General features: G+C 41.6%; 4 protein-coding genes across 5 annotated transcripts; 1 reads left to right on the forward strand and 3 right to left on the reverse strand.

Moving 5' to 3' along the window:
• Positions 1-1,464: 1,464 nt before the first annotated feature.
• Positions 1,465-5,092, reverse strand: yy1a (YY1 transcription factor a). The gene is made up of 5 exons (XM_070920194.1): positions 4,519-5,092; positions 3,284-3,434; positions 2,948-3,008; positions 2,564-2,722; positions 1,465-2,325 (listed from the first exon to the last, which is right to left on the reverse strand). The coding sequence occupies exons 1-5, from the start codon at positions 5,015-5,017 to the stop codon at positions 2,143-2,145; spliced, it is 1,053 nt and encodes a 350-aa protein (XP_070776295.1). The 5' UTR covers positions 5,018-5,092; the 3' UTR covers positions 1,465-2,142.
• Positions 5,093-6,267: 1,175 nt separating this feature from the next.
• Positions 6,268-11,476, forward strand: degs2 (delta(4)-desaturase, sphingolipid 2). Its single transcript, XM_070920373.1, has 3 exons — positions 6,268-6,349; positions 8,855-9,597; positions 10,357-11,476. The coding sequence occupies exons 1-3, from the start codon at positions 6,268-6,270 to the stop codon at positions 10,498-10,500; spliced, it is 969 nt and encodes a 322-aa protein (XP_070776474.1). The 3' UTR covers positions 10,501-11,476.
• A 1,570-nt stretch (positions 11,477-13,046) lies between these two features.
• On the reverse strand, positions 13,047-37,592 carry evla (Enah/Vasp-like a). The gene is made up of 14 exons (XM_070920557.1): positions 37,504-37,592; positions 25,246-25,414; positions 24,065-24,245; positions 18,976-19,033; positions 18,608-18,663; positions 16,804-17,745; positions 15,062-15,315; positions 14,766-14,881; positions 14,464-14,491; positions 14,000-14,042; positions 13,821-13,881; positions 13,473-13,527; positions 13,312-13,369; positions 13,047-13,168 (listed from the first exon to the last, which is right to left on the reverse strand). The coding sequence occupies exons 1-14, from the start codon at positions 37,590-37,592 to the stop codon at positions 13,131-13,133; spliced, it is 2,148 nt and encodes a 715-aa protein (XP_070776658.1). The 3' UTR covers positions 13,047-13,130.
• A 10,101-nt stretch (positions 37,593-47,693) lies between these two features.
• eml1 (EMAP like 1) lies at positions 47,694-85,988 on the reverse strand. Of its 2 annotated transcripts, XM_070919864.1 has the most exons (25): positions 85,843-85,988; positions 68,030-68,212; positions 67,709-67,762; positions 65,662-65,800; positions 63,921-63,968; positions 62,872-63,000; positions 62,617-62,645; positions 60,705-60,731; positions 57,713-57,842; positions 56,558-56,707; positions 55,793-55,862; positions 55,433-55,543; positions 55,205-55,300; positions 54,953-55,087; positions 54,664-54,763; positions 54,208-54,359; positions 53,588-53,713; positions 53,039-53,170; positions 52,381-52,448; positions 52,123-52,211; positions 51,446-51,543; positions 51,007-51,094; positions 50,077-50,172; positions 49,853-49,983; positions 47,694-49,758 (listed from the first exon to the last, which is right to left on the reverse strand). In XM_070919864.1, the coding sequence occupies exons 1-25, from the start codon at positions 85,907-85,909 to the stop codon at positions 49,633-49,635; spliced, it is 2,574 nt and encodes an 857-aa protein (XP_070775965.1). In that variant the 5' UTR covers positions 85,910-85,988; the 3' UTR covers positions 47,694-49,632. The 2 variants fall into 2 exon arrangements, with proteins under 2 accessions (XP_070775965.1, XP_070775966.1); XM_070919865.1 differs by lacking the exons at positions 60,705-60,731; positions 63,921-63,968; positions 67,709-67,762.
• Between the last annotated feature and the right edge of the window lie 21,344 nt (positions 85,989-107,332).

The raw sequence follows: 107,332 nt of genomic DNA on the forward strand, positions 1-107,332 counted from the left end.
ATTTTTGTATATTAAAACAATGTTAGATTTCAATCATAAATGTATATATCGGATGCAATCATTTCACCAGATCAAGGAAATTTAACATGTAATTGGATACAGGTTTGGTCTGTAGTAAGGCTGAGCCTTCTGTTTTGCCATACTTCTCTGCAGGGATGAGCTAGGTACAAGTCATCATTTCATTTAATGACACATATTGTATTTGCATGCAATTCTAAAAATGTCACTCATGTATTTGTAATAAAACGGGAACAGACAGTATGTGGTTTAAGATTAACAGGACCTTTTTAAAACCTAACTTTACTTTGGTTTCTTGCCATTTGCTAGGAACTAACCAAATGCACTGTAGTATGTGGGTTAAAAGTGATTCAGCAATTCTACCCACCAGCACTGTTGCACTTGTTTTTTGTTTTTTTTAATAGTCTAAGTCCTCAAATCGGATGTATTTAATGTGAGAGACTGCTGTTTATAAATTTATTAAAGCTGGATTTTTTTTTTCTTGGAAATGTCAGTTGATTGTTCAGGATCAGCCTGATCTAAGAGTGTGAAAGCTGATCTGGATGCTTCAGTTTTTAGAAATGTACCAGACGCTTATGTAGTGAAGTGTTGTGCAAAAGAAAATACAATGGAAAGAGCTGAATTGACGTAATCGCCTACCAATTCGATTATTGTTTTTTTAGCAAATCTGCCAAATATTTCCTAGTTCCTGCTTCTACATTGAGGATTTTTCACTATTTTCTGACATTTTATAGAGCATGAACGATCAATCGAGAACATTATCGTCAATTTAGTTGCAACCCTAAAAATTGTAATGGTGTTACTACTGAAGAACTGATTGTAACAACTAGTAACTGTTGAGATTGCAGCTGGCAAAGATCTCTTTTTAAAAAGGTGGTATTAGAATCAAACTTTTAATTTCCAATACAAACTTTGCAACTCCCCCTGGTCTGTTACCAGCTGCAAGATGTCACTTTCAAGCTGCTTCATGCAAGCTTTAAGACGTGATATTTGTCACATGTATATGCAATAAGCTGAAAAATAAAAGAACCAGAATTAGTTTCACTTCCTTGTTGTTTTTCCATCTCACCAAAAGAGGAAGTGTAGAGGTAAGTACTTCATCAAACAACTATTAAACTGCTGAAACAACTTCAACTACTGGTTGATGGTGGTTCACACTTCAAGAGAACATGTGCCTTTAAAACACTATATTGCCTGTTTGAATTCATTGAGCAGCAAGGTTAATATCAAGAACAGATCCACTTCCTCCATGGGCTCAGATTTGTTTCAAATGTTACATCCAACGTTTCTGAATAAGAAAACCAGAGTTGTTCCACTTTTCACAGCTCAAGTATTCGTCTTTAAATTACACTGCTACTAAAACAGCTGAATAATATAAACAAACGTGAATTATATTTTAGGTTGAGTTTTAATTGTGAGAGGACAAATGACACTTTGTATTGGTAGTGCAAGGGGAAAAACATTTTAATCAGTGATCGATCACTATTGAAAATCACATGGCTATTATCTACATGATTCTGATATTGCGTTGTACAAAATGAAAATATGCAAAGACCACCCAATTCCCCCCTCAAAACACACTCACATGAAGAGGAAAGGGGGAGGTAAAACAAACTGTGAACCTCTTCCATGAAGAGCTACAGGGACAATCTTACTACATACATTACCACAGAGCTTATGTCAAACAGTGTACAATATGCACACTTGGGGGAAGTACAAAATTGAAAAGGTGTCACTGCGGAGGGTCGATGCAAATTTGACATCTATTGCAAAAGGTTTTTATCTGGCTGTGTTAAGGTATAAATACGTTTTAGGTTCAGACCCGTGAATTAACATCTTCACAAGAAGAAACCGTAAATTGTTCCATCCAGGTAGCGCCAAAGTAGGGTAGGGTGCCTGAGGGGGTCGGGGTTCTCACGAGTTCCTTGTTCAAACCTCCATATGTATATCAAAAAGTTTGAGAAAAGATAATTTCTCTGTTTTTATCTAGAGATGATACAAAGGGGACTTCTTATCTCACAACAAAGCAGGCCACGGGACATTAGTTTGTCAAGGAGCGGAGATACAGGTCAAGTCCTCCAGTGTATGCTCACGTTGTTGTTGTCAACTGGGTGTCGGGCTGATTCACTGGTTGTTTTTGGCTTTGGCGTGTGTGAGGATGTGAGACTTCAGGTTGGTTGACTGGGCAAATTTTTTGTTGCACCCATCAAAGGGGCACACATACGGGCGGTCTCCAGTGTGAATACGCACATGTGTGCGCAAGTTAAAGTCCAGAGAGAACCGCTTGCCACAGCCCTCAAATGTGCACTGGAGACAAGAGAGATTGAGTTAACGCCGTTGCATGCCACAGCTCGGCTCACAGATACACTGGTATCATTTTACAATGGCAGACATTTTAGATGACAATAACAAGGTTTGTATATAACTGCTCTGACACAAAGCCAGTTGGGAAAGGTTTACATTTCAGTTACAATTTTATTATCCTAATAAATCAAAATAAATTATGCTGCTTTCTCCAGAAGAAGGAAAATAAAATGCGACTCACCTGGAAAGGTTTCTCTCCCGTGTGTACGAGTTGATGCCTCTTCAGTTTTGAACTCTCTACGAAGGCTTTGCCACACTCTGCACAGACGTGCACACGAGGCCCGTGGGTATGCAAGTGCTTTCTCATCGCTGAGTTGTCCCTGAACATCTTGGTACATCCCTAAGAGGGAGAGAAACAAGATGAGGCAACTCACTTGGGACATATTCACTTTACATTGTAGCTTTTGCAACTGAATCACATAATGAATACATGCATGTTCTCTGTAAGAAAATGTCAACAATTAAGACATACAGTACAACGGAGTAAGCTTCTGTTCATGTATTAACCTTCATCTTTTGCACAGCACTGTATAAGCTGGTATAATAAACAGACCACTGCACTCACTTTGTGTGGACAGGCTATCGTCCTGGGTGCATCGTCTTCTTTTACTTTTCTTGGCTTCATTCTGCAACAGAAAAAAAGTGGTCATATCATTATAGACTGTTCACACAACCATACACACTTCTGAAACAAACACTAAAACTGATATGCATAATGGGCCAGGTCACACAGTCATGTGCTGGTTCAACCCTATGGATTGCATTACTTCTTTCACTTATGCACAATCGCACATTTTAATAATATTCCTTTAACTAAATAAACCTGTTGTGTGAATACATTTAACTGATTACGGCACACTGAATTTGCCATCATTTTGTCTGGGTGAACACCAACACTTACCTTGCAAACTCTGCCAGCTGTTTGGGGTCTGACAGGTCAATGCCTGGGATGCCTCCAGGAGGAAGCTTCTTCCCGGTCATGTATTCAGAATAATCTGGAGGGGAGTTTTCACCCGAGATTTGCTCCTCGTGGTCTATGTCCTTCTTGTCATCTGAGTGAGGGTGACAGATGTGTTGATAATTAAAACAGTACCAGAACATGTGGAACAAATTGATTACAGCCATTTAGAGCTAAACCTTTATCAGCAGGCCCCCATCACCCCTCCTCCTCCACCCCACAGTTACTTATTTACCACTAGAGGAAATGTGACAGAAAATACCGGTTTTGGCTCTAACGTCTATATTCAAAACACTTACTTTGTAGATATAGCCACCAAATGTATCGTGGAGCTTTTTAACATAAATAGTGGGAAAGGATTCTAAAAAATATATTATACGATTTCTTATTATGGCGTAATGAAAGGGTTAAGCGTTTAATATTTTGTCATGTACATATCTTTGCATAAATGCCAAAACTTTGAACAATCTCCCTGGCTTTTATTTTGTTCATGAGGCTGTAATGGTACGGGAAGATTCACACAGCCATGTTTAACGTTACAAACATGTACACTTTTCAAATACCCACAAATATAATTTACAAATCTCCAATTTGACAACGGAAATAAACCTGAGAAACTGTTAATGGATTGATCACCTTTAAACCATATACTGTTTTTTATAACCACTAGATTAAAAAAAAAAACTTTTTAATGAATGCTTTCCATGGCCAATGCACAGCACTACCAAACAGAGGAACTACTTTTGAACACAGGATCTAGTTCGCTTAAGCCATAAGAACCTATATGGTGCGTTTAAAGCCTCGGAATTGTAAAGTATGAGGGGTTCCTGAAGGCACCACCGCCGTTACAGTTGAACTGAACTGCGCCACAGCGGCCTAGCGCAGCCAGCTGCACTCGCTCCCACTCTCGCCGCCATCTTCGTCGGCCAAATAAACGCCATTTTTTCGGGCCGCCATACTTTCTAGACCGGGGAAATATGGCGGCGCCCATCGACACATAAAACATGGCTTCCCATAAAAACAAAAACATTTCAAATGACGTTTAAGTGGCTCCGAGTTGGGAAATAATTCCTACTTTAGCGGAGGACAAGGCCCCAACTAGGCCCAGTCACACGGCACACGCTGAGAACAAAGCGAGTGACCAGCTTGCAGGAATTCACTCAGGACTCTGAACTTACCTGATGCCCACATAGTGACTGAAAACTCCCCCTCCAAAGTCTTTATCTGGACCTGCTTCTGTTCCCATTTTCTGCCCATTTCTCCCCCGCTCAAGTAGCTCTTTTTGCCCGCTTTCTTTCCGCTTCCAGCCTTCCTCATCCGGCCTGTCGAGGAGCTTTTCCCGGCGACAGTAACGAGAGTCTGTTCGATAAAGTCCTCCTCCACGGCGGGCACTGGGATGAGGATTTGGTCCTCAAAACCGTCATCCGTGTGCAATTCAGAGTCATCCTCGCCCACCACCTCTTCTCTTGTTTGCACCAAAATCACCTCCTGGTGCGAGTGAATCGAGTTTGGATTATCCGTGTCAAGAGGCTGTAAGGCGATCATAGGCTGGTGTTCACCGTCGTCTCCAACAACTGTTGTCTCGATTGTCTCTACTTCGATTTCGTGCAGTTCCACTATTTCGGCTGGCATTTCTGACCCGTCCGTTTCTATGTACAGGGTGTCCCCTGATGCCATGATAAATTTTGTATTTCCTCCTACTTGTATACTATTTTCTTTTACACTCTCGCTTTCCCTCCTGTCTACACTCAGCCTTCCTCCTCCCTCTCCGACAACAACTCTACACTACTGTACTCTCGTCGCCACAATGCTCCAGTTTGAAATCTCGCGTGATTTGGCCCAAAAGTCCCGTCAAAATGTGGAACTCAAGCATTACCTGCAGTCTTATTTCTTTAGCATACAAATTATGGCCATAAAGATGTTGAAATAAGTATGAAAACATATATTATTTATGGGCTATTTTAAATCTCATAATGTTAAGATGTATTAATGCTTCAAAATAATATGACAACTCAAGCTAATGTAAATAAGGACAAACCATTATACTCAAGTCTTGATCAACATTTTAGCTTCTGTATTGGTACCATTTAATATGTAATTGCAAATTAATGTTGCATATAATGAATATTTTCATTATTGAATAATATGACAATCATTTGTTTGAATATTTGATTAACTGCTTGGTCTATAAAATGTCACAAAATAGCGGACATTTTATATAAATTCCCAGGGGCCATAGTGACACAGTCCAAAACCCAAAGATATTCAATTTACAATAATATAAAACAGACAAAATCAGCAAATTCTCACATTTCAGAAGCTGGAACCCATGGTCAAAATAGATTATCAACTTATCAATACTAGTGGCAAAATTTAAGGGTGCAAATCAACACGTTTCTTGAGCTTACTGTGTATGCAGAGACAGCAACATTTTCAGAATGTAAACAAACAATTTGGAAACCTCTATCATATGGTGGGAATGGTAGGAACTTCAGTTTATTTGTTTTTCTCAAAAGTGAAATTACAACATTACATTTCTGCTATGTCATCACTTATTGTCATGGGATTTGGATGAACAACCTTAAAAGAAAGTGATCCTGTCAATAAACAAATTGTACAGCAAATTGTCTGGCCTGTATTTTGTGTATTTTATCCATTCAAATATATAGTAGTGTTATGCAGTTGTTTTCTCGTGAGAGCATGTAAAGATGGGTTGTTTGCATGCTTGAGAGAATAAAGCTTGCAAATCTTTCAGCAGGCGCACAGCCGACTGTGTCCCTCCCTCAGCTCGGGGGAGGAGCCTGTGATCACACCTTCCACCTTCAACCTGCAACCTGTGCGAGTGGGTGTGGCCCGATACTGTGCAGGTTTGATGACACACATAACGCCACAGAGCCGGTTGCCTCCTTTCCAGAGAGAGGATAGTCATGGGGAAGACAGGTGGAAGGGACGACTTTGAATGGGTCTACAATGACCAGCCGCACACTTCAAGAAGAAAAGAAATTCTGGGTAAGAAACTCAAGAAAATGACAAACTTGGTCAACGCTGTGAAATCTGCTGAGCTAAATGTCTGGTTAGGTTGTGTATTGAGTTAAAGTTTTTTGTGTTTTTTCTGACCACAACCCACTTATAAAATCGTAGCCGGTTAGACCTGTTTACTAGCTGTTGCTTAACGAGGCTATCAGTCCACAATGGATGCAATGTAGAAACTGACATGCCACTAAAGATAAACAGTTTAAAATAATCTCCTTACATATTGATTGAAGTTACATAATCTTTTTTAAGTACACGTGCAAATATTATTTTAAACTCTTTTTAAGGTAAAGATATGAATTACTTTGTTATTCAGCTCACGTGGATGTCAAAGATAAAAGTGCAGTATAATTTCCATTAAAATATTTTAAAGCATATTACATTACATTTTTTTATGACATTGTGTGAGCAAAAGTCACTTCTTTTTAGATAGAGGAAGTGTACTTATCAGCAGCAAAGACAGTAAATAAACTCAGTCACCCATCAGAGCAAAAGGCGTGATGTTAAAGTGTAGATAGCTGTTTCAGTCTCACTCGTGACTTTTAAACACCAGAAGATTTTGTTTTGCTTGAAAATCTCACGGATGGCTATAACCCATTCTCTTTTGTGTAAACCAATCTGCCCGTTTGTCTTCTTTTTCTCTGGACCTGTGAGACAATAACAGTATATTGATAGCAGGTGCAACTGACAATGCCTCTGGGCCTGCTAGGTAACAAGACACATTCCTTGCTTCATGACAGACATTGATGCAATGCATGAAGTGAGAAGAACAGCTTTGTGAGAGTCAGGGGATCTCTGAAACAATCATTCAACACACCGCTTTATACCACATATTGTGTTTAGTTGATTAATGCAAGAGAATATTTGTCTTAACTGTATGCTCCTTCTTATTTTCTTTAAGGATATCAAATCTGTATTAAGAACAGTCATCTTTTGTAATCATGTAATTAAATTTAAAACCATTTAGATGAACAAGATCTAAACCTGTTGATGTATATTTGATCACGGCTTTGTCCAGCAGTCGCTTGGTTGCAGGTGATGGTTTGTTTGACATGACTGAGCCTTGAATTATTAAAATGTTTGGTTTTAATTGTCCTCTGCTGTGCCCTGATGGGAGAGGCCGAGGGATCTGAGTGTCAAAGGTTGTTCCTTTTTACATGATTGTGCGCAATGTTTTTATTCACAAGTGGTTTTGTGAATTGAATGGCTACTTGTTTGGCATGTCTGCACCCCGCAGGTTTTGGCTGGACTTGCCATTAACTTTATATCATCGTGGGAAGAACATCAACACCTGCCATAACACTAGCTTGTGAGGTTGCACAGATGATTAACGGTCGTGATGCTGCCTCATGGTTGATAGTTTTTAGAAATTAAAAGGTTTAGCTCTGAACAATGCATGGTTTAGTTGTGGCTTTCACTTGTAGTGAGCAGTTGAATCTGAAATCCTTTTTCATGAAGTTGAAATCCAGTGACTGCTCCACAATATGTTCTGCCAGGTGGAATTAAGCAGTTTAAACAGTTTCTTTTATGACGCTTGGTTATTGATTTAACTTCATGCCCTCTGGGTGGGCTGTACAGCCCAGAAAGGTGGTTATAAATAACTTGAGCAAATGACACATTGGAGGTGAGTTTAAGTCACACTGTACAGTAGATTAAAAAGGAATATGTTCTATGTTGGAGCTGTATCTTGATAAATTATTGCTTTAAAATGAGTGGTCTTAGGGGGGCAGTTGGGAATTCCTCTTGGCTAAATATTAACTGAATAAAGAGGTCAGTAAAGGGGAGACCTGCATGCAACAGAATTGCCACTGAAACCAGGCTCTGGTGTTTTTGACCTATAATATATTTGCATTACACGTGAGCTGAAAGTAAAGAAGCAGGCCAGATTTGCATGAGCCATCAGCCTTAACCCCTGCCATCCTGAATGTTGGATGATAGGACGAAACCCCTCCTGGTTTATTTGCGCTACATGTCTTTAACATTAGTGGGCTGGAAGGTGTGGCTAGTGCAACGAATCAGACCCTGTGTGTCCTAAGAGGTACATTGATGCTAACCTAGCTGTTTTTCAACCACTCCCTCGTATCTTCCTGTCCCTCAGCAAAACAACACCTCTGCCAATTAAAAATGACATTTGTCAGCAGGCTCTTCCCAGGAGAAGGGCTCGATTGTGTTCTTTGGGATACACAGTGTCGTGACAAAGTATTACACAGTGATGAGTTTAGACCAAACCTTTGAAAATGAAAAAGGAGTCCTGCTGGATTTATGACAGATATTTTACTTTCTACATAATATTTAAAAAAAATGAAATTAATCTATTACCTTTTCTCCCCCTCTCCACTACTTCCACTAAGCCACTATTTCCTTTTCCCCATTTGGTTCCCTTTACTGTCTTCCACTTTTCTCCTTAACCTTTAACCCTCTTCTGCTATCCTTTCTTTCCTACACTTCTCATACATTTTTTTTGTGCACTTCTCTCCTCAGCTAAATATCCAGAGATCAAGTCTCTGATGGGTCCGGACCCCCAGCTGAAGTGGGTGGTATCAGGCATGGTCTTAACCCAGCTCTTGGCCTGCTACCTTGTCCGCGACCTCTCCTGGAAATGGATCTTATTCTGGGCTTACGCCTTCGGAGGTTGCATCAACCACTCCCTGACTCTGGCTATCCACGACATCTCTCACAACGTGGCCTTTGGCAACAAGCTGGCGAAGTGGAATCGTTGGTTTGCCATGTGGGCCAACCTGCCCATCGGGTTGCCTTACTCTGCTTCCTTTAAGAAGTACCACATCGACCACCATCGCTATCTGGGTGGCGACCAGCTGGATGTGGACATCCCTACAGACATTGAGGGGTGGTTCTTCTGCACCCCGGCCAGAAAGGTGCTCTGGCTCTTCCTCCAGCCCTTCTTCTATGCCCTTCGCCCGTTGGTGGTCAATCCTAAACCAGTGTGTCAGCTGGAGATCCTGAACGCAGTTGTCCAACTCACAGTAGACTTAATTATCTACTATGTATGGGGGCTGAAGCCCATTGTTTACCTCATTGCAGGTTCCATCCTGTGTATGGGACTGCATCCTATCTCTGGACACTTCATAGCTGAGCATTACATGTTCCTGAAGGGACACGAGACATATTCTTACTATGGATCACTGAACTGGATTACCTTCAATGTCGGGTATCACATGGAGCATCACGACTTCCCGAGCATACCTGGCAGTAAACTACCTCAGGTGAGATTGGGCTACTGTGATAAATCATGATTAAATGTGCAACAGGTAAACTCTGGAGTCATTTCTTCAGAGACTATTATTAGTTGAGAGAATGAGGACGGTTGTAACACTTGCATCACCACCGGGTGTGGGCAGATAAGACGGCCCTCCCCTATCATTCAGATTCTTAACAAAAAGGTATCGGCAAATGCCTCACGTCTCACATTTTTTTCTATGAACTGCAAATATTTATCAGATGAAAGGCTGGGCTTTGTAGCTGATTAACCGCTGCCTCTTTAGCACCACAAGAGCATGAAGAGATTCAGAGTGAGAAACCTACCTGACAACTGCTTTAGTTAAACAGTTTGTTTGAAAATTATTTCGTTTAAGACCTAGTTTTTGTTCTTAACAGAGGGAATATTACTTTTTTAGATTAGAATACTCTATTTTTGAATTATCAAGTGATACATTTTCAGGATTTTTTCACGTTGGAATAGAAATAAAATGTCATTCTGTACTTCAGACTGTTCCTGGTGGTATTTCTTACACAGAATGTGTAAAGGCCTTCATGAGAAGAAACGGTGCAGTGTGTTTTCTTGTTGAACAAAGCAGTGAAATACTTGCTTCTATCAGCATTCATGTTGGTATCTGATTGTCCTTGTCAAATAAGGTGTCATTAGTCCCTGAGGTGCTCCTGACATATATCTGACATACAATTTACGTTCTTGTTTTTATTTTCTAAGCTTTCATTCTCACTCTTGATGTTTTTCTCATTGGCAGGTCAAGCAAATCGCAGCAGAGTATTACGACTCCCTGCCTCAACACACTTCCTGGTCCCGGGTATTATGGGACTTTGTGTTCGACGACAGCATCGGCCCGTATGCCAGAATCAAACGGGAGTACAAGCTAAACAAGAAGGAATAGATCTGTGACTGATTACGTTTCCCGTTAAACAGGAATGTGAATTTCAGTTGTTAGAAATCTATGGACCTCGATGAAATATCATTCTGTTCTCCAGTTAAAATGTTTGTTTTTTTCCATGTAGTGTGGTTATCACTGTATGTAAAATTTCTAACAAGTTCTCATCTTAAATCCATCCTGTACTTCAGTTGCTCTTGGATGAGTTAATGTGCACATTTCAGTTGCATACATACGCAGTTCGTGGAAATGGGGAGAGAATTCACTTACAGCAAGTTTCTCTACCCCATTATTTTTTCAAGCTTCTACTCCTGCTATAAACAGATTATTTGTCATGATACAGTGACGGCAAGAAGGACAAAATGATGATGAAGTGCTAATATTTCCTTATCTGCAATTGGAGACAACAAATAATAATATTCAACAGGGAAAAAAATTACTTTTTTTGTAAAAAAGTTTTATAGGATAAAAATCGCATACATTCTCATGAGGTTTCAGAGATGTCACTCGCTCTGTGGTCTCCTTTTCCTGTCAATAAGCGTTACGTCAGGCTTCGTAAGAATTTCTAAATGTGAGGATCGAGGCTCACAAAGCCTCTCAGATCACCTAAAACAATTTCGCATCTATCATGCAGAATAGTGCTGAGTTGGAAAATGAGCATTGAAACTTACCTCTCAGTAAGAGTAGCCTTTTCTTCAGTGATGCCCCTTTCTGCTGTAAACTGATTACATCTACAGGGAGCGGACAAAATAACAGAAACACTGTATAATGCTGTATAATGGTCATTTCATGTTGGTCAGCAAATATCCCATTAAGACTCCTTCAGTCGGGGTTAGTGAGTCTTCTCGTGACTGCTGGTCCCCCCTGCTCATGTATTGTACAACTTAATCTATGTGTTGTGATTGACAAGCATGATCTTTGTTGTTGCTATTTAAACTGACTGTACTATATGTGAAAACAGTAAAATATCTTTATAAGAAGAAACTGCTATAAAGAATACGAGTTTGATTTTCCATTTCCTGTCTGTTTGGTGGTGACCAGATGTGACCTTTTTTCTATTAAATATAACCCCAAAGGTGAAAACCATTTAAAATTTCCATACGTACCAAAACAAAGGGAACACACAGACACACAGCAGAATACTGCGTTTGATTCGACACAGTCTATTGTGTTTGTTTGAATGAATTTACTTCCAGCTTTTAAATCAGAACGTAGTTGAGAGCGGACAGAGTGGATAGAATGCAACAACCGATATTCAACCAAGTCCTTCCTGCAAAGACACATTTAGCTACCATCACATAGGCCTACCATTCACTTTCTGCACATTCTTATCTAGGTAAGATTTGCATATTGCCAGAGCAACCCCCTTTATTTTTTTTTCACATTGCTACCATTATCAAGTTCAACATCTCGTCTATAGAAAGGGGAATCTTCATGGAAACAAACCACTATAATAAATGTACCACCGTTTGTATTTTTAAATTTTTTTTCCCAAACCAAATAAAAAAAAAAAAAAAATTCATAGAGATGGGGGTTTCATGCATACTCAGGAGGTTCACAAAGCATAGGATGACTAATAGATAGTACTACATTGTTGTATATCTACGTAAAACCAGGTGGCACATTTACAGTTATCGGCCTGTTTTGTGAATGATCCCCAAGTTTCAATGATCTCGCACATCTGAACAGGTAGAGAGAAACATGTACCTCGCTCACACTGGAGTTGTAGAGCAGACTGTTATTGTGTGTTATCTGATTAATTTGAAGAAAATCGATCAATTGCTCACTTGTAATGTGTTAAACCTTGGATGTGGAGGAAAGAGGTCATTTAAGTTGCTAATTGTGGTCCAAACATGAACATGTTTTCCAACATCTCTGGAGAGAAAAGGTTAGACACACAACACCAGTATGAACAAGGTCATAAAAAGCCTTTTTTTTTGTTTGTTAAATATGCCAGTCTGGGGCAGGTGAGTCTGCAGCACCACGATGCCCAAATTGTGCTTGTTATCATCCAATAGTTGGGGACAAACTAAAGAAAAAATAATAATAGAAAATATAAAAGGCTGACATAAAATGGTGTGCAAGATTCCTTTCTCCTTCTATAATATCAATAAAATACTCATTGTCATCAACAGCATCATCATTATCACCACAGTTTTTAAATAATAAAACAGTAAAAACTTAGAAAACAAAAATATTTTCTTCTTAAGACTTGGACTGAACAGAGAACAAAGAGTTGCAACACTGGGCTGACTGAGTCTATAGGTGCACAGAGAGGACCACAACACCAAACTCAGCACGAATGTCCGTCCATCCCTCAATTCATCTTTTTAGTACATTTTCCATCCTCTGTTTGAGTTCATCAGTCCTTTTAATCCTTCTTTATCTATCCTTCTGCTCCTCCGTCTCATTAACCTCTCTTCTCTTCCTCTTCTTCTCTGTTTCTTTCTTCCATTTTTTTTTCGCTGTCCAGCAGACTCAAATGTTGGCACAACATCTCTGCAACTTGCATCATGGCCTCGCGAGGTCACAGAAACATTGAGAGAACATTCCCCGGTCCTCGCGTCTGTGCATCTGCATGTCCATCCTCCTCCAGCTCCTCCTCTCGCTCTCCCCCTACTGTTGCTCAGATGAGATTAGGATGTACTGATTCTGCCGATTTCTTGTCTGATGGCTGCAGCAAAAGAACACGACAGAGTGAAACTTTCTGCTTGCTGCGAATTATTAATCAACAATCTTCTTCATGCCAGTGAGTTGTAAAAACTAGTGTGTGGAAAAGATTGAATATTAAACATGAACTTTACAAGCGCTGCTTACCATTAATGATTTCATCTTTCACCTTATGCAACTCACGCACAACTTCATCCAAAATTTCCTGCAAAACAAGACCTGCTCATGAGTTCAACATAGTTAATTTACAGAGTACAAAACCCATAAAATCCTTTATGTAATAAAACACATTAGAATATGATACCAACCTGTTTCATCCTGTCAAATTCTGTGTCTTCACTAGTGCTGCCGATGGGTCTCACTCTGCAACACAAAAGAATAAATTCATCGAATATAAAAGCAGCCAAGTCTTTTTTCAGTGGATACATATTTAAGGATTATGTGCTGTTGAAAGGTTTTTTTAGTTAAACGTAACCACAATTTAGACAATTCTTCTTCTATCAATAATTACTTTCTGTTACTTGCACTAGTGCCTGTAGTGCAAAGGATGAGATTCATGCTGAAATCTGTGGTTAATGTGAGATTAATGCGGTTTGCTATTTCATATGCAGAGCAAATGCATCCCTTCACTCCTCCTCCTCCTCGTATCTACAGACCTGGACACCAGTGAGGACTTGTCTGCAGAGTTGGATCGTTCCCATGGCTTCTTCACAGCATCTGACGATAGGGAAAGAACACAGAAAATCAAAAAAAAGATATCTTAAAACCTGTAGTTTTATAAAAATAATGTACTGGCTGTGTCATACAATAATCTGGTGAGAAGGCTGTTCTGTACCTGTTGAGTTCTGATGACCTGGCCCTCGACCACTAGAGTCGTCCTGCAGCAGAGAGAGAAATTAATTATCACTACACAACAGTCAATCAGCTTTCCCAGAGAGGTTAGATTGAAAATCCCATCTTAAAGGAATAGTTTGACATTTTTGGAAATACACTTATTCACTTTCTTGCTGAGAGTTAAATTAGATTGATACCACTCTCATATCTGTATGCTAAATATAAAGCCACCACCAATAGCCGATTAGCTTAGCTTAGCACAAAGACTGGAAACATGGGGAAACTGCTAGCTTTGCTCTGTCTGAATGTAACAAAATCAGCCCAATCAGCCCCTCTAAAGTGCCCTAATTAACATATCATATCTTGTTTGTTTAATCCATACAAAAAGATAAAAACAGTAGTTTATGTCATATGCTGGACTGTTCCCCAAACTGTCAAACTTTTGCTTTGAGGCACAAGACTTACTTCATCAGGTTTTTCTGAAGCTTTCCGTCTATGAGGGGGGAAACAAGTACATGAGCAAACAGTGAGATACACATGCAAATAACTCAGTAACTGGTACAGAAAGATTGAGACAGGGATACAATACTAGTACAAGAGCTTATCTACTTTTTGAGATAAACATTGACAGCAAATAAAGCAGGAAAAGGAAGACTGAAATGAAAATGTTGGTATAGTATGTGACAGAACAGGTATTTTATGTTTCTCTGCATGATTAATTTAAGGGAAAGGTGACGGGTGTGTGTGTGTTTGTGTAGCAGTTTTACCTGCGAGCTAGTAAGGCATTCATCTCCTGCATCAGTCCCTCCCCACCACCACCACTGCCACCACTAGACCGGTTAGAGTCACTTTTGCCACCAGACCCGGGCGGACTGCTCTCATCCTGAAGAACACATTATAAAAGGATTTTTTTGCTGTGTAGGTTTCTGGAGTGAGAGCATTCTTTGTCTCCTTACCCGCCCATAAAATACACAAATAACATGGCTTCAACAATTAACTACTGATTAAATAAAACCACAAGGACTGGACCTACATCTCCGGAGCTTTAACCACGGAGGCTCACCCTATGTACTTTACGTAGTTTGGCTCCAGCCAGTGCTGCAGCCAGTCCTGAGGGTTGTTGCTGGAGCCCGGGCGGGCCCCCAGGAGGCCCTCCACCAGTGGGCAGTGGAGGGGGCATGGGTGGGGGCACTGCCATTGGGGGCGGTGGACCCGGTGGTGGTGGTGGGGCTGGAGGACCAGCCATGGGTGCTGGAGCTGCAGCTGGAGGAGGTGCCACAGAAAGCATAGATGGGTGACCTGCAGAGACAGGGGGGCCTGGAAGGGGCAGAATTAGAGATTGGTTAATGGCTGTATAAGTTGATTTACCTTTCTTGCCCCTTGGAAGCTTGTATGAAGACCGTCTGAGGAATGATATGTACTTATATGCCTAAAAACTGCTTACTACAAGATTGCTAGCCACAAATGATTGACACACTACAGTAGAGGTGTTCATGGGGAGAGGGATATTGGTTATTAGGTAAACTGGCTGATTATAAGCAGAAGGCAAAATGGGTAAAAGTTTTTAGATTTTCTACTTTACAGGCAGCCATGGATTTCATTTCATTTTAGCGCAGTATGAAATATATAGTATTGTCTCATGGTAATACAGTTGCAGATGGGGATGGTTTTGAAACTGCTCAAGCTTGCACATTAACCTTTAACACTGCCTATGTTTGCGACGTCGCTTGTGAAAGTGTCAGCGGCACCCAAATAAAACAATAAAAAAATCCTTTTTTATTCCTTGAATGTACTGTGATACCAAGAGCTGTCAAAACAGCCTGCAACTGCATAACCATGTAACAATAATGTTACTGTGGTGACAAAAGAAAGGTGACAAAACGTTGATTTTGATCTGTTCATGAAGGTTTTAAAGTCTTCCAGAGCATAACTAAATGGAGGTCAATCTAAAAAATGTATGTTGGATGGTGATACATTTTTATTGTGTTGTCTCTGTACTTTAGCACATTAGATTTGAAATGATACCAACTCTTTTTGAGTACATGAAACACTTGTTGAGCTGGATTGAGGTCAGGTTTCATTCAAGTACTGGGTCATAAAAACTCCTTGGTGGCTGGCCTGTATGTTTAGGTGTGTAGGCCTTTTACACAGAAGACATTTTGACACGTCACATTAGTGAAATCACAGGCATAAATAACAATTAACAACGTCTGAATTCCATTTAGCTGCTTCAGTTTCAGGGTCATGCTGGCTCACTGTCACACGGTAACAGAACGGAGCCATCGTTAATGTTGTTAGCAACACGTGCGCTGATTCGTGCATTGACAAGTCAAAGGCCTATAATTGTCCTGCTGCATTGTGCTGAAATTGGAGAACTATGTATAGAAAGCGGTTCTACACTGTCATTCACACACACTGGTGTTTCCAATTACTCTGGCTGATTAAACCTCTGGTCAGATTAACGCTGGGTAGAGATATCCTTGTCACAAAACGTGATGCACATTGATAACAGTTGGAGAGAGGAGGTCTAATTAGACAACGCAAGAGAAAACACCTGTGTGGGTGGACTACAGGTGTGTAGGGGCTTTAAGGGCTGATGTATTTGTGTACACATGGTGTTTTTCATGTTCTTGTGTAGCATTATTTGTGAGGTGAAAATACACCCCCTTCCACTTGACCCATCCCACACACACACACACACACACACACATACATACATTCACACATACATTCACACAGACACTGTACACATGTAACATCCCTCTGCTGAGAGACTACCTCCTCCTCTCTCCTCCTCATACTTACTGCTGCTGACCATGGGGGCCTGCTGGGGGACGGGGGAGGGGGTCTTCTTGGGCGAGCCCCCGTCAGACATGGCAGTGTAAGAGGGGGGTGAGGAGGAGGAGGAGGAGGAGGTAGTGGTGGGGGGCTGGGCCTGCTGGTAGTACACCTGCTGATGTTGTTGTTGTTGTTGCGGATGCGGTTGCTGCTGAGGGTGGAAGGTGGATGCGTACTGGGGCTGGTGGCTGGGGGCGGGACCTGGGGCTGTCTGACCTATCAGAGGAGGCATGGGGACTGCCTCGCAGTACTGCGGGGTGAGTGGCAGGTGCTGAGAATGAGGAGAGTAGGAGTCGTCTGGCTGGCCGTTGGAGTAAGGGTGGGGCTGGTGCTGGGGGTACTGGTGAGGGCCCGTCACGGAGCTTGGGTCAAGAGATGGGGGCTTCATCCTAGTGTTCAGGGGCGGGAGGGGGTGAGCCATGGGGAGGACGGGCTGTGGGGGCAAACCCTGCTTCACAGGCATGGCCATCATAACTGGAGGGGAGGAGGAGGGGGGCAACTGGGCGTACATTTGCTGCAAATGGGAGGCGGACCAGGTGCCGTGTTTAGGGGGGAGCATGATGTCTTGTTGCTGCAGCTGTTGTTGAAGGTATAGGTGGCGGGCTGCTGTGGGAGGAGACAGGGGGATCTGACGGACCTGTCGGCCCTGGGTGGTCACTCCTGCCTGGACTGGGGAAAAGGCTGAGGCGAGCGAGGTGGAGAGCTGGGAGGAGAGCTGGGCCTTGTCCCTAACAGCCCCCACCTCTTTCTCCTGAGAGGGAGAGGAGGAGGCGGAGGAGGAGGGAGGAGAGGAGGAGGCCACGCGGACGTAGGAGGGTGGCAGTGTGCTAGCCCTGTACTGTCTGTACTCAGGAGGAGTGTCTGGGTGGGTGGGAGGGGTGGAGACTTTATATTGGAGAGTGGAAACGACTGTGACGGGCAGAGAGAGAAAGACAGAGAGAGGAGAGAAAGGAAGAGGAGATGCAGACGAAGAGGAGGACGAAGGAGGGCAACAAACAAAGGAAAACAGAAAAGAGAAAAACGTGAGAAGAATGAAAAGCAACTGACTGAGCAACCAAGCAAGTAAAGATGAGAAAATCAGGAGCAATCCAAAAAACGGAAGCCAATAGCAAATAAGAAAGAATCAAAATATCATAAAAAGAACAAGCAGCAGAATGCAACATGACTGAGCCATGGTCAGAAAGCATATGGCATTTCCCCCCAACAGTAGCTGGAAGAAAGAGATGGCAGTAGAGCATGTTGCAGGGACAGGGGGGTACTGATATCGCCACTGACAGCAGGGACAAAAGGAGGATGTTTAAGTCTGTATGTGCATTTTAGGGGCAGACTTGAACATTTATATGTGTGCATGGATAAAAAAGCATAAGGGCATACAGACTGGGGAGTAGTGGTTGAAACTAAGGCGGGAAACAATAACACAAACCACACTAGGGAAGCCTGTTTACCTCTCGGAACCTACCGTTATCGGGGTCTGGAATCACCTGTTTGCTGTGGGAAAGTAAAGTGTGCTTTGCCTGACCCAACACTGATAAGTTCCCTCTCATAAAAAAAACAAAGCAGAGCAAACATCCATTTACTCCCCAGCAAGGTTGTTTGTTGACAGTTGGAGTGTGCTGTGAGGTTTTTTGTTGAATTTTTTTCCTAAAATGTTTGTGTAGCTAGGAGCAAATGCTATGCCAGCCTTCAATTCATGTTGGTCTCCAGAGCAGTTTGTGTAAGAGAGTGTGTGTGTTAATACAGCTGGGTGTGGGTGTGTTTGTTTAAGCCTCACCTGATCCTGACGTTCGTCGCTCCCTCTCCTTGTGCATCTGATGTTGCTCCATCATCCTATGAATGGGAAGGATGTCACTGCTCTTTAAGCCGTCTGTTTTCGATAAATTCAGCCTAATGTGTAGTTTGACTGCCTCTCTGTTTATAACACGATCATCAATGATTAACAGACCAGTGGCTGCACTGTCCTTAAATTAAGATCTGAAGGGGTTTCTATGGATTAGAAGTAGCAGGAGAACGCTTTGTATTTCCATCTAAAATGTCTTCTTCCATGTGCTCAGAATTTTAATAATGTATGTATTCATGTTTGATTTTCTGTGCAAAGACAGCTTCATGTGTGCTCTTGTATACAGTGGTTAGAAATCCTACCTCCTCTGTGCCTCACTTTCCTCTGAGGAAGGCCCATTTTGGCGCTGGACGACTGGACCTGAAAGACACAAGGTGAAAAAAGATCAACTACATAGAAAAAACACAAAAACAATCAATCCACACATCAGCCATCATTTGTGCTTTAACTGCTAGTCCGCAGCTCTCCTTTTATGTGTAAACGTTAGTGCTGAACAGGCCTTTACTGCAGTATATGAGAGTGCTACAGAGAGAGAGTCTGCGGCAGAGGCCTGGTACGCCTCACGCCTCCACTGTTTGTCCCTTTAAACTTTCTTTTTTCTGTCTAAACTCACCGTTTCACTGCTTATTTGCATTTTCTCCTTCCCTCCTCCCCCTTCTTCCTTGTTCCTGATCTTTCTTTCTCTTCTCTGGTCACTGAACAGGTCTAAACATAGAAAACTATCTATGTAACATCTTTCAGTCTGTCTCTGTGTAATATATGTGTGAGATCAATAGGGAGTGATTATGAGATACATTTCCATCTGTAAACAAGCCCTCAAACTCATTAGCATCTTATATAAAACAGTCCCAGAGTGCAGCAACAGAAGCTGTGTTTACTGAATGAACAGCAGGCATCATGTGAGGTACTTTGCCCCAGAGAGCTGACAAGCTGTTTATAATGTAATTTGCTCGACATGTTGCCAGCGACAGGAATTTCAGCTGTAAACCAGAGAATCAAAGAGAGCGGAAATATCATGCAAAAATGAAGTACAACACATGCTACAGTTCACAAACACATGAGCCAGTATAAAAGATAATCTATCAGCGTTCAAGACACTATGTCAACATTGTTTAATGAAGTTACCAACAGCCACATGATCATCTCAGTTTAGCACTTTGCTTGTTGACCAACTACAGTCAGTCTTCACCCCGGCTATTAACAGGGAGCGCTTATCACATATCACCAGAATACCAGTCATTAAACTTGGCCCACCGTGACATCAAGAACACCCACGGGTGATATTTCTGTTGGCTGTGTCTGGAGCATGGGGGTGGTGGGCGGGGCGATGGGGGCAGTGTCAACATGATGCAGAGCTGTGGCTTCAAACTGCAGTTTGAAAAGCACAGTCTGGATCTCGGACAGGGCTGAAAGTGACGATTATAACTACATGGGATTTTTTTTTCCTCCATTGAATTGTTCTTTTATGTACCAAATGTAATGTATTCGGTTTTCACTTGAATTGTTAGTATTTTCACATTCATTGTAATTTTGCATCAAATGTGTCCTTTAGACTGTCAGACAGAGCACAACAAGAGCTTTCCATTAATGTATTATGAAAGTTTTTGGCTAAAATGTGACTCCTTTTGCCTCAAACTCTTTAACGTATTACTTTCAATATTTACTTAATGTTATATGATATCAAACTTCAATCAATCAGATCAATCAATCGACCACACTTTATTTGATGGCACCTTTTTATACAGGTTAGTGCTTATTGCAACTGACAAACTGATAATAAGACACTTTGAGATTGATGCACACACAAAAAAAGTGGAATAATATGTAACGTATATTATAATTTTCTTTCTCCATGTTGTTATGTTACTGCTTTTCCCCCACTGTGCATATGGCATGTCTGTCTGTCCAGGAAGTGTTTTTTGGTCCATGTTAAAAGTCTTGTGACATGTTTTCCTGTTTTCCCGAATTTGTAATTCTGGGTTAAATAAACAAAATTGACTTTTGCTCCAAACCCTTCACATGTAAGTGGTGTTTTTGTTTGTGTCATCAGGCAGTAACTAAGAAAGCTGAATGCAGGTATCACTCGCTGATAATGACATGCTTCAATATATTCTGCCACAGCTGACCTGGTTGGTGAATGGCTTTTGTTGTGCTACTATAACAAGAAGCACAGAATAAAACAAGTGACGCCTGGAAGACAATAGTCTAGTTTCCGTTGCTCCTTGACACTCCCCTGAACTCTGCTCGTTAGCTCATTGTAATTATGTGCTCTGTTGCCAAAGCTGCACATTAAATTTAGCAAATATCCTGAGGGTTAACAGCAAAGAAACTTCCTCTCTTTGCAAGAAGAGACTGTTCTGCTCTGACCAGGCTTAATTAAACATTTTAGAACAGCAATTCTGATCTTGAATAAGCTTTCAGATCACAATGAATGTGGTGCTAAGAGGGAGATGACAGTAAATAAAGGCCTTCTGTTTCGGCATGACATCCGTTTTTTAAAATTCAATTTGTTTGCACCAGCAAAACATAAATCTCCAAAAAATTATTAAAAATCATAAAGATACAGATACAAAGCATGTATTGTTTTAAGTGTGACTTCAGGGATTTACAACCTGGGCTTTTTATTAACAGTTCACAACTATTCTGCAGACGTTAACAAGGTCAAAGTAAAGGAGACAGTAGTCACCCCTATCATGTTGTGCTGCATCTGTATCTGTGCATATGTGTACGGGTGTGTTTGTGTTTCTACTGCTGACATGGTGTATAGCATACAGCTCTGGTGGTTGCCATCGTGAAGGTCAAGGAATAACAGGAAGCCCAGGGGAAGAGAGGGCCTGATCAGACTTGTAAGAATTTCATGGCAGCTCTGGAGACAATGTGAATGAGCTGTCTTTATGTGATCAAAGAAAAATCTATTATTCCTCCCTCTTGTACTGCATCATTCTTTCTTTAAACACCCACAAGGCCACTAAATTAAAAGACGATGGATTACGGACAACAGAGACAGAAACAGACAGAGGGACACAATCACTTTAAAATGTCTTCCATCACCTTTAATTTGGAGTTGGACTCTGAATCTGAATGCTCTTCGAATGTCTCTTAGTTTTCCCCAAATCACTGATAATAAGACTACAAGCGTAGTCTAGGATTACCTGTTTACAAACTACCTTTGGTTCATTACAGAACAGTAAATCTCCTGTCTGAACAGGTCAGCATTTTCAGACTCTCCTTCCCCTTCCTGGCAGAAGTGTACAAAAAATCCTTTAAAAAAAAAAACAAGGTTTATCAGAGGCCACTTTTCTCTTCTTTGACATATAATTACAGGCCAATTTCTTTTTTAAAAGTAGGGTAGAAAAGATGAAGAAGAACAGTTCTTCTACACACATTTGTATTCATTTTTTGGACTCTACTCTCTTTTGTGTGTAATATTGGGTTAAATTAAAATGAAAAAAGGCTGGGAGCTCGTGGAACTATTGCATTGTATTTCATAAGGTTATTATATGTTTTTTATGTAGAGTTTTAATCTGAAAAGTAACTACAGCTGTCAAATAAAGGTAGAGGAGTAAAATGCACAACATTTCCAGCTGGAATGTAGAGGAGTAGAAGTATCATAACATAGAAATACTCAAGTAAAGTACATGTACCTCTAAACTGTACTTGAGTAATTGTACTTAGTTACTTTCCACCACTGTACCTACACACCCAAACAAACAGCTTTTTCCTAGTGAGAAAATGGCTAATGCTGTCATGTCTGTTACCATGGCAAACATGCATGACTAGTGGACGTATTTCTCTACAGCACAACACTTACTGAGGATGATGATGGTTGAAGAAACCCTTCTGAGGACACCAGGTGAAATCTCTGGAGTCAGCATGATGAGAAACTTCTATGTGACTACTTTACTTCTTTCAGCAAGAAATTGCATAAAAAATGTGGTAAAGTAAGTAAGGACGTGTTTCCTGTGAACAGAGACACTTTTGCCTTGCATGATGAGGCCCATGATCCCACATCCGAATGCTCCCAAAAAAAGGAGGGCTGCCGTGTGAGCACGGTGGGGTACGACATCAAGGCTCCATATGGGATATTTTAGCCACCAATAGCAGACTCACAAGGATGGGATGACACCGCAGTTAAAACACTCACAGATATTCTCTCTCAATATCTTATGCACACACACACACACACACACACACACACACACACACACACACACACACACACACACACACAAACACACACACAGCTTATAAGTAGCTCGTAACCAGAGCTGGTCAGAAGCTATTTAGTAAACTAAAAGAGTAGCCGTGAGTTTGGCCTCAAATACAGTTCAGGGTTCTAACAGAATTAATTGTCCACGTTTAAAACCTCTAAAAACTACAAATCCGTCAAATTAATTACATGTCTTTAATCATGCTGCTTCCCTGTAATACAGGGTTGTTATGTTTTACTTTGAAAAGCCCTGAAAAGTAATGCATCACAATGAAAATGATAATATCAAACAAATCATCTTAAAACTATCTTCTTTTATCCAGCCCCTGATAGCGTTGTTATTGTTTGGTTTAGTGTGCAGCTGCAGTATACGTTAGCAACCAGCAGAGGGTAGTACAGCTTAGTTAAGTAGCTCCACTTCACAGGCTTTGAACATTGCAGTGTATTGAATGTGGACACATAATCAACAATTTCGATTATTTGTGCCATCTAAATGTATCGCTTCAATATTCACTTATTCATTATTCAACATGCTGTCTGTATGCAGTATCAGTGTACATCCTGTTTAACGGGTTTGATGAGAACTACCCGTTAAAAGTAGTCGAAACAAACTGAAAACATTCAAAACTATGTGGATTATGTGACTGTGGTTATCTGACCTTCTTTTGAGAGTAAAAATAGACTTAAACTGATCACAGATGACAGTTATACACAGTTACAGACGGTCGGTTGTAAAATGAACCAAAATCCATTTAAAGGTTCCATTAGCAGGTTTCCAAAACCAGGTTAAGATTCAAAAATTTCAATCTCTCATTTCATCTCTATTTAGAGTCATTCAAGTTTTTTGTTGATTGATTGATTATTTTTGGGGGACCTTTATCAGACAGCATCATAGACAGGAAACGGAAGGGGAGAGACAGAGAGAGGGGTAGGACGTGCGACAAAGGTCACCGTAACCATTCGGCTACAAGACGCTCCCGAGCCATTCAAATTTGACTCAAACATGAAAGAAAATGTCCCTGAAAAAACCTCCCAGCCTCCCAGGAAGTCAAATATAAATCTGGGCCTCAGTGCTTCATGAAGGACGTCCATAATGAAAAGGTAATAGAGTGGACTGTGTAATGGGATTCATTGAATAGTAGTCAAAAGATTCATTTAAACCACATATGATGAATCCTTACCTCCACCGTCAGGTGAACTGAGGACATTGAGGGCGAACAGCATGGCGTTGGAGAAGGTGGTGGCCTCCTCCTTACTGGCAAAGTTCAGCCCATAGACCTGGCGGGCGTCACGCCACTGATGGAAGGTCGGGGTGGCCTGATTGTACTTCAGGCCCTTCACTATGGAGTAGTTGATCACCACCTGCAACAGGGGAAGGAAAGTTAATCTGTGACTTTAAATGTAGATTTGATCAACTGGCTGGTAGGAGAGACATGTTGGTAAAGTATTGACAATTGTTGATGAAGTATTTCCCTCAATGTACTTCAGCAGTTGGTGTTGAAGGAGTGGAGGGAGATTCTTACTTATTTTCTCACCCACATTTTACCAGCTGTTTAACACCAGTGTCCCTCTGCTCCACTCTGAATTTCTAACCTCTATAGTACCAGTGTTCCCAAGGAGCTCCTCTAAAAAGACCCAGCTAATGTCTAATGGGGATACTTAAATTCTGTTAATCAGTGTTCAAAACAAGATTTTTTGTCACTTAGTATAATTTTCTCATGATTATACTAAGTGACTAATAGACCAGATGTGCACTTTGAAAGCAGGATTTTTTTGAACAATCAGCATCACGTTTTGGAGTCATCAAAGAACTAGAGTTTACTCTAATATCATCGTGTTGCACATTCAACAATCATATTAGATTAAATTCACCATAAAAGAGGAAGAGACATGAATTGTAATACAACCTCAAAACATGTTGCATTTTGAGTAAAGGCACAACTGTGTATTTTTCTCTCAGTTTCTGACTTGTAAATAGCGGCATATAATAAAAATAACACCAACTTCCAAGTCATAATTCTGACTGGAAAACTTATATATATATATCCGACTTCACACTTACTGAAAACTTATATGGACGCCCATCGTTCAATGTAAATAAACCCAATAAAGACAGATTCTGTAACCACATCGTCTTGATCACGTGAATGTTAACGAGGGAATCTCTATCATTGATCTCATATGGCGGTTTGAGAGAAAGAACTACGAACAGTAAACTAAAATGCCTCATCACGATGTTCATCAGTCCTGAAATCCAGACGTGTGATCTGTAAACATGTATCTGAGGGAGGAGGTTATATGAGGTCTATATACACTAAACTCATCACCAGGTGATGCTGATTGTTGTACTTGCATCCCTCACCTGCTGGTCCTGCAGTTTAACGCCCACCACTCTGAAGGTGTTGTTGGCAGTGTTGTGGTAGATGTTGATGCGGCTGAAGCCCTGCTGCCCGGGCTTGATGGGCACCCACTTCTTACTGGCATCGTCGTAGACCATCACCGAGGCCCGCGCCTGGCAGATGCTCTGTTCACTGGTGGAGGAGAGAGACAGAACACAACCAGAGTCCAGTCAAATATTGTACCATTGTTCTGTTGACTGTGCAGATACATGAAGAGATCCAGTTAATGTATTTTCTCATGAAGGGTTTCTTTTATTTCAGTACAGGAGTAAATATCTACTTCTGTTAGAGACTACTATGTCCCAGCTTTAAAAAAGAATCCTGAAAGAAGCTTTTATGTGAAACTAAGTTGAGCAATGAAAGCTAATTGAACAGAAAATAGCTGGAAAGTGTTTCTGTAAATAGAAGAGAAAATTGAATTATAGAGATGCTTCACTGCACTGTTGATTCTCATACTATTGACCAGAATAGTGTAAATGTGATGGTGGTCAATAAAATGAAACCAGTGAAACAGAGTTACTGTATGATTATCTGGTTAGCTGAGTGGGTCACTGGGGAGCCACACCTCTCTGCAGCTACCAGTACAAGTTACCACATTAGGACCAACACACTGCCACTGTAGAAATCTGACAGTGTGCGTGTGCTGTAGAGAGGGAGGGTTGCCTTTTTTTAAAAGTTATAAACAAGACCTCAACCTAAAACTGAACCCTGGAAAATTCCCCTTTCCCTCCCGGCCTTTGCTGTGGCGTAGTGGCATCGTTACAGCACATGAAGAAATGTTTAAAGGCATCAGTGCAGAAGGGTGTGCGCGTTGTGTCGGGGTAATGATACAGTGTGTTAAAAAAAAAGTGTTTGATCAGTAAGCGTAATGCCAGCTGGAGACTCATTTGGTAAAAAAGCAAATGAAAAGTCGCACATCAACACGCACACAGCTAGGAGGAAGCATAAAATGATGTGTTCACAACCACAGAACTGAGAGGGAATTCATTCACTAAAAAAGACACATTTGGTCTTTGACTTATGTGGTTTACACACACAAATCACATCACAAAATGACCACTTTCAAGAGATACAGTTTATAAAATATAGAGCCATATGTGTTATGTGTGACTACCGTTATGACCTTAGCACTGTGTATGCCTGAAGGTGTTAAAACTGCCTCAGTATGGAAACACATAACAGCAGGTGGAGAGGTGATGTAGCCTGGCAGAGGTGAGGTTAACGTGCAGAACCTGTGAGGTGACTAAATGCTTCTCTAATTTTCACTTTCAACACCTTGGGGCCCATCTCTCTGGCAGTCAGACTCACATTAGAAGCCTGAAGGTATGAGGGCCAAGAAAAGCAAAACTAAAGAGCATTGTTGATGTGCTCACTGCCTGTCGAGGTATTCAAGTGCCTTAATCTTGGCTACAGTTTGTATAAAATGAGATGAAATAAAACAAAACATACATTCGCTCACTGCAGCAGAAACAGTTCTTGGATAAGGTGGAAACAGAGCTGGACATTAATAATTTAAACTTAAAATGACTTTCGTCACCTGCTGATTGTAATGAATCATTTAATCTATGAAAAGTAGCAAAAAACACTCATCACAACTTCCCACAGCCCAAAGTGACGTCTTCAAATTTTGTGATTTGTCTGATCAACACAAAAATCATATATTACAATGACAAGCAGCTAATGTTTGGAATTTTTGCTTGAAAAATGACCATGTATTTTCTTTGATTGAGAAATCGATTAATTGACTAAGTGTTGCAGTTTTAAAATGTACAATTTTGTATAACCTGTTACGAATTTCTTGTGATTTGATACATTTTCAATAAGGCAAAGATTGTGTCTCACGGTCACATTTTAAATCCATTATTAGATCAAATTTTACAATAACACAATAACCAAGACGAAGAATGATACACTAGAGATATGCCTGACCCCATTAGAGAGGTTTCCCCACAGCATAATACTGTGTGACGCAAAATAAAAGCAGCACTTAAGAGCATGAAAAAAGCCCGAAATTATGACAAGAACCGACAACAACAGAAAGCCTGAAGTGAACGAGATTATACGTTGTAATGTTATACCCCTAGCAATTTAGTGCAATTACATTAACAATAAAGATGGCAGAAATAATAAAATGAGGAAGCAGATATGTGAATAAGCAGATATATAACCAGTCTTTGAGTTGTCTTTCACAGTGATTATCAGAAGGCTGGGACTTGTTTTGAGGCCCTGAGGACGCCGGTAACATTCAAATGCCAACATGTGACCCCCCCCCCCTCCTTCGACAACCTTTTCCTGCGTTGTGACGCTCTGCAGGAGGAAGACAGCGTGACACCTGAGAGACCCCCCCCCCCCACAGCCGGCTTCCTCTCACTTTCCTGCCATCATCTGCTCTCCAGTTCCCTTGCGGTCGTCTGAATGGCCTCAAATATCTCAGCAGTGATGAGATAGCAGATCTTCTACCGGCTTCATTCAAACGCAGCACATCTTCTCCAATAAAGAGAAGCTGTGCTATGTTAGACAAGGCTGTGGGAGTGTTGCAGACTGGTCATACGCATTTGATATATTTGATATATAGTGCATTTTGGATGAATTCCCCTAAATTGTACAGTATAAATAAGGAATTCAGAATGAAACATGCTACATGTTCTCAGTGCTACAGAGGGCTCAATATCAACATACTTCCATCTTTTCTTTTATCTAAAAATCTTCTCATCTCTGAGGTAAATAACCTGTGTGACACATTACAGGAGTATACAGATGTTTATTTACATGCAACATTAGAAAGAGTATGAACTGCACAGCGACGTCATGTCGTTCCAGAGGGAGAAGCCTTTAAAGCTCACTTGACAGATGGATTTCAGCAACAACTCCCACGATTACAACCACCCTCCCTCTGTCAAATGTCCATCATTCCCCACTGCAACTGTTGTCGAGTTAACCACCAGCAGTATCACATCAAAACACACTTTATTCATGGAAATGATTCTAGCACAGAGATGTTTTGTATACTGTTAAATATCAAATTGAAGAGATGGTTTGTTTCAATCTCTGTGTGACAGTGTAGATGCTGATGACTGGAAAATGGTTACACAATAAATATCCTCCATCTAGGGACAAACAGGAACTTCAAAATCAAACAGGAAACACATGTGTCATTAACACAAGCAGATGTGAATGTGATGTTCCTCAAATACATTCAAACATGGCACAGAATCTGAACCCAACAATTCACTCCAGAAAAAATAAAAAATACTGTTTGTTGCAAAGATTCATCCTTTACCTCATCACTGATAAGCCAGGCTGGAGGATATAACAATCTGAAACGTTCCCTGCATCTACATTTAAGGAGAACCTCCTATTCTAAATGCAAAATCATGAGGGATAACTATAGACATCATGTTTCCTACAGCTCTAAATAAGTTCTAGACTCTAATCACATAAAAGACACTTCTCTCCACTTCAGAGACCCGACAGACCACCAGAGTCTCGCTGGGAAACGCAAGGGAGGGGAGGAAGGAGGTGGCTGCTGCATCTCTGTGATGGATCTTCTTACAAAAACAGGCCCTATTTCTGGAGCAGTTTGGGCCAGAGGGATGGACTACCTCCAGCTTGACTCTGACGGTTTCAGTTCTCGTCAGGCAGTCAGAAATAAAGCGGGCGTCTCGTCTGCTCCTTCTTTACATACAGTACATTGCTCAATCAATACATCCTGGGACGTACAGCAAAAGAAAGAAAGGGATGGTGATCTAGCTGAGATTTCTCTTAGTTAGTTCCTTTGGTTGCACTAAGTAAAGTGCTGAACCTTAACAGAGCAGCTCCACTAATTTAAGAGAAAAAAAAAAGAAGACTTCTCATCACTTCTGACAGTGTGCTAAATGCTTCTGTGTGTGATCCAGTTACTGAGGGTGGGGGACTCTCTCTAGGTCACATGACAGAGAGGAGACAAGGCACAATAGGGCACATGATAGCTGCCTAACATCACAGCTGCTTCGACCGACTGAAAAAAAAAAAGGGTGATTGAGTAAAGAGATGACAGAGATGAGAGGCAAAGAAAACAGAGTGACTATATGTTTGTGATGAAGGCAGAGCAGGCGATACGGCATAATCTGAAAAAGGTCAGCTACTGCTGAAAATCACATTCAGTGACATTAAAATAACGTGACGAATCAAACGGATGTTCAGAGCAGGGATGTACACAACAGGAAGAACTGAAGGTCAAATGAAAGAATTAAAGTTCCATGATAAACTTAAAAAGCCAAAATTCATGTTGCAAATTGGCACTTTTGTTTATGCTACATCGATTTTGTAGATGATGAATGACACGCAAGATAAAGGTGATTTAAGCCTCCAATAGATCCTTTTCACGGCAGACATTTTGACTTACAGGTGTAAGTAATAACATTAACGATGGCTCCATTCCATTAAATGTCCCAGTAAGCCATGTAAGGGAGTGAGCAAGCACAATACCAGAGCCCTGGAACTGGCTAACCTAAATGGAGAGCAGCCATCATTTATGTTATTAACTCCACCTGTGCTTTTCTTGCTTTGACAAGTCAAAATGTCTGGTGTGAAAAAGGCCTATAACTAATTTTGTTTTGCCACCTGTCGTGTTTCTGGTCACCTGCCGAATATAATACCGTTATTCTCTGTCCTTTTAGCTCTGTTTTGGTCTCCATCAACTCCTGAGGGAAATATTTGTCTCTTTAGCTGCTAAATGCTCCCTCGACTATGCTCACTAGTTGCTAACTTTAGAGCCTGCTGCTGCTGAAAATGACACTTATGAGAGCGGTGAGTGAATAAAAGTTGCAACCTAAACTGTAAAACCGATAAGCTAAAAGACAAGAGATGCAGCATGAGATGAGGGGAACTGTAGTCAGGTAATATTTCTCTGTGGGTTCATCACTACAAGCGACCCCTTTCACATATGCAGTCATGTGAACCGTTGTTAATATCAAAATATTGATTATAGCCGCTCTAAGCCGTTTCACTAAGGTGCAGAAAGCTGGAATGAACTACAGCTGACTGATCATTTGGGCAGTTTCTCTCATCAGGCCGCTCCAATCCTTTAAAGGTTTAAGCCTGCTGGTATTTTCCCTCTTGTGTATTCTATGGACTACATCTTTAAAAATGCATAAGCACTTCCCCACTACCAGCTCATGAATAAACAAAAGGAGTACTGTATGTTTCTCACACCACATTGACAGGCAAATGAGACGAGCACAAATATCTGACATGTTGTTTGTAAGGTTTGTAGCTATTAGCTGACAATATATTTGTATCGGTGCAGAGCTTGAAGGGCTAGTCTGGTTCTTAAAAAGGATTTGGCCAACACCTCCTGTCTGAGCATTTCACCTTGTTTTTGCTGGACTAAGCAGATTTCTCTGAGGAGGCTGAATAATATTCACCTCAAAAGGCGGTCAGCCTGAGAGGGGTGAGAAGAGAAAAGACAAGGAGTACAGAGCACAGAGAGAGAGATGGAGATGAATAGACGGCAGAGAGGAAAAACAAGGGCAGAGAGGATATGAAGGCTTCTGCCACACTGAGCACTTCCTCATGTCAAATAAGCCTCATAGGCGAATGGTTAAAAGGAGGCCACATTCCCAGGCTTTTGAATTAAGCAAAGCACTTCCCTGCACACATGGTCAGACATATGTGCCCCCCCCTCACCCCACCCTCCTCCACACAAATCCTATACACACTCTGACTGTCATGGCCGTGTGTTTTCAGTCCATTAGTGGAAATCTCAGTGCTGGAAGAAATGATGCCTGAACCTGATCCCGTCCAACAAATGACCATACACATGATGGGTTGAGTGTGCATATTTATGAATAGTAGTTTCATGTTTCTGTGTGATTCTTCATGATTAGATCACTGGATGTATTTAGGCTGGGAAAGTGTTTCCTTGGCATACTAAGAGAGTGGGTTGGGGTGGTGGGGTGTATGTGGCGTTCTCTCTGGGTAGCCCCTGAGGGCAGAGCTCCTGTTATCATGGCAATTAGCTTTTGTTGCTGGGGTAATTGTTTCATCCTGCTGGTTCACAGTGGAAGGCACCCGAACAGACCCGAACAAATGATGAGTCATTCAACACAGCCCCGCACGGCCGGCTCATGACAGCAGTTCAGATTCGTTAGGCCTTTGTTTCTGTGATGAAAACTAAATGTTAAAAAAACTACCAAAGGCTACCAAAGCTGTAGAGAAGTGTGCCGTCAGCAAAGGTCCATACATGTTGTGATACAAAAGCAAAAGCAATGCACTGTAGCACTGTATAATGTCAAAGCTAGTCATCAGCATAAATCGTCATAGCCCCCCATAGCCATCCTTAAATATTCCTTGGATAGTGTTGTTAGCGTAGCTTAGCTCAATTACAGGATGTTTATGTGGTCATGTAGCAGCTCCACTCACACGTAGTTAAATATTTTTCCAAAGATGGATGGCTGATCTAATAAACTTCACATTGCTATTTCTGTATTCTTTTTAATAGTATTTTTTGGTGCATTTTATGGCTTTATTTGACAGTAGAGAAATGACAGGAAATAAGAGGAGACACAGATTGTAAACGACATGCAACAAAGGTCCTTGACTGAAACCTGTAGGCCACCAGGACTCCTCACCATACTATACTTGTAGCTGATGATATTCTCTATGAATAAATGTATAACCTATCAAACGTCCAATCCACCTCCTGCTTGCACCTGTAGCCACAGCAGCAGAGAAGCAAAAAAAATGTTATTGTTGGATTTTGGTGAACAATTTTTCAAGAATTAATGCCTCTATGAATACACAGTATTAAACCCACAGTGTTGGAGAAGCTACATTTTCCTGCCACAGCTGCTTCTTTATCCAACAGGCACCCAGCTAAATAGGCTAAACTAAATGTTTACTTTACAAACTACATACAAAAACAGCTTTCCTGAGTTTCTTTGGCACTGGATTAGGACTAGGAAAATGTGAAAATACTCCCAGGACCAAACCTTTTCGCTTTAAAGAAAATGATTTACTAGTATCATCTGCATATAAATCAGCGAGTCCTGGTCGTTGTGTAACCAGACTCAGGTCCTTCTTCATGTCTTTCATGTCTCTGTCAATGCTCAACTAGCTAACTAGCAAAGCTGATGCCTAAAATAATGAAAGCTGATAGTTGCTGAACGCAAACAGAAAATCCTAATAAATCCTTTTCTTAACTGACACATCAGATGTACAGACAAAGCAAAGAATGAATCCTGATTATTTGCTGCATCTTAGAGGTGCAGCAGTGGACCTGCACAGCTGGTGACAACTTAATTCATGCAATTAATCAATTCATTTCATGCTAATTAACTTGCTTTAAAAAGAATATCATAACCTCCTGTACAACGAAAGCCAGCTGAGAGGGACAAAAGCATCCAGAGAGGCTTCCTGTGCAGCAGTAGTGATAATTACACAGTTTTATGCATCCCTGGTTGGTACTGTAGCTAATAGAGACATCCAGTCAGAGTCAGGGAAGATTTATAAGTCAATCCAAGGTTTGGTAAACAAACAATGGCATCCTCAGGTAGACAGTGTTTATCTCAGCAGAGCAATATGCTGCCATATCTGCAATCTGGCTGTCTGGGGTTGAGAAAGACTCCAAACTATGTCTACACCAACTTAATACACTTCAACCTGTACAATAAGCATGTTCTACATTATCCATCCAGTTTGGGTTTATCCTGAACATAAGGGGGGATATAAACAGGCCTAATAACCTTGCAGATTACTGTGAAATGTAAAGCACAAACAGAAGTTCAAGTGGCACTTCAACTCATAGCTTCATCTTGCTGAGACTGAGGCTGTCTGCTCTATGATGTCCTGCCACTCTTTTTTCAAACAGGAACAGAAATACATAATTATACACCCACCCACACACACACACACACACACACACACACACACACACACCATATTATCGTACCCATACTGTACGTACACCCAGAATAACATGCATTGATATTTTTAGTGAAGGGCCAGCTTAGGGCAACTAAAAAAAACACAAACTTGCATACACGCAGACAAAAACATCCAATTATACTTGCATACCTCATTTACATAATGCTTTCCATGGCCTCTGACCTTCACTATTACAGCTAAATGCCTAACCCCAACCCGTAACATAACCTAAACTTAATTAACATTAAAACCAAGTCTTAACCTTCCAATAGTCCTTTGAAGTAGTGAGGACCAACCAAAGTGTCGTCACAATGCAGGAATGTCCTCACTATGATTGTCTAACCCCCCCCCCCCTCCCAACACAGATTGGTTACTGTGTATGGATTCAGTTAGTTGTCTGTTATTATTACGCTCACCATGAGGATTATAGCCTCCAGAGATCACTGGGAATTTTGGGGCAGGGCAAAGCCACCGTCTGTGTATAGTATATGTGGGGGTGTATACATTTACAGTATGGATGCCTGTGTATGTGTGTTTGGGTGGGTGCTGGGGTCCAGCTGACAGGGGGAAGAGGTCTGTCTGACTTGCTGGATTAGAGACAGAGCCTGGCAGGCAGATCATTACCTCACTGCAGTCTTAAATCTAAATTAACCAGGACTTAACTCTCGTACAAGACCTCTAATCTGCTCCACGGGGAAAGTACTGTTCACAGGCACACGGAGGGAAGGAGGCCTGCGGGAACTAAAAACAGCACAAGCCAACTTTATTGCTGAGAAACAGTGTGAAGCCTGGGCATTTGTAAATGAGCAAACTAAGCACAGTTGTCTTGTTTGAAAGACACAGTGAGAAATGCGATAGATGCCAGATTTCAGGGATTGCTGTAATGTTGCTGCATGGGATGTAACACAGCTACTAAAATACATGGAACACGGTAATTAAAAAAAGAAGAGTCACATACAGTCATAAAGAGTTATTATTAAAGTCTTGTGTCGATCTACAGCCAGGTCACAACCCCGCTGCCATTTTGCCATGCATGTCAAATGAAACTGTTAACATTTATACAATTCTATTGTGTTTTGTTTACTTGATGTCAGTTGGTCGGTCCGCAGTGAAATATCTCAACAATTATTGGACGGATTGCAGTGAAATTTGGTACACAGATTGACGCATCAGGATGAAGTTATAAATAATTGGAATAATGTACCTGCTAATCATTAGCATATTCTCATTGTGAGCATCTTGCCATGCTAGTGTTAGGATTTAGCTAAAAGCACCGCTGTGCAAAAGTGTCCCAGCTAAGAAAGGTACCCCAACTAGAAAATTTAAGTGAAAAATAAAGTTTTGTAGTTTGTAAGATGACAAGTTTTTGTTAATTTCCTGTATAGACTTTCTCTGGGTCTTTACTTTTGTAGATGCATGATGCTTCTTTTAGGACTTATGCAAAAAACAAACTTGATATCTCTTAAGTATATAAGTAATAATGGGAACATATAAGGAATAAGCATAAATAAATTATACTATTTTTTCTTTCATCAAGTCTGCTTGAACATTTTTAAAGGAATATTTTGGGAAATGCGCTTTTTTGCTTTCTTGCAGAGAGTTACATGAGAAGCTAACTGGCTCCTGTAGCTTCATATCGACTGTACAGACATGATAGTGGTGTCAATCTTCTTATCGAACTGTCTGCAAGAAAGTGAAAAAGAATATTTCCCAAAATGGTGAACCATTCCTTTGAGTATAGTTGTTTTTTAAAAATGTGTTCTTATAGACAATGAAACAACTACAGTACCCAAAAACCTAAATACAGTAACCACCCACACTGCAGGTTTTCAGCTGGCAACAACATAAAAACTCACTACACTCTACACTCAATAAAAAAGTTTTCTCCCGAGACTGAACCAAAGACCTATTTTTCTTTCATATAGAGCCAAATTCTACATTTGTATTTCTACTGTAAGTATGAATATGTATAAGACTTTCTATGATTAAGACCACAATAATGAGGATTCAAAGACTTTAAAACTAAGCTTTTTATGGCATAAAATTATCTCCATCTCCTCCACGAATGCATCACAGCTCCACTAACAACACGCCTATTATACACTGGCACAGCAGCAGTTCAGATTCTCATAATCTATGCAATGTCACCAAAGCCTCAACATCCCTGATCCATCATGATGTCCAGATTGTGATAACTGTACTTCCCCATAGTGTGTTTTTCTAACCTCTGACCCAATGATACACAAAGTACAGTGCTGTACAAAGAGCTATGATTAAGCCCTAAATGGGTGAGAGAGAGAGAGAGAGAGAGCGAGAGAGAGAGAGAGAGCGCGCAGAGTACCGCCGTCTTAATGGCATTAATGCAAACCGCATTAATGTGCTTATGTTCTTAGCTAAATGTCCCAGTTCTTGTGTGCAAAAAGCTTGATCTCATGGCATGATGTATCAGTTTGCAGAGCTACTTTTAATTCACACACAACATAGTGGAACATAGGAAATCCATGACCCATATTCTGCATTTCCGTGACCGTGTGATTCACATTACAATAAACTGAAATACAAGTTAGTGACTCTGATTACAGGTGTGCTGGCACCAAAACACACCCATAAAAAGGTGAAAACAGTTCATTCATCAAGGCAACACAAAAGATGAACAAATGGTAATAATGGTAATAATAAACTGTAATACTGTATGTTGTGTTCTTCATGTGCTTCGTATTGTCATTCTGTTTCTCCATATCATATTTATATTACTGTGACTTCTGTCCACTCTGGATTAGGATTACTGGACATGGATAACTTCCTGTGTCAAGGTGTGTGCAGTTTGTTTTTTTCCTGATATATATCATGATCTAGTAAATTTTCAGAAAAATCAATTGAAAAGGGGTTTACAGATAAAATAACAGGACAGGAATGCCTGTTTTTGTCTAATCCAATTAGTTAAATACCTGAAAAATCAAGAAACTGCATCACATAGAAAGAAAATCCACTATTACCCACAATGATTTGCAACCATTTTGTATTATAATGTGTTAAAAAGGATAAACGCAGTGACGATTGACACATTTTATCATTTCATGGTATATATTGTATTGCCCATCCATAGTTTTTATTATTTATTATTGAGTAGTTTTTTTCTAATCCACATCGAGGGTCTATTGATATGTTGCACAGACTTTACAGTTCTTCTAAAACTGACAATGATTCTTTCTGAAATCTACAAAGAATAAAATGTTTATCTAAATGTTTTTGTATCTGACTATCGCAGCTATCAGTTAGGAAGCTAAAGTCATGATGCTGCTTCTATCAGGTTTAAACAGCCAGGCAGGTTCTTGTGTCCTACATGAGTGGTTCAGGTCAGTTTTAAGCAGCAGCTGCACATACTGTACACATAAAACCTCATTGTCCTTTATTTTTAAATCAACACCCTCTTCCTCTCCCTCATGACAACAAGACAGCCAACAGAGCTGTTTGATCCTACAGTTCTCATTTGGGACAGCAGCAGCGACCAAACCTCCCTCCCCTCTCTCTCCATCTCTTCCACCCTGCCAGCAGATAGCAGAGAGAGAAGGAGAAGGGCACTGGCCCGAGAGGCTGTCATTTTAGCCAGAAGCCATGCTGTCTTCAATACATGTGTGAATTAAACATGTATGGAGCGCATACACAGCAGAGATGCTCTATGTGAGGCTGCCGAGTGTTTGAAATAAAGAAGATGCTCGATGTTCACACAGTAGGCTGCATCTCTCTGGCAGCATCTCTGGCTTTGAGTGAAAAGATGCGACGAGGCGGGAGGAAAGTAAAAAAAAAAAGAGGATCATCAAAACAGATCAGAGTCACAACTTCTGACACTTAACTCTTCAACACAAGATACTAACAAAGAGCTGTTTTGTTTGCAGCTTTGTGCCAAATCAAATTATCCGCGCACACAGTAACTAATCCAAAATAACCTAAATTCGGGGTCTAAACGACAGTTTGTTGAGGCCAGATTAAGATTACAGATTAGTATTTTAGCTCTGATTAAAACACTACAGGGGAAGATTTGCCCGTCTGTGCTGCTGGAATATCACTGTATATATCACTAATAACACTTTATTTGCACACAATGATCGAACCTCGCAGACCAAACTATCAGACGTCTGAATTATAATTTTCTCCATTTCATTCACCCCAAAATGATTTCATCTCTCTTTGCTTTCAATGTACATGCTGCCTTTGACATTTAACTTCCATAACTTATCACTGACATATTCTGGAAGTCGAAATGACCACGCACACACACTCACACACACACTGTCATACAAAGTGTCGGTACAAACCTGGCAGCGATGTGGCTGTAAAACAACCCTGAGTCACTGACACTCTGAGGGAGGCAGTAGCGGAGCACTTGGAGCCGATGTATGTCCATTTTGGTAAACAGGAAAACAAAAACAACAACAGCAGCAGGCTACGACACAAACTTCCTCTTGTGCTGCTCGGTTACCTTACAAATATAACTCATTAAAAGCCGTTTAATCCTGCTGCTGAAAGCCTGCCACATGAATTACAAACAAGAGCGACGGCTGCACAAATTACCAAAAAAACATCCACTTAGAAATGGAACAAGATTTTAAAAAAAACGTCCCTCAGTTTTGAATTCTTGCACTGCTGCATCCACTGTGATGATCCAACCAGCAACAAAGAGATGACTGATGGACAGACTGGCAGAGATGAAGTCATTGACCAGTCTGTTGTCTGACCGCATAACAGATGAGTGTGTGTGTGTGTGTGTGTGTGTGTGTGTGTGTGAGATTGAACCTCTGTGCTATTGTCATACTGTTAACCCAAGGGAGATTACCTCATATCCGTCTCAACCAGCTTCTACACCCCCTCCACACACACTAATGTTTAGTGAGTGTGTTGTGCTGCTGTTACCCCCTCGCCCCCCCCTCTTGAGTCCAGCCTGCTGTTGCCATAGACACCCAGTATTAAGCACAGCCTGTATTAACAACCAGCGGTCCATACTGTGGTCAGCTACCTATTGATTGGGATGCCCTCTACCTCAGAGGACACATGTAGCGGGTGAAGATACACCAACATGTACAACACACATTAACTGGAAGAGGTATGCGTGCTGAACGTCCATTAACACGGAGTAATTGACAAACTCTAACGTTCAATCACAATTTGATGCACAGGAGGGACCTTTTGGAAGTCATCAGTGTTATCGTTGGCTGGAGGGACTTTGTCCAGACTGTAGTCTAGATTAATTAAAAATAGAGCTGGATCGATAAATCGGCCTATATTAGCTTATTGCTGATATGTTGCTATTGATGTATACAATGGCAGCCATGTAACAAGACATTGCAGCACAAAAATGTTTGAGGTAGTTTAGAAACAGTGTTTGTCCAGAGAGCACAGAGAGGAGTATTTTTAGCCGTATTAGCGGCGTGGCCCTTTGGTCCACCACTTTGGTCCAGACTAAAATATCTCAACAACTATTGGATGGATGAAATTATGAAATTATGCCATGAAACAAACATTTATAGTTCTCAGGGGATGAATCATAATACCTTTGTCCAACACTTTGGTTTATGACTAAACTAAACTAAAAGTGACATTCCCATCTCACATGCTGTACTTCGTGTTTAGTGCTAATTAGCGAATGTTAGCATGATAACATGCTTAACTAAGATAGTGAACATGGTACATTATACCTCCTAAATATCAACATGTTAGCATTGTCACTGTGAGCATGCAGACATTAGCATTCAGCTCAAGGCGCTGCTGTGCCTCAGCTGTAGATTTTTAGTCTGGTTTATGTGTAAAATGTCCTGCTCAAAATGTGTCTTTGATATAATTGAAAAAGTGGTTGATATTTCAATGTTGGATTTTTTTAACTCTCAAATATCAATATTGGTATCAGTTTTATTAGTGATGTTTCGATTTTTCATTTTAACTACAGGTCTTCCTCAGGCAATGATCAAAACATCATCAAATATAACAAATGTGATCAAAACATGCAATAAATACACTCATAAGGAGCAAGACACGCCCACTCAGATTCTCTCTCTCTCTCTCTCTCTCTCTCACACACACACACACACACACACACAGGACTGACAGTACTCCAGTGTGAGGATGACAGATTATTACTCTTTGAACTTTGACCTCTCTGGGTCACTGGCCTCCACTCTAAATGCTGACCTTATATGCCGTGGTGAGCGCAAACAACCCAAACGACACAGAGTCACACACCGCCATGGGGCGGGACAGAGCACTCTGTAGCTGAAAATGCCACTTGTGATTGGTTAAATGAGGGTCACAGTCAACAGTGATTGGTTGAACAGGAGCGCCAGTCAACAACGATTTGTTTTTTGGGGCTCACAGTAACGCCTGTGCCAAGCAGAATTACCGTTGCGGCTCTGAGTGCCCAGCTGGACTTCAGGACAGCCCGGGGAAATGTTAACAAGCTCGATCTGTGACAGACGAGGCTCTGTCGTGCCCTGAGGAGGGGACACTGCCGGCTCACTAACATTTACAAAATGATAACCGGCAATGCTTAACAATGCGGGGCAAGCGATCACACTGAGCATCAAACATGTGACGTAATATGTGGATGTCCCAGAGGGGCTTACTAGAGATATGGTTAACAAATATAAACAGCCGATGTTAAGTACTATACTTTAAACTGTTTACAGGTACAGTTTAGGTCATGAAAGGAAACATAATGACTGCAACAAAATAATGTTTGGACGTGGGTGCTAAAAACTAAATTAAATACAAAACCAGAGGAAATAAAAATTCAAAAGACCTCAACTTTATCCAGATAGTTCATCTAAAATTTTCTCAGACAGTTCCTCAGAAATACTCCACACATTGAGAAATACTACCCTATTTTCTCAGATACATTCTTAATATTTCCCTTCAATCGTGTTACATCTTCGCTGTTAAAGGGTACTGATTGAGTTGGTTCATACATGAATATCTGTCATTCCTAATGTGATTACATCATCTCAGTTCCTCAATACTGATAAGGTGACAATATATTGATTTGTCATTGATCATATCTTTAAAGATTTTACATTATTATGGGAACATGTGGTGTTTGGTATTGTCAAAAACTCAAGAAAAGAAGGCAAATCCTTTTTAATAATAAACTTGATAATGATGTTGGCAAGATTTTTCATTCATAAATGTAAATTTAGCAATAAAAATCCTTACTTAGCTTTTTTCCTGAGGGATGTTGAACAATATGTGAAACTACTTTCTAATTCAAAAAGGCTATCAAGACACTTAATATATGTGTGTTTTATAATATTTCTGTCCAATGCGATGTACCCCTGGCTTCTTTGTTACTCCTCTGTACTGATAATATATTGGGGGTGCCTCTTGCATTTCTAGCAGTTAACACATATCGCAAAGCTCTTGCACTCCAGACAGTCTCATTGTCAGATCATAAACTGACTGTGAAAGAACCGAAAAAAAACCCTGCACACTTTAATCAGGTCAAAGTATAAGGCTCTGAAGGCAGGAAATGTTGTAAATAAAGGATTGTTTTTGGTTCTTTCACTATTGCCTTCCTCAAATATTTAATCATTAGTAATGTGGATACGATATTCAGCAAGTAGAGGCATTTATTGTTCAGTACAACCAGAACAGTCAGAGCTGTAATTCAACCTTTATGACCAAGCAAAGACTCATCTAGTCACAATATTGGTTTTATATTGATATGCAGAATCAATATATCAAATGAGACTGAAGGAGTCTCAGGAGCTTGATTAGGAATTATTGTCTTAATAAAGGAGATATTTTCTTGGTAGCATATTTACAGCAAGCAGCCGTGAAGCATGTTGACCCCCATAACGGCATCACTTATTCATCACATACATCTATAGATGCCAGTTGGCCCGCAGGCTAATTGTCATGGACACATACAGTACAATATGGACGGCAACCCCCACTTCTACGCAAACCCCTCCCCCACCTCCTCTTCTCCTCCGCCTCACTCCACCTTCCTCAGCGCTCTCAGATCCGCGTCCTGCCACTAATCCTGATCCTTAAAGGGGAAACAACGCTTCCATTTGGAGGACAATACTTCATAGGATGCACAGACGGACACACAGGGGGGCACGAAATGACAGGACGAACATAAGCTTGTCCAAATTTGATGCAATTCTTTGATTTCCCAGTGTTATATAATGCTGTAGGCTTTTTCGTTGTATCCTGCGTCATTAACAGGAATATGTGCTGTTACTGATGGATTTGTCAGCTGAAATGTCTGGAGGATGACAGTAAGAAAGGGAATAACTGACAGCTAAATGGGGAGTAATGATGACAGGATGGTTTAGATGAAGAGTTGAGCAAAGTTAGTTTTCAGAAAACTAACTAGAGGCAGCTTTGAGGTCATGTTTTCTAAAAATTGACAGATTTGGACCAAAAAACATGGTGTAACATATGATTTAAGTTTCTTTTTTGTTACATTTTACAACATTATAATCTGAGTGAGCAATGACCAGTGTGAGCAGTACCTCATAAATAATGAACATACTGTGAGAGAGAGGCCGAGAGGTTTTCCCTCTGATGTACTGTACTTTACAGTAGATTACTAGAGTGCATGCAAACCTCTGATGTTATCTCCTCTGCCCTACTCGGCTCCACATCTGTATTTGAGCTTCAACAAATCACCCGCTCTAATCTGCCAGGGCCATATTATACAGAGACCCCTCTATCCTTGCATCATCTGGCTTTTGATAGTCCCACTCATTCAGCCATTCAGAGATTAGCGCTCTCTATCCCTTTCTTCCTGTCTTTCTTTTCTCACACATGCAACGAGTCAGATGGGATCCGTCCTGTGAACGACAGAGAGCAGCTGAGCAGACACACTGACAGACAGCAAGGAACTCACTCCTTCTTCCCAGGAAAAAGACTGAACCAATGAAAGATATGCTAAAGGGTAACCAATCAGGCGTCTCTGCTAACAGCTGGCTCCAGAGAAAACACAGAGGGGTGGAAAGAAGGAGACAGACGAGGGAAAGTCAGCAACTCCTAGAGGAGATTTTCCTCTTCCAGTTTTTCCTTGATTTCTCTCCAACTCAAGCCAGTTGCATTTTTCAACAGCATGTAGAGCTGGAACGATATCCAGGATGATACACAAAGAAGTGCAGTTTTTTTTTGCAGGCTACAAATGCTGTTTGAAGAACCAAACTGATTCTGCTGTCTGAAAGCTGAGGCAGGCTTTAAACAGAAACTCTAGAGAAAAGAACCATTACCGCAGCCAATCCTTTACTTTTACTCACACTACTCCAAAACCACAGAAAAACTAAAAGAGACAGAGAAAGAGGTGATGATGAGGAGTCGTGTTGCCTTACCCAAAGTCATCCAGGGAATACATGTCGCTGAAGAAGACAGTCCAGCCCTCAAGCAAAGGATGAAAGGAGGTATAAAGGGGGAGATTATGGAGGAGAGGGGGAAGTGTCAGCCTGAGAGGAGAGAGCGGTGCACATGCTGTCCGACGCTGACGCAAAACTCAACCATTCCCTTCTTCACATCTTCTGAAAAATGTTTTTTTAAAAATCCAGCAACAGAGCAGACACAAGACTGAGACACAGAAAGAGTGGGAGGGAAGGACTGAGCGAGAGAGATGAGGAGTGTTGCAACAGAGTAAGGGAATGCAAGAGAGAGAGAGAGATAGAGAGAGAGAGGATCATGTGACCAGCGCAGACCAGTCATCTCTCTCCGCTCCGAGGATTGGAGTGCCGTCTTTCAACCTCCAAGGAGTCTTTTCCACTGGATGGAAATTACATGTTAGCCTATATAGGAAACAGGAGCGCTCTTACAACCCGCCTGTCTATAGCGCATAAAATTCAGAAAAAGTAGGGTGTGTAGCTTTAAATAGATTCTATAGTAGCTGAATTTTAAAGAATGCATGTAAACTATAACCCCTAATCACCAATTAACTACGGAAAACACACAGCAACACACCAGTGCATTCGTTCAACCCGGCTTTCATAAAAGGAGACAACATTAAAGCTCAAAAATTAGGTGCGCTGCAGGAGCAGATGTAATTATTAGTTTTATATCCAGGCAACAAAGGCTTTCATTCATCTGGTGTAACATTTGTGGTTTCCTTGTGGCTTCATCAGAATTCGTCCTCAACCGGTGGTCCATCTGGCTGGAGCAAACTTAGACTATTAAGCTTCTTTGCCACAGCGAGCGGAGGTGTGGGAAACAAACAAAGAGCAATCTAGTCCACTAAAAGATTAGGAGGCTTTGTGGGTTTAGAAAATAGTAAGAAACATGCAACAGACTCCAGGCCCAAAATGGAGCCTGGAAGGTTACTGAAATACAAGATAATCTTCTTTTCCAAAAACAGGGCTTTGCATGAAATGGGCCGCAGGAATAAAAGGCTGGTAAAGCTGCAGAAGCTAATGTACGTTGTGTAAATGTGTACGAGAACATACAAAAAAAGTTTAAACTGTAGGATACTGTAGGATCAAAAGCCTGAGAGAGAGAGAAAGAAGAAGTGCCTCGCTTAGCTGTAAATGCCTTTATGTGGTGGGATCATCTGATATGGCCTGTTTGACCTCCATCAGGCCACATGATGCAGATTCTTCATCAGATCTCCAACAACATAAAGCCTGTATATGATGTATGGGATATGCTAGAAAATGACCAGATTACAGTATGAAGGGTATAACTGTATTGGCTCGTGGTGTTACAGAGCAGAAAATCAGAAAGCACTACAGGAGATAGACAAAACAGCTTCAACACTTCTTCACAAAAGACCTCTCACACTACTGAATATTGTATCATGATTTTCATATGACTGTTGGTTAATCTGTTTGTCTTTGTTGATGCAGTGTCTGTGTTTGGCATGTGTTGGTTTGACTTTCCATTAAAATATTTAAATTCTTTGTCCGATGCATGCTAACAATTGCTTCTTAGCATTAAACACAAAGCACAGCTGAGGCTGAGGGGACTGATACTGAGGGGAACGCTGACTAAATACAGACTGAGTGAACACATCTGGGCCATTGAGGGAGGCCGGCACAGACAGACCTGGCTGCCCACAGAGGAGAAGCTTCCTAACTCACTGCAACCAATATCAAAATCTTACAGACAATATTTTCTTCCTCTAGCTAAGTGCCTCATAGAGACTTCCGGTCCTACTGGGGGAGAGGGAGGACTGCTGTAGACTGTCGGTAAGATACGTAACAGCCTGCCAGGAGCTGTGCAGCTCTGTGAGGCCCCTGTCCCACATGGCTAATAATTCATGTTTATTAATTAATAATTCATCTGTTGTATGTTTATATCTTATTTATATTATACCTACCTTCCATAGCCCATGTTGTTCTCCATGCCCTTTTGTATTGTTATTGCTTATTGTTTATTTATGTTTATTATGATTGTATCATTCGTTTTAATATGCTTTGGCAATGTTGTATTGTATGCAGTCGTGCCAATAAAGCCACTTGACTTAAATTGAATTAATAATAATAATAATAATAATAATAATAATAATAATAATAATCTCATATAGGCACTAGTATCAAAAAATTGGAGAGGATCCCCTTTCCAATGCCCCAGTGTAGGTATGATTCAGTTACTTCAGAGTTTCCTGTCCCCTGCTTCTAACACTACACATCATCCCTGTCAATGAAACCCTGGAGGATGTGAGTGTTGTGGCTTCACGCGGTGACGCTGGCTCATGTGGAGCTGCTCCCTGATCAGCTCGGAGAGCAGCAGCAGCAGCAGCCTGCAGTAAGATGCACAACTCAGCGTTTTACCTTCGACTGGCTGCACTCGCTCAGTCTACCTTTCCTACGATGAGTCACCACAACAAGCGCTTCAGAAATCATCCTGCGTTAACAGTAACGGACGGACGCTTTTTGCCCTCTTCCACTGTTTCTCTCTCTCTCACGCACACACACACACACACACACACACACACACACACACACACACACACACACACACACACACACACACACACACACACACACAACAGCAGCCAGTCTGACAAGGAGAACAGAGAGGAAGCATCACATAATAAAACCACTACTGTTACCGGACTAAAAATAACTCAGCTATACTCACATATGTGTACACACACATACACACACACACTCTTATGAGCATACATGCATGTGCACTCTTACATAAACACAGCAATGGAAGCAGTGATGCTGAACAAACGATCTCATTGAATTAACTCTTCTTCTTCTTTACTCTGCAAAAAAGAAAAGCCAGGTCACCTTGTTGTTGCTTTGTGGAGATTTAAGACTTCCCTTTTGGGCTCGAGTCAAAGAACAGATCTGCCTCTGGCAAAAACAAACGCACAGGATGGGACACGAGCAGCACAGCTTTACAGAAAAAGAGGAAACGGCGTGTTCATCCAACTGGACAGGAAGATATGAATCCTACATGTTTACTGTCTGAGAGCAAAGTAATTCAGCTGCTGGCTTTGAGTTGTGTGAGGTTAAAGGAAATGGATGAATTATTTGGAGCAGGAGATGTAGTAAAGAAAAACAGTAGTACTTCACACAAGATATCCAGATGTGAGAGCACCTATAGCTCTCTCTTTTTTCACCACTTCTTCTCTCTCTGAAGGGAGTAACAGCACAACTACACACCCAGACAGTCACACTCACACATGCAGACAAACACCGGTAGCTACAGTAAAAGCAGAGAGAGTGCACTGTATCTGAGGAGAGAGCTGTCAGAGTAAATCTGAGGCCATAAAACAGAATGGGGCAGGCTGCAGCTACGGAGACACGGAGGAGTCAAACTAAAGGCAGCAGGGGGGGAAATATAAAAGGAATGTTTCATAAATAGAACAGAAAACAAGAGACTCTGCTGCTGGAGAAGATTTTGGGCCTCGGCGCAGTTCGCATACCAGCATTAGCAGGGACAGGCTCAGCATACCTTCCATAGCCTCTGATATATGATGAGGATTTTAACATGAGGCACATTTGCTATAGGCTGAGTGTGTGGATCCGTCATGGAGTAGGCTTATGTAGGTGTCTGTGTGTGTGTGTGTGTGGGGGGGGGGGGGGGGGTCTGATAACCTGCCTGGCAACCACCAGAATAAACACCCTCCTCCTCCTGTGATGATTATATGCACCCTCAGTTATCCTATTTACCCCCCCCCTGCAGCCTCTCACACTGGTCATGTTCAACGTAACCAGCGTTTTTATTCCACCAGGTGCACTGTACTGCTTTTGTGGAGAAATACATGATGCTGCCGTTTCCATGACAACATTAGCCCGGCTTAAAACCCTGCATTGAACACACTGGGCGGGTCCGGCGGTGACAATAGAGGGCTAATAGAGACGAGAACTGATATACATTAATCGCCGTGTGTATTAGGAGTGTAAAGCGAATGGTAAAGGACGGCTATATGGAGCTGAGGCCCGGTGGGTGGGCCCCTGGATGCTCATACTGCTGTCTCTACATGAGCAAAATTAGCCATAACGTGTCTAATATCCCTCACTACATTATTAGCTGTTGTATATTATGAAAAGATAAATGTGTAAATGCAGATATAGACTGGAGGCGGAGGGCTGGGTGTCGGTGCGCATCTGTCATGACGCGTCAAACAGAGCGCATGGTGCTGGCCGCCGCTTACCTCATTTTCTCGTCTTTTATTCAGCCGGAGATGATGGCACTGACGAGGCTGACGAAGGGGACCAACAGTCCGCTTGTTTTTCTCTGTATATACAGTCTGGGAGGCGTGAATGGACCAGCTCCCACCTTGTGTTACAAATTGTGTCCCGTCTGTGGAGATATTACAGGCAGACGATGAGTCGTGTTGCAGAAAACGCTAAACGAGAGCACGAGCGTTTTCTCCCATCCGCTTTGTGCTCCGTTGTCTCTGCTCTCCACGCGCGCCGCCGCCGCCTCTCCTTAAGTCCATGTTCAGCCGGGGTTCGTGCTCGGTAGAAGACGGTGAACGGTGGTCGTCAGCCGCCGCCTCCCTCATGCCATATTTTCTTCCCATTCGGAGTGTTTTGGTGAGGAGGAGAGATTTGGGGGAAAATGCTAATGCTGCGTGCGAAGGGAGAGAGGAGGGGGGGGGAGGGGGGGGGGGGGGAGCAGACCGGCTCAATGCTGCCCGCCTGCGGCCAAGACGCACACCTCTTCCCCGCCCCGAGATCACCAGCATGCCTATATAATGTTATGGTGGTCTATAAGCTTAAAAGAGAAACTTGCAGGTTGAATTTTATTTATATATTTACTGAAAGTGACCATTTGAAAAGTTAATGTAGGATTTTATGTTTTACAAGACATAAGGGCAAAAATGCAAAACTGCAGAGGAAAACGTGTGGTATTCTGCTGTAGTATCTTTAAGATGCCTACATAGTGTATTTATACTATATGGTCGTTTTTTATTGAGAAAAATATACCTTGCCAGAGTACAAAATTGCATTATATTTACATATGATATTGCTGGATCATACTAAAAATGAAATAAACACACCAAAAAAGAAAATGTCATAAAGTAGAAAATATAAGACACAGCCTCATAGGAATTTCATGTTGTATTTACTTTCAGACAAATGTTCAATGGTATTCTGTAGCCCCAAGAGTTTAGTGGTAAGACAAATCATGTTACATTCACTCTGCAGAGTGGTGACTTTATATATCACTGCTGTTAGAAGATTTCAGTGGTTTTCCTGATAAGACAACTCCAACGATCAGCCAACACAATCTCAAAACAATACCAATATGCCTCCAATCCGTGGCAGTTCTGGTCATACTCAAATCTACTGAAACCCCAATCAAAGACATCTTGTTTATTCATGCACATGTGTAATATTGACTTACTTACTGTTATGAGAAGTGAGAAGAAGAAGATGAGACGTGTGATGTACGCAGCTTGGAAGGTTGAAAGCAGACTTCGTTGGTTCATGAAAAGCTCCAGTAAGTGCTAAATGGTGATTTGCTTGTTCTATCGTGCAGGTAAATAGACCTGCTGTATGTTTATCAGGCTGAAGCAGTGCTTTATAGTAAAAAAAAAAAATACACCTCAATAAGGCTCAGTTAAATATCTCGCCAGTGACTGATGGTGCACAGCTGAAGAGCACATCAGACCTAAACAGTTACAGTGTAATGGTCTCACACGTCCCCATCCTCAACTGATCCCGGCGCAGTAAAATGCAGATAGATACAGATTTGAAAATGCTTCACATCATTGAAAACCCCCAAACACATGCTTCATTTTCATCTTCCTTGCACCTCGAGGAAAAGGAAAGATACAAACAACTCATTCCAAACCTCTGAAGTAGTTTCAAATACTGTATTATTCACGCACATTTAGCTCATAATGTGTTTCAAGCCTCTCAGTATATTTACACATCGGGGACTAAACAGGGATTTAATGAAGGGAAAAACTCAAAGGAACTGAAATTGGCAGTGAGAGGTTTGACTCATAATAAATAAATAATAGAAAAGGAGCCTTTTTTAAAGACCTGGAAGCACAAAAACGTAGAAGATAATGTGGAAAATGATTAAAATCCTCTCTTTGAATCCAGATAATGTAATTTTTCATTGCCCTTAAATAATTTCCCCAAATGATCATAGTTTCAAACGCAGGTAACATCTCATCTGACTGGACTCCTGTTCACCGACAGTATTCTCCTGTATTTAATCATCATGTCCATCACATTCAGCATTTGCCTCGACTGTGTAGGTAGTTTTTATACACAATTAGTCAACACAAATGAATCAGTCATGGCTGGACAACAGTTGTGTCTGATATTAACTGTGGTTGATGTTTTAGTGAGATGTGTTTAGGGCTCGTTCTGATATGTCAATATTAATAACAGGGAGGAGTCCTGCTTCACTAGTGCTTTCCTGAGTTGTTAAATACAAAATAAAATAAAGTTTAACAATTAGAAAATCACTACGTTCTTTCCGGACACAGTTTTTGTTGCAGTGCTCTTGGATCTTCAGCGCGACGATGTTCAGTCTGGGAACGGTTCAGAGAAAGCAAAGTCCATCATCAGTCCATCATCTGTGCACAATACAAGACCAGTGAAAACCAAAACTGTACAAACGCAGTCATAAAGTCAGAGCCTTTGGTTCTGTTCAGTATGATTTGTTTTGTCTCATGTCATTGGTGAGCAGGCTACAGTACATGAGAGAGAGAGAGATTTTTCTTTTTACATATAGTGTGAATAAAGAAAAAGGAGAAAGATTCAAGATTTTTTTTGTATTTCAAGCAACCGCACAGTACACCTCCAACAGTTCATCTCTTTTTGGGATCTGAGAGCAGATCAGAAAGGAAACCTCAGGTCACTCTTCGGTCAATTCACTTCAGTTCAGTTTTTTTTTAAGCGTCTGAGTTAATTTAAGTTTGGTTCGGTTCAGTTTAGTGCAGTTCAGTTCAGTTCAGTTTGCCTCAGCTGGGTTTCAGGCCCCAGCAGCGGTAAGAAACCCGACAGCGTCTGTTTCTCTCTGCTCGCTCAGACTATCCTCCACTGCATCACGCTCATGTCCTTCCCTCCAGTCGACACCAGGTAGCTGTCGTCATACAGGAAGGTCACATTGGTCACGTGACTGCTGTGGCCACCGTAAACATGGCTGGGAGCCTGAAAAGAAAAAGCAAATAACCAACTTTGCCTTTTACAAGAGCTTCAACAGCACTGAGATGTACATTTTGCATATCAGTACACAGCATCTTACCCTGAACTGTGAACAGGGGTATGAGAATAGATGGACCTTCCCAAAGTCGTCTCCAGTAACCAGGAGGCTCTTATCGTTGGTCCTGCAGACAGCGTTGATGTCCGTGCCGTCCGAGCCATCGGGCCACAAGCCTGAGGAGTAGAGGGCAGTGGAGACGTCTACTGAATGGTCGTTAAAACACAATCACACACCTGAAGAGGGGGAGGGGAGGAGCCCTCACTTACCAAAGACCTGGAAGCCCAGAGTGCAGGTGTAAGTGGCCCACTCAATGTCTCTGGTGGTCTCCACACTGACCACCTGCTTACACACTGATGGGATCCCTGAGGAAACACAGTTAAATTAGTATCACGGTTACTGTTACGTTAACAAAATCACCACTATGCCAATGTTTGTATACTGCATCGTGAGTCCATCACACTCATGAGTCATTCTGACAGTTTTCAACATCTGCTTCACAGCAAAAATCAGCTCTTGTCAACTTCAGTTTTGATTGGAAACTGTGTCCGCTAAGACAGCTAATGTGTTGAATTAACTGCTACTGTATACATTTACAATTAGGTAACACTTCATAATAATTAATTTATGAATGATGTCAAGATGTATAATGAAGTCCTGTTGCTCACCATTAAGAAATGATGAGTTTATGTGATTTATTATGCAGCAACATGTTTGCATCTGACCACCAGTTCAGATAAAAAACATCAAGTACAACAAGTACTGTTGTATGTAACTGGAGTCCAGAGAATTTGGTGGCATGTAAAATAATTAACTGTGAGTTAACATTCATTAATTGATGATCCATTAAAGGCCCTGAACGCCTGTTTTATCAATCAGCTTTTAACTCTCAGTGATGGGATCCTACATGAACACACAAGTTTCTGCCAAAGTTTCAACAGACATTCGTGATATTAATGCATTACTTAAGCATGTGTTGTGTACTCTTATTATAAAATGTTACAGACACTTTTGCTGACACGATACCGAGCAGGTGCTCTTCAAATGAGAAGGATAAAGGAGTCAAGTGGTGCAGAAATTTTGAGTGTCTGTCAAACTTGTTGTGACATTTTAAACATTATTTCATTGGTAACGTCGCAGAATAATAAACCCATCAAAAATAAAAAAGGCTGTGAGAGGACGACAGTGATCATACTTACAATACAGTATCTCATAGTCCCCTGAATTTGATACCAGGTACTGGGAGTCCACTGACCAGTCCAGATGGGTGATGAAGCTAGAGTGACCCTGAGATATGATACAAAGGGACCAAGTTAGATTATTTATTTTCACAGTATTCCTGGAGTAGAGGCAATGCGTTCTTTTAAACATCAGAAATTATCCCAAAAATGTGGGTTTGATTTGATACAGCAACCCTTAGTCATTATGTTTATGTAGACACGACACCGTATGACTCAGCTCGTTGTCATTTATAATTTTACAGCTTCTTTATCAACACACAGCGAGGACAGAGCGTTCAGAGTGGAGGCCCAAATATAGAGCCGAGGAGGGACCTAAATATAAAGTTGATGCGGGGAGGAACTAAAAATAAAAGGAGCAGGATGGTGGGGGTGCGGGATTATAAATACAGGTGCTCACCGAACACTTCCCCACTCGGCTGTACTTCCTCCCGTTTTCTGCCACGGCGTAGATGTAGATGTAGTTGTCGTGGGAACCGATGGCCATGAAATTGCCATCTAAATAAAATAAAAGCAGACGGGAAGATTATTGGAAGCAAAATAAAATAAAATGTAGATGTTTGCAGATGTTAATCTATAAGTAGATTGTGTTGGTTGGACGCACAGTATGTGGAGGGATATGGATTGTTAACATGAATGGATTAAGGTACAGTTAAAGTTGAAACAGTCTTTATTAACAATTCAAATAAGGCAGAAACAAATCTCCAGACACTCTTCACAGTGTCATCTGAGATTAAATGCTTTGTAAAAAGCTTTGCACAATCGTTAACATTCTTTCAAGGCAACCTGGTTTCATGTTTGGATACAGGAGAAATTTTAGTGGAATAAGTCAGTTAAGATCAAAAATATCCAGAATTCATTGATCTTTCATTTAATCATTGTTTGTAATGATGTTTCTAGAAATATTTCTTTATAAAACCTGAAATCATTTGACTTGTAGCTTTTCCTGGTGTCATCAATTTGCCTTTTTTTAAATAACCCTTAATATTTTTTTCCTTGTCATAAAAACATGCTGTGTTGTAAATGTCCAAATAACAAAAGATAAAACAGACACACTGTCAGAAGTTATCACCGTACCTGGCCCGTAGCTCATAACTGACAGCTGTTCGTTCCCATCTGTGTGCATTGTGACGAGATCCTTGGAGTCAGTGTCGAGCACCAACCACCTGCAGGATCAATGACGGACTGATCAATGACAGACTGATCAACTATCTGGTTTTTCATCAATCTAATAATAATCAAAATCTGCCCTAGAGGATTCTCTGTTTTCTTAGGATTAAATAAACACTATATGTGGCTATATTTAAGTGTTTTTTTGGTGATGCAATCCCCTACCTGCCAGTCTGGGTTCCTATGGCAACCACAGCTCCAGACGGGTGGAAGCCTGCTGATTGGGCAGCATCCTGTCAGAAACAGGAAGAAGAGTATATCTAAAGTCCCCCTCCACTCAACAATGTGTTCTGCTTGTTGTCACTTCATTCAGATGTTTGAGCTTCACTGCAGAACGATGTGTGTGCAGGGTTTGACACTAAAAGGCTGTTTTCACATTCAACAGCTTCTCTGTGCTCACCTTAAATCTCAGTTTAACAAGTGTATGTATCGTGTGACATCACAACTAGTTTGGAAACCAATCACAGTCCTGTATGCAACATAAAACTTCAGTACACAAACACTGAGAATTTACTTCAGTGAAGCAGGAGGCGTCTTGTTTCCAGTAATTCATGTTGTGAAATGAGTATTTTCATATGTCATAAAAAATGTCTGGGGGGATCTTTGATGTCACCACTCATTCAAAACTTGCATTAGTGCATTGCAGATTGTCATATGACTCTGGTTGTTTCCATGTAAATTTGTACATTTTAGTTGCTAAATGTGGAGTTCCTGCTGTTTATTAGGACATCAGAACTGATAGAATAGTGGCTGATTGATCACGTGCTGTGTGCTGTTTAATTCCCATGACTGACCCCAGGGGGCAGTGTTGACTTAGACTTACTTCCATACTCTTTGTCCAGATGAGCTGATGGGAACTCGAGTCCCACAGGCAGACCTGCCTGTCATAGCCACAGGTGAGGAACTGAGGCTTCCATGGGTGGACAGCCAGACCCCACAACTCGTCAGTGTGACCCTGGAGAGATCACAGCCTTTCAAATGTAAGCTTTACTTTGTCCAGTACTTGGACAACATCAGAGTAGTGCTGCAACAATTAATGATTAATCTATTAGTCGATGACGGAAGATTAACCTGCAATTATTTTGATAATTGATTAATTGTTTTACGCAAATATTCTCTGGTTCCAGCAACTCCAACTGAAGACTTCTCAGTGTTATTTCTTTGTTAACTGAATATTTTTGGGTTGTGAACTGTTGGTCCGACAAGACTTTTGAAAACAAGACCTTTTTCACTATTTTCTGACATTTGAGAGACCAAACAATGAACTGATTAATCGAGACTTGCAGATTCATCGATGATGAAAATAGTTGTTAGCTGCAGCCTTACACCATACTACAAATGTAGAAATAGTGTGCTAGACGGCTGCATCTACCTGTGTAATAGGCATGAATTCTCCATCCAAACTGCCTCGCAAAACAAAGTGCTTGGTGGTCCCGATGAGCACAGTCTCCCCTCTGCCCTCTGCTATAGTCCGGATGGGACCAAACAACTCGGGCACCTGTGGAGAAAATAACCATGCAAACCATCTGTTCACCTGGAATCCACACATCAACAAATATTTTACAGCATAATAAGTCTCCTTAGAGCAAATAAGACATGAGCAATCCATAATTCTCATCACTATAAATACCCATGAATCTCATTGCGAGCACAAACCCATCTCATCCTCTGTAATATTTATGATATGGTGCAGTGTTCAGAATGCATAGCCCGACCGCCTCTGGCGGGAGTGAAATTTCTGGCTAATATAAGCAACCTACTTTAAAAGAAGGAGCTGCTTAACATTTTATTGAAACATATTAACAGCGTGTGGTAACAGCAGATCATTAGGACGCTGTAGAGCTCTACATTAAAAACCCATGCGTCCTTCTAATGAAATCATTTTTCAAAGTATGATTTAAAATGATGTGTGATTTATAGACTTCATTTTTATTTTTCAAGAGAGAAGCCTTGGAATAATTGAATTTTCTTGATTTTTATTGAACTTCTCACCTCCACCGTTTGTATCTGCTGGTAGCTGCTGTCCCAGGAGACGAGCCTACGGTCTTTTCCTCCGGACACCAGCGTGCCGTTCCTCAGCATGGACAGAGCAAAGATGCTGCCCTCATGAGCTCCTTGGATGACGTGGCTGATGCGATTAGTGCCTGCGTGACAGAGATGGGATGAGATGGATGAGAAGATTCAGTTGGCGAGAGTCCAACATAAAGGTCGACTGTTTGAGGAGGGCAGATTAACAGACAGACAGACAGACAGACAGACAGACAGACAGGGTGATCAATAGATTCATCAGAGACAAAAAGAGAGATTGTGCATTTTTGCATGTTTTAACGTTTGTCTAAATGTTGGATTTTTGCTTTTATTGTCCAATGTACAGAGTGAACTGCTCTCATTGGACCACGCTGTATAAATAAAGGTTAAACAAATGAATGAATGAATGAATTAACGTGCCTTTTCCCCACACCAGGATGTTCCCACTTGAGTCTCCTGTGATGGCGTCTCCATTTTCTGCAAAGGTCACACACAACACAAACTTGGGCTTCTCTTGTTTCTGCAAGAAACACAAGGACACACACACACACACACACACACACACACATACTGTTTCATTTTTTCCACTGATTGTCTTTATATGGCTACAGATGGGATCATATCTCAACACAGGCTGATTGAATTTCTGCCTGTATATCAAACTTTATTGCTTCATGGTATCGATGTGGGAAACAGTCTGGTGTCCTACCTCAAACAGGCCTTGCTTCTTGACCAGCATGCCTTTCTCCAGGGTCCAGAAATAGAGATGGGACTTGCCGCAGGTCACTATGATGTTGCAGTCGGTTGGGTGAAAGTCTGCAGCAAACACCGACTCGTTGGAGCACTGTACGGAAACACATAAAACAAGGAACAGTGAGGTGTTGTACACTGCTTTAACAGACAAATTATTTGAGCGGGATGTTAGGTTACGTATTAATTTGTCTATTTAAGACACACACACCTTGACCTCAGCCAGTCTGTCCTCTCTCTGCCAGTCCCAGACAGAGAGGACGTGGTCATTGGAGTCGTCTACGACACACAGCGTGTTTCCTCCATTCTTACAAACAAAAAAAAGACACAAACCCATGTTGAATTACTGACAAAATGGTCATCAAGAGACAGAAAACTACAGTACAGTCAAAAACATGTCAGAAACCCCTTGTTAGGTGCGTCTGTGGTGTTTCCTTACCGACTTGGAGAAAGCCAGGCAGACCAAGGCTCGGTCAAAGAAGCCTGTGCCCAGAACATGGAGTGTGTTCAGGCTGACGGAGTCCCACACACGGACATGAGGAGCCAGCTGCTGCCAGGAAAACACACACACACAAATATGGACACAACACCAGGAGAGCCATATCATCAGTATGATGCCATGTAAGGTTTATTGAAGCACTCAATGAACACAGACATGACTGTGATTCAACCTCTCAGTGTTTCATTCAGCAGAAAAGTCTGAACGAGCCGGGAAAAGATCATTTCTTGAAGAATATAGCCGAACCATAACTCCTCTCTCAGTGAATGTGATAAAATATCAATAAGAGACCTCACTTACTTTTCCATCTGAAGAGGTGCCCGCCACCTGCCCGGTTGCTATGGTGATTTTATCGGGGTGGACGGCCAGACTGGCGAAGAGAAAGACGTGAAAACCGGTTAAAAGCCTTTCATCATCAAAAGGAGTGTTTGAATAAAGATGAGCGTCGTGCTCACAGAACATGAAAGGCCACATTTGGCGAGTGAGGTTTTTAAAAGCTGTGAATACGATATTCACTGTAGCTACCACACACTGCCTGTGCTAATGTGAGGGGGAAATTAAGCAATTTAAGATTTATCATCCCCCTTTTGGGTAGCAACACTCGTAGGCCGTGTGAAGCTCTAACACTTTGTCTTCAAAGTGTGTTTGCAATCTGTAATCCAAAGTGTTCATTAGTAATTTCAACTTTCATTAACCCCAGAGTGTAATAACATAATTATGTATTTTTTAAGGTCATTGCATTACTCACTTTCTCACAGACATACTCAAATGCCTGCATGCAAACACACACAACACTTGAGTACACTTGTTACCTTTTTGTAGAGAAAAATACAGAAAAGCTACCTCGTCGTGCTGTTCTGACACGTTGTGTGTTTTTGCACTTACTGGGTATCATGAAAAGGAACATGCTGTGAATAAACTCCGCAGCCTGTGAGGAGTGTAGAAATATCAACTTTAACAGGGGGAAGAGATGAAAGGTTGATGACAGATGTGATATTGGCTGCAGCTGATGATGGAAGCTGTCCCTCGGGTTAGAGTGAGTGTGTGTGTGTGTGTGTTTCTCACCATTTGATGTCATCTGTGTGTCCAGTGTAGTGTCTCTGCAGCTGCTCATCCACGTTGAACAGGACGACCACTGAGGCGATGAAGTACACCGTCTCTCCAGTGGGCAACAAGTAAAGGTTGGAGCGACAGTCTCGACCGCGGTAACCATAACTAGAGATTCAAACAGGTCAAGGAATAAAACAAAAGTAATATCCAACGTAGAGCTGAAACAATTAATGCATCAACACAAGATTAAGACATTTTTCAAGCTGCTTTTTTTTTTGTCTTTTCTGATAGTAAACTGAATATCTTTGGGTTTTGGACTGTTGGACAAGATGTTTTATTGACCAACTCATCAGTAGATTAATTGACTATAAAAATAAGTTAGTTGCAGCCCTAATCCCGAGGTTTAAAGAAATAATGTATCTCTTGGTTTACACTCTAACCAGCAGAGTTTGGTGACACATTTACTCTGTTGTTTTAAAACATGAAGGTCAGAGGCCACAAAAGACATCACACAATCTGCTGTGTGCATGTGTCAATTTATTCTTATAATCCATTTGTTATCTAGTTCATATAGGATTCAACATAAAACATGTAGCCCACATATCTATTTCTGTGTGTGTGTGTGTTTGTGTGCTTCTCTGCTCAGATTTAATCTCTTCTTCATCTCCCTTACGGCTTTTTCCCCCTTTGGCTTTCTGCTAGACTGAACAACAAGCACTACATTCATTCTTTCATCAACACATGAAAGAGAGAGAAACCACAAAATGAAACAAAATAAAAATAAAACAGCACAAGAGTAGCTGCTGACTGGTTGTGCCTCAGCCTGCCAGCTGTGTGCAGGTTATTACTGACTGCAGGCTGCAGAGCGATGAGCTCGGCTCCGACCGCGGCGGCACCACACGGAGAAAATGAACATCTGAAGAGATCTACTCTGACAAGCAGCGAGAGGAGACGACGGCACGTTTGTCAGCTTCCTCTCTTAACGACATCACAGGCCAATCTGGATTTACTCTCCTCGGAAGATTACTTTTGAAAACTTTTCAAATCACAAAAGGGACTTTTGATTTCCTCGGAAAATTCCCAGTGCAAAAAAAAGAAAAGAATAAAAGAATAAAAAAGGCGGTATCGCACAGGTAGCTCGACTTCTCTGTCTCCACAGTGAAAGGATACACCCAGTCCAGTTTGAGCTTGTTGCTGGGCAGGTCGGCTCTGGCCTCCAGGCTGTAGCTGTCCACCTGCTCTTTGGGCATGTACATGGTGATGGGACGACCCTTCAAGTACATTCTCACATAACCTTCCTCTAGAAAAAGCAACAGAAAGGATCAGTGAGATAATGTACATGTAGGAAAATACAGATGTGGCAGCTGGAATTATGTTTTTCTACATAACAAACATGTGACAGTATGCAGAAAGCACAGACATGACACTGAAGCATAATACAATGTGATATTATGTGAATGACAAGGGTGACGATGTTGAATGTGACAGGATTAGAGGATAATGGAGAGATGTGATATGATGTGATGATTTTTTGGCTATTAAAAAGGACTCAATTAAAGACAACAAATGACAGAATTTACAAACACAAACAAATCAGCTTTTTCAACTGACTTTATTAGTCATTTCAAAAACAATATTATGACAACAAAGAGCGCTAAATGAACTGCAAACACTTTCGAATCTCATAAATAGTCATCTCACAGCAGAGGTTAACCAACATAAAATGCAGACACAAGCAGAGCAATGGAAATGTTATGAAAAAAAACAAAAAACAGAAACAGATCCAAGCTTAGAAAAGGGGGATAATGAGAACTCCTCATTGGTTTAAAACATGCTAACGCTGAAAAAGAAATCATGCATAAAACATCAACCAAAACAAACAAAATGAACCACTAATGTCCACAAATGTTTTTGTTTTTAATCTCATTAGAAGAGAAGACTATAATGTATAGAACAAGTTCCCAATCTCACCCATAAGCACTATAATGGACTTATGGGTGAAACTGGGAACTACTTTTATAAGTTGATGCTAAAACTCTGCTATCTCTCTGCAACTTCTTTGGTATGAGAGGAAATGTGGAACGCACATGATAAGACAACGCCATGTGGTGTTTGTAATGGTACAGATCTGATATAAGACCATGAATGTGGCTCTGTACTGACTGGCTCGGGCATATTACAGCCAGAGAAGTGAGGGTCACTATTCTGTATTTCCAGATTTCATGAGTTAGTAACAAATCTGGAAGTACTGGCTGGGAGACTTGACGGGGCTGCGATAACTGGGTGTATCGAGGGGAGAGTATGATGACAAACTCCCTGACTTTCTCAGCTGGAGGCTAAAATTAGGGGGCTTTCTGGCCCGTGGCACCTTGGCGGCGCCGCCCTTTCTGGCCGTGCTGGCCTTGCTGCTCTCTGAGGTTTGTTGGGGGTTGGTGGCTGAATGGGCCGTTGCGGCCGAGGCCACAGGGCAGCTGCTGGTCCCCGTCCGTTTGGCAGAGCGGCTGAGGTAAATCTGTACTGTGACTATAATGTAGATGGGGGACAAGAGCAGAGGAGCCGATGATGGAGAGGGGGTGGTGGAGGTTTGCCAGGGCCGGTTGGGTGGTGGGGACCAAACAGGGACAAGCAGGGCGAAGAAACGTAAAGGGTGGAGGAGGTCGGTAGAATAAGTTAGACAGAAGTAATGGCTGCTTTTTGTGTCGCATTTAGTAAAAGCATCAATTGGTAAGACACAAACTATCAAAAGGAAACTAGGGAACTCATATCATAAACCACCAGCATGTTGAGTGCTATCAACAAACACTGGGATCTTATTTTCAAAGTGGTAGTTATTAAGACGTTTGAAGTAATTAAATAAAATTAGGTTTTTCATTCACCGTCTCTCATGACTAAGATGCTACCTTGCTGGTCTAAATCACTGGTTCCAAAGATTAATCTGATGGCCACAAGATGATTAATGGGGCAGAAGAGAAGAACAATAATGTTTTCAGGAGATTATCAGGAAGTTATGGACATTTAAAATGAGTGACTTTCTTTGCTTTTGTTTTGTGAAATACTACAAAGTTTTACCTTCAGGCCTCTAATGATTATTCAGATTAAACAAACTGAGGTTTTGGGGAGAAAATCACTCTTTGATTAAACTGCTCACAACACATTCAGTAGATGTGCTGAATGCAACCTGTGACGAGGCGACGCAAGCAGACACGGCTTCATTTTAAGGATTCACCAGCCAAAAATGTTGAGAACCACTGGTCTAGATACTTTCAAAGTTTAAAGAATCAATTATTCTGTAACCAGACAGAGAAAACAGAAATATATCTGTGAGGAAAGGAACTTTAACTCCAGTCTTTTTTAAATTCTCAGCAGCTTTGTGATTTCTTTGCTGAAGGGGGCTACACACACACAGACGACACTTCAGGTCATGTGAGAAAAACACAGGCAGTACAATCAAACAGACTTCAGTAGAAAAAAAGAGACTGTGTGTTTGTAATGCAAATATTCATTTTGAGAGCAAGAAGATAAAAAGAAGTGCAAATCTACTTGCTTCTGAACTGCAGCGAGGAATCTCAGAACAGAGGATTTAAGTGTTCGCAGGAAAACTCAAAGCGACTGCGAGGAAGCGAATGTCAGAAATCCTTGTGTTGTTACTATGGTGACAGAGACTAAATGCCTACCAGCGAAAAAAGTGAGGCTGTGAGCAAACACACACACGTTTGGTGAAGCAGCAGCTTCATCCGCAGTTAAACAACACGTGTGGAGACACACAAGTGAACTGCAAACACTGCAATCACACTCTGACGCAGCTCTCAGTGGAGGTTAGGCAGGATGTGCGTGTGTTAGTTAAAAAGTCTAAAAACAATAAAAAGGAAGGTAACTTTCACACACACACTTTGTCAACCCACTCCTGCCCCTGTCTGGACAGCTCCCTGATCATTGCACCAAAGGGAATCTCTAAATTTTCTGATATCACCAGGATGTTTCCAAAAGTATCCAAGCACAAAATGAATTCAAATTTCAAAATAACAGTCCTGATTTTATCCGTAGCCTCTGCACTGCAGCTCAGAGAGGAGGCGAGGCATGTGCATAGATCAAAACAAATCATCAGCAGCGTCCAGAGAGCTGTGTAGGCCAGGGGCTTTAGGGGAGGGGGGGGGCAGCCTACCTTTGCAGTGGGTCACACGTCGCATCCCTTGTAAAAGGTCACAGAGAGAGACACAAGCACCAGGTGAGGGGTGGCATGGCTTCCTCACTTGCTGGTCTGCCCTAATATGAGTGCACTTCCTGTTTCCCGGCGTTAACGAACAGCAGCTTCTGTCCTTAATGCTCTGAATGAATCACTGCTCATTTCCTGCGCGATGGTGTCCCACCCTCTGCTCATATGTTGTGAGAGATCACATTTATTTGCCTACTTGCCTGTTTTCGCGCTCTTTGTTTAGTCATCTACAAAGTAAAAACTCTTTTTCTAGCAATTTTCTTTTCATGAAATATTGTTTTGAACTGTTCTTTATGTAAAAATAAAAAAGCAAATGTGCTTGCACTGGCTTGCAGCACATGTTGTTGTATTAAACCACTTTGCATGTAATCACTTCATGTATTGCAGGTAAGCATTATATTGGCAGAATTTACTGTTGGTATTGGTTAACTGTCACCTAGTGGCAGTTTATGTACATGACACTGCCCTGATTGTGCCGCTTTGCAGGAGATTATCTATCTATAATTAATTCAAATGTCCAGTGGTAATAATTAACCCTGTGGCTCACTATCTCCTGAGAGTCAGCATCCTACATCGGGCAGCAGCAGCAGCCTCAGAGATATTTAAGAAGCATTAACTGGCTAAACTTATATACATACAATATTCTGAAAAATCTGATCAATACTCATTTCATTTCATATTCAGTCCCACTGTCCTGTCAACATGTGTCTCCTGCTTTTAGTTTAAAGAATAAACTGTGTGTGAGATGGTCCACGTGCCTTCTGGAAGCACCATGAACTTTAATGGGTGTCTCGTCCTGTTCTTCTCTTAATTCTCTATATACATTCTCTGTATACAAACATCACATAAACTACTACTAGCATGTGGTTTAAATCTACCAGATAAATAAGAGAAATCATCTATCTATCCTAGCGAGGTCGCAGGGTGCTGTGATCGGATAACGACAGCTATCATAGCTTTGTTTCTCAATATCACAGTCATAATGACTATGGGTGACGCTAACTTTGCACTCGCCACCTCTGTTGCAGAGATTTGGGAAATGTGGACTCCAAACACACAATGTGAATAAAGCTTCCTAAAGCTTTCCAAATAAAATTCAGTTTTACATAAATAATTAAAAATGTTAGGCTAGTTTGGTCAGCCGGAAATTTGAAGTCATAGATCCTCATGCAGTTAGCTTAGCTAGCTAATCCATGGGACTACTTTCTGTGTTTCAGAGACAAGTGTTTGCGTTTTATTCATGTAAAATTAAAGTTTATTTGGAAAGTTTGTGGAGGCTTGCCATAATATACCATGTGTTTTTTCTCCTCAGTCTCTATACAGCAGAGGTTGTGAGTGCAACGTTTTTATGGCTTTTAGTCAGAATGGCCACAATTATGAGAGAAAGTATGAAACCCAAACTGTAAAATATTGGCGTTGGCTTTTAATTGAATTTAAATGAAAAAACCTTAAATCGTACACAACTAAAGCTCAATTTAAGCAACACAGAAAAAGCTTATTAAAACGAAAAGATGAAGTGTGGATGTGAAGATGTAGTAATGGATGAAGCGGTAGTTGTGAAAGAATGGATCATGGAAAAGATGAATGTTTGACTCTGATGTTTAAGACACAACATCATGTAGAGAAGCCCTCAGTGATCCTCTGTGTGCAGAAAAAAGTTCAAGGCACTGACTCAAATTACCGTTGACATGTCTTGTTTTGGGAATATACAAAAGATAAATACATTATTCTGTATTTTGACAGGATTCCCTTCAAAAATGCATTGACCTTAAACTGACACAGGGAGCCACTGAGCATCGTGTAAAGGCTCTCAGTGGGTTGTATCATAGCAAGAAACTATAAAAGAGCCTCTAGTTCTTACCTGCATTGAACACTGGATCCCTCTGTTTGCTGCAAAGTAAACGAGTAAACAGACAGCTGTCATTCAGCATCCCGTCTCCAGATAAACTATTGTTTTTGATTTGAAAGTGCTTCATAAGGAGATCAGTGTGTTTTCTGCTGGAAAACTCTAATCAAAACACAAACAGCCTCCTATTGTGTGTGGACAAAGAGCATCATTGACTGTGAAGATGAGTGTGAGTCACTAACTGGGGATTTAACATGGCGCCCATGTTACCTGTCACTTTTTTTGCCGCTGGAATTGCTGCCAGTTGATCCGGCGCGAGTTCGGTTACCCTTGGAGTCGCCCGAATCTTTCCGCGTGAGAGTTCCCACATGTTCGTTTGAGTTGGCTCTCCTCACAGTGCTGTGGTGAGAGGGGAGGGGGGAAGAAATAAGAGGTAGGTCATAAAACTACCTGACGCTGCTTTTCTTAAAAATGCCCTCTGGTAAAATTTTCATCCAGGAAGTAGCTTTTGAAAGCACGAGGAAGATGTTTTTACTTCATGATTCAGCTCAGATCGGCCTCACATTTTAAAAAGAAGAGTGACTCTTTACAACAGCGTCAGAGAGAATTTGCACCGAAGCAAAACAGAAATAAAGAAATGTGGATGTTCGTTGTTTCCTCACACTTATATACTCGCTCTTTCCTCTGCTCTGGCTCTAACTACGATGTCAGTCCAGACCTGTGCCAATCTGCATATTGGTGGTGCAGACAGCCTGCCTATTCACAACAATGAAAAGGCTCCATCAGCAATCCAATGGCCAGTAGGCCCAGTCACCTAATCCACCCTATGGGAGTAAAGTCTATTCAAATCCTAAAACTGGCCGGTGGCTGTTATCCCTTCTGGAGAGGTGGAGTGTGTTTGTTCAGTAAAGAGCAGAACAGAACAGAAAGAAGAGAGAGAGAGAGAGAGAGAGAGAGAGAGAGAGAGAGAGAGAGAGAAACTGTTGTTTGCTGTGTTATCCCCCGAGAAATCATTGTAATTGGGCCACAGGGCATTGGGGAAGGCTGTTGTGTGTGTGCCAACACTGATGGGATTGTGACCAACCTGCAGTTTAGACTAATCCCAGACACAGACAGTAAACAACACAAACAGAGCTCCACAGAATGACCATTTAAACAACAAACTGAATATGAGCAGTGAGAGAAATGGTGAAATGAGTTATCATGTAACTTGGCGGCTGATTTAATAACTGGAAATACTGGTTAGGATGTGTCGGAGCTGTGATGCGGCGATGATGTTATATTGTGGCCAGCGTACTGTAACTTGGTGATCCTCTCACCTGAGAGGCAGGTAGAGAAATCTGGTAGAGCGAGACAGAGAAGACAAGCTGGACAGATTGGCAGGACATCACGTTGTAGGTGGATGGGACATAAACAGGATATAACATCATAGTTGGAAAGGACATGAGACAATACAGGAGAGAGGACATGCAAGACAGGAAAGATGGGAAAGACAACACAAAGATAAACAGAGGACTGGACACACGAGTTAAATCTCAATGAATGAAGCTAAAATCTGTGTTGTCACCTCACAGTATTAAATCTACACTAATCAAAAAGTAGGAGATTCATATAAAGAGGATTGTGGAGTTCAGAGAAAAGCTGTAATATAATGTCAAGAAGATGTCCGTAAAATTTTCCATTCAGTGTAAATCAAAATTCAAACCTTCCATTTAGCACAGCAGCAAGAAAACTTGCTTCATTTACATCCAATCAGACACTGAGGTCATGAGCTGGAGGGAATTATACAGAATGTGTGTTTTATTGGCGCATTATATTTAAACTTAAAAGCCAGTAAATAAATAAAACAATGAAGGCTTCAGGTTTGTTGTAGGCTTTGTGGAGAAGGCTTTGAAACGGCACTAAGCACTGCACTAGTAGCACCTTCAGAAAGAAAATATAATTGAGCAGATATTTTAAAGACCTTTTGGTTTCTGGTAAAATAATTTGTAACAGGGTTGCATCAGGGGGGACTTGGGCTCATGACTTTGGTACTGTATCTAAGCAAAAAACTAGTACTGGCTGATAAAGTGCTAAAGAAGTCATTGAAATGTCAAATTCCTTTCGAAGTTCAAAGTTTAGGAAATCATGAAGTATAAAGAGAAGCCATTCAGAGAAACACATGCAAACTCCAACAAGGAAATACACAAGACCAAATCACATTTCCTGCTTGTACTGGTTACATCTGCAGAGCCGTTTCTTTACCGTCCTCTCCAGTAAACCTCAAGGTGAGAGCCAGCGAGTGTTAAAAGTATCAACTCTCAGTGTTGGAAAACATCCCAGGAGCAGAATTAAAAGTACACATATGGAAAATAAAAGGAAACAGCGCCACAGGGGAGTTAACAGCTGCTTGGACTGGAGCTGGTCCCTGCTGTCTGCTGAGCTTCATCTGATTATGGTAATGTCATCCAGAGATGGGAAACGGCTATTGTTCCCCTGGCAGACAAGATTGATAACCTGTGCTCCACATGCATGTATAAACACACACACACACACACACACACGACAGAGAAGCAGAGACGGTGATGACAACACTGTTTCCCTGTTTATCAGCCTTGTTAAATGTCAGTCGCTTTGGCTGATAAAAAGCCAGAAATGTGACGATTTATGGCTCGAATTAACTGACGTGGTACGGACAGACGGGACAAATAAAATGTCTCGAGACAAATAAAATGTCTGGAAAAAAAGACATGATACATGCAAGACCTCACAGACTGGCCTACATGCAGCTTATATCTGGATTTAACACATTTACATCAGTGTTAACAAGGCACGAAGGTTCAGTACAAAATCTACTGAATTTGGCAGAACACACTGGACTTAGAGCTGAAGCCCAAACCTTCATGTCTTACAGGTCAAAAGGTCCCTACAAATGTAAATATACTCCTTAAAAGTCAAAATGATGCTATAGATAAAATATAATATATATATAATAGAATAATACAGAACAAAATCGACAAATGCAAACATATAGATCGCACTATTATTTAAGTGTCTCAGGATTATGTTTCTTTTCCTCACCTCTTGTTGGCTGTTGTGCTGGTGTCCTTCCTGGATCCAGATCCAGATGGGGAGGGCAGAGTCCCGCTGCCTTTCTTTGGTAGGATGGTCCCGTTGTTTACTGTGGGCCGTAACGGCAGGGTGGCAATCATTGGCCTGGCTAGAAGAAACAGGACAACAGCAGGGAATGTTCAGAAAAAAAGCCGGACAAGACTTGTATCAACTAACGTGGAGTCATTTAAGTAACATGCATTTCCTGGTGTATCATTTTTATAATAATTTTAAGAGATGTATAGTTTATTTATGATAATCATGATAATTTATGATTTATGATAATATTGTTCTGTTTCAATCACGTTTCCAAACAGATGATGTTTACAAATCACTTGCAGGAGGTGGTTTGATAAAACAAAAAGGGCCTGCGCAAACAGACACACACACACACACACACATTTACTGATCCATACTCAAATTTTTTCACGCCTCGATGCTCTCTTCGTCTGCCTCAGTCAAGAAGCCCTGTCCCGTCTGCAACTGGTGCAAAACGCTGCAGCCAGACTGCGAACCAAAACCAACTGCAGATCCCACATCACACCAATCCTCGCATGATCCCGTCACTGGCTCCCGAACAGGATTTCAAGATACAGCTCATCACATACAAGGCCATACATGGTCCTGCCCCATGTTTCCGAACTTGCATCCCTATTCCACCTCTAGGCCACTCAGATCATCCGACCAAGGTCTGTTATTTATACCTTGCGCCCTCCGCAAATCCAAGGTTGCCATAAGGGCCCCATCCCTCTGTTAGATCAGCTGAGTCTGTGAACGGCTTTTCCTCACGGCTTTTCTACCGACTCACCTTCCCTAAAAAGGGCTGTAATTTTATTTTTCTGTATATTGCTGTATATGTATATGTATGTTGTTTATGTTATCTGTATCCTGTGCAGCACTTTGTAACTTTTAAAAGGTGCTATATAAATACAATTTTACTTACTTACACACACACACACATGCCACTCAGGCAAGCCCAGAATAACAAATGCAAGCTGCAGCTTTATCTGCAGTGATAAATATTTAATAGACCCGGTTCATCCAGCAGACACGCACACTCAGGCCTGCACACTGCTCTGTTATCTTTCATGTAGTAATTACGCAGCAGGGGCAAACCGAGGATGTAATTTTGTTAGCATGTTAAAGAAGATGAATGTGTTTCTGTGTGTGTCCATGACTGTCTATACACCGTGTGCGTGCATGCGTGGGTTAAGCTTCCTGAAGCAGATCATTGTGCTTCAGCAGAGGGGCGCAGGCTGCTGGATCCCTGCAGCTAAAAGTGGGGAACAATAAGGGAAAGCAGCTCAGAGTCTGAGTCATCCTCCAGCTCCCAAATCAAACTGAAACTTCACCAGTCCACAGTCACTCCGGAGACTGAAACAGGCAGCAGCTCAGAATATTAATCTGTTTCTGTTTCATCACTCCAACGCACATTTGAGATAAAAAGGCATGAAGTACAGCTGCTTTCACATGCAGACTTCATCGGTCTCTTGGGTGAAGATGCTATTTGAGCGACAGATTGTATCAAACATATCTCAGCTGAGAATCGACACATGCACGTATTGTTACATAACAAAAACGGAAAAGAGTTTCAGTAACAGCTCTTTCTTTTTTAATCGGGAAAGGGAGTTTTAGGGGGAATTGTCCTCAAACAGAAAGGTTGCATACACAGAGGTAAACAAACATGTGCTTAGCAGCTTATTCTCACTACGTTGTGACAGTCCATTGATAAATTGAAATTATCAATGAGTTCTTCGACTCTAAAACACTAAGAGGTGTGTTGAGTGTATATACTGCAGACACAAATGTCCCCTGGTCAACAATAAACCTATTTCTATCTTCAGACTCACACAGTGCTTTGACCTCAGGCAGTGCAGTGCTGAAAGTAACCGTGTGTTTCCTACTGACATACCACACTATATACAACATAATACCAGCAGGCAGTGACTGAAATGTGCTTTTTGTAAACACAACACCCAGGCCTGGTTAGTGCAGACAGACTTCACAGTCAGCCTACCTGGCTTCCCAACACTGCTGTCTGCTGAGGGAGACTTTCTCATCAAAGCGGGGTCTATACACATAACATTGACACGTTTAACGACACAACACAGTCCGGGAGAAGAGGGTGCAGGAGGGGGAGGAAGAGGAGATCGACAACTAGTCAGAGGAAGGAAAATAAGCTGGATTTGAAGGAGACATCGTTAGGAAGGAGAGAGAACAAAGTGGAAAAGGAGAGAAAGGATGCCTCCAAAAACGTGTGTGTGTTGTACTCATGAAACCTGTTGATTGACACCCCAGAAGAAGTACCTGAAAAAACATGCTTATGTATGTATGTTACCTTTGGTGGGTCCTCTGCGTGACCCCAATGCCTGCTGCTCCTCAGACACGTTGAGCCGGCGCACCACGTCGGCCAGAGCAGACTTTAACAGTTGAATCTCGTCTTCCTGCATCTGGACCCTCTGCTCCAGGGAGGCGATGCGGTCGGTCACCTCCATACTGCTGGCTGCTGACGCGCTGTCATCTGAGGAAACACAGTGAGATCAGGTCAGAAACGTCACAAAAATTTGGTCTTTTACAATTGTTTTTATACCTTTCTTTTCATTCATGCAGAGGGAGACAAAAAAACGAAAGGGCAAACTCAAACTCCTTTCAAACCATGAGCTCACTTTTATGCTTTTATGCTGTCAGACTCTTTGTGTATGTGTATGAAAGCCTTCGCCCCGTATGATTCAAAGAGCTGACTGCTTTTCTATTAAGACCTTTATTCACGATCCTGTTTTAAATGTCTGTCTGTTTTTTGAGTTTAAATTAACTTAACACATTGTTCTCACCTCTCAATCAGACACCCCGATAGAGGCCAAGCACCGGCCACCAGGGTCCACTTCATTAATGATAACACACACACATGCATACGCAGGGTCTCCTCCATAAAGACTTTGATGTCACAGTGGCTTGATGAAATATTAATGTAAATCACTGCTGTGTTTTCCCTGCAGACTTGCAATAACAGTCTGATGCATTATGCATTAGAGAGCAGGCATCTGGTGATTAGGCAGATCTGCAGTCTGTGTTCCTTCTGAGAATCTGAGCTGAATCCCGACTGTCTGCTAACATTACGGAAATGTGAGGAAGCTCTTGACTCCTGTAAATAACATTCCCAAACAATCAAGTAGAACAGTTTAAACAGAGTGAAATGTGTCTAAATTCAGGCGATCTGGCGCCATGAGCCTCTGAGTCTCTTGGATAAACAAAACCTGCTCAGGGGATTCAGGACATCCCTGACCAGAGCCTCTCCCCAAATATTTGCTCGTAGATAAAAAAGATCCTTTCAGTGTATGGTATTTTTAATTACCAAGAAAATTTCAATCATTGCTGCACACATTAGGCACACAAGATATAACATTACTTAATATCATAACATTAAAGTCCCCCCTTTCAATTACCAAACAAATATAATTTTCAATATCTTATATCATGGAAAGAACTAATGTTTGTTGCTAGTCTTACTTGACGAATGATTAATATGCAGTAGATTAGTCATTACCAGTTTTTCAAGTAATTCTTTCTAATTCTTAATCGCTGCTAAAATGTCATAAATTGCCAAAAGTTTTGCATATTCAGGCAGAAAACCCCCACAACCTGCAGTCTTTTAAAGCAGATACATATACTTAAACCATGATTATCTATCTTAAATTTAGCTTTTGATGTATAAATAATTATTGAAATAATGTGATACTTGAGTCTGTGTGATTGCAAGACCGCCAAACCTTTTTCACGCATCACGGCAAGTATTCAGAAGTATATAATCCCATAAGGTTCAATGAAGTCATTTTAATTTAATTGGCAGAACATGTCGGAAAAGCAATTTCACACATTTGTTTGCGAGTGGACAGATTCCATTAGTGAGCTGGTTATGAATTGTTTGAGTCCTGGAGACCCTCGACGAGACAGGATGATAAATTGCTGCATTAGACAGATGGGACACTTGACGATTGTAGCAGAAAATGGAAATGTGAACAGATTCAAAATGTCTGAATCAACCAATTACTGCTCACACAGAAACACACCAGCTATAGGCATGTATACACACACGCACGCACGCACGCACACACACAAACGTGTCTTCCAGTGCCCTGTTTTATTTCGCTGGAAACCCTTTAGACACTGTCACAGCCATTACTGGTGTCTTATGATTAATACACTCACAGATTTCACATCGACAATGCACCGGCCCACCCAGAGAGACTCCATAATGAAACACTCCCCATCTGGAGAAATCAGAGTCAGATGAAACCTGCAGGTGCACAATCTAATACATTACACTCCCAGCAGTGAAGTACAATGAGAAATATGTCTGCTGTACTGTACTATACACTCATATATTCACTTACAGATTTCTTCTCAAAGGAAATGCTTTCTTGTTTCATAAGGCAGCACGCCGATCTTACCTCTTCCTCTGAACACACATTGTCAAAGCCTATTCCAGAGATACAACTGGATCTTAATAACTTTCCTCTCACCTGAGACGCTTTCTTTGAAGCAGCCCTTGTTCATATTCACATGCGACTGTGTGTCACAGAGTGAATATCCAGAGATAAAGCTTCTATTATCTGTTCAGCATCTGTTGTGGGTCTGCTCCCAACACTGACACAATGACAGCATGATACCATCAGTCGTTGGAGTACAATGACTGGTTGTCACGGCCGTGATTCCCCGGCTCTGCGCTGACATCCTCCGTCTGTCACCCTGGTCGCCAGTTAAAACCTCTAGGGACAAGTTAACGCCCCAATAACACGTTCACAGGCGGGACGTAAATCAGAAAAGGTCAGTGGAGCTTAAGTTTGGTGTTTGCTTTGATCCAGGAGAGTGTGTGTTGGTAGTGTGACACCGATGTGACCGCAGCACAGTCAGTGGGGATTCGGTGGTGGGGGCTCAGGTCACATGATCTTGATGTCAAGAGAGTCAGAGTCAGTAAGATGTCAATCTTCATTCAACAACAAATCCATCACCACATACACCCCTGGACACTTGTGTCTCGCTTTCATCCCCACAAAAGCAGATCATTACACCCCAACAATCTCCTCTCGCTCCAGTGCACCCTTCACACCTGTCAGCCAGCTGCTTAAATTACTTCATTTCTGTCAGTCTTCTTCTTCGGCTTCTCCCTGACTGTCTTTTTCTGTCCCCGTTTCATTATCTGGTCAATATGTGGCCGGGTCACAAATCCGAGACGGATTTCTGAGCCCATCTATCTGCTCGCCCTAATGCATCACGACACGCTGCCCCCTATTACCTTCTTCTGCGAGGCGATGTCATTCTGCAGGACCACCTGCCTGCTTAAGTGCTTGTCCATCACTTCAGCCACAGGGATTCAATGAAGGACAAATAGAAAACAGGCTCCTCAGTTCATTTTTCCTGCTCTAAAATAACCACACCCGCCCCGACTTTGATCTCCACCTTATTTCTGAGCCATTTACTGACCTCACTGTCACCAATAATGAACACTGGAGCATGCACACATGCTCTGACCCATTTCCCCCCTTCTGCACTCTCATCAGCCACAAAGATCAATACGCTGAAGGAGTAAAAGTAAAAAGACAAAGAGAGCACACTCACATTTTGAGCAATGCACAGCGACCTCATGTATAAAATATCTTCTGCAGCAGCCCTGTGTTGATCTGGGTTGTCTGGCTCTCTAGGCGACTTACTCCTTCACTGGGACATTTAAAGACTTGCACTTCCATGTAGCTACTATATAATATAAATACACACCCAAGGAATAAAAGAAAATGATGTTAAGGAAATTCCCTCGGAGGAAATGTCATGATTGCAGCTGTCTCGCCTTGTATTTGATTGCTCCTGCACACTTGGACAATAACCCACTGACAACCAGAGTGAATGATGTGTATTTTCTTTTCACTCCGCGGTGCAGAGAAGACAAACAATAAAGCTACATTGACTCGATGGAAAGTTCAGCGGCCAGGTTAAGCTGTGCCACAATGGGGGGGTTTGAAAAACCACAACCAGTGTTTGTGGAAAACCAACCGATCAAAGAAACAAGAGGCTGCAGGAAACAGCCTGTCACAACATTATGACAACCATTCCTGTTTTTCAGAGACAGAAAAGGAGCGCTGATACTATGCTGCTGGCACATCTATCTACAGATAGCAAACAGTGCTTTGCCAGCTGGTTTTAATTTCATAACATGAATGCACAAGGCCAGGTGGTGCGCTGCCATAGTACCAGTTCAGCTGCTGCAGATTGTGCCTTCAGGAAAGCCATTTCTCCCAAGACCAATGAGTCACACGTATTAAACAACCTGCCTTCAGTCTGCTGCTGGCTTCACTAATGGAAGTCTGGACCTAATCATAATCAGGTGGCATACAGGATTTAATTTAATGGCCCGAAGTAAAGGAGGAAGTGATGCTAATGGGAATGCCGTTAGCTTGGACAATTTTGATGTGATGATGGCGCTAGAGGAAAAGCAAGATGATCACTTAAGTTATTAGGATTCATCCTCTGGGGACCATGAATGTGTGTAACACATTACATGGCAATCCGTCCAACAGTTGTTGAGATATTTCAGTCTGGACCAAATTGGTGGACTGACAGACCAACATTGCCACCCACAGAGCCACGCTGCTTGCATGGCATGAAAGTTAAAATAATAGGAATGTGCATTTAGGAAATTACAGTCTGTCCCCGGTATGACTGAAATCATCCATCAGGTACATGTCAGCAGGATGAAAAAACTGCTGAATTAGAGATTTGAGGAAGAAAAGAGAGAGAGAGAAATGGAGGAGAAAGAAATTGTTACTTAGAGTGCCATTAATCCCGTGTGTCACCTGCAGCGAGCAGCGATGACCTGACAGAGGTGTATTAGCTAATCAACTGGCCAGATTGGGGAGACAGACGCTTGGTTTACAAGCTGCCTCTGATGGCTCCTGCTGGACCGGAGCTTAGGGGCTATAAATAGACAGAGGTGGATCAGAGAAGGGGAAGCCCTCACACAGTGAAGGTGGTGCAGGGAGAGGGAGAGAGACATTGCCTGCTTTCATGTCAAAATTGAAGCATTGAAAAAAATCACACAAAGTCTGACAGAGGGATAAAAGAGAGAAAGAAGGAGCTGTGAATGTGTGTGTGCAGAGGTCATAAAGACTGTGTGTCTGGGTCGAAGAGGAGCATGAGGAGAGGCCGAACGACCCCCATGAGAGATCCCACTGTCCTTGTACGAACATGTTAAACCCTTCCTTCCTCCCATCAGCTCCATCCTTCCTGGGGTCAAACTCAGGTCAAATGGGATGATAGAGCTCCCCCACCTTGCTGCTCTCACCATCACACTGACACTTACACACACACACACATGCACTTCATGCAAGCACACAAGAACAGAAACACAGGTCAAACATCATGTGTGTAAAACCACGGATACACAAGCAGAACCTGGCAGGGCTGAGTGCACGATCAGATGATGCAACAAACACCATCAGCATTTCTGTCTGCCTGTAGAGTCCTAAGGGACTGTGCACAAGTTATTGGGGGGGGGGGGTCATGTTTCTTTTGCTGAGAGGAGTCTGTCTTACTTCTTTGGAAGAGCAGAGAAAGGTGTTTTTATTATTAAGAATAAGATTGTTGCAAATGATCTTTCTAGCGAGCGGTCGTAAAGGTGTGCTTTCCCATATGCAGAGGACGTGTCTCTATTTCAGGGATTTATTTTTCCCATCACACTACATGCAACCTCTATCAAAAGGTGTTTCCTCTTTCAGTTTCCTCTGCATAATAGCACAAAGTAAAAATTTGAATGTGTTAAGTTGGCATATACTATAATTGAAATTCTGATTGTTGTTATGTTTGCCATAAATTTGTAAATAAAACCCACAGATCTTACTTCTAATTTGTGCATTTGCCTTTTGTTTTTGGTTCTTTAGCAACCCAGTACTATATTCTAAGATATTAGAGGGAAAGTATAGCAGTTCAAAGTCCCAATAAAATAATAATAATGCTGGGGACAGTCTTGTAATTTTAAAAACTGAAATTTTTACCTTCCTTCCCACGCTAGTAACTTTGGTACAGTCCCTAAAGCCTTTCTGAGACAGTGCGAGGAAAGTGAGAGAGAGGGGGGAAAGAACATAAAGTAGAAAGACATGGCCCATTCAGGCAGAATAACACCGTCTTAACTCTAACACATACTGTATATACATCAATATCCTAACACCCTGCTTTGACAAAACACACACACACACACACACACACACTCTCTCCTCTCTGTCAAAGAGGAAGTGTTCACAGTGGGGCGGAGGGATTATGCTGGATATGTGGAGCAGATCTTGCTCAATGCTAGTGATCCCTAAACTCAGGGGGTTTGAGCTTAGCAGCAGGCTGGATTTGTATTCCGTCTCTCTCTCTCCGTCTCTAACCTCTTTCACCTCTCTCTCTCTATTTGTCTCTCTCTTTCATGAAACTGTGGTGGGATGGATTTTTGAAACAAGGCCAGAAATTAATTGACTGTGGGAGGAAAAAGAGAGACTGGAGGATTATACTTAAAGAGGGCTTGGCATTGGTATTTTTATTTCACTAATATTTGTCCTCTGTTTCTCTTGATGTCTTCTATGCTGCTCACTCGAATGACAGATTAGCTTTAGTGGTAGGCTGTTTAGAAAGATATGCAGACTTCAGAGCATGGGATATTAGCTATATGTTAAACTGCAGCTGAAGGCAGAAAGCATCCTTGTAGTGGTGTTCAATGTGAATCCAGTCATTCAACGTATTTACAGTCTGTAATAATATCTCTAAATAATTTTCATTGTAGTGGCGGGGTCCGCCATTCCCATAGTGGATTCAAATTAACTTCACATGCATGAGGGATTCACATGATTCAGCAGCAACAGCTACACAGTGTGTTCTTTAATCTCTCTCCCTGCATGCAGCAAAGGTCAAAGCCTTTAATGGCCTTTAAATAACTTTTATCAGTTCTTCAGACAGGTACACATTCGACACACCGCTTTCAGAGTGTCACCGCTGCCACAGAGCCAAACAAAGCTGAGGTGGTTGAGCTCACTTTGGACAAGGCTATATGTTACTGAAGCTCAGTGAAACAGCGACAAGTTACAAGCAACTGAGAAAAAGTGGTGATGTTCTACATTTTTCTTTTATCAACAAATCCCATAATAGCCATGTTATTGTAAACAGACAGCCCCAGTCTCTGAATGACAATGGAGCTCTTTGCTTACTCATCACAAACAGGAGAGCAGTTGTTACCGCAACAATATTCATCAAAACATATGACATCGCTGTCTAAATTAGAATTGAACTAATCGAATTGACAAAAAAGTAACAAACAGCTGAAGAAAGACGCCCTTCTTTCTGCTGTGACTTTTAGGGAAGGAACAGACCACAGAAGCTCTAAGTCATGCTTGGCAGCGACTCCAGGCTCAGACACAAGCCTCTTTCTCAATCTCAACCTTTCTCCACATAAAACAGGGCTTTGTTCCTCAGTTACAAACAACCAGGAAGGAACAGGAGGCGGGACGCTTGTTCTGTCCAATATGTATGTGTGCGCACACTCTTGTTGTTCCATCCAGTAACAGTGTTGTTATGGGAAACCAGATCTGTATGTGTGTGAGAATGGTCTCATACACAGTCTGTGTGCCTGAGACCGTCACCATCCTGAACATCAGCCAGTCGTATATCTGCCATCTGGAGGGGAGAGGACATACAGTGGCTGTGTTGGCAGCAGACGAGATCATTACACAACTAGACTGAAGAGAAATATTAAAAACTGATTTTTGTTTGATTTTTGTTGTGTTTCTAGTCTTGAATTATACCTCCCAATGCACTCACACTGCTATATGTCTGGGCTGCATTTCAGGAGTTATTTTGTGATGATTTACAACTTTCCACTCAACCAGCCATGTCTGCTCCTACACGCGGTCTATTTTCATAAGCAGAGCTTTGACATCGGCCAGAAAACACCCCCGAGCCTGTCACATCCAGCTTTGTTTAGCTTGAGCGAGCGATAAACCTCACAAGGCCACCTCAATACATCTTCTCTGCTCTCTGTAGTCACAGTGGACAGCTGCTTACGACGGGTGGGACGTTTCTGCTTCACTCAGTTATTAAATCAAATTATTCCAATGTCTGAGAAGATAAACATTCAATTGCAATTCACTTTTTGGTTCTGATTGTAAAGCTGAAAGATCATCCATGAAATCTGTAAAGCTTTCTAAATACATTTGAAAAGAAGCAGTCCTTGCATAGTTTTGGGGATTTTGAGAGGTCCTGAGTCGTCATTGAAATTCTTCCCATAGCTCACAGATTGGACCAATCAGCTTCTATGCGGCTGCTGGGCTCAACTGAGCATAGACTGAGGTCTGTAGATCAGTGGTTTCCAAAATGGGTGCCTTGAGGACAGACCAAGGGTGCTGCAAGGTTTATCATATGATATGTTCATTTATTGTTATTTTCATTAACTATATCTTATGGTACCTTCTCAAACATATGAAAAATAAATTTCAAATTTTCCTAAAAAACTCAGCAGCTACACCACAACTAACAAGATGACAACTCACGGTTGTCAGTTGTCATAGTAACACAACATGCTCTCTGGCTCTGGAGGTTTTCAGGAGCTCAGCAGTCAGAAGAAATAGTGACCTTCAGACCAACAGAAGGAGAGATTTGACACAGTACACAGAGCTCAAAGAAATGCTACCCTCAGCACAGTCTGACAGGACTGAATCTGAGCCCAACAACCAAATTTTAATTAGACTGTACACTGTTCTGCTAACAACTTAATGGACAGGTTTTGGCTGCTGAAGGCGGATATCCATCATTGTCTGATAGCACATTCACTGTGGTATTGCACGTTCCCAACATCATATATGTGATCTGGCTCTCTCATCCCTGGCATACATGAAAGCGCCTGTCAGGGGAGTCAGACCTGCGGCTGTGCTCTCTCTCCACTCCCCTCTGTCCCATTAAAATGCCTGCAACCTTTTGTTTTGCTTTGTTTGTCCTTGTACACCTTAAATATAAGCTAATTTAAATTTTTAAGAAAATGAAAGAAATACAATGTTTTTTATTAAAAAGTGAGCCGTACTCTTTACTTGTAATGTAACTAGTCTAGCGTTCTGGCTTGTTGATGATCTTCACTGTCAGTAGAGAGAGTAGTAGCTTGTTCTCTTCTATAATGTATTGAATTCTGGCTGTTGACCTTCACTGTAAAAAAGAGTCCTTGCTCTTTGATTCTGAGAACAAAATGTGACATTTGTCACTGATGTTTATGATGAAAGCATTCTGAAATCATACTGAACTGTAGCTGTACTCCAGCTATTGGAAGTTAAGGCTTATTATCTGGTTTGAAAGAAATACGCCTTCTACAACAAAGGTGGCCAATCAAAAGAAGGTACATTGCAAGGCATGTTAAAGCACAGACTTTTGCTTTACCTCATTGAAACTGACAAATTGACAACGATGGAGGGGAAAACAAATCAAATAATCACGTCTCTTTCCTCTCATCTCCGCACCTGTGTTCTTCTTGAATCTATTATTTATTGAATATCTAATGGGATTCTCCTCTTTTACAACTCCATCTGTTACAGACAGGCTGGACATATGCAACGGGGGAAACACACACACACATGCAGAGCCAAGGATTCCCCCTCAGTTCTTCCATTAACAGCAGGTGTAAGAGACCAATTAGGGTGCTGAGCAGCCTCTGAGAGCTGCACCACGGACACCGAGAGGTTAATTATTATCTGTTCACATCACAACTGGCCAGATGAAATCCTGGCCAGGGTTTAAAGATGAGGAGCAACCAAATCAATGGCTCGTGGCTTTAGGCCCAGTGGAGACAATACGGTGATGGAGATAATTACCATAAATATAATCAAGCCAACACTCACCTTGTCACAGTAATTGAATTGATCTTTAATGAATCTTAAACGGTTTGGTGACGCACTGTGGGATTAAAAGGGAGATTTATGCACAGACTTTCATATGCACGGATATGCATGTGCATGTGTGCAGACACACATACCTGTGCTCACACGGACACACACTGATGATCTGTGCTGGAAATCATTTGCATACTAATCTGAAATACATTTAAATACCTGACTGCGCTTTACAGCATTTACTTTGAGCACGAAGACTAAAAATAATGGCATCTCCTTGGGATTCTGCTGACTTGTGTGATTTATTACTGGTCGCCCTCCCCCCACAGGTAGAAGTCAACGCTCTGCGGAGCACATTTAGTGCTACCATGCTGAGCGGAAGCATCCTGCACGATTCTGTTTCTAGCTCTTTCATGGTATTTTTACGCATCCCTGACATCCTGTTCAAGGACTCGCGCAGCCTGCGCGTCTCCTCTCCTGACCTTGTGCTGATATGCATGCACACACATACATGAACACACACACACACAGTGAACTTGTGGATGGACACATGCAAATACACACACACCCATGACCAGAGAGAGCTTCTCCCTTTCATATTCATCTGCCAGAAGCATTAGTTACACACACGCAGGCAGAGTCAGTATATATATTTAGCACAGGAACTCACACACTCCTGCTTTACATGCCTGATTGTTTTAGTGGGTCATGGGATGAGGCTGAATGAATGTGTGTCAGTGGAAGAAAAGACAAGAGAGAGGAGAGAGAGTAGAGGAGAGGAGAGGGGAAACACTCAACAACAAATGCCATCTCCTGCCCGCTGGCTTATCAAGAGGCTGTTTCCATGAGCACGCTGATTCTGACCTTGTTTCTGAATAAAACAAGGCAATGCATCACAAGGTAACCACACCATACATAACAGTATCTGTGTAACTGAAGATGATACTTTTTAAAATACTTTTCAGTTTTGAGATTCAAACAAATGTAAAAAAAGTGCGATTGCCAGAGAGCAAAACATTTTCAAATTTCAAATGTCTGTAGAAAAGTGCCTCTGCCTCATTATATCCGATTACTGGATATTGATAATTTGTTCCACCCCTACTTTACAACAACCATTGAGGTTGCACAGCAATAGGAATTTTGTTCACTTTTTACAAAACCTCAATTATCATGACTCAAACGTGGATTTAATGTGTACATAAACTGCACACTACTAAACATTATAGAGCTGAAATTAATACTAGAATAATCATATTAGTCAAAAAAAATGTTTTTCTTTCCAAGCAAAAAATGCTAAAGATTCTCTACTTTCAGCTTCTCAAATGTGAAGATTTGCTGCTTTTCCTTATTTTCAATTTTAGGAACCGAATATTTTTGGATCGTTTTTCACATAGTCGACGTCAACCTGGGCTGCGGAAAATTATAACTGGCATTTCTGAAAATGATAATGAAAATAATCATTAGCTGCAGTCCTAAAACGATATATATTATGAGTTGTTTTGACTTAGGTACTGCCCTTTAGATTTGTGAGGCAGAATTGGCCGTAGCATTACCAGTCTGTTCACTGACATCTACATACACTCTGCGTGTATGTGGATACTCGACAGATGTCAGTAATAAACCTCATTACTGAGGCTGTGCACATTTCTGCTAAAATGTCCACCTGCGCTGCTGGTTGCTCTTCTGTATCATTTGATCAGTATGATTCTGGCTCATGGCCTAATCTTCCTCTTCTATGCAGATAATATACAACACATTGTACGATGCATACAAGTTCTCCTCTGCATATACAATATATATCTATAGAGTGCCCCACTTACAAGTATTTAAGGCAGAGGATTCATGAAGAGAGCAGGATACCACTGTGAAGGGCTGGCACTACGTGGACGTTACGTAAGAGGCATCATTTCTCAACTGGCAACACGGGTAGCCACAGATCTGCTGGCTCCCACAGATCTCAAACACACACACAGCTTGACTCTCCTGCTGCACAATCTGCTGTTTTAGACAACACACCACAGAGCAGGAGACGCAGGGTATCAGCTGCTGCACACACTCAATATAGTTGTAACATATACACGTTTAATGAGCACACACTGTCACTCTGTGTAACTATTAGCAGCTAATGGCTCTCCATTCTGCAGCATGAAAGAGAAAGTGTCAGGCGAACCCTTATCAGGAGAAAGGGGAGAAAAAAGTGAGAGAGATAAGGAGCAGAAGGAGGGGGAGGGGGGCAGCATGACTTGTGACTACAGAAGCCCAAACTGCCCCACTCAATTTCTGACTGTCTGGAGATAAAAAAAACAGAAAAGCACTCTGAGCTCCACTTGGGGCACTCCCACAAGATCAAACAAAGAGCGTGAGAGAGTCTGATGTGGGGATGAGGGTGAAGGGAAAACGGAGAGAGCTCGAGGAAGAGGGAAAGTAAAACAAGTTGAAGGACAGAAAGAAGAGTCAGAGTGTTAAAAAATGTATGAAATCCAGCGACACTGGAGAATGAGACCGGAGTGAGATGAAAAAGAAACGGAGAGTGGTGTGCGCTCTCACTGACACAGCAATAGGAAATCAATGTCAACCTGAATCAGCAGCAGTGGATGAGCTATCCCACTCAGGTCGATACATATTAAACTGCTGCTCTGGTACATGTTACAGTCACAGATGAATAATGGCAGAGAGACACATCATTTCCTAATACTCCCCTCTCTCACTGTTTCTCCATTGACATTTCTGTACAGTTTTATGTGAGTGGAGGAACTACCAGAGTGCAGGTCAGCTTGCCAACATGTTTTACTAGGCATCGACAGATGATGTAAAAGAGCAAGGAGAAAGGGAGTAGACATTTTCTGGTAAATATACAGTTTATTTTCAAGCTGAGAGTCAGTACATGTAGATTTAACCACAACAGGAAGGCATAACACAAACTACTTCAATTTCTCACTTTAAGAAGCCATTTTTGATCTTCACCAGGGCCACAATTTATAATCAATTATAGAAAATAAAGGCCTCTATCGATACTATTTGAACTGAAGTTTCACTGTAGCCTCCAAATCGAGGAAAACAAAAGTGAAACTTAGTCCCACACACACATAGAAACATGTGCACGTCCTTCTCCTCCTCCCTGGCATCCTTCCTCGGCTACTGTGCTTTATAACATGAGTGGGGTTTTAATCCTAATCCTTCAACACGTGCCATCATCAATCAGGGTTTGGATGGAGATACCCATAGACGCACAGCCAAGAAGGGGAGGAGGCTGGATGGAGTCGTGTCACCTCTACTGTGTATCAAAATACCTCCAACAGAAATCAAACGAGCCTCCGTCTTTATTAATTTCCCCTCTCCCCCCTGCATGTCTGTCCCGTCCATCTGCACTCCTGCTGATTCAGACTTCCTTCCTTTCTTGCACTCACTTTGCTGATTTTGCTCCTAACTTCTCTGTGACCCTCTTCTTATCTCCACCATGCCCCCTCAGTTGTCTTGCTGGCACGTTCTGGTGCCATCATGGTACATTACCACGGCTGGTAAGGTCTGTGCCAGAGTGCCTGTGGGTGTGCAGCGTGGAGCACAGAGATAAAAGGATGTTTGATCCAAATCTAAGCAGACACCATTAGCTCAAAAGGTAAATGAGCAAATCTCACGAATGAATGCAGGCAAGTGGGTTTGTTTGGATGGAGAGGCTGGGTGCTTTGAGATGAACATGAGTGTGTGATCATCAGTATTACAGCACTGTAAGTGAGCCGGATTTACTTATTAACAGATTTACTTATTAACACATCAGGCGCTCTTGATGCATCAGCAGCTAATGAACAAGGAATCGCATTAACTTGTGCTTTTGCTCTCATGATTGTGCAGGTTTCAGCTACACATTTCATGTACTCCACTGCCAAAGCATAGCCTTTCAAAGGCTTTTTAGACTTTAGATTTTCTAGCTTCCCTGCAGCCACTGGCTTCACTTCTTTTCTGTGTGACATGAAAATCAATTTGTGGAGGTTTAAACTTGCTTCAGATCAGAGATGAAACGACTATATGATTGATCGATTAGTCAATCGACAGAAAATTAATCAGCAACAATTTCGATAATCAGGTTGTTGCTGAAGCTGTATTTAGGCACAGCGGTGTCAGCATGCTAACATAGTCACGGTGACAATGCTAACATGCTGATGTTTAACAGGCAATATTTACCATGTTCATCATTTTAGTTTTACTACATTTACTAATTAGAACTAAACTCAAAGAACAGTTAGTTTTGCAGGTATTTGGTCATAAAGTATCGGACAAATTGAATTTGAATGTACCAAATTTCATGGCAAATGCATGCAATAGTTGTTGAGACAGTTCAGTCTGGACAAAAGTGGTGAACCGACCGACCGACTGATATCTAGAGCCTCGCAGCTTGCGTGGCTTAAAATGTCAAATGCTATTTTTGGATTTGGGACAAATCTGAAGACTTGGGCTGTGGGAAACTGTGACATAAACTCTGATATAATTAACAAAATATATAATTGATGGATTAATGAATAGTCTACAACATCCCACGTAATCCATCAAAGTGAAAATGTTACGTTATTGTCCCTTGGTGATGCATTTGTGAGTTTAAAACACTCCTAGGTGGTGCATTCAAGGATGGCAGACTATGGTATGGTTATGGTGGACTTTGGATAATGGTTGGTGTGATAATGTTGGTAACAGCAGGCAAAGTAAGGAAAACAAACAGGATGGCCCTTTACAGTGATGATAACATCAAATGGAGTTCTTTCCCTTAAAATGAACAAGAATCCTGCCGATCTTTTAACTGGATATAAGGATGATGGTAAATTCTATAAAGACAACAACAATCTCATTACCAGGTGCACAACACAGACTAACTCAATCAAAACTGTCCTCTTCTCCAGAACCAGTAGATTCCAAATGTGATTTCATGGATTTAACACAGACAAAAAGCTTCTCTAAAGGATTCACGTCCTTCATCAGCTGTAATCAGCGTGAGCGTCTGAGTGTCTGAGTGTGTAATGGGGCTAATTTTCAGTTAGCCTGAGCTAGTCCTGACCTCCTGAGGACAAAGCATGCAGCCTGCCCGTGTTTCTGCAGTTTAGCTGACCTAGTCTCTGAACATTAGTCTGGTTGGATGCTCCACAACACACGGGCTGAGAGAGAGAGGGAGAGAAAGAGGCGAATGAATGACATCATTGAGTTTTGCTTTGAGTGGATCTGGGTTCAGCTGGACGGCAGCGGCAGAGCAGTATGATATCACTTTGGCCTACAGGCCCTACACACACACACACACACACACACACACACACACACACACACACACACACACAGTTGTGTTTCCACCACTTCAGAGAAAATTACTTTGCCTTACATACCTTTCCTTACTCTAACCATAACCACTACTTGCCTAAACCTAACCTTAAACCAAGATTTAATGATTTACATTATGGAGACTTGCGTTTTGTCCCCAAAAGGAAGGTGAGTCCCCACAATTTGACTGTGTAAACAGATTTATGTACACACACAGGTCCTACAGATGTGTGAGGTCCTACACACTCCCTATGTACATACACACATCTGCTGTAGCTTGTATGAACTTACATACACTCACAAACACACACACACACACACACACACACACACACACACACACACACATACATCTTAACTAAGGCTCACCTAATTAAGCAGTCTGTTGGAACAACAAACAAGACGCTGTTCCCTTGCTAAGAAGCTAAGTGTGTGTTAGGTTTCTGTGTGTGTGTGTGTGTGTGTGTGAAGGAAAGAGAGAGAAAGCAGGGGGTTGGAGGTTGGAAAATCCCTGGCAACAGCCCCTGAGCAGCATGTCTTACTTCATCTGCTTTCTCTCAGAGAGGAAACATGACGTTGTGAAAGACTACAAACAACCTTGCAGTGTCAGACAACTCACAGGCTCTCCCTCTGGTTGTTGGGCATGACACGGCCAGAAGTACAAGGGAGAATCTTAAAAAAAAAAGAGACTCTGGAGCGTGTAATCGCAAATTAACTAAATGTAGACAGAGCAGAGATAAGTGCATAGTTTGGATTCTCCAGATCTTTAGGTAAAGAAATCCAAGCTAGAAAAATAAGTTACAGTTTCTCTGCTTCACTCAACTTCTCTCACCTGTCACCAAGCCACTGAGCCTCGAGGGCTGCACGTATATACAGCAGTAATGAAAGGCTGTACCTGCCACTATACTGTAATTTGTGAGATTTTTTTAAAGGTCGGTCGTTTCCTTAGAGGAAGTCGTAGAGCTTCTGATACTGTACAACACCGGTTTTTCAGGTCAATCCAACCGACCCACCTCAGCTGTTATCCTTGGCGCTGACAGCACTTTGCTCATCACACAGGAACACAACACGTGACTGGAAAAGGCGCATACCAACTTCTCTTCTCTTCCCTCAGTTACTTTAAGGTTATCAGAAATCAGCACTTGTTGTGACATATTGGATGGTGGCTCCATGAAACCATGAACTGGATTCAATCTGATGCCTCACCTTTGTTACTTCTTACTGTTTCCGTGTTACAAGTGACCTTACACTTCATAACATGAAAAATGAATGTACCATCTTTAATTAGTAATTTATGGTCTTGGTGTACCAAGGGAAGCTGTCCAGGTGCAGGAAAATAGATCTCTCTTTTCTACACTGAATATATAAAACATTACAGACATGCATGATCTATATCTCAACTATAAGCTTCTCTAACTCCTCTGTTTCTCTTTGTCTGCATCTCCTCCTTTGTGATTACTCTAAATTTAATGAGGGAAATCCATAAGGGATAAAGGCTTTTAACTGGATTCACTTCATCAGTGATTCATGAAAGTAGTGAAGTCCCCAGTATCCACAGGATACCTCTACGTGATTCCACATGTATGACTTGCTCTGTTAGACAGCAGTATTCCCTCATCCCATTGACTGCTAGTGCTTACACAGCACAGTAAATATTATTGATTTTTTCATTATCCACCAATGGTAATTACTAGGTTAGTCTACGCTTCAACAATGACAGCTTACACTCGCTAACCACCACATGGTCACAGCAACTGCTAAAGTACACACTGAAAAATGTTCAATGTAGATTAAAAACAATGAGGATGCCTCATTGAACGGGATGAGAGGTGCAGAAGGTTCCACCCTTCATATGATAAACAATTAATGTTATCATCATTTAGCTGGTTCAGTGAAGCTCAAATCAGCATTTCAGTCCCTCTGCTACAGTAGTGGTTTCTATTAGAGTGAGCGGTTATTGTGTTGGGGATAATCCCCTTTGTGAAGGGGGCTCACTAACTGTAGTTTAGTTCAGTATGCAGGCAGTGATGGCACCAACAAACTGTAGAGCCTCATTCAAAAACAATACATAACTGAAAAGAGGAATCCTTCTGACATGTTGGACTGAGATATGCACCACTAGAGATCCTGTTTGAGCAAAGTTTAGTCATATTTTTAAATATTAGGAAGTAAATCTTACATAAGGGGTTACTTATTAAAAAAAGAAACTAAAGCTTCTTGGAAATAAATCCTAAACTGATGTCATACTGATGTGTCATGCTGCTTTCCTCCTTCCCTGAGTCACCCTCTCCCTCCCAAAACATTAGCAGCCTGGTTTCTCCCTTGGCCAGCAAATAAATTACATTAGTGCAGCACATGAGCAATAGTGTCTTGTTCTGTCATTCCTGTTCTGTATCATTCTGCAAAACTGATCGCAATCAGCCAGCAGGGGAGAAATATATTCATAACATACCCCTCATCACATCAAGCAGAACCAGAGTAATCAGGGCAGCTGCTGTGAGCAAAGGACTGTTCCTCATCCTCCCTCCTTTGTTTATTAGCTCTCTTGATGGCTGCTGGCTCACACAGACTGTTGACATTATTCTGGCCTTGATTCCAGATCCACCTCCTTTTATTTCTACACTGTGTTTTTTTGTGTGTAAATGCCCTCTGTCCATATGTTCAAAATCAAATGCTTTCTAGTTTGACACAAGCTAGTATTAAACCTCTGCCAGGGTTTGTTTTTTTTATGAGGGGAAATGTTAAAGTCATGCACAAGACCATAAAGGCTGAACTCCCATTTCACCAAAGCTGCTAAAATAGCTCATGTCTGCAACACAGACACACAAACACACACATCTCTACTTGGTGTCAAGTTTAACCAGTCAGCTGGTGACATGTCAAGTCCAGGGAAACAACATGCAGCCGAGGGTAATAGAGGGGACGGGGGAGGAAGGGGGAGGAGAGGATTAGTTAGTTTTACCGTTGCAGAACTGTAGCAGTGATGAGGTGTCATACAAGCTGCTGTAGCTGGAAAACCCGTCCTCCATTCTCAACCTCTGCTCCGCTCCTCTGTGTTCCCTCTGTTATCCACCACTCCTTCGCTCTCCTCCCTCTCTCTCTCTGGTGACTCCCCTCCGTTAGTTTATCGTTCACTTGGCGTCCAAGGCGCTCCCTCCATTCACTCTGCACGGGTCAGGCTCCCTGGGTGAGTCACCATGGCAACCCATTCACTCCGATTATGTCATGTGAACTCCAACCCCTCTTCTTTTCCACCCCCCAATTCTCACAAAAAAGTCCTCCTGAACTACAGCAGCAAACACTCCCTGCTGAAGAATGACTGCACCGGACCGCCGGAGAGACACAGAGACAGAAGTTAAGAGGCTGCTGGTGGTTTTGTGTTCCCCCTGTGCTCGTCCTCTCCTCCCTCCTGCTCCTCTTTTCCCCTCCCTCTGTTCTCCTCTTGTCCTTCTGTCTTCAGCAGAGGCAGCTGTGTGTCGTTAGCTCTCGCTGATCTCCAGCAGAAAAACAGCTTTAAGAGGGCTTGAGCTGAGAGCGCAGACAGGCTCTGGCATGGGCAGTTACTGTGTGTGTGTGCGTGTGTGTGTCAGAGGCTGTGCGTGTGTGTGAGTGTTTAGATAAAGCTCGGGACAGCCCAGCCTTCCCCTGTCACACAGTGTGGACGAGTCAGAGCGCAGGGGGCTGGGCCTGCCGGATAGATCCTCCTCCTCCTCGATCGCTTGGTGGGTGAGGAGAGAGGAGGAGAGGACAAGGTAGAGTCTGAGAGGAAATGAGAAGATAGAGAGTAAGACCAAAGAGGTGAGGAGAAAAGAGGAGAGAGGGAAGGATAGAGGAAAATAGAAGACGGGAGAAAAGGAGAGGAAAGGAGATGAGAGACATGGCAGGGTAGGAGAGGAGAGGAGAGTTGAAAACGAAGGAGCAGAGGAGAGGACAAAGTAGGGTAGGAGAGGAAAGGAGAGGACAAAGGAGGTGAAGAAAAGGAGGAAAGAAGAGGAGGAAAAGGGAGAGAGGAGGAGGTGAGGAAAGGAAAGGACAAATTAGGGGGCGAGAGGAAAGGAGAGATGGGGAGATGACAAAAGAGGTGAGGAAAGGAGAGGAGAAATTAGAATAGGAGAGGAGAGAGGAAGAGAGGAGAGGAAATGAGAGAGCAGGACAAAAGAGGTGAGGAAAGGAGAGGAGAAAAGGGGAGAGGAGACAAGGTAGCATAGGAGAGGAAAGGACAGAAGAGGATAAAAGAAGTGAGAGGAAAGGAAATGAGGAAAGGAGAGGAGGAGGTAGGGCACAGCGGAGATGAAAAATGCACAAATGAAGGAAACCAAACCAGTGATTAGTTACCAAAAAATGACTGAGGGACCCATACATAGCAGTTACTAGTTATTCTACTGCCCTTCCACACAGTCACACAGACTGTATGTAATGGCATAGAGTCACATGGGGACACACCATAACAAACCAACGCCACATCCGTCTTGAAGCCAAACATTCAAACGAAACATTGCAAGGGGATCTCGTGGCTAAACCTGATTATCATTCTGTCCTCTGTCTGTCTTATCTGCCACGTTGCAGACTGCACAGAGACCGAGGGATCCTTAAAACAAGGACAAGAGGGGGAGAGAATGAAAGGGAGACTAGGGGATTGAGGAAAGAGAGAAATAAATGGGATAGAGGGGGAGGGGATGGAGGAGGAAAAGAGAGAGAGCGAGATAGATAGAGAGAGAGAGAGAGAGAGAGAGAGAGAGAGAGAGTGCTTGAGGAGGGTGCGGGGTATAGAGAGAAGGACCAAATTAAACAGTGAGCCGGGTGGGAGTTTAGTGAGGGGAAAAGGGGGGATACCCTAAAAAACTGGGTGCTTCTTAAATCTAACTGGGGGTTTTTGTATGTGCTTGTGGGGGGGGGGGGGGACTCTTTGCATTATTTATAATTCAAGCTTGCAGGGAAAAATAATAAGCCTAAAGACGACCGAGTCTGTGGCCTATATTCATGTCTGAAACATTCCCCCCTTTCTTGCTAGATCACAAGATGGAGCCGACAAAACAAAGGCAGGGATGCTCTGAAGACCAGCAGTGGGAGAGACCATGAAAGGATACACTTGTTTCCCTCAGTGTTTTTATAGTAGCCCAGCAGATGTGATATAATCTGCGCAGGTTTCCCTCATGATATCTACAATCCTTTCTGGTTCAAAAGGTGTGCCCTGGCTAGACTTGACCTTTAGCAGGAAGATGAAAGGGATCGCACTGAAGCGCCTTTTAACGGTTGATCAGTTTATGGTCCAAGGCTTCCGTGTTGTTGACCTCAGAGCTGCAGCCCTTGAGTTCTCTCCCTCAGGAAAACACTGCACTCTGCTTCACTTATTACACAATAACATCGAGCCATCAATAGGTCTACCAAGCTCAGCAGCAGCAGCCAGGATTATGTGAGAAAACAAGGTGCTCTTTGTAGACTGATGTCGCATTTGCACACTGCAATAGTTGTTAGGACATTACATTTCAAAAAAACACATAAAGTATTGAACTTTACACCATTTGTACACATTACTCTTTGTCTGCAATTAGAATGTGGAAATATCCACCAAGGTATTTGTATTTATTTGGATAATATGCAATCACATCTCAGATGCTTTTAACCACCAACATCCAGTGTTTTGATTCAGACAGAGAAAGGAATTTCACACGCTGTAAACATCTTTTGTGTTTTTGTTCTGAAGGCTGCAAGTCACACTGGTGTTTTGTCTGAAGCTGTTCTGATTATTGCAAATCTCATTCAGGGGCAGATTTGGGATCTAGATTAGGGACAGGTCTGGTTTTCGTGTGTCTGTCTCTCTGTGCATATGCTCACATGAGAAGAGGCAGCTAAAACTGGAGTATATTGTCTCTAAAATCCCCCCCATGGGTCCCTAAACCCCGCCTATATACCCAGCGGGTGGCAGGTGGTGGAACCGCTGCTGCTCCACCCCTCCTCTCTCTACACCTCCCTATTGTTCACCCCCTCCCACCCCCCATCAGTGAATCCAGAGGCTGCACACACACATACACACTTACAATATAAACAGGATAGTGTTGTGCAGAGTGTGAGGATGTCTCACTACCCACAACATGCAATCTGTGAGCCTCAGTCAAAAGTGCAAACTGGGGCAACCATGATCTAAAGATAGGTATTTATCAATGGATTACTTTGTAATTCAAGTGAACCTCATAAAATTACTTTTACTATTTGGCTATAATCAATAATAATAATAAAAAATATAAATATAAATATAATGTGAGAGGTGTCGCTTGTAGTGATAAACCTACAGAGAATTATCGCCCGACTCTGCAGCTCCTCTCGGCTTCACGGAGCTTTATAACGAGTTTCAGCTCTTTGTTTAGCCAGGCCCACAACTTGACTGTCGTGGTTCATTCTTACCGCTCTCAATGCGTAGTTTTTGGCTGCAGCAGGCAGCTGTTTTCGGTAAAAAATCTCTAAAAACCCGTTGTACACTACATGCTCAGCGCCAAATGGTAGACAGACATTTAGTGACTAGCTGGTGAACATAGAGGAGCATCTAGCAGCGAAAGAGACAGATATTTCCTCCAGGAGATGGCGGAGACAAGAGAGCAAGCATCGGCCAAACGCTGGAGATACCAAAGGTTTCCACATGCAGTATGTCTTGTAGGCTGAATTTAAAATAACTGTGTATAAAATGATGCCCAATCTAGGATATTTCCTTGTGATGTAATGACTCAGCTAAAAAAAATATGGACTTGATTATTCAATTCTGTGCATACTGTAACTTCAATAATATGTTGGAACAACCACATGTCTGATATTATCGTATAGTGTAATGAATGATTTTTGTAAATTTAAAGCAACAGAAGCAAAAAGAGACCTTCAACAGCAAGATGTTTGCAGCTCTCTTACATAATACGCCCGGCAGAGGTTCAGTGTCTTGCTTAGAGCACTTTAGCAAGGCTCCCTCACCTGCACTGCTGACTCTGTTTTTACAGCTTTGGTTCTCAGGAGGCACTTGAAGGTCATATTCAAACTGAGCTCAGTTGTTCATTTCTTTTCTTTCTTTTCTTCCAAAGAGAGAGAAGAAACTGTTGATATTCGTATTATCCACAGATGATCAGTCAGTGGGCCAGGATTATACACAATCAAATCCAGAGCTGAGGAGGAAACAAGGTCAATCCTCTGTATGATCCAGCCACCATCTGTGTGCCTGTCCTGGTTATTGGGCTGTTTTGTGCTTTACACCATGACTTTAATCCTGGGGACAAGCTGTACAACTAAAGACTGTATACACATCTTTATCTCTAATGTTTTAGGCATTTGTGTGAAGGTTTGCTCCAACTAGTTAAACATTACAGTGTGCTAGTTACACTGGGAAAGTTGCCAGATTTAAGTTTTACAAGGCTTCTTGAATGTCCTTGTCAACATATAAAGGAAGTAAGCTAAACTTAATAAGTTGAAATAACAAGATATTGGAGTTCATAAATGCATCCCAAGTCAGACATAACTATGACATTGTTTATTTTTCACTCAAGTGAAAAAGGAGAGGTGGATGTGTGAAATCTAAAATGTAAATGTGGCAGCAGGTAGCAAAGGTCACCCAATATAAACCAACAGGAGAGAGTGAGCAGAATATTCTCGCCATGAAACAAGTGTTATTCATTTATTTCCCTGGTGATAACATTCACAGGAGGTTCATAAGTTCAGCAGTCTGGTCATTATGCCAACTCATTGTTTTACAGAGCAAGCGGTCACAGTGAAAGACTACAGGAGTGATATTAATTTTAGACCTAAAATTATGTATTTGTAGACAAAGGGATAGCTCTAAGGATGATAATTTCTCACAAAAAATACTGGATGACAACGACTGGATGGATTGCCATGAAATTTTGTTCAGACGTTCATGGTCCCCATAGATGAATTCAATGCCTTTTGTGATCCCTTGACTTTTTGAATTTGGTTCACACATTTACAAGTCAAATTTTCAATTTTTCTACTACTTTGTTTTTTGAAAAACCAGCTAAACTTATGACATTCTCATCAGCCTCAGGTGTATTTGTGTTTAGTGCTAATTAGCAAATGTTAATTGTCGGTTTTAGCATTGTAGTATGTTGATATTAGCATTTAGCTCAAAGCAGCAAGTATAGCCTCACAGAGCCGTGAGGATGTGAGTCATATCTATTGTATATTTTTAAAACTACTTCCTGTATTTTTTCTTTTTTTAATATACCGTTAGTATATATTTTCCTTCATACTAATGTCCAACTTTTCCCATCAGGAACATTAATGTTTTATCTTTTCATATCTTACGTTACCTTAGGCTTTGGTCGATAAAGTCAAGATCAATTCTGAAGCGTGACATCTCATAACAGTAGCTGTGCTATTGATGCACCTGGATGCTGAGAAGAGGCCAGACCAGCAGAGAATGTAATACTGTCTGTGACTGACAGCTTCCCTCTTTCTAATAACTGTCTGGACAGAAGAGCAGAGATAGACACAGGGAGAGATAGATTGAATGTGAGAGGGGAGAGTAAATCAGCTGAGTGGCATCGTTTCCCACCTGCTGGGGAAAATAACCTCATTATCAGAGTGAGCGTCGAGTCCAGGTTAAAACACATTTTATGACACCGAATTATGAACTCTGCTCCCCTCACATCAGACATTATTAGCTTCAAGGATCTAAAGTAAAGAGACTGCCTACGCACTGAATGTCAGTGATTTCAGTTGATGTTCCATTTATCAAGGTCTAGTCCAACACTGGTGAGGAGAAAACAAGCCACTATCTGCTGTATGTGTGCGTGAAAGAGAAACAAATAGTATAGTTTAACCCCGCAAGATCAACTAGAATCCATAAAGAAGAGCTGTAAAGAAGTTTTTTGTCGTCATGAATTATGTGGAGGAAATGTGACCTACTTTCAATGGGGGAGAATCCAACTGAGTGATAAGGTTTTGTTCACAGCTCTGCCTCAGAGAAATCAGGAGGGGCTGCACCAGGCAGAATATGAGGACTCTCATAGCAACACACAGCCCACAATATGATAAATGATCTGTGACTTATCCCTGTAAATCATCTACTTTCTTACCTGCCATCCTTATTATATCATCACGGTAAGAGGCTATGAGCTACATTAGCGGGTCTATGAAGCTATAGGGCCAGCTAAATGCTAACTTTAGCATGCCAAGAAGCCCACAATGATTATGCTTGCTTGTTGATGTTTAACAAGTATAACGTTACCATGTTCACATCTTAGTTTAGAGTGTTAGCATGTTAACATTTGCTAATTGGCACTAAGCAACCATGAACTGATGCTGACGGGAATGTCATTAGTTTAGCAGGTATGTTGTCATAAACAAATTACAATTGTCATGATGGCGCCAGATGAAAAGTTGGGGGGGGTCACCATATTACTACAATTCATCCAGAGCATGAATGTGTGTACTAAATTTCATGGCAATCTATCAATGATGTTGTTGATACATTTCACTCTTAACCACAAATGTGAACCTGCTGGGGGCGCTACAAGAAAACTCAGGGGATCCTTAAAGTCATTAGGATTCATCACCTGGGAACCATGATGGATATCAGTACCAATTCTCATGGCACTCCATCCAATAGTTGTTGCTATCCATATAGCTGCGAGTGGGGCTAAAAATGTTCAGTATAGAATATCATATTGTATGTAAACATGTATCAATACTTTATTATGCCATCCGTTGCACCAAACTCCACTTCTAAGATTGAATATTTTATCAAACCCAATGAAAACGGTCAACTAACAAAGATTGTATAACATATTTTTGTGCTATCAGTGCAGTGAAACAAGACTACAGGATGAAAGCAAATGCCGGCGTCACACTGCACTGCACTGTTGTGGGCCACAAAAGCAGCAGCAATGCCAAATAATTATGTTATGATTCAGGAAATCTGGGTCACCACTTGTGTTTTGAGTGCAGTCTTTTGGTCATGGTCTCTAATAGCATTATGCATGTATAAATCTCCTGCCAGACACTGTAATATCAACAAAGACCCACACAGAATCTTTGAGAAAGAGGGAGTCGTGGGAATGTGTAACAGCAATACTGATTCTTACCCTACTATTCAGTATTCAGTGTCTTTTCAATAACAGTATTGTATGGGAGAAGCACTGAAATGGTTAAAATAAATTAGTAAATGCAGGGCCTGGTGTGGTGCTGCAGCAACAGTCACTGTAAAATAAACAAGACTAGGCTTATTGGATTCAAGGTGAATGGCAGTGAAAGTGTTTGGTGGCTGAGGCTGAGTCCTATCCCCTGTTAGGTCTCTATGGATGTTGTGTCAAGACAGACTTTATGGGAGAGAGACAGAGAAGGCATGCGAGAAGAGGAGAATCTGCTTTTGGGCTGTAAATAGCTCCTAATCCTGAGGCTGTGGAGCAGCGTTACATGTCCTACTCCAGCTCCTCTTTCTGTGTGGTGGCATACATAATCCTGTCAATCACAGATCACATTATAGCATGCTGTCTCTCCCTATAGGACAGGTTTATTTGTAACACTTTATCTTGACTGACCAATGTAAATACTCAGCTTAGTATCGAATAGGTCAACATTTTGGGAAATACACTTATTTGCTTCCTTGTTGAGAGTTATATCAGAAGATTGATACCACTAGCATATCTGTACGCACTGTATTATTAACCTACACCAAGGAGACGGTTAGCTTAGCATACAAACTGAAAGCAGAGGGAAGCAGCTAGCCTTGCTCTGTCCGAAGGAAGCAAAATGTGCCTAACAGCACCTCTACATTTTCATTCACTAAAAAGGGAAAATTCACCACGTTTTATTTGGATGTTCACCCAGTGTTGATGGTGAATGTAGTCAATTGAACACATGTACCAGGATGCTTTGTGCGCAAATGTCTGGTCTCACACTAATATCTACTGAGAAAGCTAGGTGCTGGCTGCTGGGTTCTTCAGAGCATGTCTATCATGTAAACTCACATTCAGCAGCAACACACACACATACCGGCGAGGGGCAGAACAGGCTTCTGTATAGATATGAGACAAATATGGTATCTTCTCATTTAACTTTCGGTAAGAAAGTAAATAAGCGTATTTCCCAAATTGTTGAGCTATTCCTTTAAGTTTAAATTTCAAATGATAATACGATAACAACCTGCATACATGATAGTAAATTGAATCTTTACTGAGTAGTAACACTTAACAGTCCAAATAAAGTGATATTAAATGATCATTTAAAAGTAAGTTAGAAGTCTATGTTGCAATTGCATAGTAGGTCCCTCAATGAGTCTCTGTCCAGAGTCAAGTCAAGTCATTTTTATTTATATAGCCCAAAATCACAAATCACACACTTGCCTCAAAGGGCTTTACTATTTGTACAGCATACAACACCCTCTATCCTTAGACCCTCGATTTGTATAAGGAAATCCTTTAACAAGGAAAAAAAGGGCTCCTTCAGGATGTAGTGGGCAGACATGCAGTAGATATTGTATGTGCAGAGAGCAGGATTATATTTTCTGTAATAGAAACACTTTGAGAGGACCAACATGAACAGAAAGGCAAGGCAGGAAAAAAAGCAGCTGGACAGAGAGAGGAACACTGAGAGACATGGCAAATGTGCCATGAAGGGGACCTACTGGGTTATTCTGCACAAAAGTATGACATTCATAACATCATGACACTGTATCAAATCATATTGTGTGGTATTACTTCAGCCTTCATTGCTTCTGTGTCAACCTTTGATACCTCTTCCTGCCTCCTTCCTCCCTGCCTGATCACCTCGCCTTTACACTAATGATGCCATAGAAATGGGGCAAAGGGGTTATAAACCACACTCACTTCTCTACATCTAATCTATATGTTAATGAGGCATAACTTGGACACAGAAGTAGAAGGGGATTGGTGTAATTCGGCAGACTACAGTTCATGGAAATCTAATGCGACTGATGCTGTGTGCAGCCATTAAAAAAGCAGAAAACAGCACATTGCAGGTCAGTGGGAGACATTGTAATTTGTCAACCCTCTACTGCTGTGAAAATGATACATTTATCTAAAGGAAAGCGAACTAAATCCACCTTATCACCGCCATGAAAGTCCAGCAGCGTTGTGATGTGTAATATGGACACACACACTGTGCATCCCAGAGTGTGCAGGGCTGTGTGTTCTCTCAAGCGACGACAACATTAATCACATCTGACTTGGCTGCTGAAACATCCATGTACACCCTTCCCCCATTTCCTGAACAACCAAGAACTCTACTATTTCTCTCTTTACAACCCTACACACACACATATATATATATATATATATATATACACTGTGAGTGCACACAAAACTGATCTGACCATGGGGGAAAATGCATACCCCTGCAGCACAGTGTTATCTTTCACTCGCTTTTCATGAACCACCTGCCCACAGCCTTATACTATAGATTCTTGAAAGTCTGTTCTTTCCATTTCATGTTATTCTTCTGCTTTACTGTTCCTGCATCAAATAACGTTTCTTACTGCACTTCCTGCCCGTCTCTCCTCTCCTGTTCCTTTCAAAGTCAGAGCAACTCCAGTCCTCCAATCGATGCAGCCTAAAATAAACTCTGCTGAGAATATCTGGCTGTCTGCTGCAGAGTCCCCTCTAATGCATATGTTGTGGCAGTCGTGCTCCTCCTTGTATGCCTCACACACACACACACACACACACACACACAAAACTGCAGGTGACTGTGCTCAAACCTGCGAGACAAATGACCCATTTTCAGCCAGTTTGTTAACATGAGGAATGGGTTTAACATCAACAAAGCTACTTGTCCTCATATTCAGGGCACAGATGGAGGGCTGACGTCAGTGGGCCATGATGCCGTCTTCATCTCTCGTCTGCATCTCTGAACACACTCACTCTAGCAAGGCCACACACACACACACACTTCTCCATGTATAGTATCTGTATTGCAGGCGATGGTAACAGGATGCCGATGGCTTTCTGTCACATAAAGACTTGTCAGCTCCCATTGATGCCCCCATAACTCTCAGTTAAATGACACACAGCGGCCAGCGCTGCTTTTCATTTTTCACCAAACTGATCTCCTTGGAGACAGCCACCGCCTCGCTCCTCGCCCCTTCATCCTCCTCACCCTCCCTGTCTCCCTCTGTTCCCCTTCCTTTCTCTTGTCATATCTCCTTTTCTCCACTTTTGTACCTCATGTTCTTTTGTATCCCCAATCCCGTTTTTTCCTATTTAACTTGCCACTTTTCATGACCCTGTGCTTTTCCTTCACCCCATTATCAATAACACCATTCATTAAATATGATAATACTGCCACCTGCAGGACATTGGCTGAGCTGCTGCTGTTTATTTTGTCCTATGCCTTAAAGTCTGTGTTGGTGACTTACTGTGGGTAAAAAGTAAAGAAAGCTCACTTTGGAACTGAAACAGTAAAATCTGACTCTGACTATCAGGACCTAAATATATCCTGTCAATATCATATCAATCCTAAATACCACACAGTGACAATAGACTCTTTTCACTGAAGACATCTTGACATGTCACTGCAGGAAAAGCACAATAAAATAACAATGGCTGAATTTCATTTTTTACCTGCTTCAGTTTCAGGATCCTGGTACTGTTCATGCTGGTTCACTGTCACACTGTCATGACTTACTGGGACACTTGAATAGAACTGAGCCATTGTTAATGTCATTAGTAACACCTGTGATTTGTCTGATAAAACAAGTCAAAATGGCTGCTGTGAAAAAGACCTAAAATAACAATAACAATAAAGGATATTTTATACACCAATACAACCTTTTGTAAGCATGTTTTGCTTCAGGGCACCAGTTTACTGAACTAAACTTAAAACCTTCCCCGTATCTGACTGTCTAATCTACTAATCTACTGGACTGTTTTTCTAAACAGTTTAATTCTACAAGTATTATTTCCTTCAGATAACATCTTCATTCCCACATATCCTTGTTGGGTCCACCATTAGATTGTCATCTTTGCTCAAAAAGATCTGCTCTCACAGTGTGACAAGGCTGTTTACCCTGTATAACATACTGTAATGTTAAATTTTAAGTTCTAAAAGGTTTCTAAAAATACAAAACATATGAATAAAAATATCAAAATATTGCACAAAATATTTCAGAATGTTCCCCTCTGATACATTGCCATGTTGGATTTGAATATTTAACTCAGGATACAGATTCATGGAATAGAAGCACTAAGGACAGGTGAAATAAATATATAAGGAAAAACACAGAAAAGAGAGCAGCACTGAGTTTAATGTGAGTGCCAGTAAGTAAATCGCAGTGATTTAGCTTTGATGTAATTTCCTGGCAAATCCATTAGAGTGTGATATGATAGATAATGGAGGTGTGGTCAGCGGGTGGTCAGCTGCCCATCAAATACAATTACCACAATCTTTGGCAGTTGCTGCCCAAACTGTTCTGTAATTGACAACATCAAACAGTTCTCATACTGCTGAGTCATGTTTGATTAAACTGAGGAGGGAATCGTGCATGGGCTGAGCCAGAGGGGGAAGGAAACAGGAAAAAAGAGGAGATAAAAGGACAGGGAGAGATGAGATAGAGGAGTGGGGTAAGAGACTGAAACGTGAGTGAGTGAAAGAACGAGACAAGGGGAAGGTTTCTATTTATAACTGATTGTTTCTGTTAGTCTGTCAGCCGGCCGGTAGTAAAGGCTTCAGCTCCTCTCTCAGCTTGAATGCACTTGCGGGAAATGACCCTTGATTTAATGCTTAGCTGACACGCACACACACACACACACACACACACACACACACACACATTCATAAGCAGACACCTGCACATACACACAACACATCTTTATACCATTTGTCCACCAACAACCCTGGAACAGCCAGGTCACATGCAGCATTGTTGTGTCCACAAATCTTTCTCGCAGGAACACTGGAAGAGACAGACAAGGCTACCTCCATCCAGCCTCTTTCCTCTTTCCTTGTTTCTCTGAATATCTCTGATTAAAACTTCATCCTGCATTATTCTGATGATTCCCTCCAAGTTTCCATATAAGGGCCCAAACTGAACCAGCTCCTCTTTGCTGCTGAATACTTGCTGGGTGAGCTGTCCCAGCGGAGGGCTTAGACTAAAACAGGATGGGCTGAGAAAGACCCCCTCCCTCAAACATACACAGAAAGCACTCGCATGCAGAAAAAAATCCAAACAGTTTACATGTGTGCACAGATACACACCTCATATATCTCTCTTGAACACAAATGCATACACATGTGCAAAAGAGTCATACAGACATGGTCTCTCTTTCTTTCTCTTACCCGTGGGTAGCCCCTCACAGTCAGACATGGCCAGAGAGAGGAGACAATCAGGACAGTGTCTTCTCTTGACAGCTTGACAGTCTCTGCAGCCTGTTGCTTCTTCTGAATATGTGCCTCTTTGTTTTTGCTACAGTATCTCTGGTCAAACTCTTGCTGTTTCAGGTTCTAAGCTGTCAGGCTCTCTCTCTCTCTCTGTTTAGCTTTCTTACTTTACTTTCTATCTCCTTGCCCCCCCTCTCAACAAACTGACCAGTGGCCAGTGGATATGCCAATCAAACATCGACACACTGTGCTATTGGACACTAAATTTGAACTAACAGTCCTCCCTTGGGATACTGTTTCTCTTAGATATGGCAGGCCTTTTTAGATATGATTTCATGGACTTCTCACATATCTACAACACATATTTCACCATTAAAAGACAAGAAAAGAAAAAAAACAGTTTTTATTTTACATAGCCTGCAACACAACAAGAACAAGGCAGAGCTTTCTCCTAAAACCTCCCCGTAACATTTTCAGAACCACACTTGTTTTCTAGTATACCTTTCTACTTTTTCCTTAACAACAGAAAACAGAAAACACAGAAAGTTCCAGTAAACTTCTTATCCCTTGAGAGACAGGTTGGCCAAAAACCTGGCTTCATTCCAGAAAAGCTCTTTTAGGCAGTAGTAGTTTTTGTTTCCTGTGGGGGGCGCTTGTGTCTCGTTGAATAGGAGCTTGTTCACAGGAGAAATCCTTTGTTGTCTCCAGTTCCTCAAGTGGCCTGGATACCAAGAAATATACAGGGTCAAATTACTCTGTACTCAAGACTGCAATTTTGACAGCTGAACTTAATCTCAGTGGTCCGTTTTATTTCTTATGAATAAGCCATATGCCGTGTTTCAGGGTAGTTGCATTTGCTGTCAATTTCTACTAAACACAGACGGACGGGAACGGAAGCTGAAAAAACAGAAAGTTCTCTTTATAGCGGAGAGTCTAGAAGTTAAGAGGCAACTTAAAGAAGAATCCATGAAAAGCAGGGGAACCAAAGATCACAGCCAGCTTTGTTTCTCCTTCTAAGTCCTTTCATAACAGAGGAGACAAAGAACAGTTCTTGCCAGACACTTCATAATGCTGTACAGATTACTGGCCCACTTGAGTGCACAAATGTTCCTCAGAACATACTTGCGCTGCGCAGCTTTGATTAAGCTCACCGCCAACCTTTCCATACCCTAATTCCACATTACTTTTCAGCTTACTCAGCTGACCCTTTGTCACTTGACTAGGAGGATTATCACGAGGGAAAGGTCCTAGCATGTGACTGAGTGGGGTCAGATGGAAGACTTGTTCAACAGCACCAGAGTCGGAGAGGTTAGGATTTAGTGCCAGGGACCAGGGTTATCTTGAGATTTTGAGAGACCACAGGGGATGAGATGTTGGAGGGTTTTCATGCTCCGTTATCTGTCCTCCTCTATCAGTGCCCCCCCCCCTCCTCCCCAACTTAACACAGCACCCCAGCTTTCACACCAGCACCAGCTTTGATGTCTGATCTCCAACTCTTGTTTGCAGAAGAGCTTGAAGGCCCTTTTGCAAACGTAACCTAAACCTTCACCCCCTTAAGACCTCTCGACCCCTCTCGCTCTGGCAAACAGAAAGTGGACCATCCACTGCTGTGACTGTTTTTACTTACTAATGATCACATGCAATTACTTCGGCTGAGGTAATATACTCCAGAGTGTCCAAAATGGTGCCCAAATGACGCTTAATTAGATTGTAAAGTAGTTTAATATGAGTTTTCAGGACTTGGATTCTTGCATTGGCTATAAACAATGCAATGTTTATCTGCACACAAGAAGAAGAAAAGGTTATTGGGAGAAGTCGGACTGAAGCAGAAAATCTAAGAATAACCTGGATACTGTTAAACCTGCACTCACTGACAGTTGGAGATTTTACCTACATCCAGTAGGCTTATTACCGCAGTAAATTTTGGATCTATTAGTAACAAGATTGATATTATAATAGATAAAATACAATGGCTTTATCTTTATTTAAACCCAGGAAACAAAGAACAAGCTCACATCTGTGAGAAGGATCAGGAGCAATAAAGAACCATCAAATGGTAGTAAGAGGTTATTGAATATTAGTTTGACAGTAGACGAGAGGTCTATGATGCATAGTTCTAGGGACTTTTTATCCTCTTTGCTCTCTGTCTGAGAGTATTGGAGGAATTTACCTTCCAATGTATCAAAGAAGTGTGGTATGAAGGAAACTTGTGAGGAATGGACCTATAAATAAAAAGACAGCAACGTCAGTATCCTATACACACAGAGAAGGCCATTCCTTTTAAGACAAAGTGGCGAGTATTGCATTCATCAACAATCCAGAGTACAATAACAAACAGCATCAAGAGGTTTTAGACCATTATGGAAGACAAATGCAAAACAAAGTTTGTTTCTGTTTAATTTATAATGTGTATCAACTTCAGCTCATTTTCAGGTCAACTGCCAAAATGACTTCTGAATGGCATTAAAGGCAATATGTATATACTGAATGTGCAGAATCATGTCATCAGCATATTAATGAATATTATAGATATATAATTATAATATTATAAATAGAAAATAAAATGGGACCTAATATGGATCCCTGTGGAACGTGTTCGGTAAATTGTTAGAATTCAGAAGACAGTTTCTCTACATTTACTGTATCTACTTGTTAGATCATTTTCAAAACATTTACATATGTAAGTAAGTAAGTAAGTAAGTCTATTTAGCAGTTGTTTTTGGTCAATTTTCTTTGAGAAATCAAGTAAAGGAGCTGCACAATGCTGCCTATTATCTCGTGCAGAAGTAACATTAAAGTGGTAGCAGTAATTGCACTGTGATTTGTCCTGAAACCAGATGGATGGTGACCGTTTGTAATTTCCATCAAAGCAAGTGTGGTGTGCTTTTCATGTGGCACTGATCCTCTGTGAACAGTCCTCAAAGTTACTCAGTTTAACCAGTCACCAGTTAACTATAAAATGTTGCTTAAATGTTAACACATAATCAAAAAAAAGCAGATCTCATTAATTATATATATGTTTTTAAACTTTTATACTTTGACCTAATTACAATCTTGAATGAAGGGCTTGTAGATGTAATCCACGTCTGTTAACAGATGAAGCGTACTTCCTCAACATTTGAATTTACATCTACTGTGTCATGATATCATAAGAATACTTACTCATCATCCTTTACAAACTAGACGGTGGCAGTTTATCTCTCTCCATCACCATCTCTGTTGACCTCTAACTAAACTCTCTCTTTCTACAGATGTTTTTCTTTATGTCCTCTTGCCTGCAGTCAATCTCTGTCTTCTTTAGTCTCTGTCTTTCTCAATGAATTGCCACCACTTTCTTCAGTTCACATCCACCAGTGCACCAGCCTTTTATTTTCAAAAGATATGAGACTAGAACACCTGGAAAGTTACTTACCTGTAGGCTAATAATTATTTTCCCTGGTCATTAACGGTCTTTACATTAATTCACTGCAGGTTAATTTTTCTAATTCACACACCCAAGTGGTCTCATATTCACCTGCTGTTTGGATGTGGATGAAGTCTGATGTTGAATCTTGGTTTGCCAACATGTTGTGCAATGTCATTTTTGTGTGTAGGTGTGTTAGTGCTGCATATTCAGTACCCTACTGTGATTTATGGTATTCTAAAAATCTATTAAAAATCACTAATAGATAAATCACTTATAGACAGAACAATTAAAGATTAGATTATTATAGGTTTCATAGATATATTTAGTAGAGAACATAGATTTACCAGTAGTTTAGCAAATTTAAATTTAATAAATTGTCTTTGAAAGGTGATAATTTGATTGATGAATTATATTTGACCGGTTTAAAAATGTATAATTAATCCAGTGGCACTTCATAAAAGACCGTCAGTCTGTTACGAGCTTAGCAGCTTAATGATTAGTATCTAGGTTGTTTGGATGGCCTCACTTCAACAGTTATGATGTACTGTTGTCACACCACAGAAAAGATAAAAATATGACAATAGTGTGCGTATATCAAAATATAATATATTTTTTACTACAGGTGATGGTCAAAGGGGATCTTAATTAATATAAGTGAAAAGGCCTCTAGCCTGCTTTAACGGGTCTATGTTAATGATCCTCCCGTGGCAGCAGCAGTAGTGTATGCAGGTACTAATGAACTCTTAATAGTGTTAAATCTAGCAGCCTCTCAATGATTCCACTAACTGTTTTATGGCTGTGTGGGCAGAACCCTAATTGGGGACTTGTGGCAAAGAGCTCTCTTCACAGCCCTCCACAGGTTTAACAACCTGCACAAGACAACTGAAGCTGCACTTCATTGTGCCAAAGAAGAGAGAACGCAAACAACTTTTGCAATGGTAATTATAGTTAGATACTTTTAATTTCCCTTTATAGTTTCTTGGTTAATGTTTATTTCCCTTTGGCCCTTTCCAACACTGCTGCATACTGTATCAGACATCAAAAATATAGCAAGATATCTGGTAACACATAAAATGCCAAAAGAAACACATCGATCATACACATCATAATTAAAGTAACATAATAAAAATGAATTACGAAAATATGAATGAATTGTGCAGCATATAGCAGAAGAAATAAAGACAGTGCTTCATTATAAAAAGGCTTTTTTCCTCACCTCCCAGGCTTACACATCTGCATGGCTGTGGCGAGACAAATAAAAAAAAGGTCAGTAGTGAAAGTTTGTGGATTAACAAGATTAAAGTGAGGAGAATGTTTGTTAACTGTGTGTAAAATGAAAAGGTTAAATGTTATGTACAAAATAAGGGCTAGACTTGGAAAACCTTATCGAATTAGTCCTGAATGCAGGAATTCATTTAATTAGAGTATAATGATGTGGCTCAGAGGGGGGGCCATGGTGTATTTCTGGTTGAGGATTAACTGTAAAGAAGGAAGTCCTCCTCTGGCTGGGGGCAGTAGTCCCCCCTGCTGAGAAACGGCCGAGGTGTGACGGAGGGGATTCCAGAGCACGCAACAAAAGGCAGGCACTTTGATTTGAACAGCAGTTTTAGTCAGCAACACACACACACACACACACACACACACACACACACACACACACACACACACACACATAGTTCCTGATCCTCAGCAGCCCTGCACTCAGGTCTCAGCCATGTTGAAAGATGGGGGAAACTCCAGATGCTTCACAGCAGTTGTGGGCTGTGACTTGGAAGACGAAGGGAGCAGTGGAAGACTGGCAGGAGGAGGACACTGATGGAGGGTTGAAGCTATGTATGGAGTGGAACAATTTAACAGCAGCGGCAGAGGCCTAAATTAATAGTAAAGCTAGGGAGGTTTTGGCCTGAAGGAAGCGTTTCAAACAGAGAGGGAGGGCAGTGGCAGCGACAGAAGAGGACGGGTGGGGTGAAAGGAGGTTCCAGAGACTCTGTATGATGGATGGACTGGTGAGGAAGAGAGGTGGGGGGGAGAGAGGGGGAGCTTCAAAAGAAAAATGACCCAGACTGCTGCTGTGAGGTAGAGGGAGGGAATGCCGGGCAGCAGAACATGTGGGGATCTCATAACCACCTAAGTGAGGCTACCAGCAGACATTCATGAAATAAATAAACTAGTAAAAACAGGGTTTTTGTTTAAAAGTTGGCTCTAAATCTGTTTCTTTTTCTTTCAAAGCTCCATTTAAGGCATATTGTACAGCAGCGCAGTAATCAGTTTTGCTATACACTGGGAAACTATGCAGTGGGTCCACGGAGATGTCACTGGATACAACACTGAGCTATTACACCTTTCAAGATGCCTCTGTGGCTTTAGTGGTCGGCATAAACCTTTTGACTGGGGTTAACTTCAGGGCTTTTAAAACATGATCCAGCCACACCCCCCTGCTAACACAGACAGGCAGAAATGAAAACTCTCCTCACACACACACACACACACACACACACACACACACACACACACACACACACACACACACACACACACACACACACACACACACACACACACACACACACACCTACTTGCTCTCTCTCCTTCAGGGCCTGCTAAAGCCATTATGGCTCTAAAAGAGATTGTATCGGCTCCGGGCAGACAGGCAGACAGACAAATAGTTAGTTAGACAGTTAGATATACAGACAGCGCCCTGCAAACTAAGACGCCTCTGTGCTCGGGACAGGCCGGCTAAATGTCTGGCTACTCTTCAGAGGCTCTCAGGTGTGACCGGCCAGCCTCCTGTGTACCGCAGCCAAGGCGGCAGACAGGCACAGAGGTGTTCTGTGAGCCCGGAGTTGAGTGAATATCTGCTCTATCTCTCCCGTCACAGGCTGCGTACGCTCCTGCGAGCAACTCAAACACAAGCCAGATCTTCTTTCCTGCAGAACTATGCAGGCTTTCACTGAGTTAATGCATATTTTTAGGCTGAGCCAAGGTCAAACATTTTTGCCAAAGACCTGCCTGACACGTAATTTCTCCCAGCAGCTGCAGTTTTTTACATTTGATGACTAACTTTGCATTCGAATCAAAGACTTTAGCCAGACCACAAATGCATTGCAGCAGGATTTTAAGAGATGATGATGGAGGCTTTGGTTCTTAACTTAGTCATACACGTCTTTCTTGCTGCACTAACAGTGTTACATTGGTGGGGCCTGAACCCTACAGAAGAGGCCCTAATGTCCCCCTCCCTGCACACACACACACACACACACACACACACAAGTCTTCCCTAAAATTGCTGATGGCTTGTTTTCATGAACATATATTATTTCCAGATGGAGGTCATGAATAAAACCCGACGGAAACAAGTCGGGTGAAACTGGAAACTTAAAAAAACAGAAACGGAGGGGTATGGAGCCGAGTAAAAAAAACAATCTTTCTCCTCCCCCGCTCATTCCCTGAACCTTCAGAAAAGAGCAACTTGTCAATTACACGGTTAAAAACAGAAGAACAGCGTACCACACATGAACATGTGGACAGCAGCACCACATGATTTCACCACGATGCAAATATGAAAACATCCCTAAACAAAAAAAAAAAGACTTTCATAACAAAACAAACAAAGTGTGGAGCAGCTCAACCTTCAAACCTCCACATATATTTCCAGCTAAATAAACAAAGTCAGGGGGAAGAAAGGGAATACTTTCAGACTCAACTGAGAATACAAAAACTGTGCTGTGAAGGCCTCCTCTGGAACAACCGCAGAACATAGTGCTGATTCACCGACCCCAGGCTCTCCAACAAAGCTGTATATGAAGACAGATGCATTGTGGTGCTGAGAATATACACTACATTCAACTGAATAACCTAATGACTCTATCACTGCTTTCCAATTTTGATGTGTTTCAAAACATTTGAGCATAAAACAACATGTGTGAGCTACGGGCGAAGCCAGAACATCCATTAGCTCTGTCAAAAGGAGTGCCAAGACAAACCCAGTCTGACGCCAGACATTATCATCTCCAAGCTGACGTGGAGGAGGATGAACCGCAGCTGTAACTTTCAATAAATTAATCACTGGGAGGTATTCGAGGGGCGTGCTCTGTATTATCAGTGTGAAGTAATCATTTGGTAAGCTATGTTGTGTGACCAGTTTACTGAGTCAGCCATTCATCTATCAGCTAGATCTGTTGCTTTTCCAAATTCTTGAGATGTGACCGTTGGGTCCTAACTTGTGGCTGTGTAGTGGAGAAACAAAACAATTTAAAGGAAACATAGGAAATATGCCTATTTGCTTTCTTGCAGAGAGTTAGATGAGAAAATTTCACAGGTAGCTGCCGTTTAGCTTAGCAGAAAGAGTGGAAACGGGGAAACAGCTAGTCTGGCTCTATCCAAAGGTCACAAAATCCTAAATCTTGTTTGTTTAACCCGTACAAAACTTTAAGCGTAAATGATTCATCATTTTACAGGGGGATTATGTGCCACCATATTTCTTGGCTGGGACCAGAAACTTCCTTCTAAAACAGCGTTAGCTTTAGACAGATCACGCTAGCGGTTTCCCCCTGTTTACAGTCTTTATGTTAAATTAAGCTAACTGGCTGCTAGCTATAGCCACAAATTTACCTGACATATACTGTATGTGTGCTATCAATCAAATGAATAAACGTTCCCCAAACTGTACTTTAACTGTGTAAAAAACTAAAATTAAACTAAACCAGCTGTTTCCAGGCTTTGTGCTAAGCTAAGCTAATTGGCTTCTTGTGGTAGCTTCATCTTTAACGTAGAAACATGAGTTGTGTCAATCTTCTCATCTAACTCTCAGTAAGAAAGCAAATATGTGCATTTCTCAAACTATTCCTTTAACAAATCCCATGTTGTTTTTGTGCTTACATTTTTGTGGCTATCTGCAGTTCTTTCAGTCAGGTTGTAAGTCTATTTACTGCAGCACACATACTCTTGTGGAGGATTAGCTCCCAACCAGTACTTCAAGTCAGTCCTGCTGTGTTGGTCCAGTGAGCTGGTTTGGTTTTATCTAATCTGAGTCAGACTCCTTATCTCCATAATCAGACTCTAATCAGCCAGCTTTGTCCAGACAACAAGGGGCCAACATGAGGCAAAGAGGACCCTCAGGCCTCCCCCGGTGTCTCAGCCATAAAAGTGTAATTTGTAGACAGGGCATGCTCTTTCAAGTCAGTGGTAGTGGTATGGCTGAACGGTACAGGAGTCACCACATTCAAAGATATTTGGAGTTTGTTGTACTTTCGCTTTGGATCCTTGTTTTTTTTTCCTGCAACAAAAAAGTTTTTGTATTTTGTGTTTTTTCAGTAAGGTGAGTGATTTCAACATCATGATGTTTATATTAGGATTCTTACGAAATATATAATTTAATATCAAGATTAAAGTATTTGACCCCCCCCCCCCTTTTTAGCAGCAACAGGAAACATGTGAAGAGTGGGGGCTGACAGGTTACAAAAGTCTCTGGCTCATATCAGGACATCACTGGTATTTGGTCTGCTCTTTCTCTCCCACCAGAGACTCTGTGGCTGCAACAAGTCCTAACTTTACAAATCCTTCAGCCTGCCACCCTGCAGTCCTGCCCTTATCTCAACCTCACCCGGTTCCTCCTGGCAGGCACAGATGGCAAGCCCATTCGTGTGCAAACTGCAGATTGAGATCCGATTGTCCTGATGACTGCCTTTGTCTTACAGTAATGCCCCCTCTCTCACCA

The sequence above is a fragment of the Enoplosus armatus genome, chromosome 15 (genome assembly GCF_043641665.1).
Source record: "Enoplosus armatus isolate fEnoArm2 chromosome 15, fEnoArm2.hap1, whole genome shotgun sequence".
Taxonomy (NCBI): domain Eukaryota; kingdom Metazoa; phylum Chordata; class Actinopteri; order Centrarchiformes; family Enoplosidae; genus Enoplosus; species Enoplosus armatus.

What these genes read in the sequence shown, in the direction of transcription:
- yy1a (XM_070920194.1), bottom strand. Translation starts at nt 5,017, where the DNA reads ATGGCATCAGGGGACACCCTGTACATAGAAACGGACGGGTCAGAAATG. An exon ending in AGTCACTATGTGGGCATCAG is followed by an intron (nt 3,435 to 4,518) that starts GTAAGTTCAGAG and finishes ACCCTCACTCAG; the next exon opens with ATGACAAGAAGGACATAGAC. An exon ending in CGGGAGAGAAACCTTTCCAG is followed by an intron (nt 2,326 to 2,563) that starts GTGAGTCGCATT and finishes TCTTGTCTCCAG; the next exon opens with TGCACATTTGAGGGCTGTGG.
- degs2 (XM_070920373.1), top strand. Translation starts at nt 6,268, where the DNA reads ATGGGGAAGACAGGTGGAAGGGACGACTTTGAATGGGTCTACAATGAC. An exon ending in AAGAAGAAAAGAAATTCTGG is followed by an intron (nt 6,350 to 8,854) that starts GTAAGAAACTCA and finishes TTCTCTCCTCAG; the next exon opens with CTAAATATCCAGAGATCAAG. An exon ending in CTGGCAGTAAACTACCTCAG is followed by an intron (nt 9,598 to 10,356) that starts GTGAGATTGGGC and finishes TCTCATTGGCAG; the next exon opens with GTCAAGCAAATCGCAGCAGA.
- evla (XM_070920557.1), bottom strand. Translation starts at nt 37,592, where the DNA reads ATGGACATACATCGGCTCCAAGTGCTCCGCTACTGCCTCCCTCAGAGT. An exon ending in GAAAGTGAGGCACAGAGGAG is followed by an intron (nt 18,664 to 18,975) that starts GTAGGATTTCTA and finishes TCCCATTCATAG; the next exon opens with GATGATGGAGCAACATCAGA. An exon ending in GCGACGAACGTCAGGATCAG is followed by an intron (nt 17,746 to 18,607) that starts GTGAGGCTTAAA and finishes TGCCCGTCACAG; the next exon opens with TCGTTTCCACTCTCCAATAT.
- eml1 (XM_070919864.1), bottom strand. Translation starts at nt 85,909, where the DNA reads ATGGAGGACGGGTTTTCCAGCTACAGCAGCTTGTATGACACCTCATCA. An exon ending in AAGCTCAAACTGGACTGGGT is followed by an intron (nt 56,708 to 57,712) that starts GTATCCTTTCAC and finishes TTGAATCTCTAG; the next exon opens with TTATGGTTACCGCGGTCGAG. An exon ending in GCCGAGTGGGGAAGTGTTCG is followed by an intron (nt 51,095 to 51,445) that starts GTGAGCACCTGT and finishes ATCATATCTCAG; the next exon opens with GGTCACTCTAGCTTCATCAC.